The sequence below is a fragment of the Hyperoodon ampullatus genome (assembly GCF_949752795.1).
Source record: "Hyperoodon ampullatus genome assembly, chromosome: 2".
NCBI lineage: Eukaryota > Metazoa > Chordata > Mammalia > Artiodactyla > Ziphiidae > Hyperoodon > Hyperoodon ampullatus.
Window position 1 is genome coordinate 173,319,401 of NC_136915.1, and position 127,511 is coordinate 173,446,911.

At 43.0% G+C, this 127,511-nt stretch overlaps 2 protein-coding genes and 1 pseudogene across 3 annotated transcripts; 1 reads left to right on the forward strand and 2 right to left on the reverse strand.

The window, feature by feature from the left end:
- Positions 1 to 1,457: 1,457 nt before the first annotated feature.
- On the reverse strand, positions 1,458 to 32,810 carry STYXL2 (serine/threonine/tyrosine interacting like 2; the record flags this gene model as incomplete). Its single annotated transcript, XM_079698661.1, has 5 exons — positions 32,698 to 32,810; positions 15,646 to 15,740; positions 12,047 to 12,278; positions 9,741 to 9,958; positions 1,458 to 4,309 (listed from the first exon to the last, which is right to left on the reverse strand). The coding sequence occupies exons 1-5, from the start codon at positions 32,805 to 32,807 to the stop codon at positions 1,458 to 1,460; spliced, it is 3,507 nt and encodes a 1,168-aa protein (XP_079554787.1). The 5' UTR covers positions 32,808 to 32,810.
- On the reverse strand, positions 25,277 to 32,505 carry LOC307048744 (dnaJ homolog subfamily C member 14-like; annotated as a pseudogene). The gene is made up of 3 exons: positions 32,498 to 32,505; positions 25,637 to 27,637; positions 25,277 to 25,420 (listed from the first exon to the last, which is right to left on the reverse strand). The product of its transcript is annotated as a dnaJ homolog subfamily C member 14-like (transcript).
- A 3,462-nt stretch (positions 32,811 to 36,272) lies between the features above and the next one.
- Positions 36,273 to 72,048, forward strand: GPA33 (glycoprotein A33; the record flags this gene model as incomplete). The annotated part of the gene is made up of 7 exons (XM_079697663.1): positions 36,273 to 36,315; positions 46,540 to 46,694; positions 50,344 to 50,560; positions 57,740 to 57,892; positions 70,390 to 70,509; positions 71,240 to 71,372; positions 71,910 to 72,048. 7 exons carry the CDS (start codon positions 36,273 to 36,275, stop codon positions 72,046 to 72,048), a joined length of 960 nt encoding a protein of 319 aa, XP_079553789.1.
- Between the last annotated feature and the right edge of the window lie 55,463 nt (positions 72,049 to 127,511).

Sequence of the window (127,511 nt, forward strand, 5' to 3'; positions counted from 1 at the left end):
CTGAACTTCAGGCTGAAGTGTTAGAGGGAAGGTGAGCAAATTAATTCAGTTACTTTGACAGCAGCTAATGTTCAGGTCTGGGTTTGAGCTCAAGTCTGCTCCTTTTGTCTTGGTATCTTTGTGCTCATTGCAATGTGTAATGTTAACTAATCCACATAGAAAGGATGCATCATCTCCATGTCCCATGAAACTAAGGTTTTAGTGATCACATACAATTCATCCCACTGGTGGATTCCTCCTTAATCTCCTGCCCTTCCAACTTTGTCTCATGAATTAGATTTTTTGACTGATCAAGATATCTTGGACCCCTGCATGGCATGTGCCTGTTTTCGAACCCTGCAAGATGCTGCAGCTTGAAAGGAACTATAGAAATGAGTCCATCAGTGTTTGAGGTAGGTGCCCAAAATATGCCTCTTGCTTCAGCAATTCAACCTGTGTTTGGAGGGGTGGAAACCCTTGAGAACAAAAGGTAAGGAAATCTCACCAACTTAGCCCATCCAGAGTGCAGGGAAGGATCAAGTTGACTGCCCACTGCATTGTCCAATGATCCTCCAAGGAATGAAGAGCAAGGATGACCACAAGATTTCATAAAGATACATCTCCATCTCCCTGTACTGGGCTTCTTTTCTTGTCTTCCTCATGATTTGCTTTTTTTCCCTGCCATTCCAGAGGGACTCTCTACCTTTAGCTTGCCACTCTCACCACAACAAAAACTGTTCTCTCTTTCTCGTGTTCCCTCTGTTACTCTCAAGGGTCCCCCTAGTGTCTTCCCACTGCACTGTATCCTAAACTAAATACTTGGTTATTATTTTTTATAATAAGGTGATAATGGTATTTTCCGGAGACACAGCTTTTGTAGCACAAGGTGAGGCTGGCTCATGGTAACACATCTGTCTCTTAAATTGGGTTTCTGCTAATATCCAAAGAGCTAAAAGTGACCAGAATGAAGAAGAAATATTTGACAACGTATCAATTTAATGGCGTTCCAAAACATTCAAAAGAAGCAACCAGAACTCAGCATTGCTGGGAGAGGTGAGACTTGCCACAGGATAGATTTCCTGGGCCTCATAATAAAACCTCTACATATAGAACCATGTCGTGTATTCACAGCCTTCCTGGATGTAAGCTGGAGTCTCCAACAAACTATAGTGCCTTTGCAAGCTCATCTTTCTAGTCTGTGATGAACAAAATCAAATATATAAGTGAAGCACCAAAGCTTAGAGGACACTGGGCAACAGAAATGGTGTCAGCTTGTCCCTCATTTGGACCTTACATTTATGTCTCTTCTCCTCCTTCGCTGCTTCCTCCCTACACCACATCCAGTGCCCTTCTCCCTGGTACCTCTCATTTCACTTCTGCTCCTCCATATGATCCTCTCCACAACCTTGTCCCTTGATGGGCTGTGGCAATGTATGCCCTGAGCCCTGTGCTCAGCCGTATGGCCTCTCCCTGTGTTCTCAGTCTCTCCCAGATCCACTTTGCCCAGCTAAATCCTCCCTCCTTCTCTGCAGCTTAGTCCTGGTTTCTTCTTGCCGGCGTCTCCAGGCAGCAATGATGGCTTCATCGTCCATTTCTTCCTCCTCCTCCCTGTCCGTGCTTCTCCGATACTGGGACCGCCGCCCTGAAGCAAACCTCCCTTCCTCTCTCTTTTCCACCCTCTCCTTCTCTCTCTCCTCTTCAGACCTCATGAAGCTCTGGGTGAATTTCCTCTTGGCTCCAAATTCAGAAAAATCTGACTTGGATGACTCTTCCACATCTTCCCAGTCCCTGGGTCTGGCCCAACCCGGACGCTGTGGTTCTGGGGACTCTTCCCCTTCAGAGGGCTCAGGGGTCCGGCGGAAAAAGTAGGGCTCCGGGCTTTCCTCTCGGGAGCTTGAGGTCTCACTGAACATGGACCTGGAGAACGTGTGCATCTCTCTGCCCTCCCTGGTGGAGGAAGCAGAGAACCGTGAAGTGCTTCTTACGGAGTTGCCATTGGCCTCATGGTAGGAGGAGGTGTCCTGCTCCTCTGACTGGGATTTGGAGAACTTGTAACTGGAGGACTTAGACTCCGTCTCCCAGAGCAGGGAAGATCTTGTGCACTTCCCCCTGGAGCTTCCAGACCAATCACTTTGGGAAGGAGATTTTTCCTCTGTCCTGAGGCCACTGAGCCACTTATTAATACTGCTATCCATCTCTTTGCCAGCTCTGCTGCCACTTCCATAACTATCAGAGACAGCCAGGGAGGAGGAGGTGTCTGTTTCGGGTTTCTGGGAATTACTGCGGGAAGAATACCGGAAGCTCCCTATGGCACTGTCAGTGTCCTCATCCCTATCACCCACGTCATCATCCTCATCTTCCTTGACCTTCTTCTTCTTGAAAAGGGAGCTGCGTTTGTTGTCGGAGGCCAGCTTCTCCATTTTGTACTCAGACATCTTCTCCCTCAGCTCTGTTTGCATCTCCTTCTCCTTGCGGCCAAGCTCCTTTAGGTTAACACTGTCAGCAAAGAGGCTACAGATAGGCTTGCTGGTCCCCCTCACTTTGCTCCCAGTACCTTCAGCTCTTGAGCTCCGTGTGATGTGGGTAGACAGCATGGACTGCGTGTCGGAGCTGGGTCTTGCCTGGCTTTGAGGGAGCAGGCAGCCGCCCAGGGAGGAGTTGCTCTGGCCACTAAGCATGGAGACTTGGTCATCCCCCAGGCAGCTGGCTGCTGGTGCCACCTTCATGCTTGCAACAGATGGTGAGCGGGACAACAGCAGCCCTTCATTTTGCTTCTGGGTGAGAGTTTCGCTGACTACGTTGACAATCCAGTTCTGAATGCTGGCAATGGAAATGGTGTCTCCGGGCCCCACTGGCAGGTTAGGTAGAGGTGTGGTGGGGGCAGAGGCCATGCATCCCCCTACATTGCTTAGGGCCTGAGAGGGATGGGAGCTGTGGCTTTGGGCACTGAGCACTGACATTGTGTCCCCACCAGCACTGACTGAGGGGGCTGCGGACCAGAATGCAGACAGGGGGATGCTCCCGCTGGCAGCCGAGCTATCTGCCTCCCAGCTTCCCATGGACTGGCTCTCCTCCAGCGTCTGCCTGCTCCTCTCCAGCAGCTCCAGCCTCCGTTGCCTCTTCTTGGCCAAGGCCGAGTCTTCTCCCTTGCTGAGCTCCACCACCTCCTCCTTGTTCTCACTGCCCACCTTCTGGTGCTTCAGCTTCCAGGCCTGGTAGGCAGATAGGTTGATGTCAGAGAGGTTCTTCTTCTCCCCCTTGGCCTCCTCTGCACGTTGCTCACTGCTGCCTTCTCCTGCCTCCGAGTCTTTCTTGTGAAATCCATATTGGATTCTCTTGATCTTCCACCTTTCCAGGGCAGTGAGTTTGTCCTTGTTCCTGTGGCAGAAGTTATAGAAGGAGCTGGCCTCAGAGGACACACTCTCCTCGTCATCCTCCCGCACCCCGTTCCCCACCTCCGCGCTGGCGTCTACTTCCTCTCTCTTGCTCCTGGCGTGGTACCTCCGCGAAGCCTCCTTCTCAATCTCCAGTAGCCTCTGGTTCCACATGTCCCAGGTGCTCTCCGTGGACACCGAGTCAGAGCGGCGTCTCCCGCCTCGGTTCTGGCTGCTCATCTCCAGCTGCTGCTTCAGGACCCGGATGTCGTGGCTGCTCACACTGTCGGAGGTGCTGCTCTCACTCATCGTGTGCCTCCGTCTTCTCCTCACAAAGGAGCCGTCGTCACCCTCCTCCTCCTCTTCCTCCTCCCTATTCCACTTCCAGTGCCCCTCTGCCTGGTACCTCTCATTGCGGCTCTGCCACTCCCGGATGATTTGCTCCACATCCTCATCCTCGGGCTCCTCCTCACTCTGGCCGGAGGAGGCTGAGCGCCTGTCGTCCCCACCCTGGGGGACCTTGCCTGTGGGGAGACCCTGCCTCTTCTTCCACGCCTCGTAGAGTTTCTCCTCCTCTTCTTCATCGATGAGGGTGAGGGGCTTGGAGGCTCGGCTGGCCTTCCCCAAGGAGGAGCTACTCAGGTGACTGGTGGCATCATCCTCCTCTTCCACGGTGAGGGTGTGCACTCTGGCCCCAACCGTGCTCCCTGCATCCTCGCCCTCCTCTGCCTCCTCTTCTTCCCCCTCCCTGCCGAAGTCCTCTACTCTCTCCTCCATCAGCTTCTCGTTGAGCTCCCGAAGCTGCTTCAGGAAGCCATCGTTGGGGTAGATGGCCCGCTTCTTGCGCACGGTCATCAAGGCCTCCAGGATGGCCATGTTGTGGAAGATCATCAGGTAGGCGACCACCAGCACTGCCGAGCGGCTGATGCCCATTTCACTGCTGACTAGGACTTTCCCTGAGAAGAAAACACAAGAGATAGTGATGTAATGGCACTTGTATTCTTTTTTAAGAGCTGTTTTGATGTGCTGGATTTAATGTTTCTTTGGCATCTCATATTCATCCATGCTCAAGTCCCATGAGGCACAAGCATCATTGTCCCCATATTACAGATGTCACACAGAGCAGTGACACTGCCCTGTGCTTGAGGAAACATTTTCCACATTTTCTGAACACAGCAGGGAGTGGGGAGTGGGTGGGGAAGAAAGGAACTAAACACTGTCCCCATTTTTGAAACACTGGAGTGCACTTTCTCTCCACCAGACTGAGCATCAGAAGGAGGAAAAATAAAAGAATAGAGAAGAAAAGGAATGAGGCTAAGATGAATGAATCACAGAGAAGTAGAATCTCAGTGTTGGAAAGGACCACAAGTCCCTTGAGAATTCCTTTTACAACATCCTTGATGCTGGATAATCCATCATCCAGACTCTGCCAGATGCTTCCAGTGACAGAGAGCTCAGTATCTTAGACAGATAGACAGACAGACAGACAGACACACACACACACACACACACACCCTCATTCCATATTTATGTCATTCTAATTTTTTGAAAATTCTTCCACATGTTAGGGCAAAGGATAACTTTCTGTAACAGGCACCCAGTGTTCCTGCTCTGACATACAAGGGTAAATAATAAATATATCTGTATGAATCAGGTCTTTAATACAAAAATCTTTAAGAAAATCACGATCATATTCTTCACTAGAGTTTTGGTTTTTCTTTTTCTTTTTTCTTTTCCTCGCTATTCTGGGTCTTTCAATCATTAGTCAAACATTTTTTCATGTTCCATTACTACACTTGCCACTCTCTTTGGGTCAAACTTGAATTTATCAGTTTTATTCCTAAGGAAGTTGTGTCAGTACAGAGCAAGATATTTCAGGTTCGGACTGACCCAAAGAGTAGAGTGGGCCCCTCGCCACTCTTTTTCTGGGCACTGGGCCTTCACTGATGCCATCTGAGCTTGCAATGTGGGTGGATATATCACACAATGAACTCAAATTATCTTTTTTATCCATTGAAACCTATAAAGCTTTCTAAAAAACCTGCTATCAAGCCATGTCTCTCTTATCTTGCAGCATTCTTAAAACATAAAGATAACTCTACAAATTCCTATTGATGTTTTTGGTCGTTATAGCCTGTTCTTCTAGGCTAACAGAAGCTTTTGCAAGTCTCAATTCTACCATTCAATAGACCAGTTATTCCCCAGCCTCCCCCTCTGCTTTGCATCCTTCATAAACATGACAAACATGCCTGCATTCTATGACTGTTTAAAATGCACACTGGGGGGCTTCCCTGATGGCGCAGTGGTTGAGAATCTGCCTGCTAATGCAGGGGACACGGGTTCGAGCCCTGGTCTGGGAGGATCCCACATGCCGCGGAGCAACTAGGCCCGTGAGCCACGACTACTGAGCCTGCGCGTCTGGAGCCTGTGCTCCGCAACAAGAGGCCGCGATAGTGAGAGGCCCGCGCACCGCGATGAAGAGTGGCCCCTGCTTGCCACAACTAGAGAAAGCCCTCGCACAGAAACGAAGATGCAACACAGCAAAAATAAATAAATTAATTAATAAAAACTCCTACCCGCAAAAAAAAAAAAAAAAAAAAAAAAAAAAAATGCACACTGGGACCACTAGAGATCTCTCTCCAGGCTGTCATCAATCTATTTGTCAACAGTCTTCGGGGATATTTGTTAAACCAGTAAAGAGTCCTATCTTACAATATGGGATGGGGGTGACTTCTATTATTATATCTTAGTACCAGTTAAGACCATGTCTTTGTCACATAGAAGGCCAAAGACCAAGGCAAGACTTGAGGGCCCTGAGGTCCAATAATGCTGAAAGGCCTTAATGCCAAGGGCCAGCAGCCACTAGGGGGAGGTAAGCAAGCAGAATCAAAGCCACTAAAAGAGCATCTACAGATTCAATGTCTTATCCCCTCCCTGCTCCAGCTCAGGGCTCAGCTGTCCCTCACCTTTTAACTGGCTGACCAGGTCACAATTTACTACAGTTAGTACCAAGGTCTCATTCACTTCTTCTGGAGGTGGTTACTAGGCCAGCTCACTTCAGGACACTTCAGGACACAGGTAGCTAGGCTTCCTCATAAGGGCATCAAATACAATTAGACTCGGTCTGGTGGAGGCCAGGTTGGGGTGCCATGCTTTTCCGTGCTATGTTCCTTACACCTGGGATTCCTCTGAAGAGTGTCAGGGGCAGCCTGAGGGACAGGGGAGAGCTGGGTGGGTCAGACTTGAGGCCCCACCCAATTCACCCAGAGCAATGAAAGGATTTTTTTTTATTTTCTCTGTTAGGCACAAGGCCACACTAATGTATAGCTTATGCTTGACACAACTCGAGAGGACGCCTTTAACTTTGAAGTCAAAGTTGATTTGTTTGGTTATGATGAAAACTCTCCAGCAGTAAAATGGCTTGAGGAAGGTGGTCTTTTTCTCATTTGCAGTTGCCATCTTGATTAGCAGAAGGGCTGATGGTGGGGGGACGTGGTGGTGGTGGGGTCTGTCTAGATGTGCTTAAAGATTTGAAGAGTACAGCTAGTGGAGAGAGCCCTGGACTTGAGTAAGGCTGGGTTCCAGTTCTCTCACACTCTCAGTATGCCTTTATATGGCAGGCATTTGTTTTGTATCTTCCCGATTCATAATTCTCCTTTTCCTCAGAACTTTCCCCCTCTCTGCACCCCAGGAAAATGAGAAGTACTTGCCCAGAAGCCACCTCCCTTGCCACTGTGGATAGAATTTAAGGTAGACAAAGGACCAGCATCTGACAAACAAATTTTCTCCCCAGGGAACGTGGAAATGGAACTGAGGCAGGAAGTTAGCGGTTATTGTCAGGCCTGTGGTGGGCCATGCTCTCTGAGGTAGAAAGAGGTGATGGAACCAAGAGTCCTGAGGCTGTCCAGTCCTTGTTCCAGACCATCCTGGGGCCACCTTCCTGTCTCTGGATTTCTCCTTGTATTGCTGTAATTAATGCCTTTCTTGCTTGTTAAGTAGTTTCAGATGCTTTCTACTTACTGGCAACCAAAGGAATCTTAATTATCTCATGGTGGCCATCACTTAACCTAATGAGTGGGATTTCCCAATTTGCAAAATGTAAATACCTTCTCAAGGGGTCATTGTGATTATTATGTAAAATGCCCAGAGCCAGGGGTAGGTTTTGCCTTCCTCCTTGTTAAGAACTGACTCGGAAGTATCCTAGAGTGGAGAAAACCACAGAAACTAAGGCTCAGGAGGTTAATTCCAGGGATGATGACAACTGTCTGCCCCGGCGTAGGAAGTGCCCACAGAGGCAACACAAGGATACGGTCCTTCCCCTGCCTCGCAGGGGTGCGGAGACTAGGGAGGGTGAGCCTGAAGGCAGCTGATAGCAGCAAGGGGAGAGGAGATGGTCTGCAGGACGCACCGGCCGGGCAGGTGATGGGGACCACCTGGTCGACCCGGCAGAGCTGCTGCGCTCGCCCGCAGGCCCTGCGGCACCGCTTTGGGTCGCGGGGAGAACCTGCCCTGGAGGGAGTGCTGCCGTCTCCCTCTCCCCGCGACAGGACACTTGCTGCTCGGGCCTCGCAGCTCTTGGACGCCCAGCCCGCCGCCTCCCTGCCACGCCGCCACCCTCCGGGCAGCTTCTCCCGCTTCTGGGGATGCGTTTCGGCTCTGCGAGCGGCCTCACTCGCCCGGGATGCTGCGCGAGCCCCGCCGGCCGGTTGCCGCGTCTATGGCTTCCCTCGTTCGGCGTCAGCACCCGGCAAAGCAGCGGAAGAGATCTCCTCTCCCACAGACTCTTGGCAGACACGCCCACGTCCACTGTTGTCAGAAGAAATACGTTCTTAAAAGTAGGTTTTTTAAAGCATTGAAAAGGGGAGAAAATCATTATATATAGATATAGATATATAATTATTATATACATAACATTTATAAATTATAATTTAATAAAAATGTATACATACATAAAAATATTTCCCCTCTCTGTCTCCCTCTTTTTTTTTCTCTCTCTCTGTATATATATATGTATCCATTAAAAATTACCCTTCCTGGTCATTGGTGATGATAGGAAATGTCCTTCCCAGGAATAGTTAATAATATTCATTATAGTAATGGTTGTAACTTTTTCTTTTTTTTCTTTTTTTTTTTTTTTTTGCGGTACGCGGGCCTCTCACTGTTGTGGCCTCTCCCGTTGCGGAGCACAGGCTCCGGACGCGCAGGCTCAGCGGCCATGGCTCACGGGCCCAGCCGCTCCGCGGCATGTGGGATCTTCCCGGACCGGGGCACGAACCCACGTCCCCTGCATCGGCAGGCGGACTCTCAACCACTGCGCCACCAGGGAAGCCCTGGTTGTAACTTTTTAAACATTTATTATTTACCCAGTTCTGTGCGAAGTAAGCCCTTATATGCATTTTTACAATTTTAGTCCTCACAGCAATTTTAGGAAAATTAGATCTATTCTATAGATAAGGAAATGGCAGCTCCTTGTATAGAGAGAACATAGCAAATCCTGGACTGAAGCCTGGTCTTTTGGGCACCAGATCCTGAACTCCCACCTGCTCTCACTGCATGGGCTTCAGCCTCTCCTCATGGAGATCCTCCTTGAGATGGATGTCCCGTCAACTCTGTAGATAGTCTCCTATCATCCCACTTAGACTCCAGTGACAGCCTCAGCACTGCCTTCCTCACTCCCACTCTCCCCTCCCCTCCCACCGGTCTTGCCTTCAAAGCCCAGGGAGTGAGTTTTCCATAATGCAGATCAGATCCAGGTGCCTTTCAACTCCCTTACCTTGGTCCTCAACTTCCTGCACGATGGGCCCCTGCCACCCTTATCTACCAGGCTAACCCACACTCGCCTTGTGATTCCTGAATACCACAAGCTTATTCCACCTTAGGAATTTTGCACTGGCACGTCCCTTGGCCAGGAATGTTCTTCTTCCAATTTTTCCATGGCTAGTTCCTTCTTATCACTCAGCTTAAACGGCCCCTTCTCCGAGAGGCCTTCTCAACCACTTTTGAGGGAGCTAGCCAGACACTCCAACACATCATCCCAGTTCTCATCTCTGTCTCACACGGATCAGTATCTGACATTTTTCTTTTTCTTTCTCTTTTCTGTCTAAGTTTTTCCGCCTTCACTACAATGTAAGTACCAAAGGGCAGAAGCTTTATCTGTGTCTTTCACCACAATGCCTAGAATAGCACCTGGCACATGTTGGGCCCTCAGTAATTACTTATTGGGTGAATGATGGTCCATTCCTTTCCCCTTGTCCTAGAAGGAGACAACAACCGCCTTCAGACAGCTGACCTCCAGACAGCAGATAACCTGGAGGTTTTCATAACATTCCTTTTGTGCTTCCTTCCCCTGTGGAATTCCAGCAGCCTGGAGCAGACCGACCCCCTCACCTCTATAGGTCAGCAGGGCTTCATCCAGGAACTCGGCTGCCTTCCGGAAATGCTGGGAGATGTTCACCTCAGGGAAGTCATCGACCTCCACACCCAGGTACTGGATCTCCAGGCCAGTGTAGAATTCAGGCCCAGTGTAGACGCCGGTGCCATGAGCAGCATTCAGGATGTGGGTAATTCCCAGCCTCTTCAGCCTCCCCTTGTTCACAGCCACGCTCCTGGAGGGAAAGAGGAAGGGGCATTTTTTGCCAGAGTCAGAACTAGAAAGGTGCCTTACCACTGAGATTGGAAGCCTGCTTCAGCCAGGTCAGGAGGGCCACAGCTGGGTGAATACCTCCTTCTCTGCTCACCCATGTGTCTGGGGCTCACTGGAAATATTGTTATAAAAAGGGACCGGTGACTTAGCTCTGGCGAGAGAGAGAAGGGATGGGGAGCTGGGCAAGGGAGGACAGGAGAAAGAAGAGAACAAGACTGATGTGTAAGGAAAGTTTTGATTGGCCCAGAGACCTCTAAGCTAAAATTCCATGCCTTTGGGATGCACAGTGATCAAGACACAGAAGTGGCAGGCAAAAATAATAATAAAATGTGTGCTTCACATTGATATGGCATGCTATATTTTTCAAAGTGCTTTCATATGCATTAGTTTATTTTATCTTAATAATAAACTTAAGAGGTAGACAGGACAACTATTCTTTTTGTTTTATAGGTATTATTATTATTATTCCCCCCCATTTTTTAAAAATTGGGGTATAGTTGCTTTACAATGTTGTGTTAGTTTCTGCTGTACAATGAAGTGAATCAGCTATATGTATACATATTTCCCATTTGAAGACTGTAAAAATGAATCAGATAGCTTTTATGACTTGTTCAAAGAAAAAGACTCTGAATAAGAACTGGGGTTCAGGGTTTCGTGTTCAGAGCTCTTTTTTTTTTTTTTGCGGTACGCGGGCCTCTCACTGTTGTGGCCTCTCCCATTGCAGAGCACAGGCTCTGGACGCGCAGGCTCAGCAGCCATGGCTCACGGGCCCAGCTGCTCTGCGGCATGTGGGATCCTCCCGGACCGGGGCACGAACCCGCGTCCCCTACATCGGCAGGCGGACTCTCAACCACTGCGCCACCAGGGAAGCCCCCAGAGCTCTTTTTACTGCAGCGGAATAAATAGAGCTTAGTTTAAAGAGGCCCTGATGACAGGTTGCCCAATAAGGAGCAGAAGCCTTTAGCTGGTGATATCTGGAGATGCCCAGGGTCCCTGTTGATCACAATGTGAATGTTTCTGGGTCTACAGAGCTAATTAGGGATCACTCAGGACTTGGTGCTCAGCTCTGGGAATCAGGTCCCGGGCAACCCATTACACCACAGTGGAGTACAAGACCCAATGTCCAAAGCTATTTTCCCTACTGCCTGCCCTGGGGACCCCAGATTCCCTCCCTTGCATCTAGATATATGGGTAATTACATTGGGAAAAGATCTTATTAAGTAGCCAATAGATCAGCACAACGAATTTCACAAACCAGCCTATTGCTTCCAATTATGCACTGGCAAGACCACAACAAAAGCAGCAGGATGTGAGTGAGCTGTTTTGGGTTTTGTTCTGGAAACCACTGATAAACTTTTGAAAAATAACATTTTTTTCTTATTATAAAAATAACACATGTTTACTGTAGGAAATCTGTGCAATTCAAAAGAAACCTAAAGAAGAAAATGGAAATCACTTACAGAACCACCTCCTAGAGAGAAGTAATATAAATTTTTCATCACATTTGTTTCCAATTTGTTGTCTATGTAAAAGCACATACACACACAGACATACACACATACTATATATATTACTCAATTAGCATCATGTTATACATATTTGTTTTATAACCTATTTATCCTCTTAATATATTGTGGACACTTTCATAAGTTGGTAAACATATATAAAATCAATATTATCAATGGCTCCAAATGTCCCATTATATGGTTGTTATGGATGTCACGGGCTGATGATGATAGCAAGGCGTTTGTTGGCAAGGCCCTGGGCAGGAAGGGAGGCCCAGAAAAGGCACCTGGAGGGGCCAGGCTATGATAGAGAGCCCTGGCAGAAGGTTGGAGGATAAGCAATCATGCCAGCATTTTTCCCTGGGGATCTCTGTGTGCAGGTGGGTGGGTGGGGCCGTTCTCCAAGTTCAGGGCTGGGAAAGTAGTCAGGCAGCATCAATTTGCTAGAGGGAGCTATTGAGCCTTTGGTCAAAGTTGGGGGAGTTTCATCTCAGGCACTCCCCAGAGTGCAAAGGATCATGATCCCCCCCAGACATCAGACTCACTTCTCTGCTATAAAGACGTTGGGCCAGACCTCGTCCACCTCATTCCAGGGAGCCTCTTGGTGGTCTTGGGCCAAGGCCCGCTGTAGGTCCAGGATGCAGGGAGTGTTGTACAGGCTGGTGTCATCCATCTTTTCCCTGACACGGTTGTATAGGTCCTCCACAAGCAGCTGTTCGGCAGACTCCAGCATGCCTGGACACTTTGCCTCAGCTTTGACCCCCCGCGGCTTGAGTTCTAGGGGGACAGGAAGCATTCTCATCAAAGAGGAGGAACACCAGGGCCTTCCCTGCTCCTTGGGAGAACCCACTCTTGGCCCATTCGCTGCCAGGACTCTGCGTATGGGCTGAATTCATTCAGATCCAGCAGGATCTGATCTGCCAGGAAGGACTTAATGAGGACCCAGGAGGAGCCTGCATTGGCCTGGACACTTGTGGTCAGGGTCAGCAGCATAGGTGTACTGGGGTGGGAGAAGGGACATCAGTTTCCCTCATTTCCTCCCATATTTCTCTAAAGCTGGCTGATAATTTCTTAGACCAAGGTCCTTAAATAGCTGGTGTATGCCCAATTTATACTTGTAAATCCCACAGTGACCCACACAAATTAGATGCTTAGAAGCATTTACCAAATGACTACATGGCATTCTTTAGTAACATAATTCGTTCTATTAGTTTGACTCCTTTACACATGGAAGGCAAATAACTCTGGGAAAAGTGAAACTTTCAGCAGTCACTTATGCTAGGTCACCTTCTAATACACCTTTAATTGACTTATTTAATTTATTTTCTGTTTCCCCCACTAGAATGTGGGCGCCTGTGATCCTCAGCCTCCCAGCTCTCTGACAGGTGGCAAAAGTTTCCTATGAGCTCTGATGCCAGTCACAAAACAGCACTCAGGCCTTTCTGCCTTTCTGAATTCAAATTCTATTCACCTGCCTCTCGAGTGAAACTTTATCTTCTCCTCCTAATATATTGGCTCCCAAATTATCCAGTTTGGAGGAAGGTAAGATCTTTCCTTTCTCTAAGAAGGTATACAAGAGAGCAAAACCTTTCCTTTCATTTTGTAGCCCAAAAATACTGAGTTGAGAGAGGGAAAAAGAAGGTTAAGTAGGAAAGGAGTGTCCTCTGTGTTGGCCATAACCTCTTGCTGGCACCACCTCTTTCCCTCGTGGGTGAAGAGTGCAGCCACATTTGGCAATAGACGTGGCCCCGCCCTTCAGAGAATGAGCAGGTGTCTGTAAGCCGGGCTGCTCAAGTCTGCGGATCCAGGAGCCCTGGGTTCTGCCCCCGGGCTGACAACTTCATTTCCCTAAAGCTTCCCTCTCCTCTCCACCCTCATATAAATCACCTGATGTGCACCCACATCCCTGCACAGGTCTCAGCTCTAAATGTTCTTTGATATCCGTTTCAAAAGCAGGAAGAAGAAAACCTCTGCAATCCCAGTGCTCTATTTTGCTTAAAAATAGATGAAGCGTTCCTATTTTCTCCACCACTCTTGGCTCTCCTGGGGTCTTACATGGCAAATGTAAAAGCCCCTCTCTTTCCCTCCCCTACTTAGATATCTTTCCTCTACTACATGGAAAAAAAAAAAACCCTCCCCACTGCCTCATTAAAATATACAGCAATGTCTTCCTCGGCTATTTATATAGCAGGTTATTGTTTTGATTTCTTCCCCTTCCAATTTAAAAACAAATGTCCCAGCCCCTTATCCCCACTGGGAGCTCCTACTTTCCCTAGGTCTCTGCTCCACACTTCAGCCGCATCAATTCCTCCCATTTATTTCTACTCGCTGAGGTTTCATCAAAAGAGAGTAAAGCCCAGACATTTCTCCTTTGCACTCTGTCAGATATATGGCCTATGCAGACTTTCCTGAAATTGGAGGGGTCTTCGACATCCATTTTTACCCCTCTAATCACTACTGAGTAGGGAAATGTTTTGAAGTCTCACTTGGTACATTTTCCTTTTTTCTGTAATTTATTCTTTTTTTCTTCCCCCACCATCCTTCAGCCACTCGGACTAATGAAACTTAGGCTTAATGCCTAGAAAGCCTTAGGGTAAAAAAAAAGGCATTGCTCAGCTTCAGGTCACAGTATAAATGCTGAAAATCCCTAGCATCCCATAGACCTGGAAGTGAAGCTTTCAAAGAGAGGACATGGTTTTCTCACAACCCCTAAACCTGGACTTTTACTTATCAAGAGCCAAAGCCTGGGGCTTTCCTAGTGGCACAGTGGTTGAGAGTCCGCCTGCCGATGCAGGGGACACGGGTTCGTGCCCCGGTCCGGGAAGATCCCACATGCTACGGAGTGGCTAGGCCCGTGAGCCATGGCCGCTGAGCCTGCGCGTCCAGAGCCTGTGCTCTGCAACGGGAGAGGGCACAAGAGTGAGAGGCCCGCCTACCGCAAAAAAAAAAAAAAAAAAAAAAAAAAAAGAGCCAAAGCCTGGAGAGTTGTCCAGAGAGTGAAGCACAATGCAAGGGTGTTGTAAGATGGAAGGTTAGGGAAATTCCCAACCACACAGGAGGGAAAAAGAACTTCCAGAGTTAGGGTGGTGCTGGGAGCAATTTAGAAAGAACTAGACTGGGATCAAGACACCTTGGCCTGACTTGCAGCAAGGTAACAGTGACCCCAGGTAGGGTGATAAAAGAAAACAGAAAAAAATAGCTACTTGAGAAGATGGGGCCTCCTAGGGTTCCCAGATCAACAAGCAACATCTGGTAAAATATCTCACTGCTCATGAGGTATTTTAAAATGTCTCATTGCTCAGGAGATCCAGATGTCCTCAGGGACCCTGGTGGGGACACGAAGGGCCTAGGGACTAAGCAAGACCTGGGCTTACATGGAGGAGTAGCATGTTTGGTTCTCATCACTAGGGAAGTGATCATGGCCACCAGCTGTGGATGCCAGATTAAGCCCAAAGGCCAGGTGGGCCCTGTGTAATTAACAGCACTGCCTTATCTCACCCCACCCATCCGGAGTGAGAGAGACACCAAGTGCAAAGGGAGGAGAAAGGAGAGGAATGAAACTGTGAAAGATTATTTGCCCAAAATTGATTAGGAAAAAAAAAATCTATCCAACTGGAATGAGTATCCTTGAATGAAATATAGTACATTTTCTGCTCTAAATTTTTTTGTGTAAATATTAACATCTCTTGCCACCTCACCTTTCCTTACCTCCTCCCCATTCATATTTCAGTTTAAAAACCATCTTTAAGCACTAGTGGAAATGCAGAGTTAAATCTAGACATCCCTTTGAACAGAACTCTCTGGATGCTCCTAGCCATTTCTTAGGCTCTCAGGTCTGCATCTCTAGCATAAGCCATCGCAGGGCCCCTGAGGTTAACTGAAAAACTGAATGAGGGGCCCTAGGGGCAGATTGGAGCTGCCTCCCAGTCTGTTGCCTAGAGAACTGTTCACACTGAGACATAATAATTTCCACCTCTGTCCCATGAATGTTGATGAGGAGGAACTGCCTTCTTTGGATCCGCTCCTCTTAATGTGACGGGAAGCATGCGAGAAGCACATTGACACCTTCTAATGGCCCCCCTCCGAGAGTCTCCAGATGCCCCTTGTACTCTCCCTCCTCCCACCCGGTGTCTGATGGCATCACCTTCATTGATGATCTGTTTAGCTGCAACAGCTGAGGAGAGGTGAATGGGCTCCATGAAAATGCTTTCTGTTTCTGCATCTGAAACCATTGAGTACCTAAAAGAGGAGGATATTCACGTGAGATGACTCTGGGCAGCATCTGAATGGGAGGCAATCTTTTCAGATAAGAAAACAATGAGATAAAGGGAATGCCTTCCTAAGTTTAGGGAACCTAAGAATGCAGAACGCTGGGTATGCTATGGCTTAGTCTCCTAAATTTAGGGAACCTAAGAAGGCAGAACGCTGGGTATGCTATGGCTTAGTCGCCTATTTATTTTTAGACCAGAATTGTCACCTTGATGTTTCATGACATGGTAGCCTGGGTTATGGAGGGAAGAGACTGGGGAGAACTCACGCTGCTGGGGCTTCACTTTCTTTGTGTGTTCCTACCCTTGGAGGTACTGCTGCTCCTTTTTCTTTTCTTGTCCCTGCTCCTCTGTTATCAATACTGTAGGATGTCCCTAACTGGGCTTCCACCAGGGTTCTGCTGGATTGATGGACTGGGTAGGCTGCCACCATTCCTTCCATGCCCCGTATCTTCTCCCTGCTTAAAGGGCATGGGCTGATGATGATGAAGGGCTGACACAGCACCGAGGGAAACATAAAGATGTGCTCAACTGCACAGTCCTGATTTTGAACGCAAGAAATCCAGGATCAGCCTAAGCCCAGGGATGCAATAGAGTAATTTGGGTAAATGTCAATTTCCCAGAAAGAATTCAGCAGAGGTATCCAAAGGCATCTTTGAGGAACACGGTGAATCAAAACCAAGGGTTAGGGCTTCCCTGGTGGCGCAGTGGTTGGGAGCCCGCCTGCCGATGCAGGGGACACGGGTTCGTGCCCCGGTCCGGGAGGATCCCACATGCCGCGGAGCGGCTGGGCCCGTGAGCCATGGCCGTTGGGCCTGCGCGTCCAGAGCCTGTGCTCCACAACGGGAGAGGCCACAACAGCGTGAGGCCCACATACCGCAAAAAAACACAAAAACACACACAAAAAAAACCAAGGGTTAGGACCATACTACAGTGGTGGGTGCCCTCCTCCCCAGTGGGTTCTCCTCTTTTCCAGGTGTCGTGGTGAGCTTTGGGTCTTTTTTGCTTAGTCTTTCCTTTATGTCCAGAGAGGATTAATAAAAGGCGAGAGGACTTAATGGATACTAATTGTTTTTCCAAAAAATTCCATCATGCCCCATTCGTTTTATAGTCAAAACTTCCCTGCACCTCATCCCCTAGCAATCACTGATCTGTTTTCTTTCCCTATAGTATGGCCTTTTCCAGAAGGTTAAATAAATGAAATAATACAGTAGTCTTTTGGATCTGGCTTATTTCACTCAGCAAAATGCATCTAAGAGTCATCTATTCTATTGCATGAGTCAATAATTTGTTCCTTCTTATTGCTGAATAATATTTCATTTCTTAGGCACCTCAGGCTATTGCTGCCATCATTGTCACATTGCCTTGAGTCAAGGTTGTGTATTCCAGAGGAAAACATGATAAACACACTGCTGATTTGGTAGTAGTTTGGATTCTGGTTTTCTTCCTCAATCTGCCTGAAACTATTTACTTTTCAGAGTCCTCAAACAGCTGCTGTAGCCTTCTGTCCAGATTTTATAAGGGCAATCCATGCGAGAGTCTAGGTGGAGGGTGTGGTTGCCATCTTACCCAGAACTAGAAACTTGTCCATTATCGTTTTGCTTTTAAAAGTCAGAAGTCAATGTGTTTCCTGGCCCTTGTAATTGACCTATTTTATCTCTGTGGAAACCTGCAGGATCTTCTTTGGTTTGCAGTGTTTAGAAATTTCCCAGCGATGTTCCTTGGTCTGTGTTCTTCCACTGTGTTGGGTATAGATACCATTTTTTTTCTTATAAATTTATTTATTTTATTTTTGGCTGCGTCGGATCTTCGTTGCCGCATGCAGGCTTTCTCCGGTTGCGGTGAGCAGGGGCTGCTCTTCGTTGTGGTGCACGGGCTTCTCATTGCGGTGGCTTCTCTTGTCACAGAGCACGGGCTCTAGGCGCGCAGGCTTCAGTAGTTGTGGCTCACGGGCTCTAAAGCACAGGCTCAGTAGTTGTGGTGCATGGGCTTAGCTGCTCTGCGGCATGTGGGATCTTCCCGGACCAGGGCTCAAGTCCATGTCCCCTGCATTGGCAGGCGGATGCTTAACCACTGAGCCACCAGGGAAGTCCAGGATACCATTTTTTAAAAGATTTTTTTTATGTAGACCATTTTTAAAGTCTTTATTGAATTTGTTACAATATTACTTCTGTTTTATGTTCTGGTTTTTTGGCCACAAGGCATGTGGGGTCTTAGCTCCCCGACTACGGATCGAACCCACATCCGCTGCATTGGAAGGCAAAGTCTTAACCACTGGACCGCCAGGGAAATCCCTGGATACCATTTTTGAGTGCCTTTTATAAATTTAATCCTGACAAAACTCCCACAAAGTAGGTATTATTATTCCTGCATTAAGGTGAGGAAACTGTGGCTCAGAGAGGTTAACAAAATTGCCCGAGGCAGTAAATAAGTGGCAAGGCTAAGTTGCAAAAATAGAGCAGTCCTGTCTGAGTCCAGTCTTCTCTCCACACAATACACTGATACCATTTTGATTGGAAAGGGGTGGTGAGTTGGTTGGTGGAAGAAACCCCAGCTGGATCCCCAGGCCCAACATAGACTTGGACAGAAAAGTACTTAAAGAATACTTGTTGAAAGCATAGATGGATGGATGGATGGATTGGGTTGAGTTGAGCTGAGTCCAGCTGAACTGAATGGAGCTAACTTGGAATTAGATAAGTCTAGTTGAATTGATTAGCAGAATAATTCCCTTGTAGTAGGCATCCACATCAGATTTCCCCCTTGGGAAAATGATGTGATCAGAGCCAACAAGGCTATGAAAAAAGAAATGTCTTTGACAGAGAAAAGGAGTAGCCTATGACTCTAACCAGGACGTGGCTAGACCTGCCCATGCAGGTCAGCACAATGTTGTATCATCATTGGTAGTTCCTGAGGGATTTCCAAGAGCAGTTGTGTCAGATCATTTCCAATCTAGCCCAAGTACTCCTTGTGACCAGAAGATGCATTTTCAAAAGCATGACCGGGGAGTGAGGGTGAATTAAGGGTGAGGTTTGTGAGATATTATCCTTGGATGCTAGAACTAGAGAGCTTTCGCCAATCTCCATAGTAACAGGCCCACCCCAGAGCAAGAGTACAAATGGAGCTCCACATACACTATGTCTAAAAAGTAAGAAGAGATAGGGCTTCCCTGGTGGCACAGTGGTTGAGAGTCCACCTGCCGATGCAGGGGACACGGGTTCATGCCCTGGTCCGGGAGGATCCCACATGCCGTGGAGCGGCTGGGCCTGTGAGCCATGGCCGCTGAGCCTGCGCGTCCGGAGCCTGTGCTCCACAACGGGAGAGGCCACAACAGTGAGAGGCCGCAAAAAATAATAATAATAAATAAAAAATAATAATAAAAATGAGGTCTGGCGGGTGGGGGGGAATCAAAACGAAACCCTGAAAGGGTAATTAACCAAGAACTCTCCTGTAACTATGGGGATGATAAGGGCTTCCTGCTGGCATGGCTCCTCACTTCTCGCAGAGGTCAGTTTTCTTTGTTCCTCTGCAGACCTCCAGGGGTCTCCGCTGGAGGAAGTTACAGGCACAGACTAAAAAGAGATACAGAAGCCCTCACCTGTCAGGTGTGCAGAAAGACCCGAGCCAGAAGTCAGCAGATGGTGCCCCCTGGGATCCCCACCTGGTTCTGTCTTTCTGCGAGCCTTTGATCCTGCCATTTTCCCCAAACAACATCGACTTCAGATTGTGTGGATTTGGTTTCACATGACAAATACAGGGAACTGATAACCTGTCCTGAATACACGTAAACTCTGAGGCTGTAAGTTTGATAGGGGAGAATATGAAATTAAAATCTGAAAATAAAAATGGTGGGTTAACATCCTTCCTCCTTGTTGGTGGTAAAGACTGAACTCCAGCTCCTGGGTCAGTGAATCTGAGAAATCACATTTGAAGACCACCCAGCACACTTTTGAGAAGCTGGAGGTTTTAAGATTGAGAAAAGAGGGTGGGTTAAGATCAGATGCCCTCCGCAATCCCACACTGCTTTTGTTTTCGCTGCTGATGCAAAAATGCGAGCAACAGTAAACTCAGCTCAGCATCCTCCAGTGTTGAAGGTAGGATGTAAATTCTGAGCGCTTTTATGAGTTAACCTGTTATGAGAGGAGCAGATGTAAACCTGATAGTCCTCAGACTGCTTTGCCAGAGACATGGTTTACTGAGTCTAATATAGAAGGTGTGGGGATAGGACCTGAAAGGACCCGAGTGGACAGCAATGTCCCAGAGGCATTGAGAAGCTGCTTTTGTTTTCCACCGAGAAGCAGGATTGCAGAGAAAGAGAGGAGGCAGGAGGGTAAGATCTGGACAAGTGGGCCTGTTTATATTTGCAAGGTCAGTGAGACAGTGACCCTAGAGGTTTTGATTTATGACCGTGTCTGTGCTTCCACCCGCATGCCTGAGATGGCGTGTGATGACACACCGTGATTGGAAAGCAGAAAGGACTGGCTGTTCAAGAAAGACCGGCAGGGAAAGAAAGGCTCTAGGATCGATATATACCTCATCATAGGATCAGGAAGCAGCAGCTAAAAAGCCTTGAGGGTGAATTGAAGAGAAACAATAAAGCAGAGTTTGATGGACTTCCTAACCAAGAGCAGAGACGGGGGCAGCTTTCTTTAAACCTGTGTTTTTCAAAATTGCAGACTGTGACCCATTAGTGTATCATAAAATCAATGGGTCGCGCCTAGCATCTGACAAAAAAAAAAAAAAAAAAAGGAAAAAAAAGTAGAATAGATAATAGCACCATCCATTGTAAAGACAGGTATAATTTTGTGAAACCTTTTAAAAATTTACACATAACTATACACATATGCTCTGAGTAAATGGTATGTCCCACTGTGAACTACAGTTGGCAAAGTTTGAAAGCCAGTTCTTTAAACCAGTTACCAGGTTGTCAAGACCTGCCCCCCTGACAGCCGATCACTTCCTTTCAGTGAATCCCTTGGAAATGAAACAGAGGCAGAGGCCCAGGAGGGGGTGTCTTTCTTGATTTGGCTTTTGCAAAAAAGGAACAGGTTTCTGAGCTTCAGTAAAAGTGACCACACAGGCAAAGTTCAGGCTCCAAGGAAGGAGAGAAGTCAGTTAAGCAAATCGATTTTTAGCAAGCTGCTTCCAGCAGGCTCCCTGAAAGAGCCAAGGCAGAAAAATTTTCACGGAAAAAGAAATATAAAAGAGAAAGGGTGTGTGGGAGGAGCCATTTTCCAAGGACACACAATGAGGACACTCAGACCTGACACTACATGCCCCATCTCCTTCTCCACTGCCACCATCAGGCACGCAGACCTCGTGAGAAGAAAGGCAAGCAGAGCACAGCTAAGGATCTTTGCTGAAGGTGGAAGGGAAAATGCTGTCAAGAGAGGTGGCCTCCCCAGATCACCAAGGTGTTCTAAAACACTGCAGAGGCTTGAAAAGTTCAGATCTGAAGCCAGAGCAAGAAATGGATTTTTGACTTGGAAAAAAATAAAGGAAAACAGAAAAACATTCTTCACACCAGAAAAAGAGAAGATAAAGAAGTCTGATCCTTTATTTGGAGAGGAAGAGAAAACTGGTCATAGCTGAGGAGGAAGAGGAGAGGGAGAGGTAGGTTTCAGACCAGCTGCATGGAAGGGCTTGGGGGGCAGAGGCTTCCTTCCTATCATGGAGGGAGGCCTGTCTGGAGGCTGGTTTGCATCACAAGCACACTGACACTTTAAACTGTGCTCATCTGGGTTACTGGGGAGGTCTGATGGAGGTTAAGTTGCCCCACTGGATAGGCGGTTTTACACTTTAATGTTAACTCATGAATTACCTCGGGAAATTTGCCTACTTGGGAGATGGATGAATCTCTAGCTGCAGGTGTTCCTCCAGAGAGAGTGACTCACAGCAGCTAGGCTTGAATTTAAGGTGTTTGAGGTCAGTGCCTAAGTCAGGCAAAAATGAAGACTTGACACCGCTATCCACTGCCTACACCCCTTTCTCAGGTTCTTAATTCACCCTAGGATGAGATTTACAGATGACGCTGGAAATGTTAAGACTCCCGGCCAGGACAGCAAACACTTCATCCCCTGACTAACTCTGGTTGATTGGCAATGGCTGTTTGTAGCACTGGGTGGACTTTTGCAAGGCCCTATCCTGGTTCCACGGAAAAGAATACAGTTATATTGCCCCAGGGCTGGGTCTAAAGTTATAGTGAGTTGAATGGTGGCCCTGCCAAAGATATGTCTCCTAGAACCTGTGAATGCAAGCTTATTTGGAAAAAGGATATTTGCAGATGTAAGTAAGTCAAGGACCTTGAGAAGAGATAATCGTGGATAGACCGTAAATCCAGTGCCAAATGTCACTTCAAAAAGAATCAAGAGGGAGGGAGACGCAAGAGGGAGGAGATATGGGAACGTATGTATGTGTATGGCTGGTTCACTTTGTTATAAAGCAGAAGCTAACACACCATTGTAAAGCAATTATACTCCAATAAAGATGTTAAAAAAAAAAAAAGACACAAGAGGAAACAGAGAAGAGATGGCCACATGAAGACAGAGGCAGAGGTTGGTGTTATGCCGTCACAAGCCAAGAAACTCCCAGAGCCAATAGAAGCTGAGACACAAGGACAGAGTCTTCCCTGGAGCCTTTGGAGGGAGGGCGTCCCTGCCAACACCTGGATCTCAGACTCTGGCCTCCAAAACTGCAAGAGAATATATTTCTATTGTTTTTAAGCCACTCAATTTGTACTAATTTGCTACCGTAGCCCTAAGAAACTAGCACTGAGTGTCTGCTGGTGGGATATTTGCTGACTCAGTGCATAATTTAATTTTAAAAAGGCTCAAGCCTTTAGCTAAAGAGATAAAACAAGAAGGATGGAATTTCAGGCACTTATTCAATACAGGGTGGATTGTTCAGACTCGGGTAATGATCAGTTGCTCAGAATACAGTATTTGCTTGGGGCAGACTTAGAGAAACATGATGTTTTAACTACAGTGTGTGGGACTCTGGTGAAATAAAAACTTCTTGATGAGTTACTGAAAAAAAATCGTGGTCAAATATCTTTCTCTGGAGGGTAAAGGGAAGAGGATCACCATTTATCAAATACCTCATATGCCTATCTATATGTTATACTGTAATCATGTATATTATATATTTTATGTAATATATATTATAAATAATATATGTTATCTTATATTGTTTTATTTCTACTACTGGGTAAATCTGGTATTCCAATTTTATGACTAACTTATGTAAGCTCTCATGGCTAGTAAGTGGGAGAGCAGAGGTGACCTGAATTTTGGCCTCAATTACACCATTTACATTCTTCCCACGTCACATCACCATACTGCCTCCTAGAAGAGAGTTTTAGTTCTCTTTTCATACCTTTAAAAAACACCACAGCTTTATCTGAGGTCTAATTGTTATACATGCAGCACATATTTAAAATATGCAGATTGGTAAGGTTTGACATAAGTATCCACCTGTGAAACCATCACCACAATCAAGACTGTGATAGCCATCATCCCCCCAGAGTTTCCTCATGTCCCTTTGTGAGACCTCCCTTTACCCCCTCCCTGCCTTGTACTCTTTAGGCAACCACTGATCTGCTTTCTGTCACTACAGAGATTCATTTGCATTTTCTAGAATTTTCTGTAAATTGAATCATATGTACTCTTTTTTGTCTGACTGCTTTCACTGAGCATAATTATTTTTAGATTCATCCATGTTGTTGTATGAATCAATAATTCATTCCTTTTTTACTGCTGAATAGTATTCCAGTGAGTAAATACACCACAGTATATTTATCCATTCACTTGTTTTTGGACATTTGGGTTGTTTCAGGCTACTACAAATAAAGCTGCTATGAACATTCATGTACAAGTCTTTGTATGGACATAGGCTTTAATTTCTTTTGGGTAAATACCTAGGAGTAGAATGACTGAATCATATAGACAGAGGTGTGTGTTCAGGGAGCTGTATGTTTAACTATTGAAGAAACTAACCGTTTATAAAATGGTTGTACCATTTTACATTCCCACCAGCAGTGGGATTGTTCCAAGTCCTCCACATTCTCACCAATGTTTGATATGGTCAGTCTTTTTAATTTTACATATTCTAATGAGTATGTATGTAATGGTACCTCAAGGTGGTTTTCATTTGCATTCCCCTAATGACAAAGACTTTTGAGCATCTTTTCTTGTGTTTATTTGCCTTCCATGTATCTTCTTTGGTGAAGTATCTGTTCAAATCTTTTGTCCATTTTTAAACTGAGTTGTTTCTTTTTTATTGGGTTTTGAGATTTTTTTTAATGTATATTTTGGGTACGAATTCTTTATCAGATATGTGATTTGCGATTTTTGTCTCCCAGCCTGTGGGTTATCTTTTCATTTTTAAAGATACTGTAGACTCAATCATCTGGGCTGGCTTAAGCCTGGTTCTGTGTAATGCAGTGGGATTGATTGGATGATGACTCAAAAGTCAATGCAACTGTTTATACCTCAGATTTTATGATGATAATTGCAGGAAGGGATAGTCCATAAAGTGTTACTGTGTGTTTGCCTTCCTTAAACATTTCTGAAAAGGGCTAGCCAATTTGGGATCAGCTTCTAAAAACCAGTTGCTAAGGAGTATACTGTACACAAACCGAGAAGGACATCAAAACGGATAGGATTCAGGAAGAGTCACTGGGAACCCAGAGAAAATTTGATCTGTATGTGGGACCATGCTTTTAGGGAGCTCAGCATGTAAGTGGGGCTTTCAGGTTGAGCCTGTTTTTGTCTAGGAAGGGGACTGGCAGCTGGAAGGGCTAAGGTCTAAATGCTGTTAGAAAGTCTCTATTAATAAATGCTTTCATTCTTTGGCAGGCTCACTTTACATGCAACTCTGACACCAGCAGAATTGGTCCTCCCTGCAGTGACCCGCCTTCCACCTTCACAGCCAGCTCTCACTCACTGCCCTCCCCAACCAATAATCTGAGCAGCTCAATCACATCAAAGTGATAGGCACTTAATAAAATGCCTATTCCCTAGGGCAGTATTCAAATTATATACCAGACTTATTTATCTAGCCTACTGTTAATTGGACAGTTTATCATGTTGTTTAAACATTCTATATTCTTTTTTTTTTTAAGAGGGGGGAAAGTGTCATCTGCTGTAGAAGCAAAAGACAAGACAAAGGCAAACAGACCCCAGGGAAATGCCCAGTTTCCACACTACTATGGGAGAGATCATCCAGCACAGGTCCAGGCCCTAGGTTCTTTGTTCTAGCCACCCCCTATTTCTTTGGTATTGTCAGAAGACAAGATTCAGTTCCTGGGTGCTGGTAGAAGAGGGAGAGTGGTTCCAGAGCTTCCTGTAAGTACTGAGTGAACAATCTGAGCTTAAAATTTTCCCTTTTTAAAATATTTAAAAATAAATCAAACTCCATCTTGTGCTGTACACAGCCCTTTTGACTCCCTGACATTGATTTGAGGAAAGAGAAGGGGTGTCAGCACTGGAAGGGCCTCGTCACTTTCTCCCATCATTTCGGTTTGGCTTCTCCCTTGGGTACTGCGCTGTTGGGCTTGGAGGCTGCAGTGGCCCCAGGGCCCGGCTGAGGAGCTGCAAAGAAGTTCCCATTGGGCATCTGGCCTGGGGGTACTTGAAAGATCCGGCTCAGGAAATTCTGGGGCTTCCCTGGTGGCGCAGTGGTTGAGAGTCCGCCTGCTGATGCAGGGGACACGGATTAGTGCCCCGGTCCGGGAAGATCCCACATGCCGCGGAGCGGCTGGGCCCGTGAGCCATGACCGCTGAGCCTGCACGTCCGGAGCCTGTGCTCCGCAATGGGAGAGGCCACAACAGTGAGAGGCCCGCGTACCGCAAAAAAAAAAAAGAAGAAATCCTGAAGGTCAGCAGGAGGGGCATCTGGAGTAGCTCCCTGCCTCTCACTGGTGCCTGTCATCTGTGAACCAAAAGAGATGTGATAGGGGACTCTGCGGGTATCTGGGGAGATTCCCACACGCTGGCATCCAGCCCACTCTGTGATGTCATACACCTTTCCATCCATCAGCGCAAAGTAGATGATCTTGAGGCCCAACATGCTTGACTCTGCCCAAGAGTCTCCTTCCTCAGCAAGATGCAGCCTATTACTACTCAGCACAGTATCTGGCACTCTCGGGTTCCCGGTACATTTCAAACCTCCTATGCTATCCCTGGCATCGGCTGCACATCCTAGTATTCATTGCTTCTCTGAGGTCATCCTGCAGCTTGGACAGAAATTCATTCACTGACCGGCTCAGCTCATTCTCTGCCATTCGCTTCATCTCATATTCCTTCCATCTTTCAGGGTTGCTGACAATGTCCCAAGCTGCCTGCAAAACCTTGATGGCCTCCTCAGCCCAGGGATGATTATTTTTGTCAGGATGAACCATCAGTTCAACATCTGATGCTGTGGCTTCAACCCCCAACACATGAAAAGGGTTTAGCTCATCCTCAGGAGCCCCAGCCATGGTCAACAGTCGAGCTGCTTCCTCTTCAGGCTGGCAGTAGTGACCACTAGCTACAGGTGCATTCCCCTGCCTATGGGTCCTCTGCTTGACCCAAGGCAACTCCAGCCAACCCTGCTGAACTATTCTTACCAGCTGCTGTCACGGCCTGCTATCTCTCAGCAGAATCAGGCACCACTGCCAGGTGGGAGAAGCCAGCCAAGAGAAGAGCCAGGTGGCTTTACCCCTCCAGCCTAACTGGTCACTCAGTCCTACCAGAAACCACCAGCCCAACTGTAGACAGCCCAACAAAAGGGCCAGAGTCAAGAGCAGCAAAGCACCCAGTAGCCTAAGAAAACGGGTGAATAGCCCTGCCCCATAGGAAAACCCTTGGCTCAGAAACTGGAACATCACCTGGGCCCCACCCGCCAGCCGCCCTGCCCAGACTCCCACCCAGACCCAAAAAAGGTCCAGATCACTGCCTTTCAGCTGCCTGCATGCATAGATGAGATGGCCACAAGTTTCCACGTACTCCCCTCTAATACCAGCAGTTCAATCAGCCACCAGAGCCTGCCTGTCCAAGGTGATGCAGTTCCTCTGCCCCCCACAATTCCAGTCCTCTGCGCTTATCTGCCCGACTCCATTTCCGACCCAGCTGATGTCGACCAGGGGACCTGGGATCTCTGCGTCCACCCTCCCGAGTATCCTCCTTGGCTGGGATGTGGTGCCGTTGTCTCCGGGCTGCAGATTTCTTTCCACTGGGCACACGTGGAAAATCACTGGGAAACTTAAGACGTTCCTCCTCATCATATTCCTCTTCCAACTCTTCGTCTTCCCCCAAAGCTGGAGAGGTACAGTGGTGGCAAAAGTTGCTAGAAGAGCTATCTCCTCCCTCAGAGTAAGGCCTTTCAGGGATTCCAGGGGTTCCCTGGCAGTTACAAGCAGGTGGAATGGACAGTAAAGAAGAGTTCCCATCCTCCTGGTACCCAGCCTTATTCTCTCTTGAGAGTGGACCAGGGTCCACTCCTGACTCTTCTGAAGATGCCTCACTCTGATCAAGGTCCTCTCCATCCCTAGGGGGTCCTGGACCCCTTGGAGGGCCATGGCTTGGATCTGACCAGTGGGCTGGATTTGGGAGCTGTGTGTACTTAGGACTAGAGTGTGCTGTGAGGCAGCGGGTACCATTAGGGGCAGGCCCAGCTGAGTCCGTGAGTCCTGAGAATGAAAGTATTTCAGGGTCCACAGAGGGTCCTAAAGTCCTGAGGGAGGCACCACCACCGTGGTGGGCTCCACACAACCCTCCTTCTCTGGGGTGCTTCTGGGCCGTGACCCCAGGGCTTCCTGAGGATTTTAGGTCACAGCTATCATGGTAAGTTCTGAGGCTGAAGAGCGGCAGTAACTCCTCTCCCCTCGAGCAGCTGGGCCAAGGGCCAGGGGGTGCTACAAGAGCAGCTCCCCCGGCTCCGCCTCCCGTTCACTCTCTCTAAACATTCTATATTCTTTTTTTTTTTTTTTTTTTTTTGCGGTACACGGGCCTCTCACTGTTGTGGCCTCTCCCGTTGCAGAGCACAGGCTCCGGACGCTCAGGCCCAGGGGCCATGGCTCATGGGCCCAGCTGCTCCGCGGCATGTGGGATCCTCCCGGACCGGGGCACGAACCCATGTCCCCTGCATTGGCAGGTGGACTCTCAACCACTGCGCCACCAGGGAAGCCCAACATTCTATATTCTTAATGACTGTTAGCTGCTAAAACATTCTAGTATTAGTACTTCTCTTCTGGTGCACATATGTACTTATTTCTGTTAGGTATGTATCATGAGTGAGCCTGCTGGGTCATAGGACAAGCACGTGTTTAGATACTATGAAATAGTTTTCCAAATGGTTATACTAATTTACACTCTTACCATCAATGAACAGGAGAGTCCTGATTGTTTCACATCCTCATTAATGTTTGCTCTTGTTGGCCTTTAAATTTTAGGCAGTCTGATGAGTATGGAGTAGTATTGAACTGTGGTAAATAGTATTAGTATCAAATAATAGTACAGTATCAAATTAAATAGTATTTAATTTGAATTTCTGTTATCCATATATTTCAATATATCCCATCCAACTTGCTCTCTTTACAGTGTCACCTTGATACTTCTTCAATAGAGTGGTGGAGCAGCCTATGCTGCCTCCTTTTGAGCTTTTGTGGTCCTTCATGTGGCTTCTAAAGCTAGGTCATGAAAATCAATGCGCTTCCATCCTGCTCTCTTGGATGAAAACTCTTGGAATTTCTATTGTATATTTTTGTTTTTAGTGATTTCTAGCTTACTTCTGCAAAGGTCAAAAAACATGTTTTGTATGATTTCAAGCATTAAAAATTTGTTGATATATGTATGGCCCAGTGCATGATCTTTTTGGTAAAAATTCCAAGTACACATGATAAGAATCTATATCCTGCAGTTGCTGGGTACATGTTCTATAAATGCCAATTAGGTTAATTTTGTTTATTGTTTTGTTTACATATCTTATATTCTTGATGATTTTGTTTTTGCCTCATTTTATCAGTTGCTGAGGTTGTGTTTTTAAAAATGTACATTTGACTAAGATTGTGAATTCTATTTTTTTCTTCAGTTCTGTCAATTTTTTGCTTTATGTATTTTGAGGCTACTTTATCAGATCATAGAAATTTAAAATGAATATATGTATTATATGGTGAATTGAACCTTAAGTTATTAGGAAACATCTCTCTTTGTCCCCAGTAATGCTTACCCTAAAGTTTTCTTTGTCTTATATCGATAAATCGCTTCACTGGCTTGCTTTCCATTAGCGTTTGAGATTATGGCAGCTGATACTTTCCAAGGTTGGCCACAGTGTATCCCCATCCCACATGCTCTGTTTACTCTGTGACCTTGATACTCCTTCAGTGGAATGGTGGAGACTATGTTGCCTCCTTTTGAACCTTTGTGGTCCTTCATGTGACTTCTGAGGCTGGATCATGAAAATCAATGCACTTCTGTCCTGTTTTCTTGGAATTTAGCTCCCAGGCTCTGAGAAAGCCCAAACTGGCCCCCACGGAGAGATCATATGGAAAGACCATGTTAGGTGTTCAGGCCAATTGCCTAGCTGAGGTCCTGACATGAGGCCAAATATATGAGGATGCCTCTATGACACCAGTCCCCAGCTGCTGAGTCACCCCCAGTCTCCAAGTCTTTCCAGCTGAGGCCCCAGGCATCTTGAAGCAAACAAGCCACACTACTGTGCCTTGTCCAGGTTCCAGATTGTGAACATAATAAAATGGTTGTTTTATGCCACTAAGTTTTGAAGTTATGAGCAATAGTAACCAGAACAGTGTAGTATAAGTTTTCTAACCTCTGTTAACCTTTGTACATCTTTTTTGTTTGTTTGTTTGTTTTTTGTTTTTTGTTTTTTGCGGTACGCAGGCCTCTCACTGTTGTGGCCTCTCGCGTAGTGGAGCACAGGCTCCGGATGTGCAAGCGCAGCGGCCATGGCTCACGGGCCCAGCCGCTCCGTGGCATGTGGGATCTTCCCAGACCAGGGCACGAACCCGTGTCCCCTGCATCGGCAGGCGGACTCCCAACCACTGTGCCACCAGGGAAGCCCTGTACATCTTTATTTTTAAGGTGTATCTCTTGTCAAAAGTGTGTAGGCTTGTAAAAAAATTGTCTGACAATTTTTTTCTTTTAATTGCAATATTTAAGTCTATTTATGCTTAATGTAATTACTTATATATTTGGGTTTAAATCTTCCATCCATCTATTTTCTTATTATTTGTTATTCTTTTTCTATATTATTTTTTCTCTCCTCTCTTGACTTCTTTTGGATTGATTATATATTTTATTATTGCATCCTCCCCTCATTAGCTGGTTGGCTATACATTCTAAATAACTTTTAACAATTATACTAGAAATTACAAATGCATCCTGAACTTCCCTCTCAAATGTAAAGTTTCAGATAATCTCTCAAGATACCTGTCATTAATCTGAGAGTGAAACATGAAGACAAGAAAGCAAAGAAATAAATTAGGATTGAAGATTATATTTATGGGAAAGAACTGTGGGTGTGGTTTCTGGCACATGGAGTAGTCTGGTCTCTGTAGATCAGAAACCAATTAAGTTTTTGAAGAGATCACATTTTCCAAGAAACCATGAGGCTTAAAAAGCCTTTAAAAAAAAAAAAGGCCTTTGGGTGGTATAAACCTTAAAACAGCCCTTGGACCCCCAAGTTTCCATAAGCAGGACAAGTCTGTAAAAGCTATACAGCCTTCAAGGAAGACACCCTCTCCAACCTCGCTTCAGATGTGGCTGTGGAGAATAACAGACAAGGAAAAAGCCTCAGGGGATGAAGCTGGAAACCCCAGAGAACAGCAGACAAAGGAATTCCACCCCAAGGGCCACATCAAAGTCACAGCTAGGAGGTCTCCCCACTTCTGGGGCAAAGACACTCAACAGCCTCATTAATTATATGGACCGATGGCTGCCATATCTCCCACTCCTCCTTTGATCCTATGGGAGTTTTGTTTTTGTTTTTGTTGTTGTTTCTTTGCAGTCATCCTGGTCAGACCAAGAGGAGCTGCATTCAGCCCTGACGGGGAGGAGGCATACCCTCCAGAGAACCCAGCCTTTGAACTTTGCAGCAGTTGGTAAATGGGATTTGAGGCTGTCTCCCTGGGGAGGCAATAAGTGTGCTCTATGAGTGGGATTAAAGGAAACACGAATATTAACTGCCTAAAGGGGTTACTGGGGCTGTGACTGCTGTGTGTTAACAAACCCACTTCTTTTCCCTGGGCTCAAGGACCTCATTTCCCGTCCTCCCTTACAAGAAAGCATGGCCTTGCTGAGGTCCAGCCAATGGAATACGAGCAGAAGCAAAATGGCTGTTTTCAGGCCTGGCCCATAAAAACCTCCCGAGAGATTCTTCGTGCACTTCCCCATTTTGTCTTGGTGCTGACGAACACAGTGACTTTAGAAGTCGGGCCTTAAAATGGAGGATCTACAAGATAGAAGGAGCCTCAGTTCCTGAATCATTGCTCAGGTACCTGTTCTGAAATGTATTTGAGTGAGAAAGAAATGTCCATTTGCTATTACAGCTGGCATTACCCTAACTACTACACGAAGCCATCGCCTACACTGAGTGGCCGCACACTACCTCTGCCTTGTCTGGGAGTGTAGAGAGGGAAGGGCTACATTTTAATCTCTCAATCCTAACAGTTTTTCTAAGTAGAACATAAGGCTCAATTTTAAAGTAAAAGTCCCCAAGCTCCATTTGGACAAAGTGCCTTGGCCCCTGGGTGATGAGCACCTGCCTTTGCTCCCATTTCACTCCAAAGGGGAAGACTGTTTGAGTCCTGAGAAACAGGAGCCAGCAAGGCCCCAGGAGACATGAGGAAAAGGAAAGTCAAGCAGAATCAGAGCTACTCTGATGTAATGTTACCTTGAGATATTCTGAGTCTTTGCTTCCCCTTTTCTAGGTAAGGAGGCATAGACTCAAGAATTAAAGTGGTTCGTCACATAAATTTAGTGACAGAGCTAAGATTAGAAGTCAGATCCCCTACTATTATTTATGGCAGAAGAAAAAGGATAGGCACATACACTACTGCTTTAGCAGGCAATTAAGCATTTCTTTGATGCCTGATATTTTTCTTAAAATTTTACACAAATTTTTCATTCTACGTCATCATATATCCTCAGTGATTTTATGTAAAAGAAACCTTAAAATTACTTGTCACAAAATAAAAAAGACCCTCCAGGAAGATGCATGTGGTTATCTACCCCTGGGCACACTGCCACTTACCCCCAGGCATGCACAAATCCCAGTTTGAAAGACACAGCTTGATCACAGATACAAAATTATCTTAGTACTAGGATCTGATGTCCTAGGGTCCTCTTCCTGTCCTGATGCGTTCTCTTATCTATGATCTATGGTCTACCCTTCCCTGGTGGTCCAGTGGTTAAGATTCCGTGCATGGGTTTGATCCCTGGTTGGGGAACTAAGAACCCACATGACACAAACAAACAAACAGAAAACAGAAAAAATAAAGCAACTATGATCTGTGGTCTACCATCTCCATTTCCAACCTCAGTCTTAGGAACTCAAGCTCTATCATCCAGGGAGAACTGCCAGACTCCTACTCATCCTTTGAGGTTCAAGCCCAGCATCATCTCCTCCAGGAAGCCTCCTATGACAATTCCAAGCTCAGGTGTTCCTTTCCCTGCCCACCCCCCACCCACCCCCACCCCCCCACTAGACCCTAGGCATGCTAATCCTAGCACTTACCATGCCATGTTGCAGTGTGTTTGTGTGCATGTTTGCTTCCTCCAGAAAATATGACACATAAAAAGTACTCAACAGTGTTTGCTGAATGAGTGAATTTAAGGTGGTGGCTGCAGGCTCCCTGGGGCCCACTTGTCATCATGCTCCCTAGCCCACCTCCGCCATGGTTGGAGGGATGCAGAACTCAGCAAGTGCACACTTACTGGCTGGGGGAGGGGCTCCGGAGGTACCGAGCCTGCACGGCTCTCATATTGGCTTCATCCTCTTCACTTGGGACTACCTGCTCCTCTTCTGGGTCCCCACTTGTTGCCATGACAGCCTGTCAGCCTCTGTAGGTTTGGCATGAAAAGGGCAGTTAGAAAACCTGATTCTGGAGGTTTTGTTGGGGGAAAGGGAGTGTCAGTGATGTCACCTCAGTGGAACTAGGAATGGGAAAGTCACCACCTGTTAATAGCCTGGTGGGGAAATCACCCATGAAGAAAAGCCAGTCAGACTTGATCCACCTACTGTTATCAGGACACCAAGATGCACACCCCGGCCGTGTGAACAGCCCACCTTGGAGTCGCAAGATTTAAGAAGCGACAACTTGGCTCCTTCCACAGATGCCAGCAAGAAAGCAGTGAGGGGAACCAGAAATTTGCCTCTCTGTCTCCCTCTCTCTCTCTTTCACACACACACACACACACACACACACACATCTTTTGTCTTTACCGGGAAGATGCCTTCTTCAGCGTCTCTAACCAAGGCCACAGGAGCCACTACCTTTGGCTCAGGCGCCATCCCACAGCCTATTAAGGAATATGAGATCCCCCAGGACCTGGTCCCAGACATGGCTGGTCCCTGAAACTCAGGGCAGAGCTGCTGCCCCTTTGTTTGTAAGTCCTGGGCTCACAGGACAAAATGAAGGGAGAAGCACACTCACCGCTGATCTGCCTGTATCTCCACACCAAGGGGCAGCCACCCAAGGGCTGAGGGACCCAGACGAAATGGCCAGAAGCTCCGATCAGTGAGAGGGACCGACCTCCCCTCTGCAGTGTTCCTTCTCTGAGGGGCAGGACAGCTGTTCACAGGAAACCCTAGCCAGCTTCTAAATTTAACCTCTGGTCCCACAGCCTGGCAGATCTCTGGGAGGAAGGAATGCAGGCTCAGGACCCAGACCTGAAAGCAGGCCCCACTTAACTCTTTCCCTACTGGCTGATTTTCTGGATGCTGACATGAGCAGCAGAGTTGGTAGAGGTTCATTCTTCATAGAGAGGCCTAAAGAAAAAGTTGATTTGGGCTCTCTCTTCATGCCTTCCAGCCTGGGGCTGCTATTCAAAGTGCTTCCTGAAGATAATCTAAAGCCAAAGATCTAGGAGAATACAATAAATTGTACTTTAACCCCATGTCAGCACAGAAGGGGTTGGAAAAAAAAATACCAGATATATGGAATGGGGAGGGTCCTCTGATAGATGTTGGGAGAGCATCATGGTGAGACTACAAGGTAGTCATTTCTCGTGACCAGGGCTCCATTTCTTTGGACAGAGATGACTCTGGATACTGAACTGGACAGCTGTGCTCGCCTTTCCCAACCCCTGCCCCACATTCACCTCCCATGGTGATGGTCAGTTGGCAGCCCCGGGTGATATAAACTTTCCATGAGCTTCTTAAACTTCAAATGTGCTCATAACCCACCCTACTCCACTCCACCAATTCCCACCATCATTACGATCAAAGCAAAGTCCAAGAACCCAATAGTTCACTCCCTCACCCCACACATTCTATAATGACCCAATTCCTCCATCCATCCATTCACCCATTTGTCTACCCATTCACAAATATCTACTGATATCTATTATGCATCAGGCTCTATACTTGATCAAAGTTAGTAAGACACACAATTACATGGTGGAACATGTGGAACATGGTGGAATTAAAATGGTGCTTCTTCCCAGCTAGGTGGAACAATGTTTGGCACAATAACAATTGGCTGAAGAAATGAATGAGCTCACAGTTTATTAGGAGGGATAAGACACAGACCAAAAATAACTCAAGCAGAAGGCAGAGTGTAGTTAGTTAGTATCCCAAGAGAGATCCAGGGTGCTGTGTGAGTTCAAAGGAGGGAGAGAGCCCTCCTGGCTGAAGAAGTCAGGGAAGGCTTCATGAAAGAACAGATAATACATGAGCTGGCCTTGAAAGCACATGTTGGATTACAACAGCAGATATGGTGGGGGGAAGGAATTCCAGAGGGGTTGGCATGGAAAAAGTTTTGGGGTAGCAAAAATTAGTTTCATATAGTGGTTAGAGCTTTGAAGAAAGAAAACAGGGTTGTGTGTGCAGAAACTTGGCAAAGCTGAGATGGGGGCTGCTTTGGATCGAGTGGTCCAGGAAGGCATCTCTGGGGAGGCACATGGCATCACCAATGGCCAAACCCCTGTCCTGGGTGTCAAATAGGGCCTCAGTGAGTGTCTGTTGAAGAATGGAAGAATGACCACCACTGAGTAACCATGGGAGTTCAATTCACCTCCAGACTTCAAGGTTCCATGGAGATGAAAGGTGGTATGAGAAAGAGGTGAGATGAAGGAGGGAGGGATGGAGAGTGGATGGGAATGGGGCAGAGGACTGAAGGGTGGCATCAGTCAGGATGAGGCTTAAGACGACAGACCCCCAGCATAGGGAAGAAGAAGGTGGGTGGGAGGTGGGGGAAAGATGGAGAGCCAACACACCTAAGAGAGGCAGCAGATAAAGAGGGGACCACATAGGAGGAGAGAGGACAGAGGGCTTCTGTCTTCTTTATACCCTTTAAACCCTTACTCACCACCCCGGAACTCACAGAGGGTGACATCTGGGTCCCTAGCCTGGTGGACTAGAAATCAGAAAACCACTTCTTAGCTATGTGACCTTGGAGAATCCATTTAACTTCTTTGAGACTTAGAAGCCTGTTTGTAAAATAGAGAATCATAGTACTCATTTCGTTCTGATCACCCAGGTCTAAGGTGGAACCCCTTCCACTGCCCCAATTTCATTATCTATGTCATTTCCCAGGTCATGCTCCCCATAACACTGGCACTCTTTAAGTAGGGTGACCAGCCATCCCAGTTTGCCTGGGATGGAGACATTCCTGGGACATAGGACCTTCTGTTTTAAAACTGGGAGAGTTCCAAGCAAACTGAGACAAAATGGTCACTGTATTTCTGACTATCTTGGTTGCTTGTATACTATCTTCCTCCCTGACCAGATTAATAGTTCTCTGGGGGTAGAGATTTCCGGTCTTCCTCATGACTGTGTCTCTAGCGTGGTGGTGAGGTAGACCAGGAAGGGAAGTAGATTAACAGATCGTATTATGCCTTGAAGTATTTCAGCAATTGTGACTAACACCCTTCTTTTATTGGCTTTGAAACCCTTCCTCTGAGATCATTTCCCTTCATATTATGAGGCGGCAACTTCCTGTCCCTTATAGGCGAAGCCCACGTGATAGTGAGAAGCTCAGGACTTTGCCCACCTGCTAGGTGGAGAGAAGGCAGGGGAGGTAACTGAGAAGGTGGAGAATGTTCCTTCTGGGGCCTTTGGTGAAGTGGGTGGAACAGTCCAGTCCCACAGGTGAGCTCACCTGTCAGTCCAGCCGAGGGGTGGGCCATGGGGACCAGACTGGGCAAAGGTAGACAGGAAGGGAGAAACCACAGGGATTGAAGTCTGGACTGGGCCAGAGGCTGTCGTAGCTTTAACCAGTCAGCCCGGACTCGTTAAAGTCAGGGGCCCACCAGCGCCAGTCTGGACTGGGCAGAGAGGACGCAAGACCATGGAGGGGAAGACGCAGCCCATGCTGTGGATGCTCTGTGCAGGTGAGTAGTGCCCAGGGGTGGGTGAGACAGGGGCTGAATGCTGAGGGTCTCCCAGAGCCCCACCAGGGAGGGCCTCCAATGACACAGTTGTATTCCTGCTGGGCAGAATGACACGTCCGTCGTTCAAAAAGCAGGTTCCAGGCCAGCACCCAGAATCAGAATGTTTTTTATTCTCATATTAGTAAATAAGATTCCAGCCCATTTCTGGAATTCATAATACTCTCAAAACTATATTTTCTTTTTATTTATTTATTTTTTTTGCTTTATAACAAATTTAATCAGGTATACATATACATATGTTCCCATATCCCCTCCCTTTTGCGTCTCCCTCCCGCCCTCCCTATCCCACCCCTCCAGGCGGTCACAAAGCACCGAGCTGATCTCCCTGTGCTATGCGGCTGCTTCCCACTAGCTATCTACCCTACGTTTGGTAGTGTATATATGTCCATGCCGCTCTTTCACTTTGTCACAGCTTACCCTTCCCCCTCCCCATATCTCAAGTCCATTCTCTAGTAGGTCTGTGTCTTTATTCCTGTCTTACCCCTATGTTCTTCATGACATTTTTTTTTCTTAAATTCCATACATATGTGTCAGCATACAGTATTTGTCTTTCTCTTTCTGACTGACTTCACTCTGTATGACAGACTCTAGGTCCATCCACCTCATTACAAATAGCTCAATTTCATTTCTTTTTATGGCTGAGTAATATTCCATTGTATATATGTGCCACATCTTCTTTACCCATTCATCCGATGATGGACACTTAGGTTGTTTCCATCTCTGGGCTACTGTAAATAGGGCTGCTATGAACATTTTGGTACATGTCTCTTTTTGAATTATGGTTTTCTCAGGGTATATGCCCAGTAGTGGGAATGCTGGGTCATATGGTAGTTCTATTTGTAGTTTTTTAAGGAACCTCCATACCGTTCTCCATAGTGGTTGTACCAATTCACATTCCCACCAGCAGTGCAAGAGTGTTCCCTTTTTTCCACACCCTCTCCAGCATTTATTGTTTCTAGATTTTTTGATGATGGCCATTCTGACTGGTGTGAGATGATATCTCATTGTAGTTTTGATTTGCATTTCTCTAATGAGTAAAGATGTTGAGCATCCTTTCATGTGTTTGTTGGCAGTCTGTATATCTTCTGTGGAGAAATGTCTATTTAGGTCTTCTGCCCATTTTTGGATTGGGTTGTTTGTTTTTTTGTTATTGAGCTGCATGAGCTGCTTATAAATTTTGGAGATTAATCCTTTGTCAGTTGCTTCATTTGCAAATATTTTCTCCCATTCTGAGGGTTGTCTTTTGGTCTTGTTTATGGTTTCCTTTGCTGTGCAAAAGCTTTTAAGTTTCATTAGGTCCCATGTGTTTATTTTTGTCTTTATTTCCATTTCTCTAGGAGGTGGGTCAAAAAGGATCTTGCTGTGATTTATGTCGTAGTGTTCTGCCTATGTTTTCCTCTAAGAGTTTGATAGTTTCTGGCCTTACATTTAGGTCTTTAATCCATTTTGAGCTTATTTTTGTGTATGGTGTTAGGGAGTGATCTAATTTCATACTTTTACATGTCCCTATCCAGTTTTCCCAGCACCACTTATTGAAGAGGCTGTCCTTTCTCCACTGTACATTCCTGCCTCCTTTATCAAAGATAAGGTGACCATATGTCCGTGGGTTTATCTCTGGGCTTTCTATCCTGTTCCATTGATCTATCTTTCTGTTTTTGTGCCAGTACCATACTGTCTTGATTACTGTAGCTTTATAGTATTGTCTGAAGTCAGGGAGCCTGATTCCTCCAGCTCCGTTTTTCGTTCTCAAGATTGCTTTGGCTATTCGGGGTCTTTTGTGTTTCCATACAAATTGTGAAATTTTTTGTTCTAGTTCTGTGAAAAATGTCAGTGGTAGTTTGATAGGGATTGCATTGAATCTGTAGATTGCTTTGGGTAGTAGAGTCATTTTCACAATGTTGATTCTTCCAATCCAAGAACATGGTACATCTCTCCATCTATTTGTATCATCTTTAATTTCTTTCATCAGTGTCTTATAATTTTCTGCATACAGGTCTTCAAAACTATATTTTCTGATCCCAAATCAGATCATCAGATCAGACGTAAGATCTGACAATTGGGACAAAAATATTTAAAATCGGGATTGTCCCAGAAAAACCAGGATGTGTGGATCCAGGATTTGTGTTCACTACCTGAGATTTTAATCATCGCCTTAAAACCAGAGAAAGAGGCAATGGTGAGAGTGATAACATCTGTTATCACATATAGGAAAACTGAGGCAGGGAAAGGCTGCCACTTACCCAATATCATTTACAGAGCAAGAGAAGACTCAAACCCTTCGGAAAACAGCCAGTTAGAAATAGAACGACCCTTTCCAAAGGCCAAAGCCCTTTAGTTCTCTTGATACTCTGGTCACTGCACACTCAAAACATGGGGAAACCCCATGGAAACCCCACAAAATGAAAACCAGACATTCGCTGATATAATGGTAGACTCCAAATCAAGTGCTAAATAGCAAAGTCATTGTGTGAGGACCCACAGAGTGCTAAGGGTTAGGGTGAAGGTCTTGTCGTTAGAGTCCTGGGCACCGACGGGAAGTAGAATGAGCAAGGAAGTTGAGAGATGGGGGTTGGGGGGATTTTAGGATTATCTTTAATTCAGTGTATTTGAACATGCTGAGAATCTCATCAGCTTGCAATTTATTTATTTATTTTAAAATTCAGCCACATTTTAAATCTAAACATATTATTTCTCATTGAATGAAGGATTCTTTAAATTCTGTAGTGCTTTACAACTGGCAAAACTTCACACACATGATTTCATATAATCCCATAATAACCCTTTTTTTCCTCCTACTCCAATCTTACCCCTCCCCTCTTCCTTCTCCCCACTGGTAGCCACTAGTTTGTCCTCTATGGCTATGCGTCTGCTTCGTTTTTGTTTTATTCACTAGTTCGTTGTATTTTTTAGATTCCACGTGTAAGTGTAAGTGATATGATACAGTACTTGTTTTTCTCTGTGTCAGCTTGCAATTAGAAATTGTTGTGGGCTTCAGGGATCTGGCAACACTGAGGCATGTCGAATCCAAGTTCGTGTGCCCCATGCACAGTGAAGCCAAACAAACCGAAATGTCGGGGTTTGGAGCAGAGAAAGTTTTATCGCAAGGGCAATGCAAAGAGAACAGGTGGCTTAGGCTCAAAAGAACCAAACTCCCCAGTAGGTTTCAGGGAAGCATTTTTAAAGGCAAGGCGAGGGAGGGGAGTCACAGGGTATGTGAACAGCTGGTGCACATTTCTCTGATTGGTTGATGGTGAGGTAACAGGATGGTGTCACAGGGGTTAACATCACCGATCCTCAGGCTCCAATAGGTCTGGGAGCTGCATACTCATGGTCATCCAGTACTTAACTTCTTCCATTTCCTGGGGGTTTGAGCAACGGTAAAACAACTCAGGAAATGTGCAGCAGATACTGCTATCTAGGTACTTCAGGGAAGAGCTAAACATTCTGTGGCTGCAGTATGGCTGATTTACTATTTAAATTCTTACCACTTCTCCTGGCCCAACTGCTATTTTTGCATTAATTCTTGATCCAGACTTTTGTGACTCAGGGGAGGTGTGGGAGATGAAAGCTTTTCTACAAACAAGAGACAGGCAGAGGACATGGGGAGAGGAGTCTGTCCTGGGAAGTCCTCATGGAATCCTGCTTGGTTACAGGAAGAGGTGAAGAGTTCTACCAGGAAACTTGGGAGCCCCAAGGCCTGGAAGGCAGAATGGAGGAGGGTCTGAGTTAGAGCTCACTTTTCAGCTCCTACAGGCAAGCCCCAGGCGAGCTGGGCTGCCAGCCCAGGGTGGTTCTCCTAGGCCCCCAGGCTCCACCTCCTTCCCCATCTCTCAAAACACGACCTTGGAGCTCTTGGCTGGAGAATAGCCCAGTGCTGGGGAAGGGTTGGGTCAAACTCAAAGGCCCTGCCAGGAGGCCCATCTAACTGGGGCAGAGGGGCCCTCGTCATCAGGTTAGAGGGCATACTTGGTTCATTCCTTCATCCAAACAGCTCTTTACTGAGCACATAGTTTGTGTAGGTACCACAGGAGTGAGGGGTCTGGAATGATTGCAGTCATGAGGGACCTGTCTCAGCCATCAGATTCAGACCGGAAGGATGTGCTTCAAGCCCAGAGGGTAGGAGGCTGAAAGGAAATGTCCACCCTTTCTGGGCTGGGCCAGTGACCTCTGATCCTCTTCTATAGGGCCTAGAAGTCTCCCCCATGCCCCGCCTCCTCCCCTACCCCAGTACACACCCTCGCATCTGTAGTCTGGCTGCAACCCAAAACCCATGCATGAATCAAAAGAGGGGATTTGGGCTTGGGAAAAAAACAGAACAAAACAAAACGCGCACCCAGCTTAGGTTGAAATGTGGACTTAACTGTGAACTGCCTGGAGCAGTCCATTTCACCTTTTCCTGTGAGAAGGCATGTGACCCCTGGGTGAACTCATCCAGCTCAACCAGTTCTTGGGTTTGTGTTCAGACACACGGATAAAGTGTGTCTTCTTCCCCCACCCCATTCCCTCCACCCTCTCAGGCTGCCCTGCCTGGACCATGGGCTCATTACCTTTGCCTCCATACTTTACACTAAGGGGAAGGGGCTGGAGCAGTGGGGCCGGGGATGCTGGGCTTGGGGGCTAGCTCCGGGCATGTGTTTGCCAAGTGGAAATGTTTGGGGGTGAAATAGCCATTGCTATGTACAAGTGAGCAATGAAGGCCTTCAAAGGTCAGATGTAAATGCAGCTGGGTGGCCCTCCCCACCGTGGCTCGGGAGAGGATGCCATGGTAAGAGCAGGGAAATTAGGGAGGGCTTCCTGGAGGAGGTGGAGTTTAAGTTGGGTTCCAGAAGTCGTACTGGCTTTCCCCCTACTTCCGTTCTTCATCTGAACTTGCCCAGTAACAACTTAAATTTTGCTGATGTCCAGGGCAGAGTAACATAAAAAAGTTGATGAAAATAGACCCCAGGACTCATCGGATTTTGGGGAGTCAGAATATATATAAATATTTATATATATATATATATATATTTTTTGCGCTACGCGGGCCTCTCATTGAATGTGTCATTGAATGTGTACCACTTGTTACCATGGTGGTTTTACATTTGCCTCTGTGATTATGTATTTATTATCATTTGACTCACGCAGAGGATCAGACACCATGAACACAGGAACTGTGTCTGTCTCTGCTTGCCATTTTGTCCCCAGAGTCTGTCAGAGTCCCTGGAACAGGGGCATCCAGCAGCCATTTGCTGGGTGGGTGTTAATGAATGAGTACCTACCCTTTTGATCCTCACCAGGCAGCAAAGCTGGTTTACTCTCAGCGTCTCTTATCCTGTCTCTCTTCCCTTCCTTCTTACTCTCTCCTGCTTCTCTCCAAGCCTCAATTTCCTAATTGCATTTGTTTCTATCAACATTACCCATCGTTTCTAGGGATGGGTGGATGAGAGGGGCTAATTAAGGAAATGGATTTGCCCTGCATGTTAAAGGAAGAGAGTCACTTCACTGTGTCTTCCCTCCCTCCCAGAGGGCACTTGTGTTTTAGCAGGGGCTTCAGCGCCTTCACTCAGCAGTGGGCATTTCAGTATTGAGACAGCCAGTGGAGAACATATTTGACTTGGAGGTAAAGTTTAGTTGCTCCTCAAACGACCCCACCTTGGCAGCACTCAGGTTTTTTGTTTTTTTGTTTTTGGCGGTACGCGGGCCTCTCACCGCTGTGGCCTCTCCAGTTGCGGAGCACAGGCTCTGGACGCGCAGGCTCAGCGGCCATGGCTCATGGGCCCAGCCGCTCCGCGGCATGTGGGATCATCCCAGACCGGGGCACGAACCTGTGTCCCCTGCATCGGCAGGCGGACTCTCAACCACTGCGCCACCAGGGAAGCCCAGCACTCAGGTTTTGTCTCCATGTCCTCCCTGCCTGCTGGGCTTGTCTCTGTTCCCAGATCATTCTGTCCCTGGAGCAGCCCTCTCTGCTCAGGGCACCAACTCCTTATCATTTGCTCTCAACTCTTAATTAGGCTCTATTAGGATGCTGGCTGACAGTGATGCTGGCTAACTGCTTCCTAGGCAGGGACTGTGTCATGAACCACTCAATCAATAAAGTCTTATTAGCACCCAGCTCTGTGTACATACCTTGGGGTGGGAACTAGCAAGCGATGGGTACAAGACAAGTCTGAGACACAAACCCTGATGGAAGGAGCTGCCATATGATGAGGAGAGACGGCCCGCACACATAGACCCACACTGACATGAGAATGACATGTGCGTGGGGTACATGCTCCCTGAAGCGCGTCAGCGAAGCCAGTAAGAGCTGGGATGGTCCAGGTGGATTCCTGGAGGAGGTGGGGCATGAAGATGCCTCTGATCATTTTCCCAGGGCCTTGTACTAAACTAGGGCCTTAGGAAATATTCATTAAATTGACCGGAATTCATAGATTCCTAAAGATCCATGTTGAACAAAGAGTTCCTCAAACATCCATGGAGTTCTAACCCCCTCCCCACCTCTCCATCCCTCCTCCCCCATCTGCCAGTCTGAGAGCCTCCAGGAGTCATTCCCACCTTGTGGGGGGCAGGACAAACCAACATGCACGTGCGTGTGTGAGCTGCACCCCTTTCCCTAGAGACCAGCGCTTTCTCAATGTCAGAGCATGTATCTAGTGCTGGGGTGTGAGGGGCCCCTTCTGGCCTCGGGCACCTCCTCTCTAACTAAGGATGTGGTTTCTCTGAGCAAATGGATTTTGCCAAGTGGAGGCATTCCTGCCAGTTTCCCAAGGGTTCCCATAATGTGCTGTGTCCGCCTAAAGCCGCCCGTCCATCGAGCATTTCATTATTCTCCTTGGATGTATTGCTTTCTGGTTAGCTCTCAAGAGACACTTTATTATCTTCTTAACAAGGCTTAATTATTTACAAGCAATCCTGGAGGCTTCAAGCTGTCTCTTCACACCCCACCCACTTAGGGAGGTTAAATGACCTTTCCCATTTCCATCTGGGGCCACTTGCAGACTTGGCATCCCCTCTCTGGGCTCCTTTTCTTCTTTATTTAATTTTTTTTGACATTTTCTAGCAATGTGTAAGGTAAGTTCTTCAACCAAGTTTCTCTGGCTGCAAATCCTACCCATCTTTTAAACTTAAGTTCTCTAGAACTCATTCAGTTTGCTGTCCAGGAGCACTTATTTGAGCATCTCCTAAGTGTTAGGCGGTTTTTTGAGCCCTGAGGATATGAAAAGGAAGGAAAAACAGTGTAGCAGAGGAGAAGGATGTGACAGTATAGAATGCTGGCATAGTTCTTACTTATGTGCCAGGATGAAGGTTGTGCATGCTAAATATGTTGTCATCCAACCCTCACAACAACCTGGAGTTAGATAATATGATTACCCTCATTTTATAGTCGAGGAAACTGAGGCACAGAGAAGTTAATTAAGTTGTGCGAGGTTACACAGCTAGGAAAACTAAGAATGAGGATGACAGCCTGGGCAGTTTGGCTCCAGCGTTTGTGCTCTTGGCCACTCTGCCGTATGTAATGAACTCTCATGAGAGAGGATGAAGGTACTCGTGGGTGGTACCCATGGCACACAGGACAGTCATCTACTCTGCTTGAGAGCCTTTGGGCATTTTCTCTAGGACAATGTATGCGCTTAAAATTTCTTCCTCAGCAAACCCCTCTTGTGCTGTGAGACCTTGATTCCTTCCTTGCAGGTGAAAGCATCTGCTCTCCCAATTTGTATACCCTTGGGAAGGTTAACACATCACTGAACTATTTGTTTGTAACACCTTATAGTGAATGAGCTTATCAGATGGATGGTCTTCGTGAATATCAGAAGAACTCAGCCTTGAGAAAAAAAAGAGAGTAGGGAGGGAGCAGGAAAGAAAGAATACCTCTGGAGCATGAGGGACACAGCAACAGGAGCAACAGGATGGGAGAACTGCAACTACTGGGGAGAGGGTGGGTTCTGGCAACTGGAAAGAAGATACCCAATGTAGATCTGTACAAACAAGTAGAAAGGGAGGTTGTTGGAAGGCTCTAGAAGCAAACGTCTGCACTTCTGAGTTTTCTGATGGTGGATTAGATGTCCCACCTGGTAGTTTTGTCTCATCCACTGAGTAGGATGCAAAGATTCCACAGAACAGAAAAACGAGGGCCACAGAGCTAATAAACAGCCTATAGAAAGCGGGGAAAGGAACTGGGTTTATTACAGTTTATTACAGAACTGCGGGTGAGAAAGTCGGTGATTGCAAACATCAGAATCCTCTGAGTTCATGATGGGAAATTATTGAGAAGTTAAGCCAGATGTCTTTGCTGCCAGTGATGTCAGAAAAAGAGGATACTGACTGAATCAATGAGAAGGATTTGATTAGCTGTGGAGGATTTCCAGTGATGGCTGTTGGCGTGAAGGTCTTAAACATAGGATAAATTCTCATCTAGGATTATGGAAAATGTAAGTGTGTCTCAGGGCACCAGATCAGCCTTTAAAGATCCTTCTCAGGTTTACAAATAGCATGTAAATAGTGTTCTATACTTGTTCAAGATTTTTTCTTTTTCTTTATGAGTTCTTTCTCATCCATTCATTTCAATCTCTTCCCTCACACATTAACATAAAATGACTTTTACTCGCTTTTGTAATGGTCTCTAAAATTGATCGATTCTTTAGTTATAATCATTAGTAATTATTATTCCTTTATGATAGTTCCCCCATGGTGGTGGTAGGCGGTTATTTCTTGTGATTAACTTCTAAGGATGTGCTTCAACAAAAGACTATGGGATGAGAAGTGGAAGTTATTCAATATGAATATATATAGAGAGAATATATTGAACACACATATACATAATGTAACTGTCATATGTTGAGCACTGATTATGGGTCAGGAATCATTCTAAACAATGTACACATTTCATGTTATTTAATCTTCAAACAACCCATTTTTCAAGTGAGGACCCTGGCACAGAGAGCTTATGTAAACTGCTCAAGGTTATACATTTAGTAGATAAAGGAACTGGAATTCCAATGGATGCATTCTAGCTCTGGAGCCTGTGCATTTAAACTCAATGCTATGCTGCTTCCTGAAATGGCCATAGAGAAGTTGTGTATTAAATATGGACTGGTACAGGAGTGACCCAAGATGGCTGCATAGAAAGACACTGAGCTCACCTCCTCCCACAGACATACCGAATCTACACCTACATGTAGAGCAATTCCTCCTGAGGAAGATCTGAGGGCTGATTACACAGCTACTGCACATAGAAGGACAGCATAGAAATGGGTAGGAAAGAGAGACATGTTGTATCCATGGGAACCCAATCCCCAACACAGCAACCTGCAGTAAGGAGGGATATTGCTGATGGGCCTGAGTATGAAATTGCCCACCCTGGGAAACAGCATAAAAATCAGCAGTTTAAAGGGTATCCAGACTATATAGGAAGGAATCCATTTACTAGAGCTTCTGCCAAATGGGTGTCACTCACACTGTAGTCATAAGTCCACCCAGATCCAAGGGGTGGGGACATAGACCCTACCTCTTGATGGAGGAGAGTCAAAGTCACACGGTAAGAAGAATGTATGTGATGAGAGATACTGATGTGGCCACACTCTTTTTTTCATCTTTTTTCTGATAAACTTATACAGAATAAATTCCCCTGGGAGAACCCTCTCTGTCTTTACCTTGACTTAATCTTATTCATCAACTTTCTTACCATATTTAAGCACTCCATAAATATTTGCTAAATAAATGAATAAATCATCATCATCATCACGACAAAAAAGACGGTGGGAAATATTTATTGAGAGCGTTCTATGTGCCAGGCATTAAGCAAAGCATTTATACATATTATCTTATTTAATTCTCCCAAGGGCTCTGAGAATACTAGTGTCCCTTTTTATAGATGACATCTGAGGCTGACAAAAGTTTACACAGTGTGTAAGAGGTGGGGCTGAGGTGCAAAGCCAGGATTTTACCCATCACACAACACAATTAACTTTGTTGAGATGCTGTGGGATGGGGACAGGGTGAACCAAGGTACACGTGTTTGTCTTCACCCCGGGCCTGGAGAAGAACAGCTGGTGTGCCATGGCCGAGATCTCAGTTGTAGCGTGTCTAGCTGTGGCTGCATGAGCATCACTGGCCATTCCCTCAGAGGTCCGGTGGACAATGAGTATGAATGCCCATGTCAGTTACTTCCCACTTTCTTTCCAGTCTGGGTGACTGTCCACGCCATCTCTGTGGAAACCCCAAAGGATGTTCTTCGGGCTGCTCGGGGAAAGAGTGTTACCCTTCCATGCACCTACCAAACTTCCTCTGTCAACCGAGAAGGATTTATCCAATGGGACAAGCTGCTAAGGAGTCATACGGTAAGGATCTTTAAAAAGTTGGGAGCATCATGAGTACCACCTGACCATGACCTCTTGGAGGATAAGCACTACAAAGCCATTCAATAAATGTTAGGCTGAATAAACCTCGTTAGCGCCCAGGCTGGGACGGGTGAGGAGGGAGCAGTGAATGTTGGACCCAGGGAGGGCCATATTATGCCACCTGTAGTGTGAAAGAGTCACCTTCCCCAAAACATCTTTCTGTTGGTCAGTCTCAAATGACCTAAACTGTATCATTCCTTTTGATTAGCATAGCGCTCTCCCTTGAGGCCAAATTTTGTTATAGTTTTTTCCTGTTTGGGTTCTTTTGGGGACTACGGGAAGATTTTATTTTCTATTTCAGAATAGATAGTAATCCCATGGCTTAAAAATTAAAACATCATGAAAGTGTACATTGAGAAGTCTCATTCCTATCACTGCCTCTCTTGTCCCATCTACCCAGTTTCCACACCCTAATCCTTCTATCTCCCTGTCCTCCCCAGCAAGGCTAATTTTCACTGGTACTGGTTCTTTGGGGGCAGCATTTATTCTGATTGATTGGTATCTCTGCTACAATCATTCAGTATTGTGAATATCGCTTTTGGCTAAGATTTAGCTTCTTGTGTATCCTTCCAATGATTCTTTACACCAATTCAAGAAAATGTGAATGTATATATTCACACACATGAAAATACATCTACTTTTGACCCTAGAATCCCAGTCCCCTATTCCCCTCACCAAAGGCAACCACTATTACCAGATTTGGGGATGGACTTCTATAGATGCTCCACATGTATACCATGCACACACAAACATATACATATATTTACATATATGTATATGAATATGTATGTTTATATAAACTACATGCATACTGTCCTCCACTTGGCTTTTTTTCCTCTTAATATACCTTGGAACTCTTTCCATATGTCAGTACATTTATATCTATCTCATTCGTTTTTATTTTTTTTATTTTTATTTTTTTGCGGTATGTGGGCCTCTCACTAATGTGGCCTCTCCTGTTGCGGAGCACAGGCTCCGGACACGCAGGCTCAGCGGCCATGGCTCATGGGCCCAGCCGCTCCACGGCATGTGGGATCTTTCCGGACCGGGGCATGAACCTGCGTCCCCTGCATCGGCAGGCAGACTCTCAACCACTGCGCCACCAGGGAAGCCCTCATTTAAAAAAAAAATTTGCATTAAGTATCACATTTTATGAATGCTTTATACGTACCAATGATGGACATTTGGTTTGTTCCCTATATTTTGCTGCTACAGATAATGCTGCAATAAACATCCTATATATATGTCTCTAGGTATATTTTAAATATTATTGTAATTATTTATAAATATATATTTATATATAAGATAAATTATTAAAAATGAACTTCTGGGTCAAAGGCTGTGTGAATTTAAAATTTGGATAAATAATGTCAAATTGCTTTCATTGGATGTCAGACCAATCTTCATGTTCACCAACAACAGTGTAGGCACCTATTTCTCTAACACAGAGTAGTCTTAAACTATTTGATATTTGGTAATTTGATGAGTGAAAAAGTATCTCATTATTGATCAAATTCACGTTTCTTTAACTGTAAGAAGAGGAACAGCTATTCATAATTTTTTTTTTGACCACGTGTGCAGCATGTGGGATCTTAGTTCCCCCCAGTGGGATGGAACCCATGCCCCATGCAGTGGAAGCATGGAGTCTTAGCCACTGGACTGCCAGGGAGGTCCCTATTCATAAGTTTTAAAGTGAGTTCTACCTTTAAAATGCACACATGCCTGGCATTAGATCCCCAACTACTCAGAGTGAAAGCATTTAGCTTTTTCCCTGACAGAAAAGAAAGGGGAACCCAGGACACTCAAGTCCTAGAGCAGCAGGGCTGATGAGAAAGGACAGCAACTCTTGGCCTAAGGCACCTTATTATCTGTTGCCCAAGGCACCGTGACAGGACAGAGCACATGTCCTATCTGTTTCCAGAACCCCAGGAAAAAACCTAGAGAGGGCAGCTGCTGCCTTTAGCTTGTAGAAACTGAAGACCCGTTCTTTCACCGTCACATGTATTCAGCAAACAAGATGTTAGGTCTCTGGCAGGCACACTTCTGAGTGCTGAGATAAATACTAAAGATCTTTTGTTGACTGATGGATCCCTTACTTCCTAAAGGGTTTGAGGCAATCCCCTTGAGGGCAAGCAAGGGTGCAGAGTAAGGGATTTAACCTATGCCCTCAAGGAGATTATTGTGACAGGTCCTAGCAAGGGTTGGGGGGTGACTTGGGGGAGATCCCAGGAGGGGGAAGCCTTAGGATCGCTGTGATTGGGAGGAGGATTGGGGCATGAAGAGTCCTTGGCAGAGCCAGTAGGTTAGAAAAGAACTGAGCTGGGAAAGACCAGCATCCACAGACGGGTCCACAGCCCAAGACAGGTCCTCATCTCCCACCGTGTTGCTCCTCCTCTTCTCAGCCAAGCTTCCTGAGTTATCTGCCCCTACCAGGGCTGTTGCATGTGGTTGGGCAGATTATGCACTTGGGTACCCAGCCCAGGGCGCCTGACCGCCATTAGCTTGGCAAAGGTGTGTCTGTCCAACAACTAGAGCACCTTTTCCTGATTTGCGTAAAGAGCATGCCCAGGCGTCAGACCTGACACTATGTCTCCACACTCTCTTCCCTACCCGGCCTGGTCTGCCTTCCTCCCCTAATGCTCCACCGAAATCACCAGCAGCTTCTCTTTTGTTAAATTCAGTGTGCTGATTCAGTCCTCATCTTATTTCATTTCTCCCTAGCTTTTCCAACTATCAGCCACTTTCCTATCTTGGAATCTCCCTCCCTTGGCTTTCTGGTAGCCTCGTCTTGGCTTTTGCTCGTATCTCTCTGACCTCTCTCGGACCTTTCCAAATGAAGTAACTTGGGGACTTGCCGTTTCTCTACTCATTTACCCGAGGTGGCTTCATCAAGCCCATGGCTCGATGCCATCTGCTTTGCGTATATTATCTACTTTAACTCTCACAAAAATCCTATGATACAAGTGTTATTATCATTATCTCCACATTGTAGATGAAGAAATGGAGTCATAGAGAGGTCAGCATTTTGCTCAAGGTCATAGAACTAGTAAATGGCAGAACTGAGATTTGAATTGAGGCAGTCTGATTCAGAAGTAGTGATCTTAGCTAGTACCATGTTCTGTTTGATAAATGATAAGTATATCAGTGAGTAAACAAATTCCAAAGGCGAGAGTCAAATAAATAAAGGGGGCTTGGAAGCCAAGCATGGCTACCTAGCACAATGCCTGCACATAGTAGGTGTTCAATAAATATTGGTTGACTGAATGTCTGAGAACAGACAATGAACTAAAATGGAATGGGTAAGAGGTGCCAGAGGTTACAAGAGGTGAAAGCTTCACTTACTCACAAGTGGTCCTCTGGTATGAACTGCCTACCTGCCCTGGGCTTTCAATATTTTCACTAAAAACATATAAATACATCATAAGAGGAATCCACAAATGGACACCCTGTATAGAGCTCTTTGTTCTGCAGGGTTGGTGTGTCAGTACACCTGGGCCTGGGAATGGTGGATGAGGGTAGTCAGGGCAGGCTGGAGCATCATGCCAGGGCCTTAGGCTGAAGACCAAGTGGTATTTCTTCTTCCTCACAGGAAAGGGTGCTCACCTGGACATTTTTGACCAAAACCTACATCTACGGTGAACTTTATCAGAACCGTGCCAATGTATCAAGCAACGTCGAGCAGTCAGATGCCTCCATCACCATTGACCGGTTGACCATGGATGACAACGGCACGTACGAGTGCTCCGTCTCACTGCTGTCGGACCTGGATGGTGTCTCCAAGTCACGCGTCCGCCTCTTGGTGCTGGGTGAGTGTCTCCTTCTCCTTCCTGGGGTGGTAGGAAGAGGGGCGGCGGTGAGAGGAGCGGGACACCCTGCTGGTAAGGTAAAGCCAGGGAGCAAGGCCTGACCAGGAGCTAAGACTCCTCCCCTAGCCCCATCTGTCTCAGGGGTTGGGGTGCTGCTCCTCCCCCTGGAACCAAATACTCTTCTGTCTGGGCAGACAGCTCCCCAGGGCCAAGGTCAGGGCTGATTTGGAGTGGTCCCTGGGGGTCAGCCTTGGAGATCCTGTCCCTGCTCTGTCCAGGGCTCTTTCCCTCACACCAGCTCCTTTCTTTTTCATGCCAAACTTACTAAACAGAAGAAAAGGGGAAATCCTAGATCCTACTGTAAAGACTCTCACTGCCTTGCTTTGATGCTGGGGGCCAAATAATGACTCTCTTACAGGTCAGGCATCTTTCCCTAAATTCAGCTAATCAGTAGAAGCCCTTTACACCACCATCTCCCCACCCCTCGGCTCCAGCACACCATTGATCAGGTTCTACTGCTTCTGAAATATGTCCCATGATAACATTCTTTCTACACAAATAGCTTATTATTGGAGTTTATAGTTTTGGAATAATTGAACAATCACCTACTCTTAGTATCTTCATTTTGCAGATGAGGCCAAGAGAAAGTAGACACCTAACTCAACATCAAACAGTTATTGGAAAAACTTTAGTGAGCACCCAGCCTGTGTCCACTCCAAGAAATGGCCCCCACCGTGGGAGGTAGCAATACTTTAAACCAAAGCAATGGATCATGTTTCCTTCATTTTTTTCCCCTTTACACTACATAGTGGGATTTTATTTTTAATTACAGAAGGTGGCTGCCTGGGTTTTTGAATCATTGTAGTGAGTCAAACAATAAAGCCCTGAATAAAGAATAACCATCTCCTCCTTGCACCCTCCTACTAACAAGGTGGCCAAGGCTAGTACTTGTGTGTATTCTTCCACACTCTTCTCCATGTCCTTTCAACACACACACACACTTTCTTTTTCTTTACTTTTCTTTAAAAAAAAGAGATCATATTATAAAGATTATTCTGTAACTTTTTCTTAATGTTTCATGCACATTTCTCCAGATCAATGCATACAAATCTACCTATTAATAGAATACATTCCCATGCATGGATGTACTATGATTATTCCAGTGTCCCATACTGATGAGCATTCTCAGGCTGTTTCCATTTTTTTTTTGTACCAACAATACTGACTATATATATATATACATATATATATATTCTTTCACTGTATTATATTTGTTTCTATTGGGTAGATTCTTTTTTTTTTAAGATGTTGGGGGTAGGAGTTAATTAATTAATTTATTTATTTTTGCTGTGTTTGGTCTTCGTTTCTGTGCGAGGGCTTTCTCTAGTTGTGCCAAGCAGAGGCCACTCTTCATCGCGGTGCGTGGGCCTCTGACTATCGCGGCCTCTCTTGTTGCGGAGCACAGGCTCCCGAAGCGCAGGCTCAGTAGTTGTGGCTCACGGGCCCAGCCGCTCCGCGGCATGTGGGATCCTCTCAGACTGGGGCTTGAACCCGTGTCCCCTGCATCGGCAGGTGGACTCTCAACCACTGCACCACCAGGGAAGCCCTGGATAGATTCTTAAAAGAAGGATTTCTATTGCTTAACATCATTAGGCATCAAGGAAATACAAATCTAAAAAAGTAGAATTTCTAGGTCAAGGACTATGCCTTCATTAAACGTTACTCCATACCAGCAAATTACTTTTCCCTAAAGCAACTACTACTGCCATGAGCATTATGTGACCATGTCTGTTTTCCTATATTCTTGCCAGTGCTGAATATTATCAATTTTTTTAAGTTTTGTAAATTTTGTTAATTTGCTAGGTGAAAAAAAAACCCAGTTCAGTCCAAGTCAGTATTTTAATTTAACATCCAATAAGCTTCACACCTCTCCTTAACTTTGTGCGGACCCCCTAAATCTTGGGGACCAGCAGTGGAATAAGGGCTGCGTCTTGTTATAGGTAACACAAATTCACAATCATTTATTAAGGACCTGCTATATGCCAGGCATCTCACTAAGTGCTTTATGGGTATGATCTCATTTAACCTTTGCAATACATCTATGAAAGTGGGTATTAACACTCATATTTCATAGAAGGGAACAGTGAGACTTGAGAGGTTAAATGACCACTAGAAGGTGTCCAAGCTTTGATGGAAATCAAATCCAAAGCCCTTCACCGTTCCACCCTGTAAGTTTGCCATTCCCAACCAGCAACCCTTCCAATTCGGGATGATTCCCAAACTCTTCTAGGTTTACTTCTCGGTATACTCTCTCTTTCACTCTATGGCAGATGTAGACTTGCCAGTATGTTTTATCATGTCACAGCATTAATTTGTGTTTTCCCCTTCCTGAGCCCATGCCAGCGAAAGGAGGTTGAAGGGGCAGAGCAATGCCAGCCCTGGATGTGCCCGTCGCCCTCATTTGTCCACAGGACGTACCCATCTTGGAAACATCACTCATTGAGAACTGAGATTCTCTAATTGCTCTTCCACACTGAAGGTCTCAGCTTAGGGTCTGGGACACTGAAGCCCTGCCACCCTGTGAGTGCATGGATGTTTATTTCAGGGTTTTCATGGGGAGCTCTGATGGTCTTAGAGCTTTAGGAACATCCTCCCCTAATCTCATGGACAAGGCTGACACCACCACATTTTATCATCTTATAGCATTTTTTTTTTTTTTTTTTTTTGCAGTATACGGGCCTCTTACTGTTGTGGCCTCTCCCGTTGCGGAGCACAGGCTCCGGACGCACAGGCTCAGCGGCCATGGCTCACGGGCCCAGCCGCTCCATGGCACGTGGGATCCTCCCGGACTGGGGCACGAACCTGTGTCCCCTGCATAAGCAGGCGGACTCTCAACCACTGCACCACCAGGGAAGCCCTTATAGCATTTTTACAGCTGTGTTTTAGTTGCCCCAGACTAGGTGGAGTGCCATGATGTGTTTTTCTACCGGCTCCATTGAATCAGGGGATTCTACCTATTTGTGGAGGGCTCCTTATGTCAAAATATCTAATGCACAGAAGGTTGTTAGAAAGAAGCCTATTTCTGCTCTGCTGTCCTGTTCTTATTCCCCGGCTACAACAACCTTAGTCCAAACACAAATAAACAAATAGCTGTGTTTGGTGATCCCTTGCCTCTTTAAAAAACTAATTTAAAAAAAGAAGAAGAAACAAGAAAAGAAAAACATTCACCTATATCACTGGGTTTTATATCTCTCCATGTTTTCTTCCAGATCCTATCCACATGCTTATTTATGTACGTAACTGAATTTGTAGCTTAACGACTGGCACTTTTCTCTTTTCATTCCACATCACCTAACACTTCCTGCTATCTTAGCACTTACTGTTCTTTAAGCTTCATGCCACTCCAGCAAGCGGACGCAGAGCCCCTCTGTCCCTGGACTGGGCACCCAGGCTGTTTCCAATTTAAGCTATTGTAATTAATGGTGCACCAAACCGTTTTGCGTGTGTGCATAGCGGTTAATTTTATTTGCATTAGCTCCTGGGGGAGATACTGCCCAGCCAGAAAAATGAGTAATTTTCTCCTGTTTCTCTTCTGTATTCTGCACTGCCCCGTCACCCACCCCACTCCCATCCCTCCCCTTGCCTTGATTCGCCCGCAGCTGAGTCCCTCACTTTGACCCACCTGGTCCTTCTCGGGCTAATTCTGTCTCCTTCTGGCTTCCCTTAAATAGCTCCCATTTTCTTCTGGCAGCAAGCTGGTTTCGGGAAAGGCAGCGGGAACCCACTCAGGTGCGAATATCCCGATTTCCCCTCCCCTCTCAGGGCCAGCTGCATTTTAAGAGAGGAATTAGTTAACTCGAAGGGCAAAGGCTACAAATTTAATCTGAGATTATGCAACTCGGTGAAAAGAATGTTTTGCTTCAAAAAAAAATAATTTGGTACTATATGTTAAGAAACCCAGTAAAAATCCTTTTTTTTTTTTTTTTTTTAAAGTTTTCTTTCCGAATGGCTTTGCTGCTGGGCTAATTTTCGGCAGAAGGGCTTTAATTATGTGAGTCCACCCACTCGGGCTGCGTGACCTCACAGTAAACTGGCGCGAACATGGAGCTTCCGGACCGAGGGGGAGCGCGCGCCCTCTTGGTCACCGCGGGGAAACCACCTGGCCCGGGTACCGGGGACCCGGCGCCGCCGGGCAGGATAGGTCGTCTCCCCGGCCTCTGGCGCCCCCTGACGTCTGCGGCGGGAGTTGCAGGCTGTGGAGAGACCTGGGAACCCGCAGGGTCCCCGGCTCCCTCTCTTGGCTCCGCCCTCTATAAGTATTCAGGTGGTATCTGCATTCTGTTTGGGGAGATGGGACGCACCAACTGAGAATCCGAGATCCAAAAGAGTCCCCGCGGGTCTCACACCCCCCCCGCAGCGGGTGGAAGGGCAGTCTGAACTAGATCTGTCTGATTCAAGGTCCTAGCTGTTCTTGACGGTGGGGACTGAGGCGGGGAGCTTCAGAGAGGGGTCTGAACTGAGCGAGGGCTGGGGGTGCCTAGGATGAGGTGAGCCGGGAAGGCAGTTTGGGGGCCGAGGTTAAGGGCCCTGGGAAAGGACCCTGATACATTCCTCCATAAGGTGGGTCTCTTAGGGGATGGTTGATCCCTTGTTTGCCATTATCTCTACTGCTGCCTCGGAGTGGATTAAGGGTTTGCTTTCAATAATTTTCCCTCAGCAAATGGTGGTACAAGAAAGCTAGTCTTGGGACTTCCCTGGTGGTCCAGTGGCTAAAACTCCGTGCTCCCGATACAGAGGGCCGGGGTTTGATCCCTGGTTGGGGAACTAGATCCCACAGGCCACAACCAAGTTTGCATGCCGGCAACTAGCATGGCGCAACTGAGACCCCATGCAGCCAAATAAATAAATAAATATTAAAAACAAAACAAAACAATAAAATCACTGCCTACTGGCAAATGGCAGCTATTGGCATTAAAAAAAGAAAGCTAGTCTTCGGATATGTTCAGCATGGTTTTCTGTGTTTCTCTAGGTGCTCATTTGCCCCAGTCCCTTCTCTCTCCTTTTTGGCTTGTATTACAAAGAAATCCGGTTGTGGAAAGGCTTGGCTACCAGTCATGCACATTTAGCATGACTCTGAGTCAATGTGAGACTTCGAAGGTGGTATTATATTTGTGGCCGGCTCTCTTTTTGTGGACTAAAGGCTTAGCTTCCTGGTAAAGGCATACCTGGAAACAAAGGTGACAGTTTTGATTGGTGGGGAGGGATATTGCTGTCCCTCTGGAGAGCTCAAGAGATAAAGCTTGGCTTAGCAACCCTGACCTGGTTCTGGTCTCCTCGGAAGTGATGCTCACTTTCTCTGTCCCCCAGGTGCCTGCTTCCTGGGTCAGCAGGGAGGACGGGAGGGCAACTTGTGAGAGTGGCCCGTGGGTAGCAGCCGCCCCCTTCCCAGGCTGCTTCAGTCCTGTGGGTCTGGGCCTGGATACCTGAGTCCTGTCCTTGAACGTGGGGCCTTTTAGGTTTAGGGACTGTCCGATTGGGGGTGGCAGTAGGAAATGCCTCTGATTTGCCCCACGCTCACCCCATGCCTGGCTGGCCCTCACTAAGATAGCAGGAGACGTGGGGCACACCCAGCCACCACCACCAGTGTCAGAGAGGAAATATCATGGGCTGTGGCGCTAGAGGGGAGAGATCCATCCTGGGTAGCTTCTCCTGGCAACTCTGGGCCAAACAGAGATTGGAATTCACCCTCCATGCCCAGTGACCATGCACCTGTGTAGTCTAGATTGTAGAAAGGGCAGTGCTATTTACTGGGGCAAACAAGCCATCCAAGGGGGCACATAAAGAAAGAAGCAGAGGGGACAAGCCTGCCACTGGGGAATTCTAGTAATAGTCCTCTCTACCGGGTGTCCTCCTCTTCCCACCCTCAAGGACACGACCTGAAGTCCCAGGCATACTCGATGCTTCTTGCCTCAGGGCCTTTGCACAGGCTGCTCCCTTTGCCTGGAGTGCCCTTCCCTCTCTTTCTCTGACCGCCCCCCTCCCCCAATCATGTCTACTATTGGCTTTGTGATTGGGTCAGTGTCCCTTGTCATGCCTGTCCTGTCTCAGCATCCTTGCCTCCTGCCTGGTCCTTGCTTGATTACTTGTCTGTTGCCCCCACTGGACTCCTTGAACATGAAAACTCACTCACTATGTCATCCCCATGCCCAGCAATGACAGGCATACAGTAGGTGCCTGATAGGTTTTGTAGAACAAGCCACTCTACACAGTGGTATGTTAACTAACAGTGCTGAGTGAAAGATCCTGGCTTAAGGTCTTCAGGAATTCTGGGAGATCAGGTTAGGCTTGTTAGTTGAGGGTGGTCAGTTGGTTTTGGTAACCTCCTTTCTTTCTTTCTTTTTGTCAATAAATTTTATTTTATTTGTTTATTATTTTTGGCCGCGTTGGGTCTTCATTGCTGTACATAGGCTTTCTCTAGTTGTGGTGAGCGGGGGCTACTCTTCGTTGCGGTGCGCAGGCTTCTCATTGCGGTGTCTTCTCTTGTTGTGGAGCACGGGCTCTAGGCATGCGGGCTTCAGTAGTTGTGGCTCACAGGCTCTAGAGCGCAGGCTCAGCAGTTGTGGCGCACGGGCTTAGTTGCTCCGTGGCATGTGGGATCTTCCTGGACCAGGGCTTGAACCTGTGTTCCCTGCATTGGCAGGCGGATTCTTAACCACTGCGCCACCAGGGAAGTCCCGTAACCTCCTTTCTGTGGGCTTTCCTTTTCTTGTGTCTGCTCCTTCTGGCCCCTCCATCCCCTCAGCCCTCATTCTCCACCCCACACATAACCCTGCTGCCACCAGGGGTCTCTCCTATCACCCAGTCACTTGTGGCAATTGCATTTTACCAGCAAAGCACGGGAGGATGGTAATGCTTAACTGAAGGGAACATTCCTAAGAAGTTAGCATTGAAGGGCTTCAGAGAGCGAGGCTTTCATTGAAACCAAGGGTAGGCAAACTACAGCCAAATCCAGGCTTCAGACTGTTTTATACGGCCTGTGGGCTAAGAATGGTCTCCACATTTCTCTGCCTGTAAACAAACAAGGCAGTATGTACGTTTGTGTGTGTGTTTGGGGTGGGGGGTGGCTATCACCAAGCGCCAACTAATTCATGGCTTCTCTTTGGCCCCTCCCCTACACAGTGCCGCCCTCCAAGCCAGACTGCAGCATCGAGGGAGAGACTGTGATTGGGAACAACATCCAGCTGACCTGCCAATCAAAAGAGGGCTCCCCAGCCCCCCAGTACAGCTGGAAAAGTTATGACGTCTTGCACCAGGAGCGTCAAGTCGCACCAGGTAACGGGGTCAGCAAGGAAGGCCAGCCCCAGCCCCCACCACCCACCCCAACCCCGAAGGGTGCCCCTTTTCCTCCACCCTGCATTTGGCACTGAAATATCTTGGACCATCTCTCTAAGCAGCATTTTCTCTCTCTTTTTTTTTTTTTTTTTTTTTTGCTGTACGCGGGCCTCTCACTGTTGTGGCCTCTCCCGTTGCGGAGCGCAGGCTCCGGACGCGCAGGCTCAGTGGCCATGGCTCACGGGCCCAGCCGCTCCGCGGCATGTGGGATCTTCCCGGACCGGGACATGAACCCGCGTCCCCTGCATCGGCAGGCGGACTCTCAACCACCAAGCCACCAGGGAAGCTCAGCATTTTGTCTTAATAACACCTACCTCATAGGTTGTTTTGAGAAATAATAACGTAGTAAATGTTAACTTGTTTTCTTTATTCCCCATAACTGAATTCTCTTGAGGTAGCAAGTATCAGTAACCAGTCGATGCAAAAGCACCAGGTGGGATTTTAGTGTTGATTATGATTATGTCCTAAAGTATACATTTAAGGCCTCAAGTCTAATTCTATGGCTCCACTTAAGGGTGGGGAATTTCCTATTCCCATCCCCTACCCAGGCAGGTCCATCTCAGACTCCCCTGGGGATTCCCATCCCCCAAACTCACCCCCATTTTATGGTCGCACCCAACTACAGGACCAGGTCTGCTGTAAGGGTCCCACATTATCAGGGAAGGAAATGGTAGGTTCTGCTATGGTTGTCAGGGGACCGGTTTTGTACAGGGCAGCTTGGTATTTGACCTTTTGGTCAGGAAACAAACTGAAAAAAAAAAAGAAAGGGGAAAAAAAAGAGCTGTATAAACATCCCACTGTCATTACCTTGGAGCCAAGTGATGTGGGAAAACCCCGGTGGAATCCCTGGGCCCCTGTGCACACTGGCTGCCTGGCCAGCTGCACTCACCACTCCTGAAGATCAAGAAAGACAAGGTCTGGAAGGTCCCGTTGGATTAACTTCTGGGAGGACTTTCTGTCCAGTGTGGGTGGAAAGGAAGTGGGAGGTGGAGCAGTGGATGTAGACAACGGTTCTGAGGAGATGGGACAGGACAGCGAGCCTTGCCGGGTGAATGCACAGACAGGGGCTCCGGTCAAACCAGGCTGAACTTCACCACTCTACTGTTCATTTGTTTGGGGGCAAAACAAGAACTTCTTAAAAGTAAAAAAGGAATTAGTAGAACCCACTCTATTCGATGTAAAGTAGAAGATGTATTGTGGATTTCAACAAGCTTCTGGTTTTGTTTGCGTATTTCTGGTTGGCAAGTTTTATTGAATGTGTCAAAACCACGTGGCAGCTCTCCTCTGGCCTGTGAACAGCCCAGGGACTCCAGCAATGGTCGCAGAAGGTCAGCCATGGACACTGGTTGGTCTGACCTTCCAGCAAAGTGTGTACAGGTGGGCCCAAAGCTGAGGGTTACAAGGTGGCAAATGCTGCAATAGTTTGTATCCAGTGGTGCTGGAACCCAGAGTAGGCATAAAGGGGTCAAAGAAGGTTTCTTCAAGGTGGGGGCACTTGAGCTGGCAGGAGATCATGTTGGTTAGGAGCACGGCGTGGGCTTGAATCCTGGCTCTGCCACTTGTTAGCTGTGTGACCTTGGCAAGTTACTTAACCTCTCTGTGCCTTCATTTGTACATCTATAAAAAGGGCACGAAACTAGTATTTACTTCATAGGGATGTTGTGAAGATTAAATAAAAGTACGTATAAAGTACTGAGACCAGGGCCTGGTAGAATTATTAGCTGTTATCTGGCCTGGGTCCTCAAGGATGAGTAGGCCAAGCTTGGAGAACAGCACAGGAACCACACATGTGGGAAGGATGGGAGGTAACGCCGTAAGAAAAGTGGCGATGAGAGATCGTGCAGGGCCTGTGCATCAGGCTAGGGAGGCTGGCCTCTGCCCTGTAGGAAACGGGCACCCCACTCACAGCTCTCCTGCCTCCATCAGGAAAGACTCCTCTGCTTGTTAGAAACCAAAGCTTAGTTTTTCAGTGATCCAAAAGGGGAGAAACCTGAGGGCATGAAAGTAGTTTAAAGGGAGATTCACTTAGTTACTTTGGAAAAGATTTATCTTGCCTCTAGATAAGATTTACTCAGAGTCAGAATTGGGACCTGGGAGTGACCCAGAAAAGCATGGTTTATGGTAATAACAACACAAGCTTGCATCTGGATGGTGCTGTGCGGTGGGAGTGGTTCTCAAAGCCTTTGGCTCCGCCCTGCCTCACGGGGCCCTAGAGCGTCTATTGTGTCTTCTTCTTCTGTGGGTCAGTCCAAACCCCTTTCTGACCTTTAAAGGTCCACCGTGGGCAATTTGGGGAGCAGAGGTCCTCAACCCTCCTACAGAATTCTCAACATTAGAGATTGCTTCCTTTGGCTTGGATCAGTGGAGGCAAGCCAGCAGTAAAAAGAACAGGGAATCTGGAATCAGCAAACAAGGTTTTGAGTCCCGAATTCTCCACTTTGTAGCTTAAGTCACTCACAACCTCTCTGACCCTTCCTATCTTCATGTGAAAACCTGGGACTATCATTATACTGCCTTCCCGAAAGGCTACGAAAAGAGTAAGAGGAGATCACATATGTGATGGCTCTGAACTGTCCCAGTCAGCTGAGATTCATGTACTGAAGGAGTAGTAATCTGGATATCAAGGAAGGAGGGAGGGGGGCGGGAGCACTTTAGGGGAGGATGTTCTGAAGGGTGGGCATGGGCCCTGCTCCCAGCAGCCAGGGAAGATCTTGAAGGCAGCCCGAGCTTGTTGACAAAACATGGGATCAGGGGGTGGGGTGGGGGGCAGTAAAGTTAAATCTTGTCAATTTGACATCAGTGTCTCTGGCAGACCAGGGCTTCTCTGAGGGTAAACCTCTCCCCAGCTGGAGCAGAAGGCATGTGGGAGCCCTATTGTCCTGTGCATTTCCCTCCTTGACCACAAGGTGTCGCCACTGCAGCGGAAACATTCACTGTAGCCAGATTTCAGGAACTATTGGGTCCTTTCCAAAAAGAAAAGGGGCTTGAGAGCCCCAGATCAGAATCAAAGCAGGTCTTGTGGCAATGTGTGTGCACTGGTTAATCCAAAAGTAGCTTCTAATGTCCATTGTTTGTTTTGAGAAACTGGGGCAGGATAGTGCTGACTCTGGCCTAGGGTGCCACACCCTAAACAAGGCCAGGAGCTCCAAGCTGGGCTCTGATAATTGGGAAGGTCCTGGAGGAGTCTGAGGTCTTCTGCCTTCTATCTGTCTGCAGTGTGCTGTGTACATTTAACACATAGACTGAGTTTCACGTGCTAAAATAGTGGGACTCTGATAAGAGCTATACACCCCTGAAACATTGCCCAGGGTCATAGAGCATTTCCCAGAATGCTCTTGTGTTCCTTCAAGATGCCTCTTAAAAATAGAAAAATCCAATTGGTTTACAAAATGAGACCATTAATATCGAAACCCCCTGTTGGAGATGCCCAGTGCTCAGTAGCACATCAGAAGCTCTAACTCAATGATTTCTAAACTTGCTTTTGTCGTAGACCCCTTTCTCAGTAACATATGTTAACATCACATGTAAGCAGTATTCCAGAAAATGCACCAAGGTATGGAATTCTAGGATAGAAGGGGTAGCATTTTATAGAAAATGAGAATCCAGAGAATAGCATGCTAGGTTTCAAGGGAAGAATCTGAAGAAAGTGTATGTGAAGAAGATTCGAAGAAAATAACTTTAAATCAAAGTGCTGTTATTTACAGCTGGTGATATTACAGATGATTTTTATTTTATTCTCTGCTCTTCATAGAGGCTTTCCCTGACCCTTCAAGTGAGATTAAGATCAAATTGCACTTCCATTTTGAACTCTATAAAGCACCCTGTAATCACCATTGTTTCATGTCTGTCTTCTCTTATATACTGGAAACGCCAAGAGGACAGGGACACTCATCATCTTGTTTTGAGCTGATGTGATGAGCATATAAACATTGGACTGAATTGAAGTAATAGTTTTATGTCATAAATTCTTGTATAACATGTATATATTTTTGTAATGAGTGTAATGTAATACATGAATAAATTCTTGTAATGAGCATCCAGTACTTTTATAATTTTTTCTTTCCTTTTAAAAAATTTTTATTTTATATTATAGTTGATTTACAATGTTGTGTTAGTTTCAGGTGTACAGCAAAGTGATTCAGTTTTACATATACATATATCTATTCTTTTTCAGATTCTTTTCCCATTTAGGTTATTATAGAATATTGAGTAGAGTTCCCTGTGCTATACAGTAGGTCCTTGCTGATTATCTATTTTATGTATAGTAGTGTGTATATGTTAATCCCAAACTCCTAATTTATCCCTCCACCCCCCACCACCTTTCCCCTTTGGTAACCATAAGTTTTTCTAAGTCTGTGAGTCTGTTTCTGTTTTGTAAATAAGTTCATTTGTATCATTGTTTTAGATGCCACTTATAAGTGATATCACATACTATTTGTCTTTGTCTGACTTACTTCACCTAGTATGATAATCTCTAGGTTCATCCATGTTACTACGAATGGCATTATTTCATTCTTTTTTATGGCTGAGTAATATTCCATTGTATATATGTAATACATCTTCTTTATCCATTCATCTGTTGATGGACATTTAGGTTGCTTCCATGTCTTGGCTGTTGTAAATAGTGCTGCAATGGACACTGGGGTGCATGTAACTTTTCAAAGTATGGTTTTCTTCAGATATATGCCCAGGAGTGGTATTGCTGGATCATATGGTAGCTCTATTTTCAGTTTTTTAAGGAACCTCCATACTGTTCTCCCTAGTAGCTGTACCAATTTACATTCCCACAAACAGTGTAGGAGGGTTCCCTTTTCTCCACACCCTCTCCAGCATTTATTGTTTGTAGACTTTTTGATGCCAGCCATTCTGACTGGAGTGAGGTGATACCTCATTGTAGCTATGATTTGCATTTCTTTGATAATTAGTGACATGAAGCATCTTTTCATGTGCTTTTTGGCCATCTGTATGTCTTCTTTGGAGAAATGTCTATTTAGATCTTCTGCCAATTTTTTTGATTGGGTTGTTTGTTTTTTTACATAGAGCTGCGTGAGCTATTTGTATATTTTGGAGATTAATCCCACATTGGTTGCTTCTTTTGCAAATATTTTCTCTCACCCTGTGGGTTGTCTCTTCATTTTGTTTATGGTTCCCTTTGCCGTGCAAAATCTTTTAAGTTTAATTAGGTCCCATTTGTTTATTTTTGGTTTTATTTTCATTACTCTAGGAGGTGGATCCAAAAAGATATTTCTGTGATTTATGTCAAACACAGTTCTGCCTACATTTTCCTCTAAGAGTTTTATAGTGTCCGGTCTTACATGGAGGTTTTTGATCCATTCTGAGTTTATTTTTGTGTATGGTGTTAGAGAATGTTATGATTTCATTCTTTTACATGTGGCTGTCCAGTTTTCCCAGAATCACTTATTGAAGAGATTGTCTTTTCTCCATTGTATATTCTTGCCTCCTTTGTCATAGATTAATTGACCATAGATGAGTGGGTTTATTTCTGGGCTTTGTGTCCTGTTCCATCGATCTAAAAGTCTGTCTTTGTGCCAGTACCATACTGTCTTGATTACTGTAGCTTTATAGTATAGTCTGAAGTCAGGGAGCCTGATTCCTCCAGCTCCATTTTTCGTTCTCAAGATTGCTTTGGCTATTCGGGGTCTTTTGTATTTCCATACAAATTGTGAAAGTTTTTGTTCTACTTCTGTGAAAAATGCCAGTGGTAGTTTGATAGGGATTGCATTGAATCTGTAGATCGCTTTGTGTAGTAGAGTTATTTTCACAACGTTGATTCTTCCAATCCAGGAACATGGTATATCTCTCCATCTATTTGTATCATCTTTAATTTCTTTCATCAGTGTCATAATTTTCTGCATACAGGTCTTTTGTCTCCTTGGGTAGGTTTATTCCTAGATATTTTATTCTTTTTGTTGCAGTGGTAAATGGGAGTGTTTTCTTAATTTCATTTTCAGATCTTTCATCATTAGTGTATAGGAATGCCAGAGATTTCTGTGCATTAATTTTGTATCCTGCTACTTTACCAAATTCATTGATTAGCTCTAGTAGTTTTCTGGTAGCATCTTTGGGATTCTCTACGTATAGTATCATGTCATCTGCAAACAGTGACAGCTTTACTTCTTCTTTTCCAATTTGGATTCCTTTTCTTCTCTGGTTACTGTGGCTTCCAAAACTATGTTAAATAAAAGTGGCAAAAGCAGACATCCTTCTCTTGTTCTTGATTTTAGAGGAAATGATTTCAGCTTTTCACCATTGAGTATGATGTCAGCTGTGGGTTTATTATACATGGTCTTTATTATGTTGAGGTATGTTTCCTCTATGCCCACTTTCTGGAGTTTTTATCGTAAATCGGTGTTGAATTTTGTCAAAAGCTTTTTCTGCATCTATTGGGATGATCATATAGTTTTTATTTTTCAATTTGTCAATGTGGTGTATCACACTGACTGATTTGTGGATACTGAAAAATCCTTGCATCCCTGGGATAAATTCCACTTGATCACGGTGTATGATCCTTTTAATGTATTATTGGATTTGGTTTGCTAGTATTTTCTTGAGGAGTTTTGCACCTATGATCATCAGTGATATTGGCCTGTAATTTTCTTTTTCTGTGGTATCTTTGACTGGTTTTGGTATCAGGATGATGGTGGCCTCATAGAATGAGTTTGGGAGTATTCCTTCCTCTGCCATTTTTTTGAAGAGTTTCAGAAGGATAGGTGTTAACTCTTCTCTAAATGTTTGATAGAATTCACCTGTGAAGCCCTCTGGTACTGGAATTTTGTTTGTTCAGAGTGTTTTAATCATAGTTTCAATTTCAGTCTTGTGATTGGTCTGTTCACATTTTCTATTTCTTCCTGGTTCAGTCTCAGAAGGTTGTGCTTTTCTAAGAATTTGCCCATTTCTTCCAGGTTGTCCATTTTATTGGCATATAGCTGCTTGTAGTAATCTCTCATGGTCCTTTGTATTTCTGCAGTGTCAGTTGTTACTTCTCCTTTTTCATTTCTAATTCTATTGATTTGAGGCTTCTCCCTTTTTTTTCTTGATGAGTCTGGCTAAAGGTTTATCAATTTTGTTTATCTTTTCAAAGAACCAGCTTTTAGTTTCACTGTTCTTTTCTATTGTTTTCTTCATCTCTATTTCATTTATTTCTGCTCTGATCTTTATGATTTCTTTCCTTCTACTAAGTTTAGTTTTTTTTCATTCTTCTTTCTCTAGTTGTTTTAGGTGTAAAGTTAGGTGGTTTATCTGAGATTTTTCTTGTTTCCTGAGGTAAGATTGTATTGCTATAAACTTCTCTCTTAGAACTGCTTTTGCTGTGTCCCATAGGTTTTGAATCATCATGTTTTCATTTTCACTTGTCTCTAGGTATTTTTGATTTCCTCAGTGATCCTTTGGCTGTTTAGTAGCATATTGTTTAGCCTCCATGTGTTTTTGTTTTTTACAGTTTCTTTCTTGTAGTTGATTTCTAATCTCGTAATGTTGTGGTCAGAAAAGATACTTGATATGATTTCAATTTTCTTAAACTTACCAAGGCTGTCTTTGTGGCTCAGCATGTGATCTATCCTGGAGAATGTTCCATGTGCACTTGAGAAGAAGGTGTATTCTGTTGCTTTTGGATGGAATGCTCTATAAATATCAGTTAAGCCTATCTGGTCTAATGTGACATTTGAGGCCTTTGTTTCGTTATTGATTTTCTGTCTGGATGATCTGTCCATTGATGTAAGTATGATGTTAAAAGTCCCCTACTATTATTGTGTTACTGTTGATTTCTCCTTTTATGGCTGTTAACATTTGCCTTATGTATTGAGGTGCTCCTATGTTGGGTGGATATATATTTACAATTGTTATGGCTCCTTCTTGGATTGATCCCTTGATCACTATGTAGTGTCCTTCTTTGTCTCTTGTAACAGTCTTTACTTTAAAGTCTATTTTATATGATATAAGTATTGCTACTCCAGCTCTCTTTTGATTTCCATTTGCATGGAATATCTTTTTCCATCCCCTCACTTTCAGTCTGTATGTGTCTCTAGATCTGAAGTGTGTCTTTTGTAGACAGCATATATACGGGTCTTGTTGTTGTATCCATTCAGCCAGTCTATGTCTTTTGCTTGGAGCATTTAATCCATATATGTTTAAGGTATTTATTGATATGTATGTTCTCATTGTCATTTTGTTAATTGTTTTGGATTTGTTTTTGTAGGTCTTTTTTTTCTCCTTAGTCTTTTGTTTACTTCTCTTGATAACTCACTTTAGTGTTCTGTTTGGATTCCTTTTTCTTTTTTGTGTGTGTATCTATTGTAGATTTTCAGTTTGCAGTTATCAGGAGGTTATTTTAGTTTTTAAAGATTTTTTTTTTTGATGTGGACCATTTCTAAAGCCTTCATTGAATATGCCACAACACTGCATCTATTCTATGCCTTGGCCCTTTGGCTGTGAGGCATGTGGGATCCCAGTTCTCCCACTAGGGACTGAACCCACACCCCCCACATTGGAAGGCAAAGTCCCAACCACTGGACCACCAGGGAAGTCCCTATCATGAGGTTTTGATATAGCAGACTATACATATACAAGATTGTTTTAAGTTGCTGGTCTTTTGATTTCAAATGCATTTCCAATATCCTGCATTTGTACTCTTCTCTTCTCATGATTAGTGGTTTTGGTATCATATTTGTGTATGGATGATTTCCTGCCCATAATGTATGTTTACCTTTACTGGTGAGTTTTTCCATTTGTAATTTTCTTGTTTCTAGTTATGGTTCTAGTTATGGTCTTTTCTTTTCTACCCAGAGAAGTTCCTTTAGCTTTGTTGTAAACCTGGTTTGGTGGTGCTGAATTCTCTTAGCTTTTGCTTGTCTGTAAGGCTTTTGATTTCTCCGTCAAATCTGAACAAGAGCCTTGCTGGGTAGAGTATTCTAGTTTGTAGGTTTTCCCTTTTCATCACTTTGAATATATTATGCCACTCCCTTCTGGCCTGCGGAGTTTTGGCTAAAAAATCAGCTGAAAACCTTATGGAGATTCCCTTGTATGTTACCTGTTGCTCTTCCCTTGTTGCTTTTAATATTTTCTCTTTGTCTTTAATTTTTGTCAGTTTGATTAATATGTGTCTTGACATGTTCCTTCTTGGGTTTATCCTGTATGGGACTCTCTGCACTTCCTGGACTTGGTTGACTGTTTCCTTTCCCATTTTAGGGTAGTTTTCAACTATTATCTCTTCAAATAGTTTTTATGGCCCTTTCTCTCTCTCTTCTCCTTCTGGGACCCCTCTAATGCAAATGTTGGTGTTTCTAATGTTGTCCCAGAGGTCTCTTAAAGTATCCTCATTTCTTTTCATTCTTTTTTCTTTATTCTGTTCCATGGCAGAGATTTCCACCATTCTGTCTTCCAGCTCACTTATCCATTCTCTGCCTCAATTATTCTGTTATTAATTCCTTCTAGTGTATTTTTCATTTCAGTTATTGCATTATTCATGTCTGTTTGTTTGTTCTGTATATCTTCTAGCTCTTTGTTAATCATTTCTTCTATCTTCTTGGTCTGTGCCTCCATTCTTTTTCTGAGATCTTGGATTGTCTTCACTCTCATTACTCTAAGTTCCTTTTCAGGTAGACCTCCTATTTCTACTTTACTTAGTTGTTCTTCTGGGGTTTTATCTTGTTCCTTCCTCTGAAACATATTCCTTTGCCATTTCCATTCCCTAGGCTGCGTGGTTGTAGTTCCTTTTGCTTCCAGTGTCTGCCCCCTGGTGGGTGAGGATGTTCTAGAGGTTTGTGCAGGCTTCCTGGTGGGAGGGACTGGTTCCTGCCCACTGGTGAGTGGACCTGTGTCTTGTCCCTCTGGTGAGCAAGGCTGTGTCAAGGGGTGTGTTTAGAGGTTGCTGTGGGCTCAGGAAGATTTTAGGAAGCCTGTGTGCTGATGGGTGGGGCTGTGTGCCTGCCCTGTTGGTTGTTTGGCCTGTGGCGTCCCAGCATTGGAGCCTACATGCTGTTGGGTGGGCCTGGGTCTTGGTGACAAAATGGCGACCTCCAGGAGAGCTCATACCAATGAGTACTCCCCAGTACCTCTGCCACCAGTGCTTGTCCCCACAGTGAGCCATTTCCACCCCCCACCTTCCCAGGAGATGCCCCCCCCATCAAGACCAACAGGTATGTCTGGTCCAGGCTTCTATGAAATCACTGCTTTTTCCATGGGTCCCGGTTCACATGAGACCTGTGCGCACCTCCAAGAGTGGCATTTCTATTTCCCCCAGTCCTATGGAGTTCCTGCAATCAAACCCCACTGGCCTTCAAAGCCAAGTGCTCTGGGGCCTCCTCCTCCTGATGCCAGACCCCCAGGCTGGGAAGCATGATGTGGGGCTCAGAACTCACTCCTGTGGGAGAACCTCATCTTGTTGTGCCTTATTCTTTGTCTCTGGTTGTAGAATATCTTTTTGGTAAGTTCCAGTCTTTTTTGTTGATGGTTATTCAGCAGTTAGTTGTGATTTTGGTGTTTTTGTGAGAGAAGTTGAGCTCAAGTCCTTCTACTCTGCCATCTTGTCTCCAACCAGAAGCCCAATTTCTTTCATACTATAGATGTGGATATGTGGATAAGCACACCTTTGGGTGTGTCTTCTCAGACCAATTCCCATAAAATGTGAGTCAGTACTTGGCAGTTCCACAGGCTCAGCAGTGTAAGATAGGTTTGTTTGTCGCCCCATCAAATATAGAATTTTGTTCACAAAGTTTCTTGGTTAGGGAGCCCTCATCTTGAAAATAAATGATGTGTTTCTGTACGATGCTAGCCTTTAAAATCACACAGCCTGTTCCTGCAGATGGTGCTGCAGGACACCTGGATCCACGTCCTCCTCTGTGGTGTGCTTTTGGTGACCACAACAGGGCATTTACTCATGAACTGTGTTTCTTCTTCATCTATGATCTGGAAGGTCCTGGAATGCTCTTCTCATCACCCTCTCTGTTCTCTTTTCTATAATTTTTTTAAAGTAAGTTGTTAACTTCTCCAGGGAGTTCTAGACCTAAAATGGAATTTTGTTACTGTTTTGTCATTTCTTAATTTTGTGACCTTGGGCAAGTCACTTGACTTTTCTAAGCCTCCAGTTACCACTATGATATTGGAGATAGAAATATTTGTTCCATCTACCATACAAGATTGTTGGAAGAATCAGAGGACATTGTATTTGAGGAAGCACATCCAGACAAGAAAAATCAACACCGAGATACAATCTTGCAACAGAGTGGAATTGGGCAGGGAAAGGATTGGACACCAGGCAAACTGGCAAGAGGTTAAGCTGGAGTGATTTCCAGGGCCAGATCTATAATGTCACGTCCATATTAAGAAGCCTGGACTTGTTCTTGAAGATGATGGGCTGCCTCTGAAATGTCTGAACAGGGCAGTGGCTGGATCCTATTTTCAGTTTAGAACATCTCCTCTGGATGAAGTGTAACCACCTGTTGATAGTGGGGTAGGCAGGCTCTGCAGCAAATTAGAGGACAAAGGTCTCTAACTCTTCTCCCCAAACAGCAGTTATGACAGAGCATCTTTGAGGACAGGACATAAAAATTTGTCTAAACATAAAGCTCTCCATTTCAAGGTGAAGAAATCCATAGGATCATAGATTTAGCAGGAAAGTTTCTCATGAGGACATCTGGACCATTGCCCTGAATTCAGGAGAATCAGGTGCTTTCCCTCCCACTTCCAGATGAGGCAGCTATGGCTCACAGAAGTTAAATGGCTTACTTAAGTGGTGGAAGAGGAAGAGTCTAGACTGACAGCCTGCCTCCTCCCTGCCTCACAACACACACACACACACACACACACACACACACACACACACACAAATACCACATACACTCACACACACCACTCATGGCAGAGAAATCCAGAGGTCAGAGTTCTTGAAATTCTAAAGCCTTCTTTCACATGAGTCCAAGCTAAGGAATTCTGTTTCTGAAGATTGTAAAAGTGGTTATAATTATATGGTCTAATTAGAAAGCATTTCCACGCAATGTATGATGTATATTATGTTTCCTGAAGACTTACTATACATCAGGCATTTGGTTGTGAGTTTGTATTTGTTAGTACTTCATTTTATGTTCACAATTCCTGTGTGAGGCAGGCACTATTATTATTTTATTTATAAACAAAGAAACAAGGTTCAGTGAAGCTAAGTTCCTTGCCCAAAGTCACAAAGTTAATAAGTGGCAGAAGCAGGCTTCAAACCCAGGGTGCCTGCCTGAATTCTAAGCGCTTCAGAACTGTGCAGCCTGCCTGGTTTAATCTTCCTGCAGCCCTAGAGGTAGCTATTGTCTCCATATTCCAGATGAGGCGTGGACACGTTCAGTGGCGGTGCTGGTATCTGCCTAGGATTTCCCTAGCCGTTTCGCTCTACTCTGGTGGCCCGTCTCCTCAGCCTGACTCTTCTTCCTTCTCAGTCACAGGACAGATCTTCTCTCTGAAGAACATCTCCACGGAAATGTCGGGCTACTACATCTGCACCTCCAGGAATGATGTAGGGGTGGAGTCCTGCAACATCACTATGGCTGTCAGACCTCGTAAGAGCAGTCTGGGGAGGAAGGGAGGAGGACGCATGCCAGAGGTGACTGGCTGGTGGTCCAGAGTCAGCTGACAGGGACCAACATGGAGGTGACCTGGGCAGCCTCTTTGGGGTCTCCCATTGGCAGGGTGGCTGAGGTGACGGCCAGATGATCCTGTCCCAGGCTTCCCTCATCTGGAGGCCAGTCCAGTGCCCTAGGTTCTTTGGAAATAGTGCCTAAGACTGGCTTCTGGAGACCTGCTCAGTCCTGCCTGCCCTTAGGGTCGCTCAGGGGGCAAAAGGGGGAAGTGCCTAGACTGGGCTGCCACAGAGTCAGGACCCCATCCTTTTGGGGTGGGATACCCTGATGATCTTGGGGGTGAACTAGAGTAGGAGCTGGCATGACTGACACCCAAGGACTTTTTTTGGAGCCTGTTGGCTCCAAATCTGTTGGCCATCTGACCTTGTTGACGCTTCCGTCCTGAAGAGTATCCCCCTTGTCTGGTCCCATTCCCACGAGGCTATGACTTTCATGGAATGCTACCAGAAGCAGGCAGCGCGGCCACCTGGGCTGGGAGCAGGACTGGGGTCGCTCAGAGCCTGAGAGGGACCGCCTCCCGCCTCCCAGACGCCTGCTGCTGTGATTCCTCATCCCCGGCGTGCTCACCACCCGGAGCCTCGGCTCGTGTTGGGGGCTCGCGTTGGGGACTGGGGTTGGGGCTCAGGACGTGCAGCTCTGTTTCTCGCAGCCTCCATGAATGTGGCCCTGTACGCGGGCATCGCGGCGGGCGTGGCCGCGGCACTCATCGTCATCGGCATCATTGTCTACTGCTGCTGCTGCCGGGAGACTGGCAAGGCTGAGGATGCGGAGGTCACGCGGCCGTGAGTGTCGGGGACGGGGGCAGCCTGTTGGCAAGGGTCTCAGCACATTGGGAAGATGCACCCCAGCTCTTCACAGCCTCTTCCACTCATAACACCCCAGGGGGCAGCTGGTAACAGTAAAAAATAACTTTCATCACCCCCATTGTATAGCTGAGAAAAGAGTAAATGATTCATCCAAATCCTAAAGGGGCACTGCAGTCCGGAACTTGACTCCAAGGCCCGTAGTTCTCCAGTCTCTGATCTCAGGGTGGGGTTTCCGGTGGGTGCCCAGGGCAGGGGTAGGGGGGTGCGGAGGCTCCATAACAGGCCGCTCCCTGCTCCCCTCGCAGAGCCAGCCTGTTCCCATAATGCCCTCAGCTCAAGTCCGTGCCACCCTGCTTCCGCTCTGAGCCCAGCCCTTCAGCCCAGTGTCCCTTTGCCGCTGGACGGCTGGGGACGGGGGATCTGATGGCTGTCACATGGGGAGCGCTAGGCCCAGCTCCCTCAGGCCTGAGTGAGTGCGGGCAAACCCTTCCCCTCTCTCCTCACTGGCTGCAGGAATCGGGCGGGCTACCAGGAGCCACCAGAGCAGCTGACAGAGCTTTCCAGAAGACAGGAAGAGGAGGGCGAGGATGACTACAGGAATGGAGACCAGAGGGACCCCGGCCGAGAGTCCCTTGACGAGGCTGGCCGATGACCAGGGCCTGCTGCAGGAGGGTGTCAGGGGGAGCATTAGGGGGCCATACCCCTGCCTCCATGCCTCCCTTCTCCTTTCCAAGCCCCACTTTTCTGACCCTTGGTCCCAGTCATTGATGGGATGCTTCTTCCCCCATGTCAGCTGCTGGAGGACTTGGCTTGGCCTGGCCAAGTAGATCTCACTTGTGACTGAGCTTGTCAAGGGCGCTCACCTTCGAAGCTGCCCTCCCACTGCTGTGCCCGGCCCGGGGCCCCACCCTCACCCTGGACTAGGCAGCGGCCTCCATCTCCCCATGGCTCTCCTGTCCTTCTCCGTGGGGGTGATGCCAGCCTCCAGAGGGCTGGAGTTGCCCTCTCCACCTGTGCACCTAGCACCCAGGGGAACGACTCCTGGCAGAGGTTTTGTGCACAATACATTTTTTTTGAATGAATGAAAGAATAAATGCGTATGTAAAGGAGTCCCTTCATTTATGCAACTTTGGTGCTTTGGACCCACGTTGGCCTGGCCTCAAGCTCTCTTTCTAGCTGCATCTCCCACAACTTTCCTGAACATTCCAGATGCTCCCTGCAAGGGCCACCCCAGCTCCCACTGCACACTCCCTCATGGGGCTTTGCTTTCTCTGTTTGGCTGGGAATGCCTACGCAGCTCCCATCTCTGCCTGTCAAATCCTACCCGTCCCTCCAGGCCCATCTCAGATTCCAGCAAATTCTATAACCCCATCCTAATCTCCCACACAGATGGGGACAATCTTGTTACTTTGTCCCACGCCCATCACAGGCCACTTGGCACAGTTGTCTGAGCATGTCTCTCCCCCCGTGTTACAGTGTGAGCTCCAGGGGGCAGGACATGGGCCTCACTCCCTCTGCTTTCCCTGGAGTCCTCGCAGCCGGCAGCCCTCCTAGCGGGTGCTCAATCCAGCTTAATTGGGGAAACCGCTTTGGTAGGTTGGGCCTTCCGCTCTCTGGTCTCCCTGATGGGATTGTGGACACATAGATGACTCCCACCCAAACCCACTTGCTCGTTTCATGATTTAAGTGGGAGATAATTTAAATGAACACACACCCATGTGAGCACACACACAGGAGCTAGTTTGCAGCTGGTCCTGCATTCTCAGATCATAGTGATTCCTCTCAAGACCAGAGTAACTGATGTGTCCACCTCTGTTTCCTGATACAAAACCCATGCCCTGACCTTGTCTGTTCCTGACTTGACTGGGCTGCCGGCTCTGCTTTGCTGGCTGGGCTCTCCTGCTGCCCCTTTCACAGCCTCTCCCCGTTGGTCGATTATTTCTTCTGCTCCTAAGAGCTCAGGCAGTATCCTGGCTGCTTGGGTCTTGTGACCCAGTGGCCGGTCTCACCCAAATGCAATTTACTAGTAAGTAAACACTGTCATTTTCTCCTAGATGATTAGAAAATCAATTCTGTAAATCTGTTGTCCATCTGTGATTTTTTAAAATATATTTTTTATATATTTTGTTAAATTCTTTGCTTCATAAAAAATGCCGTCAGTAGTAATAAAATGGTCAGCGGAGATTCTTATTTCTTTTTTAAGGTGGGTTTTATTTATTTATTTATTTATTTTAACATCTTCATTGGAGTATAATTGCTTTACAATGGTGTGTTAGTTTCTGCCTTATAACAAAGTGAATCAGTTATACATATACATATGTCCCCATATCTCTTCCCTCTTGCATCTCCCTCCCTCCCACCCTCCCTATCCCACCCCTCTAGGTGGTCACAAAGCACCGAGCTGATCTCCCTGTGCTATGCGGCTGCTTCCCACTAGCTATCTGTTTTACGTTTGGTAGTGTATATATGTCCATGCCACTCTCTCACTTTGTCACAGCTTACCCTTCCCTCTCCCCATGTCCTCAAGTCCATTAAGGTGTGTTTTATTCATACCAAGGTAGAGCTTATGTCTCGTGGGCTTATGTTGAACAACCGTGGGCCTCTTGGGCTTCCTAGGAAAGGTGAGGTGAGGTGACGGAGTCAAGCGAGAGGAATAGAGGGTCAGATCCTGTGGGTCCCATAGGCTGTGGCCACTGTAGGGTCAGGCAGTGTCGCTAGTGGTTGCCGGGGGCGGGACAGAGCCTGCCTGTGTGTGGAAGAACATTCCGAGTGCCTGGGAATCAGTGCATATGCTTCAAGGAAGATGCTGGGGAGGCCCCTGCCAGTTATACTCCAAATAACACCCCTCCTGAGAGAGGGGAGGAAGCAGCGCCACCTCCATCCCGCTCCAGCTGTCAGAGACCTGGTGACTCCTCCCCAGGCAGCTTGCCCCACAGTCGGCGCTCAGCTCTGCCACCCTCTCCTGCCATATGTTCAAGGTCCTCTCCTCCATGTTCTTCCCGTGGTGCCCTGTGCTCCCCCCATCCCAGCACCTGTCCCACGGTACTGTCATAACCACAGTCTGTGTCTGCCTAAGCCTGTGAGATTCATAAGAACAGGAACTGAATCTTACTCATGGCCTGGCACATGTTGACGCAAAACTTGATACCTGTTTGTTGAGTGAATAAAGTTTTGTGTCACTGTATCCTGCCCAAGGCCATCTCCTAGTCCTCTAGATACTTTGGGTGCCTTCCAGCCCTCCTGGTGCAAGGTTCTACACACATATTCTTGAGGCAGCTGTGGAAAGGAGGCACCCACCTCCCCCCATCCTGGCTTGGCTCACCTCTCTGCCTCTGGAAGGGCTCTGAAGGTTCACCCACCTTAGCTCCAGGCTTAGGCAAGAAAACGAGGGAAATCGGGACCAACTGCATTCATTCAGCTACAAATATTTTGTGAGCACCTACTATGTGCCAAGCACAGTGCTGGCTGCTGGGGATATAAAGGTCACTATGACGTCACTACTCAGGAGGAGCTACATTCCAATGGAGGTGACAGACGGGAACATTATCATGTGAAATGGAGAACATGCCACAAGAATGCAGTGGTGGGAGGCTGGAGTAACTCAGCCAGAGGGGTTCAGGAAAGCTTCAAAGAGGAGGTGATGTGTGGGCTGCATCTTGAAGGAAAACGAGGAGTCTCACAAGTGGAATGGGGGTGGCGTTGACCCTTCTGTCCTCCATTTCAGGTCTCTCTTACTTGCGTCCAAATCACATTATCAGTTGGTGACACTAGACTCTCCTGCTGAATTTATTTCAATCCAGAAGCTCAGTGAGAATCAGATTATTGTCGGTCCTCTTACAGTCAACATTAGCCCAACAGTGCAGCCTCCTTCCCAATTCAGGGTTTCCAGCTGACAGTTCAGAGTCTTAATGGTGTTTGAGAAGAGAGTCCAAGACTACCATTGGCTGAGGGAAGATTGTTTGCTAGACACTTGTTAAGCACTTGAGACAGTTTTTCATGCAATCCTCACTTGTACTTTCAAATATTAAGGCGTATGGCAAGGTCAGGCATGCATATCATTACGAAAAGAAGGACTCTAGCTGCCCAGAGAGTTCCCTGCCAGGCAATATGTACCTTGGTAAATTAGCTGCAGTTCAGGGTCTTGTTCTTAAGTTGCTTTTCTGCACTCTGACAGGGCATTGGCTTTCAAAGGCAGAGTCGCATTAACCAACCTCACAGAGCCTGATGTACAATACTAATAGCAAGCACTTAGATAGCAGGTGCTCTGAGCCAGCCACTGTTTCAAGCACTTTCCATATAACATCTCATAATCCTCACCACAACTCTATGAGATAAATCCTATTATTGTGCCCATATTACAAATGAGGAAGCTGAGGTACAGTGAATTTTAGCATTTGGGATAAACACAGAGTGTCAATTTGCTATTTACAGTTGTCAAGTAGAATGGACTTCTGTCCACCTGACCTAGGCATTCTCACCCTATGGGCACCATGTCCCCAGTTGCTTACTGGGCATGGAATCATAACAAGGGAAGTTGGTTGTCTTCAAGGATCCCTCCCCGTCTGTAGCAGTGTGTACACCCAATCGTGTCATCTGTGGGGACTCTGAAACCTTCTCTGGCCTTGACCCTATTCCTGGAGGTTCTGGTTTAGGGTCCTGGGCATCTGCAGAGGTGATGCCTGGTCCCTACTGGAAAGTGCAGCTCCCAGGAAAGGCCTCTTCATGGACACTTGGCTATTGGCTATTGAGTTTTCTCACCAAGATTACCTCTCCTGTGGCCAGTTTCCGAAAAAGCTTGTCTAGTGTCTCTATTTTATGGATGAGGAAACTGAGACTCAGGGAGATAATGTCATCCGAGTTAACATAGCAAGTCAGTATCAGAGTAAGGATTAGATTCAGTTCTGTCTGATTCTGAAGACCACACCCTTCCCATTGACTCTATTTCCTCTTAACCCCATGTGTATGTACAGGATGACCGAATGGGGAAAAAGGGGGAGTGGAGACAGAGTTAGGGGGTTTTGTTAGTTTGTTTTAAATTTGGCAGTTACCTACTATAATACAGGTATTTCAGATATAACGTTATATGTGCATTTCTAAAAAACCTTGCATTCTGCCAAATCACAAGCTAAAAATAATAGGGCTTAAAAGAAAATTAGTATTAGAAGCACACCAATAAAGCTTTGTAACCTGATCACTTTTATTTTGTTTATTTTTAAAAATTAATTATTTATTTAATTAATTTTATTTATTTGGCTGTGCTGGGTCTTAGTTGCGGCATGAGGGATCTTCGTTGAGGCATGAGGGATCTTCGTTGCTGCATGCGGGATCTTTAGTAGCGGCTTGCGGGATCTTTAGATGCAGCATGCAAACTCTTAGTTGTGGCATGTGGGATTTAGTTCCCTGACCAGGGATCAAACCTGGGTGCCCTGCATTGGGAGCGCAGAATCTTAGCAACTGGACCACCCAGGAAGTCCCCTGATCACTTTAAAACATTAACAATCTTAGTGAAAATACAAGTGGTGTTAAGTCCATGCTGTTAGTACCAAGTTTCATAGTTATCAACCTCAAACCCTCAAGCAACGTGGGTATTCATTTCTGTAGAGACCTACTCATCAAAATTTAAAAATGATCCAGGCAGCCTCACTGTAGTGTTGCTGGTGGGGGGGGTCTCTCTTTTAAAAATTTGATTTTTATCACATGTGTTGGTTTTAGGCTATGTGCATATCTTTGTACCTGAGTTTTCTTGTTAGTACAGTTGAACCTTGAACAACATGGGTTTGAATTGCACAGGTCCACTTGTATGCAGTTGTTTTTCAATAAGTGTATTGGAAAATTTTTTGGAGATCTGCAACAATTTGAAAAACTCGCAGACAAACCGCATAGCCTAGAAATATCAAAAAATTAAGAAAAAGATAGGTATATCATGAATGCATAAAATATATGTAGGTACTACAATCTATTTTATCATTCACTATCATAAAATATACACAAATATATTATAAAAAAGATAAAATTCATCAAAACTTATGCTCACAAACACAAACCATACCCAGTAGAGGGAAATTTAAACAAGTGTAAAGATACAGTATTAAATCATAATGACATAAAATTAACTATGGTACATACTGTACTAACATATATAATCTCATAGCCACCTCCTGTTGCTATTGTGATGAGCGAGTGTCCACCATGCTGTGTGATGCTAATCAGCTAATCATGATGTGAGCAGTTTATCTCTCCAGGAAATTGCATGTCACAGTAACAAGTGATCTCAAGGTTCTTGTGTATTTTCCATCGTGTTTAGTGCAATACCATAGACCTTGAATAACACTACGGGACTCATACAAAGTGTCACTAGTGATGCTGGAAGTGCTCCCAAGAAGCAGAGAAAAGTCATGACATTACAAGAAAATGTTAAATGGCTTGATAGGTACCATCGATTGAGGTCTGCAGCTGCGGTTGCCCACCATTTCAAGATAATAAATCCATCATAAGGACCATTGTAAAAAAAGAAAAGGAAATTCATGAAGTCATTGCTGCAGCTACGCCAGCAGGCTCGAAAACCTTGCACTTTTTGCAAAACACCTTTTAATCTAGTATTGAAAGTGCAGCTTTTATGTGTGTGCAGGATTGCTATCAGAAAGGCAATACCTGTAGACTCTAATGTGATTCGACAAAAAGTGAAATCATTATATGATAACTTAAAGCAAAAGGAAAGCGAAGGATATAAACCTGGAGAATTTAATACCAGTAAAGGATGGTTTATAATTTTAGAAAGAGGCGTGGCTTAAAAAATATCAAGATAAGAGGAGAAGCAGCTTCTGCTGACCAAGAGGCAGCAGACGAGTTCCCAGATGCCATTAAGAAAATCACTGAGGAGAAAAGAAATCTGCCTGAACAGGTTTTTAATGCAGATGGAAGTGCCCTGTTCTGGAAAAAAAATTCCACAAAGGACATTTATTAGAAGGAAGAAAAGCTAGCTCCAGGATTTAAAGCAGAAAGGGATAGGCTAACTCTACTGTTTTGCGCAAATGTAGTGTGATTTATGATCAGGACTGCCCTTATCTATAAAGCTGCTAACCCCCCAGCCTTGACAGGAAAATATAAACACCAGATGCCAGTCTCTTGGCTGTACAAGAAGAAGACCTGGACAATAAAAACCCTTTTTCTGGATTGGTTTCTTCGATGCTTTGTCCCTGAAATCACGAAGTACCTTGCCAGTAAGGGACTGCCTTTTAAAGTTCTTTGGATATTGGACAATGCCCCTGGTCACCCAGAACCTCATGATTTCAACACAAGGCATCGAAGTGCTCTATGGAAATGATTGCCAATGCTATGGAAGAGAACCCCAGTAGGGAGAACATCATGAAAGTCTGGGAGGTTTACACCATTCAAGATGCCATTTTTGTTATAGAAAAAGCCATGAAAGCCATGGAGCCTGAAACAATAAATCCCTGCTGGAGAAGACTGTGTCCAGATGTTGTGCGTGACTTCACAGGATTTACAACAGATCCTATCAGGGATGTCATGAAAAAACTGTGGATATGGAAAAAAAAAAAAAGTTGGGGAGTGAAGGTTTTCAAGATTAAGATCTTGGAGAAATTCAAAAGCTAACAGACTTCACACCAAAGGAATTAAAAGGATTGGCATACCATATAGAAACATTTTTAGAGAAATGAAAAAGCAAAAAAGTCAGACAGAAATTACAGTGTATTTCCGTAAAGTTACACCAAATGTGCCTGTCACTCCAGCCTCCGCTTCTCCCTCCTCCACCTCTTCTGCCTCTGCCCCCGCAGCCCACTCAATGTGAAGACGATGAGGAGAAGGCCTTTACGATGATCCACTTCCCCTTAATGAATAGGAAATAATCATCATGCCCTACTGTTAATAGATTTATCCGTTGTGTTTGTGTCTTCGTGTGAAAATCTAAAAACTGCACAGCAAGAACTGTATGAGAAGTTTTTGTGTCATCATCATCATCATTGCTTAAGTATTCATCGTGTAGAACATCATGTGTAAGACTTGTACTGAAGTGGATAGCTCATCCTTATATAGGCATAAGGTGAGTGATATTTACAGTAATATAAAATTAATAATGTTTCAGTTTTCTTTGTTTTCAAACAATTACATCATCATGTAGTATGCCTCTCCCTCTCTCATAATTGGAGAAACTGCCTACTGGCCTATCATCACAGGTAAGTGTGGGTTTTTAAAAAATGTAACAATGTTTCCAATACTGTACTATGAATTTGACTGTAATATTGGATACCATAAACTTTTTTTTTTTTTTTTGAGGTACGCGGGCCTCTCACTGTTGTGGCCTCTCCCGTTGTGGAGCACAGGCTCCGGACGCGCAGGCTCAGCGGCCATGGCTCACGGGCCCAGCCGCTCTGCGGCATGTGGGATCTTCCCGGACCGGGGCACGAACCCGTGTCCCCTGTATCAGCAGGCAGACTCTCAACCACTGCGACACCAGGGAAGCCCAATAAACATTTTTTTTTTTTTTTACTTACCATTTCTCTATTGTGATTTCTTTTTTGTTTTCTCATTAAACTTATATTTTCCTTTTAATCTTTTTTTTAACTTTTTATTTTATATTGGAGTATAGCAGATTAACAATGTTGTGATAATTTCAGGTGCACAGCAAAGTGACTCAGTCATACATATACGTGTATCCATTCTCCCCCAAACTCCCTTCCCATGCAGGCTGCCACATAACACTGAGCAGAGTTCCCTGTGCTATACAGTAGGTCCTTGTTGGTTATCCGTTTTAAATATAGCAGTGTGTACATGTCATTTTAATGATTCATTCACTAGTGTATAGGTTAGGCTACCATGAAGCACTTGTAAACATTACACTAGCTACAGTAAAGCAATCATATTGCTGCTTCTTCGTTATCAAAGCATGATTCATTATACCTGTAAATAAACATGAATTTCTTTTTCACATTGTCTTTTCATTTTTGATGTTTGGTGTTAGTAACATGTACGTATAACATCTACAGCATTTTGTATCATATAAGATGATATTGATGTAGGTACTGACAGATGATTTATCTTGTAAACAGACAATGTAAAGTTATGGTATTAATAAATACAGTACAATACTGTAAATGTATTTTCTCTTCCTTATGATTTTCTTAATAATATTTTCTTTTCTCTAGTTTACTGTATTGTAAGAATAAAGTATATAATACATACAACATACAAAATATGTGTTAGGTGACTGTTTATGTTATCGGTAAGGCTTCCAGTCAACAGTAGGCTAATAGTAGTTAAGTTTTTAGGAAGTTAAAAGTTATATGCAGATATTTGACTGCACAGGGATTGGACCCCTATCCCCATGTTATTCAACGGTCAACTGTCTATAGATATACCTGCCTTTGCCACTTGTGGGAAAGGGCTACAATATATTGCAGGATCTTTAAAAAGATCCTCTTTTTAAAAATTACACAAGGGAAGTGTCTTTTGTTATCAACCAGCTTAAGCCAAGCTATGCTACGGTAACAACAGAAAATCTCAGTGGTTCACAATAACAAAGGGTTATTTCTTGCTCATGTAACGTATGCCGTCTCAGGTCCGCTCAGCCTTGCTCCACACCTTCCTCCTTCTGGGACCCAAGCTGAAGATCAACCTGTAATAGGGAAGAAACTTTTTATTCTATTACAAGGTAATCACTAAAAGGATATTGCCTATAAGCTTAAATGATACATAAGAGCTCATTTCTGGGAACCCTGCCTCCCAGGTAATGAGCATTAAGCTAAAATACCTTTGTTTAGTTCACAGGAATCATCCTGACCAGGCCCACCTGTGAATGACTGCAGGGAGGAAGAAATCAACACCTCCCCTCCGGAGGCTGACCGGAACCAGGAAATGTTTGACTTCATTCCCTCCCCTTTTAGTATAAATGAAGCCTGAGTTCTAACTCAGGCAAGACGGCTCTTTGGGAGACGAGTCTACCATCTTCTCAGCTTGCTGGCTTTCTGAATTATTATTCCTTGGCCCAACGACTCCTCTCTTGATTTATTGGCCTGTCGTGCAGCGAGCAGTTAGAGCTTGGACTTGATAACAAGTTTAGGCACAGCCAGCCAGGAGCCTTGCTGCTCGTGGATGCCCACCCCGGTTGGGAAATGTTCAGGTGAGGGCCTAGCAGCTGCCAGGACCACTTGTCTTAAGGATCTTCCCTTCAAAATTCCCCAGAGCAGCACCGGCTACCCCAGCGCTTGGCTGTAGGAGCAACAAATCAACATTTGGGAGCTGACGAGCTCTATCCAGTAGGGTAAGTCGCTCCGGTGTGTACAGCTGGAAACTTTATTCCTCTCCATTTGGGGCTTTTTCTCTGGAATAAGCCAATTTGTTTTGCATTTGAGTGGGGTACCCTGTTGGAGAGAGGAAAGAGTTGTTGGACTTTTACCCGATGTGTGTACTGGTTCATTTGTTTCTTTGGATGCTAACATTTGTGTGTGAAGTTTGTGTTCTGTCTTGAATTTGTCTCTAAAAATGGGGACGATTTCAGCTATCCCTAAAGCCCTCTGAGGCGCATTTTGGATAAGTGATCTGATGGCAGCTATGAACCCATGGGTGAGAGGAAGACGATATTTTATTGTAACAACGTGTGGCCACAATATCTGTTAGGATCTCTACAAGGGGTTTAGCAGGGTTATCTCGGAACCCCGTGCACCATGTACGGCTACCCTTGCTGTGTTAATTACATTATTTATGGTCTCCTGTGTCATTGGTATATGTAAAACCCTCAAGACCCAACTTGAGGGTTTATTTAGAATTTTCTGTTTGTCCTTTGGGTTTTTTGTTTCATTTTGTTTGGTACTGTTTCTCCATTTACAGCCAAGTCAGTTCTGTGATATTTAAAACTTTTACTGATGTCAAATGGAGGAAAGGAACAGGAAAAAAAAAGCTGTCTGTTCTTGTCCAAGAGTGGGACATTCCCAGGAAGGAGAGAAAGTTTCCACTTGGTTCTTAAAATCACCAAAAGCTACAAATAGAAGTGTGTCTTTTCCATAAATATTAGTAAAAAGGGTTTAGTCATCTAGACAGGTGACCTTGATTTGTCCCATCTGCCAGAAATGCAATTCGAATCCAACCTCTTTTATAACTGTTGGGTTTTATATTGCTGTACCTGATTCATGGCTGAAATTTTGGAATGAGAACTATGAGGTCTCTGTTTGTTTGTGTTTGTACTTGTTATAGATGTGTGGCATTGCCGAAACTAACTTGTAAAAGAACTATTTAATTGGCTTAAAGGAAATTAAGTGCTTATATAAATAATATAAAAGAAACTGGCCAGAATGAATTTCAGGTTCATGTGATCTAGGAAATATTCAATATTGAATTAATATCTGGTATTAAAGTTAACTTAATCTTGTTGCTTTGATTAATACAGACATGTCTTTAGAATCATCAACATTAATTATAGTACTTTTATTGTCCCTAGGATTACTAGAAATCAAATAAGACCTTATTCCTGTTACAAAGTTTGTCAGCAAGAAAAATAACAATACGACAAAGCTTTTAAGTAAATTAAACAGAGGTAAATGAGGTAAGAGTTTTAGGTAAACTCCGTAGGAATAATTATGCTTTGAAAATGTCTATATAAAACAGTGTTTCCAGATTTTCGTAACTTGAAACTAAACTAAGTTAAATGAAGAGAATTTGTTGACTATCTGGGTCATTTCAAATAGGATAGAATATTAATTGCTGGCCAGGTCTAAGTTTACCTACCTTTGCCTTCTTAGGAGAGGAAGACTAAAGCATAAGTTTGTCAATCAGGAAATGCTGATATGACAAACAGTTTACAATTACTTGCTTCTTGGTTTTCACTAGAGATTAAGGTTTTAAGGTTAAGAATCATAAGGGAAACATTTCAGTATGCAAAGATGTAGGATGTGTGTTTTTCAGCACAGAAGGTATGAGGAATGAAAATCCCTTTTGTTAAAGGGAAAAAGGTGACATGGGCAGTACTGACTAAGGTGAGAATTGAACTTAATTAAGAATATGAATGTTAAATGTAAAGTGGTACAAAACCTGAATCGGTTTCCGAAGAGGACACAGTTTTCTTAAAATGTTGAACTGCTTTTAGTAATTGTGAGTTTCTTTGTTTAAGCGATCTGTATTTGCCATTGAGATCTTATTATCACTGGTTAAAACTTTTTGATATTTTGATAAACTTCCCCCAAATCAAATTCTGGGTGAGGTTCATTTGACCTCTAGCTAACTTTGAAGTTTTCCAAAGGATCCCTGGAACTCCTCAAACTATTTGTTTTCTCTCCATCTCAGAGAGAGGAATACTCAACTAATTGGGCTTATTCAGTATGTTGAATTACTTGGGAAGCACTGTCAAATAAGTAGTGATAAAACTTTTTGGACTGTATCATATGGGTAAACATTATTAATGTACATATTCTGGACATTATATGGAACTCCTAAAATTCTGGTGTAACTCCTAAAATTCTGGTGTATCCTGGTAGATGATATCAGTCATAATTTTAGTAATTATCTTAAGTTGTTTGTCACAGCAGTAACCAAGTTTCTTTTCAATTGCATTGTAATCCCAGTTGGTTGATGCCGAAGCATAAATGGTTAGGGATGACCAATTGCTATTTATAGCTTTACAGTGGCTTTTGGATGACTCTATAACTATTTTGTGAAGAAGCAGAGAATGATGAAATCCTTTATGTGAAAGCACTTGTGCTCTTACATCAGGGAAAACAAGAAAAGGAAGGGGATGAGAGTGAAGATATGTTGCTTCAAACCTTAACTCCTTCCAGCTGACTAGGTGTCCCAGCTGCTCTGGCTATTATGCCAATATATCCACCCCTTCCTCCACCTTCCATTCTTTTCCACCTTCCATTCTTTTCCAGCCCCAATTCCTGACCCTGGGGCTCAGGACTCTCCCTCCTTCTAGGGATCAATTAGAAAATCTTGTTAGTTTCTGGGCCACAGGGAATTGGTCTGGTATCACCATCTAAGAACCAAAAGGGCACTCAGTTTGGGCCAGGAGCCACTCCCAGGGCAGGACAATTTCAATTGCTGTTATCTCACATAGGGGGCTAAATGCAAATAACTAGCCAGCTGGGTTTATATTTTAATTGGAAAGATCACCACCCTCCTTTATAGGGATAATCCTCTACACCTGAAGCCCACTTGGCAGTACCCACACACGAACCAAACTGAGATCCCAGTGAGGGAGGAATGCTGGAATTAGAGCAATACTTATTAGTGCATCTTGGCAGGCCTTTGAAAAGGGGAACCAAAGCAAAAGTTTGAACAGAACTCAAGAAATTTGGCAAAAACTAAAAACCCCAGGAAAGGAGACAGAGCTTCCCCCCACACCCCACCCCTTGAAGTCTACGAAAAGTTAAGACCAGGAGTGTGTGCTCACAGCACCCCAGCGAAGGCAAATAACACATGGCCAATACTAATCCCATTAAGAAGGGATGTCAGGACACCTAACCTAAAGCAATATCCTTTGAAGCAAGCAGATCACTTCTCCCATAGACTGACTTGTCAAGATACCAGCCAGTGTATTCCTTGCATCTGTCCCTCCAGGACATATACAAAATTGGTGGTATTGGTACTGTCCATGCGGGTCCAGTGGAGACTGTTCTCACATCTGGCATGGTGGTCACCTTTGCTCCAGTCAACATTACAACTGAAGTAAAGTCTATTGAAATGCACTATGAAGCTTTGAGTAAAGCCCTTCCTGGGAACAATGTGGGCTTCAATGTCAAGAACGTGTCTGTCAAAAATGTTCGTCGTGGCAATGCAGCTGGTGACAGCAAAAATGACCCACCAATGGAAGCAGCTGGCTTCGCAGCTCAAGGGATTACCTTGAACCATCCAGGCCAAGTCAGTATTGGATACGCACCTGTGCTGGATTGTCACACAGTTCACATTGCTTGCAAGTCTGCTGGGATGAAGGAGAAGATTGATCATCATTCTGGGAAAAAGCTGGAAGATGGCTCCATATTCCTGAAATCTGGTGATGCTGCCATCGTTGATATGGTTCCTGTAAGCCCATGTGTGTTGAGCTTCTCTGACTCTCTTCCTCTGGGCCATTTTGCTGTTCATGACATGACAGATGGTTGCTGTGGGTGTCATCAAAGCAGTGGACAAGAAGGGCAGTGGGAACTGGCAAGGTCACCAAGTCTGCCCAGAAAGCTCAGAAGGCTAAATGGATGTTATCCCCAATACCTGCCACCCCAGTCTTAATCAGTGGAAGAATGGTGTCAGAACCGTTTGTCTCAATTGGCCATTTAAGTTATAGTAAGACTGGTTAATGATAACAATGCATTGTAAAACCTTCAGAAGGAAAGGAGAAAGTTTTGTGAACCATTTGTTTTGTATGTGGCAGTTCTACATTTTTAGTTTTTAAAATCAGTAGCTTCTAATTAGTTAAAACCCTCCTTAAGGAAATTATCCCCTGATTTGGATTAAGGCATTGGAACTACATTCATCCTGGAGACTGCAATCAACAGGAAAAAACAAGAGAATGAATACTAATTTAACTTGGCATAAGGCCTTGCCAGTTGCCCTGCTACAGATCAGTGGCTCCCAGAAGCAGGCTTAAATTAAACCCCTTTGAAGTATTGTATGGTAGGCCACTCCAGGTGTCTGCCCAGGCGAGAGAATCTATAAATACTTTAAAAGACCTAGCAGTTGCCAATTATGTTAAAACTTTGGACACTATACCAACCTCTGTTCATGTGTTTGCCTCCAGCAGGTCTACCCATCCAACTGAAGTAGATGGTAGTTTCATTGTAGCTGGAGAAGGGTCAACCAATTTGTTTACTTTTGTTCAAATAACTAGCACAGGAATTGAGTATATGTCTTGGGAACTGGAACCAAAATCCCAAGATCAAGCACAAATTAGACAACAAAGTGTTAAGGGGTTTCATCAGGTTCAAATAGTGGTAGATAAAAAAGGACTGGCCAAAGATTCTAAGGAATATTCATCACCTCCAGAAGTAGCCGGAACAGTCTTTGTCCCTTTTCCCACAAGATTGTGGGATGGATATTGACAGTGGGGAATTGTAATAGGGAAGAATCTTTGTATTCTATTACAAGTTGATCACTAAAGGGATATTGCCTATAAGCTTAAACGATACATAATGGCCCATCTCTGGGAACTCTGCCTCCCAGGTAATGAGCGTTAAGCTAAAATACTTTCGTTTAGCTCACAGGAAACATCCTGAACAGTCCCACCTGTGAATGACTGCAGGGAGGAAGAAATTAATACGTCCCCTCTGGAGGCTGACTGGAACCAGGAAATGTTTGACTTTACTACCTCCGCTAATTTGGGCAAGATGGTTCTTGGGCACACAAGTCCACCATCTTGGTCCACTGGCTTTCTGAATAAAGTCACTATTCCTTGCCCCAGCAACTTCTCTCTTGATTTATTGGCCAGTCATACGATAAGTAGTATGAGCTTGGACTCTGTAACAAACTCAGCTCTCAGGACAATTCTGGTCTCACAGCAAAGGAAAAAGAAAAATGAGAGACTCACAAGATGAGTTAGAGGCACTATCCCTTCTGCTCCCATTTCATTGTCCAGAGACAGTCACATGTCATAGGGCAGGGGCATGTCCTCCTCAGGGAGAAGCAGTGAAGATACTGAACAATCATACCATCTACTCCATGGTCCCTTCCCTGTACGCAGTTTCCCCATACAGCTTAACATAAAGGAAAGTGAATCAGTTCTTAAAATTACTTAACTTGAAGCTACTTTTGGAAGGAAACGTAGCCACTTGTGCAGAATATTTCGTTTCTTTATTAAGTCCATCATATATTGCTTAGGTTTTGTCTTTCATTGCGGGAAACTAGTTCTTTATTGCTGGGAAAGCCATCACCTCCCCAAGGCCTGAAAGGACCAGGGGAGAGAAGGGGGTGACCCCTTCCAGAACCCAGCAAGAGCTAGAAGCACAGAAGAGGGTTTCCAACAGTTGGGGGAATCATGGAGAGATGCCGTCACCACCACAGCAGCAGTGCCAGTGCAGAGAGTGGGCAGAGGAGGAAATACCATGGCCCATTTCTCCTCCCACTCTCCCATCCTGCCCACCTCTCGTTGGCAGAACCCAAGTAGAAACTAGATGGCAAGAGATCAGGCTGTGCCCTCCTGGAGTACAAAGTAAAGAAGAAAGGGAACGAGAATGGATTCGGGGGAAAGGAGGAAGGTGCAAATGAAGAATAATCAACACAGCTGCCTTTGCCTATAACCAACTGGGAGTATTCTATTTTTACCAGGAACTAGATCTGTTCATCCTCCTCAGCCTCACCCCTGCACCTTCTTAAGGGGGTGGAGAGAGACTCATTCTGCCTTCTAAAAGAGTTATAGCTCATTCAGAGGTGACCCAGTCTACGTTCCAAAAAAAGGAATTTCAGAAATACTCATACTGTATTCTGAAGGCTTAAAGAACAAGCACCATTCGATGTCTTTCCAGTTCCAGAAAATGGGAGATTGATTCCTCATACGGCTGGTCCTGCAACCATGTCGTAGCTGGCTGGGGGAGGCTGTAGGGTGGCACATATGTATATGCCAAACATACACAGGAAGGTGGTGTGATTCTATAGCACCTCTCCACTAGACTTTTTCCCCTTACAATATTTTCCTTGAAATAATCTCAAACTTACAAAAAAATAAGTATTATATAAAAGACTTTTCCTGAATCATTTGAGAATAAGTTGCCTGCACAATGTCCCATCACCCTATATATGTATGTTTAATATATGTTTTCTTCCCGTAAGGATATTCTCCTGCCTAACTACAGTATAGCCATCAAAATCAGGAAATCAGCATCAATATCCTCAGACCTCATTCAAGTTTCACGAGTTTCCCCAGGAATATCCATTTGAGGAGAAGACTCTAATTCAGAATTACTCATTGCATTTAGATATGTATATTTAGTCTCCTTCAATCTGGAACAATTCCTCAGTCTTTCCTTGATTTTCATGATATTGACACTTCTGATGACTACAAGCCAGTTATTTTGTAGAATGTCTCTCAGTTTGGGTTTGTCTGATGTTTCTTCGTGATTAAATTATTGCATCTTTGAAAAGCATATCACAGAAATGAAGCTGTGTTCTTCTCTTTGCATTCTATTACGTGGCACAGGATTTCAGTTTTCCTGTTATTGATGATGTTAACTTTGATCACAGGATGAAGGTGGTGTCTGCAAAGTTTCTCCACTCTAAAGTTACTTGTTTTCCCATTGCAATTAAAAAGTGTTTCCTTCAGAGGTTTTTAGAGACTCTGGAAACATCCCATTTCTCATTAAACTTTTAGTTTATTCATCAACTTATTAAGTTTCTATAGACTCTTGCATTTCTATTTTACCCACTGGGCTAAGACCCATTGCTATCATTATTTATTTTGACATTTAATGGTCCCAGATTTGACAGTGGGAGCCCCTCTCAGCAGTGAAAAGATCTAGTGAATGAAATATATTTATTCCACACACACATTATCCTCTACGTTACCTCTGTATTGACTTGTATATTCACCTCTCTATACTGAAGACCATTAGTTCACACCAATGCCACCAATTCTAATCCAACACACCACATGGTTCATTCGAGTTTTCTCCCTTTCCATGTTGGTATATTCCTCCTGCAGCAGTGAAAATTCAGACTCCAATTTTCTTTCATTTATTTCCTTATTTGATCAATTTCCCTGGCTGTGACCAATCTCCCTTTACTCTACCTATGCTCTTAGCATACACATTTAGATATTTGATTCATGTCATAGTAATATTTGAGTGTGTTATGAAGGAGGGGTTGAAGTTTAAGTTTGTTGAAATGTTTATCCATTTACTGAAAAGACTTTTTCAATAAATTTATTGAAAAGACTTTTCTTTCCCCCTTGCCTTGGTACCTTTGCAAAAAATTAATTGACCATATATGTCTGGGTCTATTTCTGGACTCTGTTCTTTCCTATTGATCTATTTGTCTTTATGCCAATACTACTGTCTTGATTACTATAGGTTTATAGTAAGCCTTGACATCAGTCCTCTAACTTAGTTCTTCTTCAAGATTGTTCTGGCTATTCTGGATCCTTTGCCTTTAATAAACTTTTAAAGGAGAGTCAAGTTTTACATTTATGAAGTAAATCGTTGTAACTCTGATTAGGATTGCACTGAATCAATAAGTTGGGGAGAACTGACATATTCACAATATTGAGTCTTCAAGTGTATGAGCATAGTATATCTCTCCTAATATACAGGTCTCTTTAATTCCTCTCAGCACTGTTTTGTAGTTTTTTTTTTCCGAGAAAATTCTTTTAATATGGTACTTTAAATGAGAATAACACTTAACTTTCTATTTAATCCTGTTTCTACTTTTTTTAAAATTTAATTTTATTTATTTTTTTATACAGCAGGTTCTTATTGGTCATCAATTTTATACACATCAGTGTATATATGTCAATCCCAATCGCCCAATTCATCACACCACCACCGTCACCCCCCGTGGCTTTCCCCCCTTGGTGTCCATACGTTTGCTCTCTACATCTGTGTCTCAATTTCTGCCTTGTAAACCTGCTCATCTGTATCATTTTTCTAGGTTCCACATATATGAGTTAATATACGATATTTGTTTCTCTCTTTCTGACTTATTTCACTCTGTATTACAGTCTCTAGATCCATCCACATCTCAACAAATGACCCAATTTTGTTCCTTTTTATGGCTGAGTAATATTCCATTGTATATATGTACCACATCTTCTTTATCCATTCTTCTGTCGATGGGCATTTAGGTTGCTTCCATAACCTGGCTATTGTAAATAGTGCTGCAATTAACATTGGGGTGCATGTGTCTTTTTGAATTAGAGTTTTCTCTGGGTACATGCCCAGTACTGGGATTGTTGGATCATATGGTAATTCTATTTTTATTTTTTTAAGGAACCTCCATACTGTTCTCCATAGTGGCTGTATCAATTTACATTCCCACCAACAGTGCAACAGTGTTCCCTTTTCTCCACACCCTCTCCAGCATTTGTTGTTTGTAGATTTTCTGATGGTGCTCATTCTATCTGGTGTGAGGTGATACCTCATTGTAGTTTTGATTAGCATTTCTCTAATAATTAGTTATGTTGAGTAGCCTTTCATGTGCTTCTTGGCCATCTGTATGTCTTCTTTGGAGAAATGTCTATTTAGGTCTTCTGCCCATTTTTGGATTGGTTTGTTTGTTTTTTTAATATTGAGCTGCATGAGCTGTGTATATATTTTGGAGATTAATCCTTTGTCCGTTGATTCGTTTGCAAATATTTTCTCCCATTCTGAGGGTTGTCTTTTCATCTTGTTTATGGTTTCCTTTTCTGTGCAAAAGCTTTGAAGTTTCATTAGGTCCCATTTTTTTTTTTTTAATTTCCATTACTCTAGGAGGTGGATCAAAAAAGATCTTGCTGTGATTTATGTCAAAGAGTCTTCTTCCTATGTTTTCCTCTAAGAGTTTTATAATGTCTGGTCTTACATTTAGGTCTTGAATCCATTTTGAGTTTATTTTTGTGTATGGTGTTAAGGAGTGTTCTAATTTCATTCTTTTACATGTAGCTGTCCAGTTTTCCCAGCACCACTTATTGAAGAGACTGTCTTTTCTCCATTGTATATCCTTGCCTCCTTTGTCATAGATTAGATGACCATAGGTGCCTGGGTTTATCTCTGGGCTTTCTATCTTGTTCCATTGATCTATGTTTCTGTTTTGGTGCCAGTACCATATTGTCTTAATTACTGTAGCTTTGTAGTATAGTCTGAAGTCAGGGAGTCTGATTCCTCCAGTTCCGTTTTTTTCCCTCAAGACTGCTTTGGCTATTCAGGGTCTTTTGTGTCTCCATACAAATGTTAAGATTTTTTGTTCTAATTCCATAAAAAATGCCATTGGTAATTTGATAGGGATTGTATTGAATCTGTAGATTGCTTTGGGTAGTATAGTCATTTTCACAATATTGATTCTTCCAATCCAAGAACATGGTATATCTCTCCATCTCTTGGTATCATCTTTAACTTCTTTCATCAGTGTCTTATAGTTTTTTGCATACAGGTCTTTTGTCTCCCTAGGTAGTTTATTCCTAGGTATTTTCTTTTTGTTGCAGTGGTAAATGGAAGTGTTTCCTTAATTTCTCTTTCAGATTTTTCATCATTAGTGTATAGGAATGCCAGAGATTTCTGTGCATTAATTTTGTATCCTGCAACTTGTAGTTTTCAATGTAGAGATTTTGCAAGTATTTTGTTAAATTTAAAAATGTTTTATGTTTTTATGCTACTCTAAAAGGAATTGGTTTTTTAATTTCTGTCAGTTTTGCTTAATTTATTTTGAAGCTCAGTTACTAGGCACATACTTTTAAAATAATTGTTTTCCTATTGAATTGACTTTTGGTCAACAGGGAGAAATGTCCCTATTTATCTCTGGTAATATTCCTTGTCTTGAAGTTTATGTTGACTGATATTAATATAGCAAAACTTTCATGCTTACTGTCTTCATGGTATATCTTTTTTCAGTACTTTTTGTTCAACTTATCTGTGCCATTGTATTTAAAGTGGATTTAAAAAAAAAATCCAGTGCGACAGTAGTTCCCTCTTAATTGGTAAGTTGTTTCATTTACATCTAATGTAATTATTGATATGATTTGTTTTAAGTCTACCCTTTTGCTATTTGTTTCCTATTTGTTCTGTTTTGTTTAGGTTTTTCTTCTTACAGTTCTTTTTTCCTGTCTTCGTTTGGGTGGGTTCATGGAATATTTTTAAATATTTCATTTAATTTCCTCTGTTAGATTAGAGATAATGCATATAAAAGTGCCCATAGCATATAGTATGCACTCAACAAATTATTAGTTACACTTTAGTTTTTCTCTTAGGAAAATGGGGTCTGATATATTACTCTCACACTAAGAGCCTGGAGAACATTTGACTGAAAAGGCAGCTGTTGTAGCTCATATAAAAAGCATGTGAAATCTCTTGGCACTTGGGGTACCCCTGTATAGAAGCTCCTGATGGGAGTGTGGAAACTCATGGGTGAGGGATTTTTCTCTTTCCAGGTGTGAGAGAAGTTTGGAGACAATTTCCCGTAGCAAATTCAAGGAAAGCTTGAATTGCTCACTTTCTGGAGAGTTATTATCATAAATTGGTGTTGAATTTTGTCAAAAGCTTTTTGAATTTTGTCAGAAGCTTTTTCTGCATCTATTGAGATGGTCATACGGTTTTTATTCTTCAAGGTGTTAATGTGGTGTATCACACTGATTGATTTCTGGATATTGAAGAATCCTTGCATCCCTGGAATAAATCCCACTTGAACATGGTGTATGATCCTTTTAATATTTTGTTGGATTCAGTTTGCTACTATTTTGTTGAGGGTTTTTACATCTATGATCATCAGTGATATTGGCCTGTTATTTTCTTTTTTTGTGGTGTCTTCTTCTGGTTTTGGTATCAGGGTGATGTTGGCCTCATAGAATGAGTTTGGGAGTGTTTCTTCCTCTGCCAGTTTTTGGAAGAATTTCAGAAGAATAGGTGTTAACTTTTCTCTAAATGTGTGATAGAATTTGGCTGTGAAGCCCTCTGGTCCTGAACTTTTGCTTGGTGGAAGTTTTTTAATCACAGTTTCAATTTCAGTACTTGTGATTGGTCTGTTCATATTTTCTATTTCTTCCTGGTTCAGTCTTGGGAGATTGTATCTTTCTAAGAATTTGTCCATTTCTTCTCAGTTGTCCATTTTATTGGCATATAACTGGTTGTAGTAGTCATTTATTATACTTCATATTTCTGTGGTGCCTGTGGTAAATTCTCCTTTTTCATTTCTAATTTTATTGATTTGAGCCCTCTCCCTTTGTTTCTTGATAAGTCTGGCTAAAGGTTCATCAATTTTGCTTATCTTTTCAAAGAACAAGCTTTTGGTTTCATTGTCATATCTATTGTTTTCTTCATCTCTAGTTCATTTATTTCTGCTCTGATTTTTATGATTCCCTTCCTTCTACGAACTTTGGTTTTTGTTTGTTCTTCTTTTCTTTAGGTGTAAGGTTAGGTTGTTTATTTGAGATTTTTCTTGTTTCCTGAGGTGAGATTGTATGGTTATAAACTTCCCTCTTCGAACAGCGTTTGCTGTGTCCCATAGGTTTTAGATCATCCTGTTTTTGTTTTCATTTGCCTCTAGGTATTTTTTTATTTCTTCTTTGATTTCTTCAGTGATCGTTGTTTAGTAGCATATTGTTTAGCCTCTGCATGTTCTTGTTTTTTACAGTTCTTTTTTCTTATAGTTGATTTCTAATCTCCTAGTGTTGTGGTTGGAAAAGATGCTTGATATGATTTCAGTTTTCTCAAATTTACTGAGGTTTGCTTTGTGGCCCAGCATGTGATCTCTCCTGGAGAATGTTCCATGTGCACTTGAGAAGAATGTGTATTCTGCTGCTTTTAGATGGAATGCTCTATAAATATTAGTTAAATCCATCTGGTCTAATGTTTCATTTAAGGCCTGTGTTTCCTTATTGATTTTTCTGTCTGCATTATCTGTCCATTGATGTAAGTGGGGCATTGAAGTCCCTCACTCTTATTGTGTTACTGGTGATGTCTCCTTTTATGGCTGTTTGTATTTGCCTTATATATTGAGGTGCTCCTATGTTGGGTGCGTATATATTTACAATTTTTATAGCTTCTTCTTGGATTGATCCCTTGATCATTATGTAGTGTCCTTCTTTGTCTCTTGTAACAGTCTTTATTTTAAAGTCTATGTTGTCTGATATGAGTAATGCTACTCCAGCTTTATTTTGATTTCCATTTGCATGGAATAGTTTTTTCCCATTCCCTCACTTTTAGTCTGTATGTGTCCCTAGATCTGAAGTGGGTCTCTTGTAGACAGCATATATATGGGTCTTATTTTTGTATCCATTCAGCCAGTCTATGTCTTTTGGTTGGATCATTTGATCCATCTACACTTAAGGTAATTTTCCATATATATGTTCTTGTTGACATTTTGTTAACTGTTTTGAATTTGTTTTCGTAGGTCTTTTTCTTCCCTTCCTCTTTTGTTCTCTTGTGAATTGACAACTAACTTTAGTGTTGTGTTTGGATTCCTTTTTCTTTTTTTTGTTTGTATCTACTGTAGAACTTTGGTTTCTGGTTACCTTGAAGTTTTGATATAGTAGTTTATATATAAACAAGATTGTTTTAAGTTGCTGGTCTTTTAACTTCAAATGCATTTCCAAGATCCTGCATTTGTGCTCTCCTCTTCTCACAATTGGTCGTTTTGATATCATATTTGTGTGTGGATGTTCTCCTACCTTTACTGTAGGTTTACCTTTACCAGTGAGCTTTCCCATTTGGAATTTTCTTGTTTCTAGTTGTGGCCTTTTTTTTTTTCCCACCTAGAGAAGTTCCTTCTAGAATTCATTGTAAAACTGGTTTGGTGGTGCTGAATTCTCTTAGCTTTTGCTTGTCTGTAACGCTTTTGATTTCTCCATCAAATCTGAATGAGAGCCTTGCTGGGTAGAGTATTCTTGGTTATACGTTTTTCCCTTTCATCACTTTAAATATATCGTGCCACTCCCTGCTCACCTGAAGAGTTTCTGCTGAAAAATCAGCTGAAAACCTTATGGGGATTCCCTTGTATGTTATTTGTTGTGTTTTCCATGTTGATTTCAATACTTTCTTTGTGTTTAATTTTTGTCAGTTTGATTACTATGTTTCTCGGCATGTTCCTCCTTGGGTTTATCCTGCCTGGGATTCTCTGCACTTGCTGGACTTGGTTGACTGTTTCCTTTACCATTTTAGGAAAGTTTTCAGCTATTACCTCTTCAAATATTTCCTCTGGCTCTTTCTCTTTCTCTTCGCCTTCTGGGACCCCTATAATGTACATGTTGATGCATTTAATGTTGTCCCAGAGGCTCTTAAACTGTCCTCATTTTTTTTCATTCTTTTTTTTTAATTCTGTTCCATGATAATGATTTCCACTATTCTGTCTTGTCCGTTTTTCTGCCTCGTTTATTCTGTTATTATTTCCTTCTAGTGTGTTTTTCATTTCAGTTATTTTATTGCTCATCTCTCCTCTGTTCTTTATATCTTCTAGCTCTTTGTTAATCATTTCTTGTATCTTCTTGGTCTATGCCTCCATTCTTTTTCCGAGATTTTGGATCATCCTTACTCTCATTACTCTGAATTCTTTTTTGGGTAGATTGCCTATCTGCACTTCACTTTGTTGTTTTTCTGGGGTTTTGTCTTGTTCCTTCATCTGAAACATATTCCTTTGCCATCTCATTTTGTCTAACTTTCTGTGATTGTGGTTTCCATTCTCTAGGCTGCAGGGTTGTAGTTCCTTTTGCTTCTGGTGTCTGTCCGCAGTGGGTGAGGATGTTCTAGAGGCTTGTACAAGCTTCCTGGTGGGAGAGACTGGTTCCTTCCCACTGGTGAGTGGAACTGCGTCTTGTCCCTCTGGTGAAAAAGGCTGTGTCACAGGGTGTGTTTAGAGATGGCTGTGGGTTCAGGAAGACTTTAGGCAGCTTGTCCACTGGTGGCTGGGGCCATGTTCCTGCCCTGTTGGTTATTTGGTCTGAGGTGTCCCAGCACTGGAGCCTACAGGCTGTTGGGTGGGGCTGGGTCTTGGTGACAAAATGGTGACCCCCAGGAGCGCTCACACCAATGAGTACTCCCTTGTGCCACTGCCACCAGTGTCCTTGTCCCCACTAGTGACCCATAGCCATGCCCCACCTCCCCAGGAGACCTTCCAAGACCAGCAGTTATGTCTGGCCCAGGCCCCTATGAAGTCACTGGTTTTTCCCTGGACACTGGTGTACATGAGACTTTGTGTGTGCCCTCCAAGTGTGGCATTTCTGTTTCCCCCAGTCCTATGGAGTTCCTGTGATCACCCCTCACTGACTTTCAAAGCCAAATGCTCTGGGCACTCCTCCTCCTGATGCCATACCCCCAGGCTGGGTAGCCTGATGTGGCTCTCACTCCTGTGGGAGAATTTCTGTGATATAATTATTTTCCAGTTTGTGGGTCGCCCACCCAGCAGGTATGGGATTTGATTATATCATGAATGCACCCCTCCTACCCTATTGTTGTGGCTTCCTCTTTGTTTTGGATGTAGAATATCTTTTTTGGTAGTTTCCAATCTTTTTTGTTGATGGTTGTTCAGCCGTTACTTGTGATTTTGGTGTTTTCATGAGAGGAGGTGAGCTCAATTCCTTCTACTCTGCCAGTTTGTCTCCAACCCCTTATAGATTCTTCTTTCAAGTATTTTAAACAAACCCATCATGTTTCTATTTCATATTTTCCTCATTAAATCTACACAAAGTATTCCACAGTTGAAAGTCTTAACTGAGCATTGTTTACTCAGTGTAACAATCTTCTGTGATTTTTTTTTCCTCAATCAAAACAAGGCTACCCATGGAAAGATAAGCCATTCTGTTTCCACCTAAAGTTCACTTCCCAGGTTCCCAGAGGCCTTGACAGACACCTGTCAGCCTGGTCTACTGCCAGGTTAAGGAACCTTTCACACTTTCAGGCTGGCAGCATGCCCCAACTACATGCAGATCTCCCAGGGAGTCAGAACATAGAGCTCAAGAAACACATGCAGCAGAAAGTGATGTCAGCATCTCAGAGAGGCAGAAGTGTATTTCTGTAGAGAGACACCTGGACTCATAATTTAGGCTACTTTCACTTCCTCCCCCATTTGGCAATCAAAATGAGATGCTTTTGAGCTTTCTTTTGTGCTGCCTAGAGAGAAGATGGGCTCACTCTGCCAAAGGGCAGTTATTTCATATGGCTCTGAAAACAGCACACACTGCAGCTGCCTTGGAGCAGGAGCTTTGTGAGGTGGATTCAAAGTGTCTAATCTCACCCAGGATCCAGAAGCAGGCTTCAAAGACCATGCTGAAATGCTAATTGAGCCACTTTCTAGAAAAATCAACCTCAGTGAATCACAGCTACTCAGTCTCCCTATCCAAATATCTTGCAGTGTATATACATGTGCTTGAGGGTATGGGGGAAGGTAGCTGATTTATCAGAAGTTCTTGAATAGCCAGTTCAGGAATGGAAGAAGCATTGAATTTTAGAAAGCATATTCAAAGACATGACCCATTTTCATCCTCACACCCACACTCTCAGTCAGACAGCCACACTCTGTTTATAGATAAAGAAACTGAGGCTCAGAAGGTTGATGTGACTTAAGGAGGATTCAGGCAGCTGGTTAGTGACAGAGCTAGAGTCCAAACAGTCTAACTATTTAAGTCCTGGGCTTTATTGCAGAACTTTCTCTTTCAGAGAGATCAAGAACCCCTAAATAAATGTTAGTTGCTTAAGTACAAGTATACATGTCATGAGCTTTACTCCTTCCCTTTGGGAAAAATCTATATGGTTTATCAGTTCAGAGCAGCCTTCCTCCTCTCTCAGCATGTTACTTTTATCTTCCTGCTCCCACTTTTCTCTAACTGGCTTTCATTGTCTCCCTCATGAAATTAAAAACATCCTGCAGTCCCTTTGAACCAGTTCCATGACCCAGGAGAGCACTATGGCTTGGCACATAAGGGTGGGACATGCTAGGGAACAGCCTGGCAGAAACAATGCCACCACCAAATATTGCCCAGGTCCCCATTAATAGGAATTATTCTCTAGACTAGATGTGGACCAAAGGGTAGGTTGTGTTTGCATTATTTTTGCTCCTTTAACTTCTCTACAAGGTTGATGCTGTGAAAATAACCTAGTAAGACATAAAAACCAGGGGCCCTGACGCCGTATGACTTTGAGTAGTGTTAAGATCTCTGGATCTTTTTTCCTTCCTCAATAGCAGAAGCAAATGAGACAAGATGAGGCCGAAGTTCCTTTTCCAGCACTGAAAGTCATCTTTATGACAGAAACTAGGGATTTTACCACTGATTTTCATCCACTAGTGGGGCTGATCCCCAATATCTTGATACCACAGATGGAAACATGAGGAAAGTCACATGAAAGAAGAATATATTAGGGGTGATTTTTCAGCCCGATTCAGAATAATGTCATTCTCTCTCTTTTAGCTCCCTGAGGTAGGGAGAATAAATTCATCATTATATCTCCAGTGCCTGAAACAGCGTTTGGACATAGCATGTGCTCAAGAAATGCCAGCTGAATTAATGAGTAAAGGAAATTAACTTAATTACCTAAGAAATATTGGATTTCTTATCTCATAATATAAAACCTTAACCAATATTTGAAAATATCTGTACTTTTGTCCATGTACTTGTACGTCATCTGTGATTCTCCATGGTCCCTATACCACTCTTCAACTGTAGTTACACCAGGACCTGAGGGTTCTTTGGTATATACTGTTCTTGCTAGAATTTGAGGCTGTTAGCAGAAAGATAAGATAATAATCTGAAATATAAGGAAAATCCTGATAAGAACATCGTCAGAGATAAACAGAAAATGCACTGAAAAAGCATGAAAATTACCCTTAACCTGTGAAAAGATGCTCAACATCACTCAAAAGATAAATGTAAATTAAAATTACACTGAGATGCCATTTCCCACCTGTAAGTTCAACAAAAATCCAAAATGTGGACCACGTACTCTTTTGGCAAGGTGATGGTGAAACAAGCACTTGAATACATAACTGGTAGGAATGCACAATGGCAGAATAACCCTGATAGAGGGGAAATTGGTAATATTTAGCAAAATTATATATGCATTTATCATTTGACCCAGCAATCACACTGGAAATTTATATTTTAAGAATCTAGATTTTAGAATACTATCCTGAAAACGTACTACAAAAATATGATGAGATGTACAAGCAAGGTACTATTACAGCACTATTTGTGATAACAAAAGACTGGCAACAACCTGAATCAACAAGAAAACAGTTAAATAAACAACTTCAGCTGCACAATGAAATACAATACAGTGAAAAAGGGAATGCCATAATGCAGTGATCTCTAGGGTATATTGTTTTGTTGTTTTGTTTTGTTTTCTGTTGAACATACGTATTTTTTATTGACATATAGTTGATTTACAATGTTGTGTTAGTTTCTGCTGTACAGTAAGGTGATTCAGTTATACATATGTGTACATTCTTTTTTTATATTCTTTCCCATTATGGTTTATCATAGGGATTGAATATAGTTCCCTGTGCTATATAGTCCGACCTTGTTGTTCATCCATTCTATATGTAATAGTTTGCATCTGCTAACCCCAAACTCCAAGTCTATCCCTCCTCCACCTCTCTCCCCCTTGGCAACCACAAGTCTATTCTTTCTATGTCTGCGAATCTGTTTCTCTTTTGTAGATAGGTTCATTTGTGTCATGTTTTAGATTCCACAAATAAGTGATATCATGTAGTATTTGTCTTTCTTTTTCTGACTTACTTCACTTAGTATGATAATCTCTAAGTCCATCCACATTGCTGCAAATGGCATTATTTCATTCTTTTTTATTGCTGTGTAGTAGTCCATTGTATATATGTACCACATCTTCTTTATCCACTCCTCTGTCAATGGACATTTGGGTTGTTTCCATGTCTTGGCTATTGTGAATAGTGCTGCTATGAACATAAGGGTTCATGTATCTTTTTTTTTAATGTATCTTTTTGAATTATAGTTTTGTCCAGATATATGCCCAGGAGTAGGATTGCTGGATCATATGATACCTCTATTTTTAGTTTTTTGAGGAACCTCCATATTGTTTTCCATAGTGGCTGCACCAACTTTCATTCCCACCAACAGTGTAGGAGGGTTCTTTAGGGTATATTGTTAAGTGGAAAAAAACAAGGTGAAGAAAAACACATATAGTATGCTACCATTTCTATAAGAAAGGGAAGATGTGAATATATTTATATACCTATATATCTACAGATAGATATATAGATAATATATAGATATACATGTATGTATTTGCTTAAGTTATAAAAACCAATAAAAGATTAATAAAAAATTTTAAATCATTATATACAAAGGGGAAAGGGGAGGAGCTTTTTTGGAATATCCCAAAGATTTGTCTTTAGAAACACACATATTTTTAAAAAATTAAATAAAATGTAATCACTAAAAAAGCAAAAATAAGTGATTATATCTGTGTATCCAGTTAATAGCATAATTGCACAGAAAGGAACTATTTAAAATGACTGTAAAAACAGTAATTTGATCATATATTTCCACTGGAATTTACCCTAAGGACAAAAACAACAGCAAAAACAAAAACAAAGCCTTACATTGTTCTCAATAATCATATTGTTGGTGGTAGATTTGGTATTGCTGTTCTCAGATTGTTGTATTGTAGGATTAAAGAAATGTGATTATTTGGTATCATTAAGAACCAGATATTTTTGGTGTGGTTGAAAGGAGATATAAATGCAAGATTAGTGAGTTTAAGTAAGAGCCTGTAGACCTGTACTTCATCAGCATGAAATCATGATGTATTTAGATTTTAAAAAATACATATTTTCTAGTTCTATCTACTTAAGAGGCCCAGACAGTTCCTGACTATAGGCAGGGGTCCCCAAAGCCAACCTCAGGTTCAATGATTCTCTAAAAGAACTCACAGAACTCAGCAAAGTTGTTATACTCACGGTTACAGTTTATTACAATGAAAGGATACAGACTAAAATCAGCAATGGAAAAAGACACATAGGGCAGACCAGAGACAAGCCTCCAGTTTTCCCCTCCCAGGGAGTCATACAGACAAAACTTAATTTTACCAGCAATGATGTATAGCAACTTGCACAAAGTATTGCCAACCACAGAAACTTACTCTAGCATTGATGTCAGGATTTTTACTTTAGAGGTCAGTTACGTAGGCATGTCCTCCAGAGGTCAACTGATATATATTGCGTGGCCCAAGGCCCCCACCATAAGTCACATTGTTAGCACAGGCTACCTGGTGTGTCCCAAAGTCCTCAATAAACAGATATTCTTATCAGGCAGCATATTCCAAGGGATTATTTAGAGGTTATCTCCTAGGAGTCAGTCAAGAGCCAAACCTTTCTTTGGAATATGCAGGGTTTGGATAACCTAGTTCTGTTAGTTAGTTCTTTACTGCACACTGACCTAGTACCAGTGAGGCACCACTAGTGGTCAGATTGCATCTTTAAGTAAATACTGTTGCCCACAAAAGAAAACAGGTCTCTTTGGAGAAAGGGCTGAATCCAGGTCTAGGGCACGAAAGGTACAGGTTAAGTTTAGGCCGTTTTGTCATACCAGAGAGTAAGGAAGTTATCATAGACCACTGGAATTGTGTTAATAGGATTCAGAAGTCAATCTAAACAAGTTCCCACTGGCCAAAGATAGCACAATTTGAGCAACAATAAAGATAATTACTATAATAGATTAAAACACATAAAAATACTTATATCTATTGTTCACAATGATGCTAAAATAACCACAACAACTCATCAGTCACCTCTGGAAGATGCTAGGAACAGCTCACATCATTAATTTGAAAATAGGTAAATGAAACATTTGCCCTCTCTTTCCTAAATGATCAGGGAAACCGGATAGTTGATGTGGAGTGAATGTGGAGGGGCTTCTTTTTGTAGAAATATTTCGGCTAAAAAATGGGGGAGGAAATGATAGAATACTGCTATTTTTCAAACACTACTAACCTGGTAGTTTTCTGCAATGATCATCACCCCTTAAAAAGAGAGAAAACAAGAGACTGTTCCTCCTATTTGAAGTACAAACACCACCAGTAAAGCAGACTTGAGAAAAAAGAATCAAAATGCGCCAAGTGTCTAAATCTAATTACCAGTTCATAGGTGATACAGGAGACAGAGAAATATGTTAAATGACACTTAGGAATGCAGCCCTGCAATCAGCAAAATCCAGACTATGAGAAACTACAGTACAATTATGGGAAGTGAACTATGGGAAAATACAGAGCTGGCTTTTTCAACCAAAAATTTACAAAAAAAAAAAATAAAGAGGGAACTTATAGAATAAAAGAGCCATATCAACAAATCAGAATGTATGATACTTGTTTGTATCCCAATTCAAACTATCAAAGTGAAAAACAAAATGCAAAAGCGAAAATATTTATAAGACAACTGGGGAAGTATGAACACTGATAATATGATATTATGAAATTATTAATTTTAGATGTGATGATATTGTGTATTTTTTAAAGACTATCAGAAATACATATTAAAATATTTACACATTAAAATGATTTGATGTTTGGGATTTGCTTCAAAATCATCTCTTGGGAGGTATGGGGAATGGGTGGGGATATACATAAAACGAAACTGTTCACATTTTATTAATAATTGTTCAATCAGGGTGGGAGTTACATTATATATTCTCTCTACTTTTATATGTTTGAACATTTCTATAATTAAGAGTAAAAACAACAAAAGACCACGAAAACAATAGCCCTGTATCAAATAGTAAGATGGCCCCATTATTTTGACTGAAAAAAGGTAATAATAGGTAAACTCATTCATTCATTTGTTCATTCAACAAAGATTTACTGATCATCTACTCTGTGTCAGGCAACATGAAAACAGCAGTGAACAAAGAGGAAGAAAAATTCCCTGCTCCCTTGGCGCTTACATTCTAGTGATGGGAAAAGGCTATCATGAAAAAATTGAGTTAGTGAAACAAAGTATGCCAGATGCCTTTTTTTTTTTGGCCTTGTGCAGCTTGCAGGATCTTAGTTCCCACATCAGGGATCAAATCTGTACCCTTGACAGTGAATGCACGGCAGAGTCCTGACCGCTAGACCACCAGGGAATTCCCAAAGCATGCCAAATGCTTCTAAATGCAATAGTGAATGGTAATAAATCTGGATGGGGGCTAGGGAATGTGGGGGGACAGTTATTTTGAAGAAGAGGTCGCTGGGAAGATGACATCTGAGCAAACACTTAAAGGAGATGAGGAGAGAGCTACACAGATATCTATGGAAGAGCATAGCAGGCAGATGGACCAACCAGGGCACAGGCCCCATGCAGGAGTGTTCCTGCAGTGCTTACGGAACAGCAAGGAAAAGAGTGAGGCTAGAGCAAAGGTGAGGGTAGAAAGCAAGGTCAAAGAGGTAGTGCAGGGTCTGGGTAGCTAAAGAAAGAATTTTGACTTGTTCGTGACTTGAGATGGAAAGCCGTCAAAGGTTTGTTTGCTGTTTTTTAAGTAGCTTTATTGAAATATGTATTAATTTCCTAGGGCTGCCATCCAAAATACCACAAACTGGGTGGCTTAAAACAATAGAAATTATTTTTTCGCAGTTCTGGAGTCCAGAAGTTTGAAATCAGGGTGTCAGTGGGGTTGATACTTTCTGGAGGCTGAGCCTCGAGGAACTGTAAAATTTTGAGGAAGGTGGGTAATGCAGCTAAGACTGAAGAGCAATCAGTAAGACAGGAGAGAACCAAGACAATGTGGTGTCCTGGAAGCCAAGTGAAGAACCTGTTTCAATTATGTCTAAGACATGTTGCTGGTTAATTAACAGGAAGAGGGCTGAGACTTCGACCATTCAGTTTAGCAGTATAAAAGTCACTGGTGACCTTGATAGGAAAAGTCACTGTTGACTGAGAGGGACAAATGCCTGATTGGGTTCAAGAAACAATGGGAGGAGAGGAATTGAGGCAAGGAAGAAAAGCTTTGCCCTAAAATGGAGCCACTAATGGAGCAGTAGAGGAGTACAAGGATTGTTTTTATTTTTAATGGGAGAAATAATATCAAGTTTGTACAGTAATGGGTATGATTGAATAGGGTGAGGAGCATTAAGGGTACCAAAGGAAAAAGGAGAATTACAGGTGCAATGCCCTGAGTGGAAGGGACGAGCTGTAGCCTGGAGGAGTGGTGCTGGCCTTAAGGAGGGTCATGAGCAAGTCGTCCACTCAAACAGGCTGGGGTGGGGAGGACACAAGTGTGGGACAGATGCCAGTAACTGGGTAGATGTGGCGGAGGGAGCTTGTTGAAGTTCTAAGAGTATAAAGCTAGGAGTGAGGATGGGAAGGGGGTATTGGAGTTTTAAGGAAAGAAGAAAATGTATAGTCATCTAGAACAGTGGGAGAGTGAGGGACTAGGGACATACAGCAACACTAAGGGCCCCTGGAGGTGGGGGTCATGAATTTAGAGCGAGACTGGGCAGCATGGCTATGTGTCTTTCTCCTGCCGTATTCAGATGGGTGGGTGTTGACATAGAGTAGGCACAGAATTGGGTTTAGCAAAGATTTGAACTGTGCCAAAAAAAAAAAAAAAAGAGGAAGAGATGAGTGAAGGAGGTGAGAATGTATTCAAGGGAGTGATTATAACACTTGATTGTGGACTTTGGTAAAAAGCAAAGTGAAGACAAAGCATGGGAGAAATGGTGACCGAATCAACAGGTTGTAGGTCCCATGTTCAATAGAAGAATTGCTGAACTTGGGGTGCCAGAAGGTGCGAGCTAAAAATGTGAGGTGGTGAGTAGAACACAGAACACTTGAAATGGAATGTATGGTGGGGTTGTGTTATTGGTAGTGATAAGGACTAGGATATGACTAGGAGGGGGGGTAGTTGAAGAGAGATAAAGAACAAGTTCACTGGGGAGAGGATGTCAAAGAATTGAGACATCAGGATTTGAAAAGATCATTTCCATGGAGACTGAAATCACAGAGAACCATGGCAGAAGTGGCATTGGAGGTGTGACGGTGAGCCCAGAGCTGAAATTGGCAAGGAATGAGTGGGAGTTCTCTGGTGGGGTAGATGACAGCAGCAAGGAGGGATAGTGGGTGACAATCTATCAACGGGATATTCAAGCCCAGAGGTCCTTGGGGTTTAGCTTTTAGGGAGGAGGAGGAAGAGAGTGGGAAAATGGTGTTTAAAGAACACTGAGGAGACAGGGAACATCCACCTCACCTCTAGGCCTCGGGGTATGAGGAATGTAGGAGAGAAGCAGCTGGCTGGCAGTGGTGGGGACTACAGAGCATGACGGGGATGGAGTGTTCTGACAAGAGGTGGTATATACAGGAGGGTGTGCCCACCACTGCCCTTGAGCTCCAGAGGGCCCAGTGGAAGGATTTTATGAGATGGGGAGGGCTGGGAGATCGGGTCAGGGAAGAAACGTACAGAGCTGCAGGGGACGTCCGTTGTGTGGGAAGAGGGATGACCTGAGTCTGGTGTTTGGGGCCAGGGTTTGGGGGGAAGGTGGATGATGCAAACAGGAATAAACAGCACAGTGAGATTCGCCCAATAGTCTCAAGGCAGATGGTGGTAAAGCCACCATGTGCGTGAGGGGGTGGTGGGGTCTTGGGCCATGGTGACATTTCTGCCAACCAGGACAGAGGAGGCTGGGGGGAAGACATCAGAGCATTCAGAGACCCCTGAAGGCCCTGGGGGGTCAGGGTGAGGTGGTCTTACCTAGAATTTACGTGGTGCCAAGGATTTTCTAAGTACATTAAATTTTTTAATCCTCATAACAACTCCATAAGGTAGGTGTTATTAGCACCACTTTTAGACAAGAAGCACAGAGTCAAATAATTTGCCCAAGGCCATACGGCCAGTAAGTGGTGGAGCCCAGATGTGAATGGAGACTATCTGCCCAGGGCCCATACTCTTAACCACTAATACTGCAGATATTTGACATTCATTGAACATTGATTGGGTACCATCTATATGCCCACTTCTCTGTGAATTCCCTAAGAGTAAGGACTGCTGTTAATCTTTTTCTCTCGTGCACCTGGCATAATGCCAGGTACTTAGAAGGTGTTTGAATAGTAAATAAATGAATTAATAAGCAGAAAAATGAAATGCAGGGTAGAGGTTGGATTAAAAATGAATAAAACTCTTCCTTTGCCATACCAGATATAAAAACTTGTTGTAAAGCTATAATAAATAAAATGGAGCATAAGAACACATGAATAGAGTAGAACAGAAAGTCAGGAATTGGACCTACATATACATAGGAATTTATGAAAAATCTGTATTTTGAAATTAGTGTGGAAATATGGATTATTTAATAAATGATGCAGGGAAATCAGCTAACCATCTGGAAGAAATACAATCTGAATCCATATCTCACACTGTCACCAGGATACAGTTTAGATGGACCAAAAATTAAAATATAAAACAATGAAATTCTGGAAGTCTGAGAAGTAAGTATGGTGTATATACATTTATTTTTCACCTCAATATGGCGAAGGCATTTCTAAACATAATATAAAACTCCAAACATAAAAGATTGATACATATGACCAATATAAAAATAAGAATTTCAGCATGGCAGAAACAACAAAAAAGATGAAAAAATATAAGCTGTGATAAAATATTTGCAACTCAGGTCATAGATATAAAGGGCTTCTAAAACTCAAAATCAAAATAACTCAATAGCATAGTGGACAAAGGACAGGAATGCTTAATTAGCAGAAAAGGAAATATAAATTGCTCTTAAGCATATAAAATATCCTCGGCCTCACTCACATTAAGACAAATGGAATTTAAATTATGCTGCAGTACCATAGTTAAACATAGTTAGACCCTATCACACTGGAGAAAATCAAAGTTTGGGAACATACTATATGGTGAGTGTGGGGAAACAGGGACTCTTACGTACTTGCACATGTGCAAAATTACATATGTACATACAAGGATGTTCAACGCAGCTTTTGTGACAGCAAAAGATAAGAAGTGACTTAACTGTACCTGAGTAGGGATAAGCCACGCCATACAGCGGTGTGTTGCTACATACATGTGCAAATACAGGCACCTGTTAAAAAGCATGAAGAAACTCTGTAGAATGATATGGAATGAGTTCACAGATGCACAAGGTGGAAAAAAACAAGATGCGGGACAGTATGCTATCATTTCTATTTTTTGAAAGTGAGGATAAAGAATATATGAATGCATGCACGTTGAGTATGTTTCTGTAGGTGTAAAGTATTTTGGAAGGACACCCAAGAAACTGGCCATATTGGGTGCCCCTGGAGAACAGAATTGGGTACATGGTTACATGGGGCACAAGTGGTGTCACGCACTTCATGCTTGGGGATTACCATGTACCCTTTGTATCTTCTGAATTTGTACGCGAATATAGTACCTATTCCAAATAATAGTAGTGATGATAACTAAAAAGGATGTCTTTTTGTCCTCAAGTTGAGGAGACAAAATATACATTCACTGCTTTACTACAAGATGGAAAGTGTTTGGTCTCCTAAGAGAGGCAAGGATGAGATTATGTTCTGGCTGGGCTGGAAAGACAGGGCTCGTGGAAATTTAGGCAGGAGTAGCTTGTATTTTATTTAAGAATACTTAAATGGAATTGGAATGAGTGCCCTCATTTCCAAGTTCAAGTCATGTTCAGCAGCATTTTGGCCTCCAGTGAGTTTTTTTTTCTGGTTAAAAGCAGGTGCCTGAAAACTTGAAGAGTTCCCAAAGAGCCCTGATAGCATCTGGTAAAAGTCAAGGGTCTAATGTTACCAGTTAAAGCCTTTTCAAGCGCTCATCACCCTCCATTGTGATCTGTTCCGGTGTTAAAGTAGCTGTGCTTAATACTATTGTATGCCATCAGGAGACAGAAAATATATGTTATTTTTAGCAAATTCCAGTGGTAGATGCTCCTTAGACTCTGCTGGCAGACTTGCCTCTCAGCTCCTGGGAAGCCAAATTTATTTAAATTGCCATCCTTCTCTGTCATCGCAAGTGGAGAAATGAACTTTTTAGAGTCCTCAAACTGTAATGTGCTGTGTGAATAAATTCTCAAGGTGGCATCCAACTGCAGCTGGACTGACAGTTTTGGGATTTTTTTCCCCCTAAAGCTAAGTAAGGACACAAAGTTTCAGCTCAGCAGCTGATAAAGACATCTGATTTACTGAGATAGCATGCAGAGCTCTCCTGCCTTTATTTTCTAAAATAGAAGAAAAGTCTCAGGTAACTCATTAACTCTAGCCCGTTCCATAACAACTAGTATAAACTGTCTTAAAGATTAAGATATCGTAATTTGAGAGAAAGTAACTTGCTATTTCACTATTTATTGCTTTAGTCACCAAAAAGCCTCTATTAAAATTGGCTCTTTATTGTTCCTTTAAATGTAATGTTTGACACATGCATTCCTCTGCTTTCTCACTCTCATTCCCCAGAGGCAATTGCTGTCTTGATTCTGTGCTTATAATTTCCAGTTTGTGGCTTGTCTTTTCACATTCTCTGTAGTTTTTTTTTATAATGAACACAATTTCTTAAATTAATGGTCATATTTAACAATAGTTTCTTTTATAGTCCACTGTTTCTGTATTGTGTGTTCAAAAAATCCTTTTAACCTCAAAGATATTATTATACATTTTCTTCTAAAATTTAAAAGATTTCCTGTTCATATTTAAATTCTTAGACCAAGTGGAATTGCTTTTTATGAATAAGGTGGGGAAGTGTTCTAATTTCAACTTTTTCCCTTTATGAGTTTATCAGTCAATTGTTCTTGGACAATTTTCTAAATAGTCCCATTGGTCAGAAATATTATCTTGGTCATATATCAGTTTCGTAAATGCATGGGTCTTGTGATTCTGTACCATTCTTTAATTTGGCTATCCTTACTTTAGTATCTCACAACCTTAATTATCATTATAATAAGTTTTATAATCAAAGATCTAGCAGAGCAAGTCCCACCCTGCTTACCATATTATTCTTCCATAGGTGTGTCCAGGGTTTTCTTCACCTCTATCTTCCTAGAATTAGCTTGTGAAGTCCCATGAAAACAAGGTTGGGACTTCAATTGAAATTACATTAATCTACAGATCAGTCCAGGAAGAATGAAAATCTTTACAATATTGAGTCTTTCTATAGATAGAAAAACTAGGTCTTGGTCAGTTTTTTGGTCAGATTTATTCTTAGGTACCTCGCAGTTTTGCTTTTGATTTTTTTGCTGCTGTAAATGCTGTCTTTTTTCGCCTTTTTATTTTTTTTTTCACATCTTTATTGGAGTATAAATGCTTTACAATGTTGTGTTAGTTTCTGCTGTACAACAAAGTGAATCAGCTATATGTATACATATACCCCCATATCCCCTCCCTCTTGAACCTCCCTCCCACCCTCCCTATCCCATCCCTCTAGGTCGTCACAAAGTACTGAGCTGATCTCCCTGTGCTATGCAGCAGCTTCCCACTAGCTATCTATTTTGCATTTGGTAGTGTATATACGTCAGTGCTACTCTCTCACTTCATCCCAGCTTCTGCTTCCCCACCCCTGTGCCCTCAGGTCTGTTCTCTGTGTCTGCATTTTTACTACTGCCCTGACACTAGGTTCCTCAGTACTGCTTTTTAAAATTCCATATATATGCGTTAGCATACAGTATTTGTTTTTCTCTTTCTGACTTACTTCACTCTGTATGACAGATTCTAGATCCATCCACCTCACTACAAATAACTCAATTTCATTTCTTTTCATGGCTGAGTAATATTCCATTGTATATATGTGCCACATCTTCTTTATCCAATCATCTGTTGATGGACATTTAGGTTGCTTCCATGTCCTGGTGATTGTAAATAGTGCTGCAATGAACATTGTGGTTCGTGTCTCTTTTTGAATTATGGTTTTCTCAGGGTATATGCCCAGTAGTGGGATTTCTGTGTCATCCAGTAGTGGGATTTCTGTGTCATATGGTAGTTCTATTTTTAGTTTTTTAAGGAACCTCCATACTGTTCTCCATAGTGGCTGTATCAATTTACATTCCCATCAAGAGTGCAGGAGGGTTCCCTTTTCTCCATACCCTGTCCAGCATTTGTTGTTTGTAGATTTTTTGATGATGGCCATTCTGACCAGTGTAAGGTGATACCTCATTGTGGTTTTGATTTGCACTTCTCTAATGATTAGTGATATTGAGCATCTTTTCATGCATTTGTTGGCCATCTGTATGTCTTCTCTGGAGAAATGTCTATTTAGGTCTTCTGCCCATTTTTGGACTGGGTTGCTTGTTTTGGGGATATTGAGCTGCATGAGCAGCTTGTATATTTTGGAGATCAATCCTTTGTCAGTTGCTTCGTTTGTAAATATTTTCTCCCATTGTGAGTATTGTCTTTGTCTTGTTTATGGTTTCCTTTTGTGCAAAAGCTTTCAAGTTTCACTAGGTCCCATTTGTTTATTTTTGTTTTTATTTCCCTTACTGTAGGAAGTAGGTCAAAAAGGATCTTGCTGTGATTTATGTCATAGAGTATTCTGCCTATGTTTTCCTCTAAGAGTTTTATAGTGTCTAGCCTTATGTTCAGGTCTTTAATCCATTTTGAGTTTATTTTTGTGTTTGGTGTTAGGGTGTGTTCTAATTTCATTCTTTTACATGTAGCTGTCCGTTTTTTCCCAGCACCACTTATTGAAGAGGCTGTCCTTTCTCCATTATATATTCTTGCCTCCTTTGTCAAAGATAAGGTGACCATATGTGCGTGGGTTTATTTCTGAGCTTTCTATCTTGTACTATTGATCTATATTTCTGTTTTTGTGCCAGTACCATACTGTCTTGATTACTGTAGCTTTGTAGTATAGTCTGAAGTCTGGGAGCCTGATTTCTCCAGCTCTGTTTCTCTTTCTCAAGATTGCTTTGGCTATTCAGGGTCTTTTGTGTTTCCGTACAAATTGTGAAATTTTTTGTTCCAGTTCTGTGAAAAATGCCATTGGTAGTTTGATAGGGATTGCACTGAATCTGTAGATTGCTTTGGGTAGTATAGTCATTTTCACAATATTGATTCTTCCAATCCAGGAGCATGGTATATCTCTCCATCTGTTTATGTTATCTTTGATTTCTTTCATCAGTGTTTTATAGTTTTCTGAGTACAGGTCTCTTGCCTCCTTAGATAGGTTTATTCCTAGGTATTTTATTCTTTTTGTTGCGATGGTAAATGGGATTGTTTCCTTAATTTCTCTTTCTGATCTTTCATTGTTAGTGTATAGGAATGGAAGAGATTTCTGTGCATTAATTTTGTATCCTGCAGCCTTACCAAATTTATTGATTAGTACTAGTAGTTTTCTGGTGGCATCTTTAGGATTTTCTATCTATAGTATCATGTCATTGGCAAAAAGTGACAGTTTTATTTCTTTTCCAATTTGTATTCCTTTTATTTCTTTTTCTTCTCTGATTGCTGTGGCTAGGACTTCCAATACTGTGTTGAATAACAGTGGTGAGAGTGGACATCCTTGTCTTGTTCCTGATCTTAGAGGAAATGCTTTCAATTTTTCACCATTGAGAATGATGTTTGCTCTGGGTTTGTCTTAAATGGCCTTTATTATGTTGAGGTAATTTACCTCTATGCCAACTTTCTGGAGAGTTTTTATCATAAATGGGTGTTGAATTTTGTTGAAAGCTTTTTCTACATCTATGGAGATGATCATATGGTTTTTAGTCTTTAATTTGTTAATATGGTGTATCACATTGATTGTTTTGCATATATTGAAGAATCCTTGCATCCCTTGGGTAAATCCCACTTGATAATTGTGTATGATCCTTTTAATGTGTTTTGTATTCTGTTTGTTAGTATTTTGTTGAGGATTTTTGCGTCTATGTTCATCAGTGATATTGGTCTATAATTTTCTTTTTTTGTGATATCTTTGTCTGGTTTTGGTATCAGGGTGATGGCGGCCTTATAGAAAGAGTTTGGGAGTGTTCCTCCCTCGTAATTTTTTGGAAGAGCTTGAGAAGGATAGGTGTTAACTCTTCTCTACATTACTGATAGAATTCATCTGTGAAGCCATCTGGTCCTGGACTTTTATTTGTTGGAAGATTTTTAATTATAGTTTCAACTCCATTACCTGTGATTGGTCTGTTTATATTTTCTAATGCTTCCTGGTTCAATCTTGGAAGGTTGTACTTTTCCAAGAATTTGTCCATTCCTTTCAGGTTGTCCATTTTATTGGCATATGGTTGCTTGTTGTAGCCCTTTATGATCTTTTGTATCTCTGCAGTGTCAGTTGTAATCTCTCCTTTTTCATTTCTAATTTTATTGATTTGCATCCTCTCCTTTTTTTTCTTGTTGAGTCTGGCTACAGGTTTATCAATTTTGTTTATCTTCTCAAAGAACTAGCTTTTAATTTTATTGATCTTTGCTATTATTTTCTTTGTTTCTATTTCATGTATTTCTGCTCTGATCTTTATGATTTCTTTCCTTATACTAATTTTGGGTTTTCTTTGTTCTTCATTTTCTAGTTGCTTTAGGTGTAAGGTTAGATTGTTTATTTGAGATTTTTCTTGTTTCTTGAGGTGAGCTTGAGTTGCTATGAACTTCCCTCTTAAGAACTGCTTTTGCTGCATCCCATAGGTTTTGGATCATCGTGTTTTCATTGTCATTTGTTTCTAGGTATTTTTTGATTTCCTCTTTGATTTCTTCAGTGATCTCTTGGTTATTTAGCAATGCACTGCTTAGCGTCCATGTATTTGTGTTTTTTACTGTTTTTTCCTGTAATTGGTTTCTAACTTCATAGCATTGTGGTTGGAAAAGATGCTTGATATGATTTCAATTTTCTTAAATTTTCCAAGCTTTGATTTGTGACCCAAAATGTGATCTATTCTGGAGAACGTTCCATGTGCACTTGAGAAGAAAGTGTATTCTTCCACTTTCGGGTGGAATGTCCTAAAAATATCAATTAAGTCTATCTGGTCTGTTGTGTCATTTAAAGCTTGTGTATCCTTATTTATTTTCTGTCTGCATGATCTATCTATTGGTATAAGTGGGGGTGTTAAAGTCCCCCACTGTTATTGTCTTACTGTCAACTTCTCCTTTTATGGCTGTTAGCATTTGCCTTATGTACTGAGGTGCTCCTATGTTGGGTGCATAAATATTTATAATTGTTATGTTTTCTTCTTGGATTGATCCCTTGATCATTATGTAGTGTCCTTCCTTATCTCTTGTAACAGTCTTTATTTTAAAGTCTAATTTTACCTGATATGAGTGTTGCTACTCCAGCTTTCTTGTGATATCCATTTGCATGGAATATTTTTCCACCTCCTCACTTTCAGTCTGTATGTGTCCCTAGGTCTGACGTGGGTCTCTCGTAGATAGCATATATAAGCGTTTTGTTTTTGTATCCATTAGCCAGTCTGTGTCTTTTGGTGAGCATTTAATCCATTTATATTCAAGTTGATTATCGACATGTATGTTCCTATTACCATTTTCTTAATTGATTTGGGTTTGTTTTTGTGGGTCTTTTTCCTCTCCTGTGTTTCCCACTTAGGGAAGTTCCTTTAGCATTTGTTATAAATCTGGTTAGGTGGTGCTGAATTCTCATAGCTTTTGCTTGTCTGTAAAGCTTTTGATTTCTCCATCAAATCTGAATGAGATCCTTGCTGGGCAGAGTAATATTGGTTGTAGGTTTTTCCCTTCCATCACTTTAAATATGTCCTGCCATTCCCTTCTGACTTGCCGAGTTTCTGCTGAAAGATCAGCTGTTAACCTTATTAAGATTCCTTGTATGTTATTTGTTGCTTTTCCCTTGCTGTTTTTAATATTTTTTCTTTGTATTTAATTTTTGATAGTTTGATTAATATGTGTCTTGGCGTGTTTCTCTTTGGGTTCATCCTGTATGGGACTCTGTGCTTCCTGGACTTGATTGACCATTTCCTTTCCCATGTTAGGGAAGTTTTTGGCTGTAATCTCTTCAAATATTTTCTCTGATCCCTTTTTTTTGTCTTCTTCTGGGACCACTATAATTCAAATGTTGGTACGTTTAATGTTGTCCCAGAGGTCTCTGAGACTGTGCTCAATTCTTTTCATTCTTTTTTCTTTATTCTGCTCCCTCCCAGTTATTTCCACCATTTTATCTTCCAGCTCACTTATCCATTCTTCTGCCTCAGTTATTCTGCTATTGATTCCTTCTAGAGTATTTTTAATTTCAGTTATTGTGCTGTTCATCAGTGTTTGTTTTCTCTTTAGTTCTTCTAGATCCTTGTTAAATGTTTCTTGTATTTTCTCCATTCTGTTTCTGAGATTTTGGATCTTTACTATCATTAGTCTGAATTATTTTTCAGGTAGATTGCCTATTTCATCTTCATTTATTTGGTCTTATAAGTTTTTATCTTGCTCCTTCATTGTAACATATTTTTTTGTCATTTTATTATTATTGTTTTTTTGATATGTGGTGCTGTATTCCTGTCTTACTTGTTGTTTGGCCTGAGGCATCCAGCACTGGAGTTTGCAGGCAGTTGGATAGAGAGAGTCTTGGTGCTGAGATAAGAACCTCCAGGAGGCCTCACTCTGATTAATATTCCCTGGGGTCTGATGTTCTCTGTTAGGCCAGCAGTTTGGACTCAGAGCTCCCACCACAGGAGCTTGGGTCTGACCTCCAGTCTGGGAACCAAGATCCTGCAAGGTGTGGTGCAGCAAAAAAAAAAAAAAAAAAAAAAAAAAAGAAAAAGAAAAAAAAAGGAGCAATACAATAACAAAGGATAAAAAACAAAATAAAATTAGAAAGGTAAAAATATATTAGGAAAAATAAACATATAATTGAAACAACTGCACCGAGGTAAAATAAAATCACAACAGAAAAAAGAAAAATAACAAAGTGGGGGGGGAACAAGCCAAAAGGAGCAGAACAATAACAAAGTATAAAGCATAAAATAAAATTAGAAAAAATAAAAATATAAATGAATCAACAAGGTAAAACAGAACCCCAATCTAAAAGAGGGAGAAAAAAAAGCCTTGGCTATGGGGGGCGGAGTTTAGGCAGGGGTGGAACTTAGGCAGGGGCGGGGTTTAGGGTGGGATGGGACCTAGGTGGGTAGGTAGTGACATTTGAGCATGGGGTGGGGCCTAGGTGGGGCAACGTTCAAGTGTGGGGTGGGACGTCTGCTTAGGACCTTCTGTGGAAGGGGACAGGCAGCACCTCCAAAGGAGGGCCTCTGGAGTGTGGTGTTGGGAGTTTGGCGGTAAGGTCCTTGGTGAGGGTGTGTGGGTGGGGTTTTGGCCCAGTGCAGTTGGAGGGGGTTTCAGAGGGGGTCTCCAAGTGTACAGGTAGGGTGCTGGGTGGGGATGTAGGGGCAGGGCTTGGGCTCTGCACCACAGGAGGGAAGCTCTGAGGGCAGAGGATTAGGCCTGGGAGCCCAACAGGCTCCCTGGTGCCTAAGTGGACAGGGAAAGCTCTGGCCACCTTCCATTCCATCCCTCCACACACACCGGCCCCCACCGTCTCCCCAGGGTCTCCCCCATCCCAGCTGGACCCCAAACCATTGGTGGATCCCACTGGATGTAGGAACTCCTCCCCTCCCCTAGCCACCTCTCAGGGGTGCCGACCTAGAGGTCCGGCCTTTACTTTTGCTCCCCTCCCTCCCTCCCACTTCCTCAGGACCTGCATGGCTGAGGGGGCCTCAGTGGGCAGAGGATCAGGCCCAGGACCTCAGCAGGCTCCCGGGGGCCCAAGTGAACAGGGGAAAACTGGCCATGCTCCCCTTTGATCCTCTGCCCTCCCAGTGGTCCCCCAATTTCCCCTCTTGGGCGTGGGATCCCTTCCCCTCCCCTAGCCACCCCCCAGGGGTTCCAGTTCCATCCCACCTCCACTTCTCCTCCCCACTCACTCCCCCAATGCCCCATGTCCTACGTAGTCTCTGGGGGTTCCTCCCGTCCCCTTAGGTGTCTGTGGTCCCCCACTAGTGCCTGGTAGGTGCCCTAGTTGTGCAGAGATGCGAATTCCGTGTCCTCCTAGTCCGCCATGCTGATTCCACCCCCTCCCGTCTTTTTTTTTTTTTTTTTTTTTTTTTTGCGGTACGCGGGCCTCTCACTGTTGTGGTCTCTCCCGTTGCGGAGCACAGGCTCCGGATGCGCAGGCTCAGCGGCCATGGCTCACGGGCCCAGCCGCTCCGCGGCATATGGGATCCTCCCAGACCGGGGCACGAACCCGTATCCCCTGCATCGGCAGGCGGACTCTCAACCACTGCGCCACCAGGGAGGCCCCCTCCCGTCTTTTTTAAAATGTTTTTCAAATTATTTGTTGCTGATATATAGAAATGTATTTGATTTTTTTATATTGACCTTATAGCCAGCTAAACTCTTCTATTTTTTCTTTTTTTTGACCACACCACATGGCTTGTGGGATCTTAGTTCCCTGACCAGGGATTGAACCCAGGCCCACTGCAGTGAAAGCATGGAGTCCTGACCACTGGACAGCCAGGGAATTCCCTATTTTTTCTACTTTTTATCCGCAGATTCCTTTGAGCTATGTAGACAATCATATCTGTGACTAATGACAATTTTATTTATTCCTTTCCAAACTTTGTGCTTTTATTTTCTTTCTTATATTGTGCTTGCTAGAAACTCCAGTACAATGTTGAATAGAAGTAACCTAGTACAATTTTTTTTTGTCTTGTTCCTGAGTTTAAAGGAAAAGCTTTTAAAGTTTCCCCACTGAGAATAATACTTGCTATAGAATTTTTGTAGATGCTTTTCATCAGGCTAAGGAAGTTCTAATTCTATTTCTAATTTGCTTAGAGTTTTTATCATGAGTGGGTGTTGAATTTTGTCAAATACTTCTTTGTCCATCTATTCTAATGATAATATGCTTTTCTCCCTTGAACATATTAATGTGATGAATGACATTTATAGATTTTTCTAATGCTAAATCACTTTTGCTCTCCTAAATAAACCTAACTTGGACACAGACTATATATTTGGAATGATATATTCCTCGAAAAGTTAGTAGGATTCACCTGTTAAACTGTGTGGCCCTGGCATTTTATTCTTAAGAATGTTTTAAATTAATGTTTCAATTTCCCCATTACAGGAAGTGTAGGCTTTCTATGTCTTCTTAAAACACTTTTAGTGAATTACATTTTTCTAGGAATTTGTTTACAGTTCATCTAGGTTTTCAAATTTATTGGTATGAAATGTTCCAGTATTATTTCACATCGTAACCTCTGCTGGTCTGGATTTATGCCTCCTTTTATATTCCTAATTATTGTTTGTGCCTTCTTTTTTGCTTGATTTATCTCATCAGAGTTTTCCATCTATTTTAGTAATCTTTTTTTTTTTTTTTTTTTTTTTTTGCAGTACGCGGGCCTCTCACTGTTGTGGCCTCTCCCGTTGCGGAGCACAGGCTCCGGACGCGCAGGCTCAGCGGCCATGGCTCACGGGCCCAGCCGCTCCGCGGCATGTGGGATCTTCCCGGACCGGGGCACGAACCCGTGTCCCCTGCATCGGCAGGCGGACTCTCAACCACTGCGCCACCAGGGAAGCCCTATTTTAGTAATCTTTTCAAAGAGCCAGCTTGGGCTTTGTTGAACCTCACTGTTGTATCTTTGTTTTCTATTTCATTGATGTTTACTCTTTATTTTCTCCTTCCTTCTACTTTTCATGAGTATATTGTTCTTTTTCTAACTTCTTAAGTTGGTTACTTAGTTGCTTAATTTTCAGCCCTTCTTTTCTTCCAATATATTTAAAGCCATTTGTTTTCCTCTTTCTTAATGTAATATGTAGTATTTAATAGAATTGTTATGCAGATTTTTTACTATCAATTTAGTCACAAGTTTTTGGATTTCATTATGACTTCCAAATGTATGAGATTAAAAAAATTTTTTTAATATATACTGATAATTGAGAAAGAACATGACTTGTCAATTCCTTGAAATTTATTGAGACTTGTTTTATAGTTTGGTCCATTACCATTGAAAAAAATTCCATGTGTGTTTGAAAAGAATGTAGTTAACAAATTGTCTGTTAGTTCAAGTTTAACTAAAAATTTCAAATATTCTATATATTTACTGATTTTTAGTATGCTTGACTTACCAAAGACATGTTTAAATCTTACAGCATGATGGTAGATTTGTCAATTTCTCCTTTTGTTCTATTACTTTTAATTTTGCATTATTGGAAACTATTAATGAAGGAAAAATTACTGAATTAATCAGGATATATAAAAAAATCTAACTGAATGATTTTTGCTAAACAGTCCTTTGTTTGATATTAATAACAGATTTTGTGGGGGTTGGTATTTCTCTGGTACATATGTACTTTTTTATTCTTTTTCATTTTTTCTGCCAATTTGCTTCTACTGTATAGCTTGTAAACAGCAGATAACTGGGTTTTTAAAAATCCAGTTTGGCAAACTTTTGACTGGTGAGTTTAGTTCTTTTACATTTATGGTAATTATTGACATATTGCACTTGATTCTACCATTTTACTTTTTACTATTTTTCCTTTCCCCCAACTCCATGCTTTTTCTTTCTTTTCCTCTCTCCTGCTTCCCCCAGGGAGTGGGTTTATTTTTTTATTGATCATATTTTTCCTTATTCCAATTGTTTTCTCTTTATAAATTTAGAAATTATTCACTTTATTTCTATTCTCTCAGTGGTTACCCTGGACATTTTGCCAAACCTATTTGATAAGATCTAGTGTCAAATAATATATTAACCTTTTAGTGAACAATTCTAGGAACTTAGAACACTTTAATTTCAACATACTCCCTGTCTGACTTATATGTTATTATAGACCCAGTATTTTAGTGCTATCCATTTATAAACCCCCTGAATTAAATAATATAATACTTATAGTGTTTTATATGAACAATATTTGCTTGGGTTTACATACACGTCTGCTATTTTATATCCTTGCCATTTCTTCTTGTATCTTAAGACTGTCTAGGATCATTTTCTTTCAGAAGTCCTTTATTGCAGTTCTCTTGATGTTTTCTTTTCTTTTTTTTTTAATCTATAAATGTGTTTATCTTATCCTCTTTCTTCAAAGATAGTTTTACTGGGTTAACAATTGTAGTTCCTTTGCTCTCAACGTTTTGAAGATATTATTTCACACCTTCTGATTGCCATTACTGCTTTAGAAGTTTGCTGTCATTGTCCTTTTGAAGGCAATATTTTTCTCTGGCTGTTTTTGAAGTTTATTTTGGTGTTCATGAATTTCCCTTCAATATCTCTAGGATAGTTTTTTCTTTTAATTTATCCTGGGGATTCATGTTTTTCATCATTTCTAAAAATTTTCAGCCGTTATCTCTCTAAAAACCACCTCTCTTTTATTCTCTCTATTCTTTCTTCCATGGAAATTCTAATTAGACAAATATTAGACTCCCTTTTTCCTCCAAATCTCCTACCTTTCTCTCCTTTTCCATTGTATTGTCTCTTTCTGCTGCATTCTAGGTAATTTCTTAGACCTATCTTCCAGATTTCTAATTTTTTCAGCTGTAGTCTTCCACTGAGTTTTTTTCACTTCAACAATTTATATTTTTTCACTTCTATAACTTCCCTTTGTTTTTTGTTCTTCAAATATGCCTGTTCATTCAAATAATTATTGCTTTCTCTTTGTGAATGAATCCTTAAACATTTCATGCATAGCTGTTCTATATTCCATATCCAACAATTCCAGTATCTGCAGTACCTGAATGAGTAATTCCATTATTTGCTGTTTCTGCTGTCATAATGTTTCACCTTTTCCTAGGCTTCAGGTGCTTAATGAGCTTACTGCTTGACCTTAATCTGAGGGAATCTTGGAGGACTAAATTGGACAAACATTTCTTAAGAAAGGATTGCCATTTGTTTCTGATAGTGTCCAGGGGGTTTCACCAACCTGGTACTATATCAGACCCCTGAGACATGAAAGTCCCAGGCTCAGACTCTCCACCTTGCTCCTGGTCTCAGATTCAGACAAATGATAGCAGTCCTGATACCTGCATTAAGCTTTGTGCCCATCTTCTATCCCCAGGCCTTCCACAACTTCCTCAGAATTCCCACCATGCAGGAATGAGGCAGACATGTTTAGAGTGACCACCCTTCCTTCAACAGAGATCTAGTGTACTGGGTCTAGGAGCATACCTCCCATAGCCCTTTACTCTTATCATCATGAGTGAAAAGTCACAGAAACTCTGTGATCTGCTAACAATGATAGTCTTAGCATCCTGATCTGCTAACAATGATAGTCTTAGCATCACTATCTGCTTTGAATCCACCAGGACCAACTTTCTCATGCCCTTTATAGCCCTGTTTATGTCAGTTATCACAAGAACCACCAGATTCCTAGGTCAAATTCCACACTCAGATCTCCCCAAGTTTCCTGACATCCCTTATTCTGCCCCTTCTACCACTCTTCTCCAATTCCTGAACCTTTCCATCATGCCCCCTAAAATTCATGGTTCAGCAAAACTGCTTTAATTTCAATGTCTTTTTCTGAAGACTCCTTTCATCTTCTTACTATAACTGAAATGTGGATTGCCCCTGAAAGCACAGTTTCCCCTGCAGTCTTCTCAAATGCTGGCTGTTTTTCTCTCTCACTCCCCTGTTGCCACTGGGCCTAGAAGTTGGGGTAGCATCTCCTTGTTGCTCACTGCTGCTTTCAGACCTATCTTCTTTCTCCTAAAAACCTCTACCTTTGACACTCATGTCATCAGAAAGATTACTTATTACCTCATATTTTGATGTCAATAAGATATGCAAAGGAAATTAAAGGTAGAAAGTCCAGGAAGGAAGAAATAAAATTGATTTTGTTCACAGATGACATAATAATCTATGTAGAAAATCCAAAAGAATTGACCAGAAAAAACCCCGTGAGTTTAATTATAAATTCACAATTATAACAAAGTTGAAGGATACAAGACTAATATACAAAAGTCAATCACTTTCCTATATACTAGTAATGAACAAGCAGAATTTGAAATTAAAAACACATTAGCAGAGCACAGAGAATTTTTAGGGTAGTGAAAATACTCTGTATTATAACGATGGATATATAATGTATCATGTCATTTTACATATGTCCAAACACATAGATTGTACACCACTAAGAGTGAACCCTCAGGTAAACTATGGACTTTGAATGATTATGATGTGTCAATGTAGTTTCATTAATTGTAACCAATGTACCATTCTGATGGGGGATGTTGCTAACAGGGGAGAAGCTATGCATGTGTGGAGGCACAGGGTATATGGGAAATCTCTGTAGCTTCCTCTAAATTTTGCTGTGAATCTAAAACTCCTGTAAAGATGTAGAAAACAAACTTATGGTTACCAGGGGGTAAGGGGGGAGGGATAAATTGGGAGATTGGAATTGATATATACACACCATTATATATAAAATAGATAACTAATAAGGATCTACCATATAGCACAGGAAACTCTACTCAATACTCTGCAATAACCTATATGAGAAAAGAATTTAAAGAGAGTTGATATTCATATATGTATAACTGATTCACTTTGCTGTACAGCAGAAACTAACACAAGTTAGTTTCTAACCATAGAAACTATACAGTAAAAAATTAAAACTATAATCAACTATACAGTAAATCAACTACACAGTAAAAAATTAAAAAAGAAAACTACTTTAAAAATCAACTATACAGTAAAAAATTAAAAAAATAAAACTACTTTAAAAATTGTCTTTAGGGCTTCCCTGGTGGCACAGTGGTTGAGAGTCCGCCTGCCGATGCAGGGGACGCACGTTTGTGCCCTGGTCCGGGAGGATCCTGCGTGTCATGGAGTGGCTGGGCCCGTGAGCCATGGCCGCTGGGCCTGCGCGTCTGGAGCCTGTGCTCCGCAATGGGAGAGGCCACAACAGTGAGAGGCCCGCATACCGCAAAAAAAAAAAAAAAAAAAAATTGTCTTTAAATATTAAAAAATTTATTTCCATCAGTACCCCCTAAAAATAAAATACCTTAGATATAAGTCTAACAAAATATGTATAAGATATATATGAGGAAAACTATAAAATTCTGATGGAAGATATCAAAGAACTAAATTAATGTAGAGATATTCCATTTTCACAGATAGGAGGACTCAATATTGTCAAGAGGTCAGTTCTTACCAACATTGATCTATAAATTCAGAGTGATCCCTATCAAAATCCCAGTAAGGTATTTTGTAGATATCAATAAACTGATTTTAATGTATATATGGAGAAGTAAAAGACCCAGAACAGCCAACCCAGTACTGAAGGAGAATAAAGTTGGAAGACACACTATCCTACTTCAAGATTTACTATAAAGCTACAGTAATCAAGAGTGTGTAGTATTGAAATAGTAGACAATTAGATCAGTGGAACAGAACAGAACCACATAAATAGACCCAGATAAATATAGTGCACTGATCTTCAACAAAGGAGCAAAGGCAACACAATGCAGAAGAGATGTTTTTTTTCAGCAAATTGTGCTAGAACAACTGGACATCCACAAGCAAAAAAGTGAAATCTAGTCACAAACCTTAGATTTTTCACAAAAATTAACTCAAGATGGAGCATATATCTAAATGCAAAACACAAAATGATAAAAACCCTTAAAAGATAACAAAGGAGAAAACCTAGATGTCCTTGGGTATGGTGATGACCTTTTAGATACAATACTAAAGGCACAATCCATGAAAGAAATCATTAAGCCAGACTTCATTAAAATTAAGAATTCTGCTCTGCAAAAAAAAAAAAAAATATGAAAAGAGTAAGAAGCCAGACTGAGAAAATATTTGCAAAAGATACATCTGATAAAGGACTCATATATTTTTAAAAATTTTATTGGAGTATAGTTGATTTATAATGTTGTTGGTTTAAGGTGTACAGCAAAGTGATTCAGTTATATATATACACACATATATATTCATTCTTTTTCAGATTCTTTTCCCATATAGGTTATTACAGAATACTGAGTAGAGTTCCCTGTGCTATACAGTACGTCCTTGCTGGTTACCTGTTTTATATATAGTAGTGTCTGTATGTTAATCCCAATCTCCTGATTTCCAGCCCCCCCACCCCCCACCCCCGCACGTTTCCCTTTGGTAACCATAAGTTTGTTTTCCATATCTGTGAGTCTGCCTCTGTTTTGTAAATAAGTTCATTTGTATCACTTTTAAAAAATTAGATTCCACATATGAGTGATATCATATGATATTTGTCTTTCTGTCTGGCTTACTTCACTTAGTGTGGTAATCTCTAGGTCCATCCATGTTGCTGCAAATGGCATTATTTCATTCTTCATGGCTGAGTAAAATTCCATTCTGTATCTGTACCACATCTTCTTTATCCATTCCTCTGTCGATGGACATTTAGGTTGCTTCCATGTCTTGGCTATTGGAAATAGTGCTGCAGTGGACACTGGGGTGCATGTGTCTTTGTGAATTATGGTTTTCTCTGGATATATGCCCAGGAGTGTGATTGCTGGATCATATGGTAGTTCTGTTTTTAGATTTTAAGGAACCTCCATACTCTTCTCCATAGTGGTTATACCAGTTTACATTCCCACCAACAGTGTAGGAGGGTTCCCTTTTCTCCACACTCTCTCCAGCATTTATTGTGTGTAAACTTTTTGATGATGGCCACCTCACCAGTGAGAGGTGATACCTCATTGTAGTTTTGATTTGCATTTCTCTAATGGTTAGCAGTGTTGAGCATCTTTTCGTGTGCCTTTTGGCCATCAGCATGTCTTATTTAGAGAAATGTCTATTTAGATCATCTGCTCATTTTTTGATTGGGTTGTTTGTTTTCTTACATAGAGCTGCATTAGCTGTTTGTATATTTTGGAGATTAATCCCTTGTCAGTTGCTTCTTTTGCAAATAGTTTCTCCCATTCTGTGGGTTGTCTTTTTGTTTTGTTTATGGTTTCCTTTGCTGTGTATAAGCTTTTAAGTTTAATTAGGTCCTATTTGTTTATTTTTGTTTTTATTTTTATTACTCTAGGCGGTGGATCCAAAAAGATATTGCTGTGACTTATGTGAAAGAGTGTTCTGCCTATGTTTTCCTCTAAGAGTTTTATAGTGTCTGGCCTTACATTTAGGTCTTTGATCCATTTTGAGTTCATTTCTGTGTATGGTATTAGAGAATGTTCTAATTTCATTCCTTTACATGTAGCTGTCCAGTTTTCCCAGCACCACTTATTGAAGAGACTGTCTTTTCTCCATTGTATATTCTTGCCTCCTTTGTCATAGATTAATTAAGCAAAAGTGTGTGGGTTTATTTCTGGGCTTTCTATCCTGTTCCATTGATCTATTTTTCTGTTTTTGTGCCAGTACTATACTATCTTGATTACTGTAGCTTTTTAGTATAGTCTGAAGTCAGAGAGCCTGATTCCTCCAGCTCTGTATTTCTTTCTCAAGATTGCTTTGGCTATTCAGGGTCTTTTGTGTTTCCATACAAATTTTAGAATTTTAGAATTTTTTGTTCTAGTTGAGAAATGCCATTGGTAATTTGATAGGGATTGCATTGAATCTGTGGATTAACTTGGGTAGCATAGTCTTTTTTTTTTTTTTTTTTTTGTGGTACGCGGGCCTTTCACTGTTGTGGTCTCTCCTGTTGCGGAGTACAGGCTCCGGACGTGGGCCCAGCCGTTCCGCGGCATGTGGGATCTTCATGGACCGGGGCACGAACCCGTGTCCCCTGCATCGGCAGGTGGACTCTCAACCACTGTGCCACCAGGGAAGCCCCTAGCATAGTCATTTTGACAATATTGATTCTTCCAGTCCAAGAACATAGTATATCTTTCCATCTGTTTGTCATCTTCGATTTCTTTCATCAGTGTCTTATAGTTTTCAGAGCACAGGTCTTTTACCTCCTTAGGTAGGTTTATTCCTAGGTATTTTATTCATTTTGATGTGATGGTAAATGGGATTGTTTCCTTAATTTCTTTTTGATTTTTCATTGTTAGTATATAGAAATGCAACAGATTTCTGTGTGTTACATTTGTATCCTTCAACTTTATCAAATTCATTGATGAGCTCTAGTAGTTTTCCAATAGCATCTTTAGAATTTTCTATGTATAGTATGTCATCTACAAACAATGAGAGTTTTACTTCTTTTCCAATTTGGATTCCTTTTATTTCTTTTTCTTCTCTGATTGCCATGGTTAGGACTTCCAAATCTATGTTGAATAAATGGGGAGACAGTGGACAGCCTTGTCTTGTTCCTGATCTTGGAATGCTTTCTGCTTTTCACCATTGAGAATGATGTTAGCTGTGAGTTTGTCATATATGGCCTCTTATGTTGAGGTTTGCTCCCTCTATGCCCACTTTCTGGAGAGTTTTTATAATAAATGGGAGTTGAATTTTGTCATAAGCTTTTCCTGCATGTATTAAGATGATCATATGGTTTTTATTCTTCAGCGTGTTAATATGGTGTATCACACTGATTGATTTGTGGATATTGAAGAATCCTTGCATTCCTGGGATAAATCTCACTTGATCATGGTGTATGATCCTTTTAATATATTGTTGGATTCAATTTGCTAGTATTTTGTTGAGGATTTTTGCATATATTGTTCATCAGTGATATTGGCCTGTAATTTTCTTTTTTTGTGGTATCTTTGTCTGGTTTTGGTATCAGGGTGATGGTGGCCTCATAGAATGAGCTTGGAAGTATTCTTTACTCTGCCATTTTTTGGAAGTTTCAGAAAGTTGTTAACTCTTCTCTAAATGTTTGATAGAATTCACCTGTGAAGCCATCTGGTCCTGGACTTTTGTTTGTTGGCAGTTTTTAAATCACAGTTTCAATTTCAGTGCTTGTGATTGGTCTGTTCATATTTTCTATTTCTTCCTGGTTCAGTCTTGGAAGGTTGTACCTTTCTAAGAATTTGTCCCTTTCTTCTAGGTTGTCCATTTTACTGGCATGTAGTTGCTTATAGTAGTCTCTTATGATCCTTTTTGTATTTCTGTGATGTCCACTGTAACTTCTCCTTTTTCATTTCTAATTTTGTTGATTTGAGCCCTCTCCCTTTTTTTCTTGATGAGTCTGGTTGAAGGTTTATCAATTCTGTTTACCTTTTCAAAGAACCAGCTTTTAGTTTCATTGACCTTTTCTATTGTTTTCTTCCTATTTCTGCTCTCATCTTTATGATTTCTTTCCTTCTATGCACTTTGGACTTTGTTCTTCTTTCTCTAGTTGCTTTAGGTGTAAGATTAGGTTGTTTATTTAAAGGACTGTTATCTTTCTCATACAAAGAACTCTCAAAACAATAAAAAAAATGAACCCAATTTAAAATATGTTCAAAAGACCTTGAGAGACACCTAACGCACTTTAAAATTAGATTGTCTCTTTATTGTTGAGTTGTAAAAGTTCTTTATATATTCTGTACACTACACCTTGTTAGATAAATGTAAATTTTGGGTTGGCCAAAAAGTTTGGGTTTTCCGGTAACATCTCATGGAAAAACCCAAACCAACTTTTTGGCCAACCCAATATTTTCTTCCATTCTGTGGGTTGTCCTTTTACTTTCTTAATAATGTCCTTTAACACACACAAGGACACTTTTTCTGGACTTAATTTTGATGAAGTCCAATTTATATATATTTTCTTTGGTTACTTGTGTTTTCGGTGTCCTATTAAGAAACCATCGCCTCATCCAAAGTCATGAAGATTTACTCATATTTTCTTCTAGGAGTTGTGTATAGTTTTAGCTCTTACATTTAGGTCTTTCATCCATTTTGAGTTAATTTTTGTGAATGGTTAAGGTCCAAATTCACACTTTTGAATGTAGATATCCAGTTGTCCCAGTACCATTTGTTGAAAAGACTATCATTTCCCCCATTGAATGGTTTTGGCACTTTTAAATTAAGTTAAAAGTCAATTGATATAGATGGTTTATTTCTGGATTTTCAATTCTATTCCATTGATCTATGTGTCTACTACTTTTAGTACTGCATTAATTGTTTACTGCCCCTATGAAACTGAGTTTCTCGAAGGCAGGGGCAACATCTTTAGTCTTCTTAGTATTTTTAACCCAGCTGTCAGTAAAGCCTTAAAACATGCTCACTAAACAAAGTTAATCATTTAGTTTTGAGGAAAGGAATGGGAATGAAGTTCATAAGAAAGGTGGGCTCCTTTACTCATGGAATACTTTATCATTTGATGTGGAAATGAAATTCTGGCATACCTTCTCCATTACTTCCAATGACAATTATTCTAACATGTACTGAACACTTTTCTCATACAGAAATATGGGCACCACAAAGTTTGTGATTGGGTAAAAGATGATAGGTCATGAACTCAACAGTAATTAAAAGCTGTAAGTATTGTGAGATAACACAAAGAAAATGCTACCGGAGTTGCAGCAGAAATCACCTTCAACCAGAATATGTTATCATTTATCAGGTCTTCTTGAAGGGTAGTTATTACTTTTGAATTTACTGCCAAAAGAATTTTGAAAATACAGGACACAGGAGTTTGAGAAGACAGCCATTTGAATTTTACTACTAATATAGTTTAGAGTTTTAATTATCTCTGAAGGGAAAGACCAGTTATTCTTCTAAAATAAAGACGTGGGGCCTACTGAATTGTTTTGGTTTGACATATTATAATATACCTCAAAAGCACAGCACAACC